Raw genomic sequence first — 101,101 nt, 5'->3', positions numbered from 1 at the left:
CAAGGTATTGGATCAAGGTTGCTTAAGAGGACTCAAACTTCTCTGAAGATGAAAATCATTGTTCAGATACTGTTGACAAAATTGTAGTTCTCTGTTGCAAGGGCAGAGAAATGCACACTGCATTTACATTTTTACCAGATTTCAAGTTGTTCTTGAAGTATATAGCCTTCCTTGGAAGAAAAGAGATCTCAAACTGCTTTCTCCAGGATCAGCTTCCAGTCTTGCTGTTCATAAGTAGCCCCTTCACTGTTCACTACAATCTTATTTGATTAACATCTTCCATCTGGTTTTAGAGATATTGCATTTTTGAGCACTTGAACAACTTATTGCAGTAAGACAATACAGTTCTTCTACCAGATAACATTCATTCCTATTGGAATTGTGCAAATGTCACTATTAGTATCTACCGCACAATTTACAGTTTAGTTAGTGATGAGCAGGAGTCCAAATTGTTTTGAATATTTAAAAATTGAAAGCTGTACATTTCTTCTTCACTGGCACATAAACCTAGCAACCCATTCTCTCTTAAAGAAGCATCTGTTTCTCTTGCCTCAAGGCTATCCCATCTGTGCTTTTTACAAGGTATTGCACAACAGAGTCACAATAGGGATACCCTCAGCATTCATCTTGAACAAAGCTGTGGAAGAAGCCCACAGGTCCTGTCACTTTAGATAGACCAATAGCCAAAATGCAAAACCAATTTCATCTCAACTGCATATTTAAGTATGCCTAAAGCAAGGCTATCTGGGTAACGTATGAAACATTCTTCCTTAGAAATACAACATCTGAGGCAGGTTTGTGTTTATGTGCCAAACCACATACTTCTTAATCAGTTACTTCAATCAAGTTCACATGCATGTGCCTGCATGCCATCAGAACTGATGTTTACAAAGCTTGTTTGCCACAAAAGTCATTGTAGCATCACAACAATTTGAATATACAAAGCATTCACCTACCTGCATAAATTCTAAAAGCATATCCAAAAGCAGATCAAGCTGTTCCAAGTCCCTTACATTTTGCTCAATATGTCTAACAGTAAGCATCCAACAATGCCACTTTCAATTTCTATGCTTTCTGCACCACTTCCATCTAGAGCACAGTTTAAAGTATGTCTATTCTTAAAGACTTATTGAGAAGTCAAGTTTGTACACACTATTTGTGGTGTACACACAATTTCATATTAAGGAAACAATTTATCAACATGCAAAAGAAACTTGTGATACATATCATCAGCCCTATCTCTGACCACAAGGTCTCCAATACAATTTAACCTGCCTTGTTTCACATACAGGTACACAGGATTACGTGCCCCTACGTAAACTGATGTCAGTGAAGCTACAAACACTATGAAGGACTAGAGCACAAGTAGTCACTACAGTACTTTTGTCTGAGCTAATTTTAATACTGAAATATCAACAAAAAACATTTAGAGCCTTGGTCTTAGAATAGTAATCTTACACAGGTCATGCTTTCAACAACTGAAGACCTAACTGAAAGATCATTTAACATATAGAGACAAAGAAAAAACCCTTTAGCTGCAAGTCTTTTCCAGAAACAGAAAGCAGGACAAAATGTAACTTGCGACTGTACCCTGTTTAGATGATAATTTTATTTTCAAAATGGAACTGCACCATTCACTGGTTGTTCTAACTGAGGTATACTGCCCAAAATCCAGGATATTTGCTAAACAAACTAAAATGTAAAGCTTTTGGTACAAAACTGTCAAATACATACATAACAGCTTTGATGAAGAAAAAGTGGTTTGGCTATCCTGTTACATGTTGCCATTAAAACAGTCTTGGCGTTTCACATATGTTTCAGGGCCAATATTGTTTACATTAAAACAGACTTCAAATAGAAGTCTTAATTACAGGTCAAATACAAAATGTAAAAACTCAGAAGTGCCAACAAACAAGTTCATTCAAGTACAATAAATGTTAAAAAATATATATTTATTTCAAACTCCAGGTGCTTCAACTGGTACAGGCCATCATGATTTAAATAAGACAGAACAACCAATTGAGAAGAGAGACAGGAAATGTTTTGATCAGAGAATAGAAACTGTTAGATCACTTTTTTTAGTAACAGAAAATTCACAACAACTTATAAAAATTTTTTAGCGTTGCTTAATTCTGTTTTGAATGCGGCCTGGAAGAATCACAGCTGACATTCCAATTACTGGGAGATGAAGACTGGTCCATATCCATGTTCTGGCTGTAAGCAGTCAAGAAGTAATTTCCACTTTCTTGGTTTCGACTTGTTGATATTGGATACGTTGCTCCTAGAAATGTCTGGTGAGTAAGAACATTAAAGTGACTGAACTGATGGGACACACTTAATTGTCTATTGTAAATCTGAAAGTTACTGAAAGGAACTTGTTCAGCTGCATTGTTTTTTTCTCCTTCTGTAGAGCATGTTGTAGACACTGGAGTAACTGGTTGTATGTCTTGCACATCCATTTTAGAAGTCTTTTCTGTCACAAGGATGTGTCCTTCAGCAGACAGCTGTGTATCAAGCTGAGAGTTCTGCTGGCAGTCTGCTCCATGTGATCCTTTGGTCTCTGTCCGCAAAGCTTCCAAATGGGAATCATGCTTTGAGACATCATTGCAAACTTCTATTTGGGACGCTTCATCCCCTGAATCCAAAGACATGTCTTCCTCATCCTTCTCATCGTTTTCTACAAGAACTACATTAAGAAGAGAGAAATCCTACTCTATTGAAATAAAAAACTTGTTTAAAAATACTACGCACTACTCACACAGTGTTAGGCTTCAGGTTTGAAAGTCGCATATCACTTAACGGCTCGTCTTCTGTCATTTTTGTTCACTTACTCAACACACACTTAACCCTCTGTGTGAACGTCCGGATATTCCGATGCTAAAAGCTTCTGCGAAATGGGTTCATGCTTACTGTTGGGAAACCCCAACTTCCAGCTCCAAAGGAGTTAATGTCAAAACAGCATCTAAAGTTATACAGGAGGTCAGTATTTGATATGAAAATTACTGAATACAATTACTGACACCCTCACTCGCTGCTAAACACTTCCAAATCTTATCTCCAGTATATTTATAATTAACCTCCTACAACTTACGGAAACTTCTTGGATACCTCTATTAGACCATTTCTAAATTCTAAGATATTACATAGCACCCTTTCCTCTTTATAGTATTTAAATTATAGTCTGTCTCATCTTTTTATTTATAGTTGACACACTACATTTTCCCTACTTCTAGCTATCTGTATGTGAGCAAATTAAATAAAACATGTAGTACCTGATTGTCTGTCATGATCAACAGGTGGAGGAAGGCTGTTTTCTTCAGTAATTGAGTTATGGTAGCCAACAAGGCTTTTAAAGTTATGCATGAAGTTAGCAATTGTAGTGACCACTATTCCATTCTCAGTGTAACTTCCAAATGCTTGAACAGTCTTTTCTAAGTAAAGAAAACAAAAAGATTATTTGGTATATACCAACCCCAAACAATTTTTTAAAAGAAGGGCAATCCCAATAATGATTTCTACCTGTAAGGAAGACAATGTGCCTTTGTTGCAAATTCTGAGCCTGAAGATTGATTAGACAGTCCAATTCTGGAGCATTTCTAGTCTGAGAATCACAGTTATGATATGACAGGATCTCAACCATGTGCTTCTTTTGATAAGCATTCAGAAGTGTCAGCAAGGCATTTGCATTTGCATTTGCACTTATTCTGGAAAAAAAAAGCAAGGAATCTTACTCTTTAAAAATAGGAGGCAATTTCTGTAATGAGGCCAAAGAACACCTTAATACAAACATCTTATATAACATTAATAGGCTTTTACTACGTACAGAGAAAGCAAGGCCACAAATAACACCCTAGGTCTCATTTTTAAATGAATACTTACTTGTATGGTACAGCTTTGCACAGTACAACCAGAGATTCACAATACAGCCTTGGAGAGAATTAACGGGCAGAAAAAGACAGTAAATCTCTATGGATGCGTAAAACTTTATAGAAAATCCTGTACTCTTAGGAGGGTTCTTTTTTAATGCAAGGGAGGTATGAGATGGGCCAAGACAAAGGAGGTTTTTAAGCATGAAACAAATCAAAACTAGAGACTGAAGCCCCCCAGGAGGGCAAAGGACCTATTTCCCCCCCTACCCAGGAACCATGTTTCAATTTTTTTAAACTGGAAAGACTGAAATACTTTCTCTTTGGAAAGGAGTACAATGCTTTTTAAAAGACACAAGACCCCACTTACTCAAAATGCTTTCGAGTATTTGTATGAAATTTGACCAATAAACAATCTACAGCATTATTATTCAAATGACTGCCAACCTGTTTCCACCAAAGGCACCTGGAGGTGCTCAAAGACAGCATAAACTATCACATATTAAAATCAAATTTCTTTTAGAAATGAACATGATACCACTTAAAAAATAATTCATGTTTACATTTTCCAAGATGTGAAGTTTAATTAAGTTTCCAAATCTAACAATAGTATTTCAATACTATGAGTGTATGAAGACTGGTTGAGAGGGAGTTTGGTGTAGTGGTTAAGTGCATGGACTCTTATCTGGGAGAACCAGGTTTGATTCCCCACTCCTCCACTTGCAGCTGCTGGAATGGCCTTGGGCCAGCCATAGTTCCCCGTAGGGGTTGTCCTTGAAAGGGCAGCTGCTGTAAGAGGTCTCAGTCCCGCCTACCTCACAGGGTGTCTGTTGTGGGGGGGGGGGGTGGAGGTAAAGGAGATTGTGACTGCTTTGAGACTCTGAGATTCAGAATATAGAGCGGGATATAAATCCAATATCTTCTAAGTCTGAATAATATTTCTCATTTTATTTACTAAAAGATTTATGGTTTCTATTTTCAACTTATTTTTCCTTTTTCTAAAGTGGCAAAAACAATATCTGCTTAAGTAGAATAAGGTAAAACAAGCTGCAGTTCTTCACTATCAAATTTTTTTCCATTTCTGGAAAATTTATGTCCGTATTTAAAACTAGTAACAAATACAAATAGATGCGGCTGCGAAAAAAGGCACAATATATATCAACAGACCCTTTCCTAAATTCACAGATATCCATTTTGTGCAATTTTAATACTTAATTGTGCACAATACCACATACCTTCCAAGTTCTTTCAATTTTTTTTGTATTTTACAATGAACTTTCCATTGCCACTTTCCATCTGGAGTACTCATCTCTTCAAGGAATTTTAGAAAATTGTCAAGCTTATCTGGTTGTCAAGACAGAAAGTACATTGAAGTGCATCTTTTAGACTTCTTAAACCTAAGCTTATTTCTCTAAGTGTCAAGTTAAAGCAGTACATTTTATTCAGAGAAACTGAATTTTCTGCAGAATACATTTGCAGTCCCAGCACCTATTGGAGGGATAATTCAGCAAAGGCAAAGGGCCCCTTCACAACCACCCACAATAACACAATTACACACATTTTTTCAGAATACATGTGAACTAAAATAGCCATAACTTTTATTTGTTACAGCAGTAAGAAGCCTTGGCACAAAATGGGTCCAATGGATGCCTCCTATCTGGCAGTCGATGCAGCCCATTCCACCCCAGCAGGGGTGGGAGAACCATAGAATGAAGTTTCTGAATTCCACAAGGACAACTGCTACTAAGTGGTCTCTCTGCCACATAAGCATGAGGGTAACCCATTGGCACTGAGCTGGGCATGCCCCTTGAAGTCTCACCCCAATATCCCTTAATGGGATTCCCATAACCTAAGAAAACAGCATGCAGGAAGATTTTCCAAAATGGATCTGACCCCATGTCTTAATGTTGTGAAAAAATGAAGCAGATAAACAAAGAAAAAACATCACCCGATGCTTCCCTATAATGTATCCCTACCCCTAGCAGGATTACACTACCAATTCTACAAACCTGTTCCCATCTAGCACTAATACAAAGGGAGCGATGGGTGGACAACACAGCCAGATGAGAAGGGATGGGTGGCATGGAGCACTTTAAACTCCCCAATGGCCACTCCCTTACCACTCCCCCAAGCTCAATTCAGATCTGGCCACAGGTCCACTTGGGAAGGTTTTCCTACTGCTTCCGCTGCCAGGCCCGCCAACTGCCCTTTCACCCCATCCCACTTTTCCGGATGTGGCCATAATAACTGCCTGTTGCTCTGCTGGCTTTCCCTCCACATGGGACTACAAAAGGGGCTCATAGTGATTCATAGGTCCACCTATCATAAGCAATTTTTAAAATGTATTGATCTAGAATTTTTGACTTTATTAATAGGCCATACCCACATCTCTATATTGCTGCTGGTTTATTAAGAGGAATCTTTGTATTTGTGCATAATTACTAATACTTCTAAAGAAAACAAGGTTTTCAGAAAAGTAGTTATTTAGAACTAGACAATCCTTAGAAATGGTAATACCACAGATTCCTATTTTATGAATTCAAAATCTGATGCTAAGACACCACATTTCATCACATATATAAAAATCTATAGCTTTCCACTGAAATCTGCACAAACTCTTGAGATGTTCAATGGTGATGTAATATTCCCGATTTCTGGGAGTATGCTACAGTATCACTATTATTTTCTCCTTCCCCTGATGTGGAATGCCCTCCTCCCACAATGATCTGCTTTAAAAAATGGCACAGTGCAATGATGCTGACCAATGTTAAACATTAATCAGAAGATGAAGTAGGCTCATAAATTCCAGGCTATGAGAAAACTTTGTTACTGCTAGCTCTGGATAGCACTAAGTCAGATCTTATACTCTGGCTGGGTCAAGCAAACAATATAAGCAGAAGAAATCCAGCTCAGTGACTTTAGTCCAGTCTACTCATCATAAAGACCAATAAACTGTGTGATAAAGATGGTATGCCTGTGGAAATTATTTTTTACTTCTGTACAGAATTTGGATTTCAGGTGCTTTGTACTCCAGACAAAAACAATCCTGATACTATACTCTAGTAACAAAGCATCCTGTCTTGCACAGCAGAATTCCAGTGATAAACCAAAAATATACCCATTAACTTTTTAAAGCAAACAAACATATGGTACTCAGCTACCTAAGGATCCTGAAGTTATGCTTGAACATAAGAAATCAAATCTTTTCCCAGCACTGAACTTGCCTATGTTAAAAAAAAGTCTTACCAACTGTAATGAATTCTGGATTAAGAACAGATTCATCAGAGACAATGAAGCCACCAGAAACAAATAATTCATTATAAGTATGATTTTTCACATCATCCAGACTATCAACACCAGCAAAACTGACACAGGATAGCCTCTTCAGAGTTACTAAACAGGGTATCTATTTGAAGAGAATATATAATTATAATCAGACAGTACAATAAGAATTAATTAGGGCAGACTGTTTGTTAGTGCTAGCTCTGTATATCAGTTACTGAATTAAGTCATACCATTAACACTGTAAAGTACTTTTACGACTTTCCTCTTTGACAAGATTGCTCTCTGAAAAAGTAGATATGTCTGTAACTTATGTCCATACTCCTGAGCTATTGTCCTGGTTACTAAGGAAACAATAGTTTTGATACCAGTCATCAATCTATCAGATACATCCAGAAAGTGCCCCATCAGGGTACCACCACACCTTTTGTTTAAGGTCTGGGAAACCTCACACACCCCTCCCTTGAAAGGGTATAAGACATGCTGCCCAACTCTGTGTGACTCTAAATGTGCCCACTACAGAGTTTCATCTGCCCCCTCTCCATAGTATGGTGGCCATTCCTGATCTCCTTCATGGACTCCTGCACATCTGATAACATTACCTCAAAAATCTCTTACATGTCTCTGAACTCACCCCTTTCTCTGTAAGCCTTGACAGAGTATGATATTTTATTGCGCTCTGTGTATATGTTTAATCAATACCTCAAATAAAGCAACTATTTCTTTTTAAATTGGTCCCAGCTGGAACTCATTTGCATATTAGGCCACACACCCCCAGGCACCAAGCCAGCTGAAACTGTTCCTGTGCATTCCTGCTAACCCCCACCCCCATCTCAGTTATTTGAGAGTTTTCCTTTTGAAATGGACCCTCATAGACACCAGTAGAAAGATCCCTGTTTACCTCTTTCTGCTAGCTCTCTCTCTTGAGCTAAATTCCCCAACCGAATTGAGCGAGGCAGTTTGGGTAACACCACTGACAATCTTTACTGGTAACAAAACTGCACATGAATGAAAGTTATGAATTTCACATACCTTATGAATCTGACCGGCAATATCTTCATTTTGGATAATTATAAGTAGTTTATCCAAGTCAGCCCTTCTTCTTAAAAACTGTTCAGGATGGCATTCTGTATTGCCTAGTTTAATAAGATATTCCTAAACAGAGTACCAAAAAGTTTAAGCCAACAAAACAATTAATAAATCATATTATTTCATTTACATATAAAGAAATTTGAAAACACATAACAATGCAGGAACAAGAGCTGATTAAATATCACACAGCAACATACTTAATACACAAGGATCAATATACTTATGCAACAGTGTGTCTTAATTATTGCACTTATTACCATCATATCATATTGTGGTTTAGCTTACTTCTCTTATATTTATGCTCAACCAAAAAATCTCTAGAAATATCTTAGTAAACAAGGTTATCAATAACACAATATCATGCTAACATCTCAAAGAAATCATACCTTTATTTCTTTACAGAGTGTACTCTCTTGTTCTTCATGAATGTAGAATTTCACAGTGTTTTTTCGTACATCTTTGATTATTTTGACAATGCTATCAAACACTTCCGGCTTTATGTTGATTATTAAGTCAGCCAGGGCTGGCTGAGTTGTAACGTTTACATTATCTGCAGGCTTTTGTGGCTTATCCGGCTGTTGCAAAGGATCAACACTAGATAGATTTCCATCAGCTGTCAGTTTTGCCTCTACAGTAGTTCTCACTGGACTCTGTTCTTTTTCAGTGTCCACAGTCACCAATGGCTTCTGTTCATTAATGCTGGAATCTTCCACTGCATTGTTATCGAGTGGTTCCGGCAACAGGTCCGTATCAAAATCATTGGCAGCAGGTGCTGGTGCCACAGGTTCTTCTGAAGACAGATTCGATGCGGTGTTCATAACAAAATCATTTGCTGTTCTAGAAATGCACGTATATGGTGCACGAGGGATGCCATATGAAGATAAAGCAACATTGTTGAGCTTTTCGCTCAGTCTTTCTATGTATTCTTGGACAGCAATGTCTGATGCCTGAAAACATATGTATTGTGAAAGTCTCATTATCCTTTCCTTGGCTGAAAAGACAGGTTTGGATATGCCACTTACATACATAATATTCTTCTGTTGCAAAGTCTCCTGAATCCTGTTGGTGAAGTGTTTGTATTCATCTAATATTGCTTTTTCTATTATTCCACTTATACAGTGCTTATCTGCCAAACAGTGGTCTGTTGCAAACTCATGTTGATCTTCAAGTTTCTCCTCTTGACCTGTATACATTCCATCTTCTATTCCCTGTTGTATGTTATATGAGCTTTCAGTAAATTGATAATCAGACATTTTTTGCCTGTTTATTACTCGGGGATCATCTTGAAAAGCATCCTTTGGCGGTGAATAAGCCAGCAGCTCTTCAGGAGACTTTAAACCTATACAGGAAGAATCAATATTGAATGACCTTCAAAAACTTTCAAAAGCACACAAAACATATTGAATGTTAAGGTTTTCTGCAGTCAAATGAATGACATTGCCAGAGTAGCAGTTCACTGTTCTGATTTAAGGGTACAGCTGGTGTCCTTAGATAACTTCTTGGACCCAGCTCCTAAGGCTATTACAACACTCCTAAAACTTCTCCATTTTTTTGTAATTAACATTTTATTGGAGTTTTCCAATACAAAAAACAAACAAGAGTGCAAAGGAACAAAGATGTAAATAACATTGCAGTGCAGTAAATACTGACTATAGCTAAGTAAGAAGTATGTGTAAACAAGATGTAAACCTTGTTGGATAAGAATACAACAGCTAAAACTTCTCCATTTTTAAGATCTGACAATGATGTTGGAGGAAGGAATACATCCTCATATAAAACATTGTAGTGTCTATTTGAACTGCCTTGGAATCAAGGAGAGAGCTTGCTCTATAGTAGCAAGGTATTTATTATGGTAAAGAGGGCTGCATAGCTTTGCCCCACCTGCCAAACTGTGACAGTTGCCATGGTTGCTGTGGCACAAAACACTGGAGGGGGGAGTTATTGGTGATGGTTATGCAAGGTTCATCTTATCATTTCCTTTTTTATGTGGATTACAATGCTACTGTCATGTTTTTAGATTTAACGGAAAAACTTCAGGAAAAACTTCATTAAATGAAAAACCCAACATCCTTGAAACACTGCCCACAAAAATGTTTTTGTTGCCATAGTTTGTGTAATATTGATGATTTAACATGAAACTATACTTCTAACACTATTGTTACTATAACCAGGAACTCATTTGCATATTAAGCCAGACCCCCTGATACCAAGCCAGCCAGAACTGCATTCTTGTGTGTTCCTGCTCAAAAAAAGCCCTGACTATAACACAGAACTTCAAACTATGCAGAACTTTCTAGTTACTGTATTACTATAAGAAAAGTAAACTGATTCTAACTACAAATTACTCATACTTGTTAACAATTGTTAAGATTTAAGAAAATCGTGATCAAGAGGCTTCTCCTTTACATGTTTTAACATTAGGTATTTATTTAGTTCCATTTATATCCCGCCCTTCCTGCCGAACCAAGTTCAGGGCAGCTTACACGCTCATGCATATGCATGGGTATAAACATATAATAGGGCATAAAAACTATAAAACAATTTAAAAACATGAAGATTAACATTTAGATGCTATGCTCTTACATTCAGATTTATGCTCTCTATTCGTGAGTCTTAGATGGTCCTTTCCGCTGCTGCTATAGAACGGCTTGCAAGAGGTGGCCCAGATGTTTCCTGAGAACTGTAGTGGCCAGCAGTCTAGTTTGCAAATGCCTGGTGGAAGAGTGCCATTTTACAGGTCCTGCGGAACTGTATGAGCTCTCGCAGGGCCCTAACTTCTTCTGGCAACTCATTCCACCAGTGTGGGGCCACTATAGAGAAGGCCCTGGCTCTAGTTGTCATGAGCCTGGCCTCTTTAGGGCCGGGGATTGAGAGGAGATTTTGCGACCCAGAATGAAGTGCTCTCTGGGGAACATGTGGGGAAAGGCAGTCCCTAAGGTATGCAGGTTCCTGGCCATATAGGGCCTTAAAGATAAGGACCAAAACCTTGAAACGAACCCAGTATGCAACGCTTTCAGCCCAGGTTGAATATGCTCCCATAAGGAAGGCCTAATAGCAACCTGGCTGCCGCATTCTGCACTAGTTAAAGCTTCTGGGTTTGGGACAAGGGCAGCCCCATGTAGAGGGCATTGCAGTAATCCAACCTTGAGGTGACCGTAGTGTGGATCACTGCTGCTAAGTCGTTGCGTTCGAGGCAGGGGACCAACTGCCTTATCAGCTGAAGGTGATAAAAGGCTGATTTGGCGGTGGCTGCCACCTGGGCCTCCATATTTATAGAGGGATCCAGGAGCACCCCTAGGCTTTTAACCTTGGGCGCTGGTGTAAGTCGCGCCCCATCAAAGATGGGTAATAAGACCTCAGTTCCTAGACCGCCATGACTTAGGTACAGGACCTCTGTCTTCATCGGATTCAATTTCAAGCTGACTCAGCCTGAGCCACCCTGCCACAGCTTGAAGTGCCATGGTCAGGTCTTCTGGGGAGGAGTCGGACTGGCCACCCATCAACAGATAGATATGCAGTGCCTACACAACATGCTCAGCTGACAACAGTGATTAATACTGGAGTGCAAAGAAAACATACAAATCATACATTTTTATAAAACCAAAGGCTTATTCCATGTGAACACACTTTTGGTTTTATATTAAATTGCTGAAAAGAGCAGTGGCAAAATTTCAGTCTGAATACCTGTATCTGAAATGAAAGACTTGAGTGGTACTTGAGTATTAAGAAGAAATCAAAACAGGAGAAGATAACTTTTCAAGTGTATTTTAACTCTGTCAATTTGTATCCCCTGACTATTATTACTCATGTAATTCAACATAAAACCAGCTTTTAAGCACCTTAAGCCATTTGCACATCCACCGAAAACTGAGATGCATCATAGACAAAAAAAGATGGTTACTTTTGTCCACATTGCTCAAGTACCACAGTTCACATACAGACAACAGTGACGTGATTACCAAGCTGGTTCATTCATTTCATCACATTATAATCAATAACGAATCAGAAAATAAATTAAACATTTTGAGATTGAACAATATAGTATTAAGTCTAATACTCTTATGGCACAAGACTGTCATACCTCTCTGGATGGTTACAATAATACCATATCAAATGGAGGGGTAAGGGCTGAGAAAACGAGAGGCCTAATTTAGATGGAATTTTCCATAGCCCTCAGATGTAAGCTTGGTGGAACAATTCATTTTGCAGTCCTTGTGGAACTGTTTTAGTGTATTTTACCCAGAGCGCCCAGGATCTCAGCTGGGAAGGCATTCCATGAAGCTGGGGCAGTGCCTGAGGAGACTTTAGATTTAGATGAAGCCAGTTTTATATTCTGTGGGTCCAGGATCACAGTGTATGATCACAGTTGGTGTATGATGAGTGCAGTAATCCTTGGGGGGGGGGGGGAGAGTGTATGCCAAAATCTTGGGTTGAAGGGACTAGCTCAAACTTCCACAGGAACCTCTTCTGCTGTCTTGTCAAAATCTAGGGAGCGTATGCTGGGAATGAAAGGAAGAATTCCCAAAGCACCTCTTATAATTTCGTAGAGTTTTGTGGAAAGCCTTCTTGTCCCTAGTCTCAACAAGGATTTTGTCTAAGGACTTGCTGAAGAGTCTGTCTTCTTGAAAGGGGTATGCAGTGACTATAGCTTTCAACTGGTAGTCTGCTTGTCATGCTTTAAGCCACAAGGTCCTCCTTGATGCTACAGCAGAGGACATAGCTCTAGATGGAAAGATCATGTGATCAAGGGCTACATCATTTAAGAAAGAGACTGCTTTTAAGAACCTGTTGGCTCCTTCCATCAAATAGTAAATTATCTGGAATAAGCTGAATGATTTGTCATGCGCAGACTATAGAGGCTTTAGAAACTAGTGAAATGGCTATTGATGGTCTAATAGTCATAGCTATGGCCTCATGGGCTTTCCTCAAAGCAAAATTCGCTTTCTTATCTAAATTGTCTCTAATATTGCCTTGTCCGTACTCTGACAACAATCCAAAGGATAGTAGTGCTGTAACAAAGACATTCACAAGGGGAACATGTAACAAGTCATTTGTGAATGATGGTAACACATACAGATTTTTGATGAACCCTGGGTACTGTTTGTTCATCACACGTATTTGCTCACTCAACCTTGAAAGTGGAGGAAGACTGAGGCTGGTCATCCCCTGAAGGAACCTCCTGAAGCTCCAATGCTGTTATGGTTTTAGACAAAAGGTATTGAAAATCCTTGTTCCTAAAGAACCTAATGGACTGCAATGGAATTTCAATTTCTACTTCCTCCTCATCTAACAAAATTTTACCTCCTCCTTCTCATTTAATTTGCTATCAGAGACCAAGTACTCTCACCTGAAGGTGTGCTCTCTTTGCCTTTTTCTGATCACCCCTTTTTGTGCTGCCTTGGTAGGCCATGGGGCTCTACCTGTAGTCTGCAATTTTAACTACTTCTCCCTCAGGAGAAGGGGAAGAAGGCCCTGTAACACTCATCTGTCTAAACCAGGGATAGTCAAACTTGCTTAAAATAAGAGCCAAATAGAATAAATATCAGATGTGATATGAATGTCAGAGGTAGGTAGGTAGGAAAATAGATGGGGAAGGGAAAGGTGAAAAGAAAGCAACTTTAAATGCATTCTCCAAGCCACTGACTGGCTTGGCTTAGAGAAGTGATTTAAAGAGAGAAATGCCTTCTTCAAGCTAGCTGACAGGGTGGTGGGTGCTTTGAGAGCCAAACAATATGTGTGAAACAGCCACATGTGGCTCCTGAGCTGTAGTTTGGCCACCCCTCCACAGCCTCTGCAGGGCTCATGGAGCAGGGATGCATTGTGGAAGATTTGCCACTAGGGCATACCAAGGAAGCTATATCAGCTGCCAGCGTTGTGTGAGATCACAGCCTTCCGCAGTGTACTACAAAAACTGTTTTTTAATAAGCTTTTTTGCCTTACATAGGAGTAGGCTCCTTGGGGACACCTGATCAAGCTTTCCAAGGTCTTTTTGGCTCCTCTGCAGTCAGTGGCAGCAAGGAGGGCATTGTGCTCCTTGTCCGATAAAAAGTCATCAGAATCTGACCCAAAGGTCTCCATGACAGCAATGGGTCAAGGTACTGTCACTGGAGAGTCAATAAAATGGCTGCCACAAAGGGAATAGCTCTCGAGAATCTGCTTTGGGTTATTTTTATAGATCTCCGGAAGACTGCAGAGTTAGGAGAAATGAAGAAACATAACAGAAAACAAGAAGATCTCATAACAGAGTCTAGAAAGAAATTATAGAATTAAGGAATAGATGCTGCAAAGCCTAATTTACATTGCTTTCTCTGTGTGGAAGGAAAAAACTGAGAGGAATGGTGACTCCCATGCACAAGACAGGAAGTAGGAAGAAACTACAAGTTCTTACAAAAATCTTCCAACATTACAGAGAGGAAAAGTCTACTAAGATGGTTCCTACTGTGACATGTGCAGCATAAAGAAAATATGACCTTTCATAATTGGTTCATTTATATGAAAATTCATGCAGATTTAAGATTTGTACAAACAAATCAGTAGAAATGTCTTCATGAAAATGAAGGCCATATTTATTTGCTTGGGCCTAGTCTTCTACTCTGTATCACTTTTGTAATTGTAAGATTAGCCTTAAAAATAATCAAGGGAAGACTGGTTACTCATCCCACCACACTCTTCTGAAACTTTTTCTCACCCCTTCTAGACACAAATAGAGGACAGATCCCTTTTCTTCTCTCCAACTCATAGAAGATTAGGAAGCTGAGGCAGCTGCCCTGTTTGTATGGGGCAGGGCAAGTAGTGATTGCTCCTCATCTCCCTTCCATACATTAAAGAAACTGGACCTACAGACAGCATCCATAACTCGACTACAGATAGAGAATGGGCAATTCCATCTAAGAAAAAGTGAATAGCTAGGCATGGTCACATCTTCCCGTCCTTTATATTAGGAGGAGGGTAAGAAAGAGAAGCAGGCAAGTTTGCTGCACTTGCTCAGGGCTCATGCACTCTTGCAGGGCCAGAAAACAAAAGCAAATTCAGCCAACAGGCATATCGTGTTTAGAATGGAATCCTTTCAAAGGCAGGGATCAATCTCCATCCCATTCTCAGACGCACACACACACACACACTCCTGGAATAAGGAAGGCAAGCTTCCTTCTGTAGTAAATACTGTGAAGCTGTTCTGGATGGGGTGTGCTTAGCTTCTCTCACTCACACTTGTGGTGTGCAGTTCTTCTCATTTCCATGTTATGTTCAGTACTTTGTTAATCTGTCAGCTGGCAGGAACAGACCAAACCTCCCTGTTTCCCTCACCCCATCCACTGAAGACACTTTGGATTTTATCTCAACACTCAAGCAGTAAGTGGTCTCCAAAAACACATATTGGTGTTTGCCACATTAGAAACCATGGGTTTAATGAGTAATATACAATGTGTTAACAGCAAAATTTGAACACAAAGAACTGTCCTATACTGGATCAGATTGTTAGCCAAATGGGCTTGTTACCTTGCATGCCAACACCCAATATCGGACACAATCAGTGAAATTCTATTAGTAGACAGAACTTTTATTGCAATAAAAGGAGACTCCAGGTAGCCAAGACCCCAGAAATCTGAAGCTGGTTTCTCTACACTCAGTTTTTATACACTGCTGTGAGCAATCCTCAGACATGCACAGATGTCTGGTATGACATAGGTTCCATTTTCCTGGCATATCACTGCCCAGCAGACACACATTAAAACATACGGCTTCTCATAAACTTTTTCTATTTTCTTGTTCCTGTGGTCTGGGGCTGTCTAGTTCCAGTTCCTTAAAACAGTCCGCCAGACATTCAGTTTGCCTGTGATCCATTCGCTCAGCCTTCACCCAGTTCAGTCCCACATTCTCTTTTCCCTTGCCAGATGCTGGCATTCCTTAGTGATGTCACTTAGCTCAAGCTGATATATTTTTAGCTTCCTAGCAAAGACCTGCTTTCTGTTTTTTAATAAAAGTTGTGTTAGATGGTTAGCCATGTTACCTTAAGATTTTACCTGAAATATAAGCATTGCTACCTTGTGTATCAAGATCATTGATACATGACACTGTTGTCTACTCTGACAGGCTGTGGCTCTCTAGGGTCTCAGACAGAGGTCTTTCACATCACCTACTGATACTTTTAAATGGTGATTATGGGGATTGAACCTGGGGTTTTGTGCATGCAAAGCAAATACTCTACCACTAACCCATGCCCCCACCCCAGTTTATAGCGGAGGAATATAACATTCTACACTGTCTATTTGAGAGGGCATAAAGCTTACATGTTACACATGAGATATACAAAATAAGTGCATGTGCCAAATAAATGCACACTTTTTTACTTCTGTTGCAGAGTCCTAAAAGACATGCATGGAGATGTACAGATCACAGACTACATACTGTTTATTCATCTGGATACACAAATTCCTTGTTGCAATTAACATACCTGGGAAAAAAGTAAGTTTAAATTATTGGCACTTCTAGGAACCATTATCCTGATATCAACTAAACACATATTCTAACTTAAAGATGCAGAGTTGACCTGTGTCTACTTTCTTTCTTCCTGAACAAGAATCTTTCTGCTGGCAATAGAAACTTTGTTATTTGAAGAGATAGGAAGGGCACTTTGACTGCTTCTTCCTCACTATACCACCTACTTTGCAAGGCTTCTAGTCCACAAACTCCCCCCCCCCCCCAGTCCCCAAAGGTAAAGCACCAGTTGTTTCCGACTCTGGGGTGATGCTGCTTTCACAATGTTTTCATGGCAGACTTTTTGCAGGGTAGTTTGCCATTGCCTTCCCCAGTCATCTACACTTTCCTCCCAGCAAGCTGGGAACTCATTTTACTGACCACGGAAGGATGGAAGGCTGAGTCAACCTGAGCTGGATACCTGAACCCAGCTTCTGCCGGGATCGAACTCAGGTCATGAGCAGAGTTTAGGACTGCAGTACTACAGCTTTAACACTCTGCGCCACCCAACCCCTAGCATCACCTTTTCAATGCCCAAAAATATAGCTACTAAATGAAGGTGGAAAATAAGGTGGAATTCACTGCCACAGGGGGTGGCAGCAGCTGCAAAGCATAGATAGCTTCAAGAGGGGATTGGATAAACATATGGAGCAGAGGTCCATCCAGGCCTGTAGCTACAGGGGGGGGGGGCGGCCGCTCTATTAAACCGCCCCTTCGCTATGTAGTGCCTCCAGGACCAGTGAGGGGGAAAGTGGCAGAGAGAGAGAGAACGGCAGCTCAAAAGACAGGAGGACAGCGGCAGAGAGAGACAGGGGGACAGCGGCGGGGAGAGAGAGAAATTGGCAGTACGAAAGATGGAGGACAGAGTAAGAGATTGGTGGAGCAAGAGAGAAAGAACGGCACTGCAAGAGAAAGGGGGACAGTGGACAGCGGCAGAGACACAGAAAGCAGGAGAGTGAGAAAGCAACAGCCAGAGAGAGAGTGCAAGAATGAGCTGGGGCCAGGCGGGCTGGCTGCTGGAGGGAAGAAGCAGCCAAGCCCCACAGGTCCCCCACCAAATTTTTCAGTTCCTGGGCCCCTCCACCCAAAATTTTCTGGCTACGGGCAAGGGTCCATCAGTGGCTAGGCTATTAGTCACAGTATTGTTGGAACTCTCTGTCTGGAGCAGTGATGCTCTGTATTCTTGGTGCTGGGGGGGCAAAGTGGGAGGGCTTCTAGTGCTTGGGCCCTGATTGTGTCTGGGGTTTTTGGCCACTGTGTGACACACAGTGTTGTTCTGGATGGGCCATTGGCCTGATCCAACATGGCTTCTCTTATGTTCTTATGTTTAAGACCAGCATCCGCCTTCTACTCCTAATGTCTGCATTGGAAGACAACCCTCAGCATAACTGTCAAAAAAAGATAGGTAGGGAAAATATTGGCTAATAAGGCTGTTTTGCTATGCATCTTATACCAAAAAACCCAATCTAGAAAAATACCAGATAAATAAGCATAACTTAAGACAAATTTCTAAGCACAATGGCACGTGAAAAAATTTCTCCATGAGTTGATATTTCATTACAATTACAGACTAACAGAATACCTAAGACCAGTGTTCCCTCTAAGTTGAGTTAGTGAGAACTAGCTCACAAATTTTTGTCTCAGCTCAGGAAAAATGTCCCTAGAGCAAACAAATTTATGCAGTAGCTCACAACTTTATTGCCAGTAACTCACAAAGTAGAATTTTTGCTCACAAAACTCCACAGCTTAGAGGGAACATTGCCTAAGATCTGAACTAATGCTGAAGTCAGATCTGGATTCTGGCTTTACTAGTCAGCCTTGAACAAGCTGCTGTATTTCAGCTCAGCTACCTGTTTGTAAAATGGAAATAACCCTATTGAGGATGTAACAGGTAAGGTGTATAAAGCTCTTTGCGCACGCTGGTTACTGTTCATATGGTTTTGAAACCTACTACAGTGATAAAGTACCCTTGAACAGTTTGCAATTGAAAAATTGTCATTTCTGCAATTATAAATACAAATTATATTACAGACCTTCAGCTCTTACCCCATCCTAGATTAAATAAAGGATGATAATCATAATGTTGCCATTTGTGAGGAGTCACAGAAATTTGTCTTATGATAGCCATTATTTATAGTTATTAATATGCTAGTAATTAATCTCCTAACAATACTGGGCTCTCGGTACTATTGCACCCCTTTCATGTCTTCTTGTCTGTCACATCCCTTTGACAAATTAAGATAGGGCATTCCCCTGGGAGGTTCGGTGGCTCAGTGGTAGAGCATCTGCTTGGTAATCAGAAGGTCCCAGGTTCAATCCCTGGCATCTCCAACTAAAAAGGGTCCAGGCAAATAGGCATTAAAACTTCAGCTTGAGACTATGGAGAGCCGCTGCCAGTCTGAGTAGACAATACTGACTTTGATGGACTGAGGGTATGATTCAGTATAAGGCAGCTTCATATGTTCATATGCTTAGATAACCCCTTTTGTGGGCAGTGAGGTAGTCTACCACTTCAAACTGCTGAAGTGCCCGTTCAAACCAGAACTGCTCCCAAACTTGTAGATGTACTACAGCAGCTGATCTACTTGCAAGTAAGTGCTCCAGTCTACTTTATCAAATAAAAAAGGGACAAGACTATACTGCAATGATATCACTATTAGGACTTGCAGGTAAAACCATAACCTGGAACAACAGATATGAACTGCATCAACTGCTTCCAAGTTGTCCTTGGCCACAGAATTTGGGGGGGGGGGGGGGGAATAAGTTTGTATTTACATGCCACTATGAAGGTTTCAGTCATTTTCTTGTAAAGTTTCAAGAGATGCTATGACTTAAAGAGAACCAGTTTGGTCTAGTGGTTAAGTGCGTGGACTCTTATCTGGGAGAACCAGGTTTGACTCCCCACTCTTCCACTTGCAGCTGCTGGAATGGCCTTGGGTTAGCCATAGCTCTCGTAGGAATTGTCCTTGAAAGCTCTCACAGCCCCACCCACCTCACAGGGTGTCTGTTGTGGAGGAAGAAGATAAAGGAGATTGTAAGCTGCTCTGAGTCTCTGATTCAGAGAGAAGGGTGGGGTATAAATCATCAATTCTTCTTAAAGACTCTAGAATCACAAAATTACACATGTGCATATGAAATGTGCGTTCATACTTTAATATTAATATGTGTATACACAAATACACTTCAAAAACGGCCTTGGGTATTCAACAGCAGCTTTTTCATTTACAGTGAATGCCCACAAAGGTACAGTAGTCTTTTATTAGACTAATGCAATGAGATTTTTATGCATTTGGAAAAGCCAGCTTTCCCTTGTCTTCAGATGCTTTTCCAAATTTGGCCTATGAACATGGAATTCTATGATATTATTGAACATATATATAATTTACTTGTAAGACTGACACACAACTACATAGGCTGTCATAACTGGGCCTTTATATCTCAGGTCTTAGTATTTCTTGCTTCAGTGGATTAATTTTCACAACTATATGGAAAACTACGGTCTCTTGCCAGAAGAATATTTCTTCTCAGCTATCTGGACAGCAATGGCATAGGCAATAAAGGCCATCCTTCTCACCTGTTTGGTTATCTCCATGTTCTCTCAGTTGCTCCTCAGGAACTCTTCCTGCCCCTCCTGAGGGAGAGCAGCAGTTAGCAAGTTTAGATTCTCTTAGTATGTATAATGTAAAATCCTCTCACACTTTTGTGTTACAACACCAATTTAAAAATTGATAGCCCTCTATAAAGTGTATTAAAAACTGCTATTATTTTCAAGTAGATCTGGATATTACAGAATCTCCTTTTGATTCAAGAGACTAATTCCAGGTTCACTAAGAATATTAAAACTGCAAAAGAGAGCAGATTGGGAAATCCCACATTAAACATTGTTGGTGTTCTAAGATTTGAGCTACCTAACCCTGCCACTGCTGCTTCCACACACATGTTATTTCAAAGACTCCATATTCCCCAAAGGGGGGAAACATGCACACACACACAGCATAAACCAAGTATGATATAGATAGAACCACCTTCCTCAGAGTCCATACTGATGAATATGAAAAACCACCAAAATCAAGTAGGTCAAGAAATGGCTAGATGCTGTTTAATAAAACAAATATGTCTCTATACATTAGCAGAACATTTTGTAGGCCAGAAGATATCAAAAGAGTTAATAAGAAGGATCAATAAGAGACATTCCACTGGACAAGCCACAGTAAAATGAATTCTATAAGACTAGCCTCATGAGCATTCACCCCTACCCCCTGCCAAACATCCTTCTAAAAATGCTCCCACACAGGTCTGCAGCTTTTTAAAAAAAAATCCAAAACAAACTACTGAAGAACTCAAGAAGACCACTGACAAAAGGATGAAGTACTTTTTTCTTAGCTTTTTAGTAAAACAGTTAAGATGTTCCTAGTAAGATGCAGTAATACTATTTGCTCAACAAGGCTCATTTCATTCTTCAAATTACTGAGCTGTTTAATCATAGAGATAGCCCAGAAAAGTTGCATTATATCTTACTTTGATTAAGAATGGCCAACTGGCAAGCCTTTGATGAAATACAGCCTCAGAAGCAGTTTCACCTAGCCCTTGATGGCCTCTATCAAGTTTTGATCAAGGTGCAGTAAAAGCTTTGCCCAACTTCAATCATAAAGAAAATGTCTTTCCATGTTGAGAGACTACTTACACATTTTATAAATCTCTAGATTTCTTATGCAATGTCCCAGCTTTTCCTCAGTACATGTGTTCCTCAGGACTGCAATGCCTTTCTGCTAGATGGCATCAACTTTATTAAGAATTCAATGCATCTACTTCCAGTCAGATGCAATGAATATGAAAACTCTAGCAATTTAGCAGATGTAAACTGAATAGATAATGTACAACTGCTTAAGTAAAACCCAACATGGGTGCATTTGCAGAACATAAAGTTCAAAACGTTCCATTAAAAAATTGGTATCTTCAGGATAAGATTAATTAAACATTCTCATCCCTCAATCTTCATCAAAATAGGGTCTCTGGAAGATTTAGATATGAGATCTATTTATAAAGTTATGTTACTTACCTGTTATAGGAATTAATTTCCAGTTCATTGCTGTCTCCCCAGTGTTATTTGAGTTGGAATGTTGCCTGTGATACTTCTGTTCAATGGGGGTGCTGGGACATGGGCTGCTGCAGCCATCAAAACTACTTACACTTCCAGTGCTTGTTTCCTAAATAAACACATCGTAATCAGTTTATAATTATTCTTCAGTCACAATTCAAAGCTATTATTCTTTTGCCGTTGTGATGTAAAATAGTTAAGAATCTCTAAAAATGTTTTCAACTTTGTATCAAACCACAACATAAGCAAAGGGTTTGACATTTAAGCCTTATATGGCTTTATGTATGTATGTATAAAATGTATACCTAAGCTTTGCTGTTATGAACCTCTGAAAATAGCTTTAGGGGTAGGCAGAAAGTCACTTTCCAAGCAATTAAAAGCAGTTCTCCTCCCTACCTCCCATACTGCTTTAATCATTTGCTTAACTTAACTCTACTGCAGCAGCTTCCCTCTTGTGTTTTGTGAAAGTAAAGAGGCAGCATATCCAGGCTACACCTTTGGTCTGGATGGGAGAACAACAAAATTGGTTCCCTTTCCCATTCTTCTCTCATCTTCCTCCTACATGTGTGCACACATGTACCCTGACTCTGGAGCATGTCAGAGTCGCTTTGCCTGATCAAAGTTGCTATTTGCCTCTTGCAGAGAAAAACTGATGTAACTACATTTTCTCCCCTGTAGGGCAAATTACAATTTGAGGCCGTGGTAATAGACTGCATCAGAAAAACAGTTAAAAAAGCACTTCAGACTTGCTCCACAATGCTGTAGCTTTTGTTCAAGATGCTATTCTGCATGTGGCCCTGAGCTGCTATTTTGTGACTAATAACTTCAAAGACTCTTAACAAAAGTTTCAAACAGCTCCCAGAAACATGAAGTCCACCCTTCTCTAGTTTAAAAAAACCATTCAAATAGTCAATTTAAATAGAATAAAACTGATCAACAAAAATCCAACATTTCAAGAATCACACATCCATGTTACTTCATGTTAAACATTTATATAAGGAAAAATATAACAATGACAGCATCAGTTAGGGCTGCCAAGCTTCCACTGGGAGCCACTGGTATGGAGCAGGCGACCAGGGGATGCCCATCCCCAAAGAGCCCCATCATTGCATGGTGTGCCCTGCATAATGACATCACCCAGAAGTGATGTCATTGCACTGTGGACACTCTAGTATTCACAGTAAAACTCTATGGTACCACAGACTTTTTACCATGAATCCTAGAGCATCCCTGGTGTGATGACGTCACTTCTGGGTGACATCATTGCACCCCACAGACTTTGCACAAACGAGAAGAGTTCCTGCCACTGCAGCAGGAGGACTTGGCAACCCTAGTGTCAGATAAACCAGTCTAGGGATTGAGTTCCAAAATCAGAGCTACTCCAGAGTGTTACCCTTGCTCCACTAATTACCAGCTGAATCCCTAAAAATTGTGTATCCAGAGGACAAACAGATCTGCATGAAGTAATGCAAAACAAACCCCACTGTCACTGAAATCTTTAGAAAGTGTGCTTACAATTAAGACATCTGTGGGGTTTACTTTCAAGTATGTATGTTAATGCTTGCACTGAAAATCACTTATAAAATATTGTATTTTACCCACACAAATTTAGGTTTATGATGACTAATAACAATCCACAAGCAGCCAGACATGGAAGGACAGGTTTCTTACCTGTAACTGATGATCTTCGAGTGGTCATCTGTGCAGTCACACATATGGGGTTTATCCGCCAGGATCGAGCCCATCTCGGAGAATTCAAAGCAATCCTAAAGCGTTATTTTTGGCGCGCCTTTCCCCTCATCCTGGGGAGGGGGCAGCGTCTGCGCATGCCCAGACGAGGGGGAGGCGCCCAACCCACTCAGTTTCTTCCCGCCGCCGGGGAAGTGTATTAAATGCGTTGATATGATAGTCCAGCAGCGGGGAAGGCTGGGTGGGTATGTGTGACTGCACAGATGACCACTCGAAGATCATCAGTTACAGGTAAGAAACCTGTCCATCTTCTTCGTGGTCTCTGTGCAGTTCCACATATGGGTGACTGGCAAGCTATTTGTCAGGAGGCGGGTGCTGGATCTGTAAAGAAGCGTTGCGAGTTAAAAAGGAGAATAAACTTGTACTCACAAATAGGTAGCGGAAGACATCAGTCGAAGATTGATCTCAGCACAGCCTGCCCAAAGGAGGTGTCACGCCGGGCACAAACGTCTAAAGCGTAGTGCGAGGCGAAGGTAGATGGGGACAACCAAACCGCAGCAACGCAAATGTCCTCCATCGGAACGCCCTTGCAGAAGGCTGTTGAAGTTGAGACGGCTCTAGTGGAATGAGCTCGCAAATGCTCAGGTATGGGCTGCTTAGCCAGTTCATAGCATAATGATATAGTGGAGGTAATCCACTTTGAGAATCTTTGAGTAGAGATTCTTGCACCCTGATTATGGGTAGTATAAGACACAAAAAGTCTATTGTCCTTTCGGAACTGTTTAGTTCTCTCGATGTAGAAGGCCAGAGCTCTTCGTACATCTAAATGATGTAGAGTGCGTTGACCGATATCTGTAGGGTTTTGAAAAAACGCAGGCAAGATGGAAGGCTTTCCTAGATGGAAAGGTGACACCACCTTAGGCAAGAAAGCGGGGTCAGGGCGTAGCACCACCTTGTTGTGGTGGAAAATAGTGTACGGGGGGTCAGCCCTGAAGGCACAGATGTCGCTGGCCCGTCTGCCAGTAGTAATAGCAACTAGAAGGGCTGTCTTCCACGTCAGAAGATATAAAGAGATAGAAGCCATGGGTTCAAAGGGTGGCTTCATTAACTGACTGAGGACCAAGGATAGGCTCCAAGCGGGTTGTATTTTGCGGATTGGAGGGTGGAGGTGAAGGATTCCCTTCAGGAAGGCCTTGGTAGCAGAGTGTGAGAATACAGTGGAGCCATCGATGTATGGATGGAATGCAGAAATAGAAGAAGAAGAAGAAGAAGATATTGGATTTATATCCTGCCCTCCACTCCAAAGAGTCTCAGAGCGGCTCACAATCTCCTTTACCTTCCTCCCCCACAACAGACACCCTGTGAGGTGGGTGGGGCTGGAGAGGGCTCTCACAGCAGCTGCCCTTTCAAGGACAACCTCTGCCAGAGCTATGGCGGACCCAAGGCCATGCTAGCAGGTGCAAGTGGAGGAGGGGGGAATCAAACCCGGTTCTCCCAGATAAGAGTCCGCACACTTAACCACTATACCAAACTGGCTCTCTCTGCTAGATGCACCTTCAGAGAAGAGTGGGACAGTCCAGTATTGGAGAGAGTCAGAGTGTAAGTCAAAATTTGATTGATATTGGCTGATTCAGGTCAAAAGCAATGCAAATAAGCGTATTTGGAAAAACGTTTCCATTTGAGAGCATAGGATTTTCTAGTGGCAGGTTTCCTAGCATTGAGTAAGATGTGTTGAACCTCTGGAGTGAAGGTCAAGAATTGATCCTCCATGCTGTAAGGTGGAGGAGAGCGGGGTTGTGATGGAGAACCTTGCCTTTCTGCTGAGATAGTAGGTCATGGGCTTGAGGGAAGCTGTGAAATAGACCATGTGACAGTAGAAGGAGAGTGGTGAACCACGGTTGACGTGGCCACCATGGGGTCACAAGGATGCAGTTGGTATTGTCCGACATGATTTTCTGCAGAACTCTCTTAATGAGTGGTATTGGAGGGAACATGTAAAGCATTGGACCGCTCCAAGATTGTAGGAAGCCGTCCCCTGCAGATAGTGGGGACGACTGGCCGCGCGTGAAAAAGCGTGGGCATTGTGCGTTGTCCGGTGTTGCGAATGCATCTATCTCCAGTGTACCGAACCTCTGAAACAGAGGGAGGAGATAACGACTGTTGATGGACCACTCGTGGTCGTTGATGGATTGTCGACTTAGAGCATCCGCTCGAATGTTTTGGACTCCGGGTAGATGCACTGAAGATAGGAAAATGCCGTGAGCAATGCTCCAGTGTCATAGGGTCAAGGCTCTCTTGCACAATCTGATGGACCGCCCTGTCCATTTATGTAGAAGACAGTGGCTATGCTGTCCGATGTAACTTGGACATGTTTGTTGTGAAGCGACGGAAGGAAGGATCGCAGTGCCCTGTGGGTTGCCATTAACTCCAGACAATTTATGTGGAGAGACCTTTCGTATTCTGTCCACTGGCCTTGTACGGTGAGCTGTTCTAAGTGGGCTCCCCATCCCCACTTGGAAGCATCTGTAGTGACAATCACCGAGGGAGGAGTCTGAGTAAAAGACATTCCCTTGAGGAGGTGATGATCTAAAGTCCACCATTTCAGAGAGGGAATGATGTGAGCTGGAATAGTGAGTACAGCGAGTTGATGTTGACGTTGAGGGTGGAACGTCCTCACGAACCACAACTGAAGAGGGCGCATGTGGAGTTTGGCAAATAGAAGGACGGAAGTGGTGGCATCTGAAAGGTGAAAGCTGTCTGAGAGCGATGTAGAATGATATCTCTGGCCAGAGATATGATGTGCTGTACCCTGTCTGCCGGCAGGTAGGCTTTGCATGTCAGAGTTGAAAGATGTGCCCCTATAAACTCTATGGATTGGGTAGGGGTCAGATTTGATTTTGCAGCGTTGACCTGGAGGCCCAGGGTGGCCAAGAGGGAGAGGGTCGCGGAGACATCGGACTGGAGCTGCTCCTTGGATTGGGAGACGACTAGCCAGTCGTCTATGTACAGGTAAATGGAGATGCGTTGTTGTCTCAGGAGCGCTACTACCACCGCCATGCACTTCGTAAATACTCTCGGGGCTGTTGAGAGGCCGAAAGGAAGAGCACGGAATTGATAGTGTTGATCCCCTATGGCGAATCTGAGGAATCTCCTGTGATGTTGACTGATGGTGAGGTGAAAGTAGGCATCTTGGAGATCTACTGATGCCATCCAAGCTTGTTTTGGGATCAGTGGAAGGATGGATTGAAGTGTAACCATCCGAAATTTCTTGTGATGGATGTGGAGGTTGAGTTTCCTGAGGTCTAATATGGGGCGTAGACCTCCGTCTCTCTTCGGGACCAGGAAGTAGCGGGAGTAGAAGCCGGTGTGGTGATATTGAGGAGGGACTGGTTCTATAGCTCCCTTGTCCAGCAAGGTTGCTACTTCTAGGAGCAGATGAGGTGACGGAGGAGTAGAGATGAACCTGTGGTGTTTTGGGGTCGAATTGAACTCTATTGAGTACCCGTTTTGGATGATAGACAGTACCCAAGAGTCCGATGTTATGGCTTCCCAGTTGTGGTAGAACGGCTGCAGTCTGATGTCTGGGCGATGAAGTAGTAGGAGCGGAGCAGGGGAGTCAAAGAGACTGTTTGTTGGTCGGCGTTGTCTTCTTTGTGGTCTGAGGGCGTGCCCTCTGTTGGAATGGTTGTTTAGATTGAGGAGGCTTGCGTCTCCAAGGAGATCTGGAATGCTTGAAATAATTGGGCTTCCATGGTCTTTGTTTTAAGGTAGACTGAAGCTGGGTGACTCCTAGTCTTTTAGCTCTTTTCCTGCTGTCGTCAACATTGGTGAGTATATCATCTGTTGTGGCGTTAAATAGTCCTTGGCCATCAAACGGTAAATCTTCAATTTTAAATTTGATGTCTGGCTGCAGGGAAGAAGACCTGAGCCAGGCGTGTCTGCGTAGGGCGATAGCTGAAGCTAGGGTCCTGGAGGAGCATTGGGCTGCATGGCGGGCAGTGTTTATCTGCTGTTTGCTGACTCTAGAGAGTTCCTGCAGCGCGTGGGTGGCTTGGTTTTTGAGTGGCCTCCGGGAGGGCTGTGACCAAAGAGCTCAGTTGGGTCATAAGATTGTAGGCATAGGCAGAGAAGTATGCCATATAGTTATGTATCTTGGTAGTGGCAGTGGTGAGGGAGTAAATTTTTCTCCCAATGGTGTCCAGTTTCTTACCCTCTCTTTCGGGAGGAACAGGGTGCCTGGTCTGTTTGGATTTCGATGAAGAGTGGACTATCATCGAATTGGGAGCCGGGTGGTTGAAGAGGAACTTCGACTCTGGCGCGTGTACCTTGTAAAGTGCCTCCACCCTCTTAGACGTTGGTGGTACAGAGGCTGGTTTGTCCCAGGCTTCCTTCAAAGTCTCCAGATGCACTGGGAGCATAGGAAATGAGGAGCCCGCAGGGAGGTCTGCGTGTACTAGGTCATAGACCACGTCAGAGACTCTTGGGACATCTGTTGTCAGCTTTACATTGAGAGAGTTAGCCATGTTGGATAGTAGGTCTAAATATGACTTAGGTCCTTCAGATGGAGAGAGGTCGGCCGGTTTGGCTATGTCGGAATCCGGGGAATGGATGTCGGAAGCTGAAGAATTAGAGGACACGGATTGCTCAGCCTCTGAGTCCTCGAGGGTCTCCACTTCTGGAGTCTTCCTGACCTGTTCCGATGCAGAGAGCTGTATACGTTTGGAAGGCTCTAAAGCCGTAGAGGCAATAGGAGAAGGTAGTTTAGGCAGTGAGATGTGGTCACGGTACCGTTGGTGATCGTCATGGGACCGTTGGTATGTGTGTTCTCGGTGTGGAGACACGTCTCGGTACCGAGGGCGGATATCTTTGCGAGAATGATCCCTGTAGTAGACCATTTCTCGGTGTCTAGGAGTCTTCACGGGACCGAGAATGCTCACGGGTGTGGTGTTTATAGAAGCCGGGAGAGGGTGACCTTCGGTGTCTGTAGTATCTGCGAGGAGATGGTGATCTGGACCTCGAAGGAGTGTAATAGTAGTAGCGATCTCTGTGGCCACTTCAAGATCTCTTTTCATGGAGACGCAAAGGTTCTCTCGTCGGAGTCAAGGGATCTCTGGTTAGTGACGGAGCCATGATAGGTTGTCGGAGAATGGGGAGTTCACGAAATGAGCGATCATCTAAGATGTTGAGATGTTGGCTCTTTGTCAAAGTCGGAGACTCGGTACCGAGGATTTGGTCTGGGAGCGACTCGTGCACTGATGGTGATCTGGAGCTGATGCGAACGATTCCCAGTGGCGTGATCGTCGGAGTCGAGGTGGATTTCGATGCCGGTGTGGTCCGTATGGACGCAGTAACGGTCGTGGTTGGACGAGGCGTAGGAGGTCGAGTCACGGCGACAGGTTCGAGGACCTTGTGGCTAGGTTTCTGCCTTTTGGGAGATTTCGACTTGGTACGGTGCCGTTTCTTGGATTCGTCAGACTTTTTCTGGTGTTTGCCGGATTTATGCTTGCTGGGAGCCTGCGCCACGGAAGCAACCGGCTGGGTCGTTCCCTTTTGAAGTAGGGAAGACGGGGAGGTCTGCGAACCCGATGCATGCGACATTACTGGGCGTAACGATGACTCTAGCAAATGGCTTTTGAGTCTTGCCGCGCGGTTTTTCCTCGCTTGTTTGCCGAACTGGCTGCAGTGCACACAGGAGTCTGTTCGGTGTGCCTCGCCGAGGCAAAAAAGGCAAAGAGAATGTCCGTCGGTAGACGGTATTTTCGCAGCACAGCGAACGCACCTTTTAAAAGTTATTTTTTCCTTCCCTTCCATCTGCCCGGAAAGAGAGGGGAGGAGAGGAGGACGAAAACGAAGTAAAGAGAAAGATTTTTTTTTAATACGATACCAGAATGAAGAGTGAAGGGGAACGAAGAACGACGAAGTAGATCGGAAAGATAAAGATTTCAAGGGACTGCAATGAAAGCGGGAGATCAGCGAGATAGGTGTTTCCGGACGGCGGTAAAGAAGAAACTGAGTGGGTTGGGCGCCTCCCCCTCGTCTGGGCATGCGCAGACGCTGCCCCCTCCCCAGGACGAGGGGAAAGGCGCGCCAAAAATAACGCTTTAGGATTGCTTTGAATTCTCCGAGATGGGCTCGATCCTGGCGGATAAACCCCATATGTGGGACTGAACAGAGACCACGAAGAAGATGCAGTTCTTAAATCAGTGTATTACTAACTTTTTTGTACATTTAGTAGGATGCAGAATGTAGAACATTGGTCTTAACATAAGCATTCCTTCTTTTTAGCTGGAAGGATGGCCTCTTTTGTAGATTCTGGAGAAAAGAGCAATCCGGTTTTTTTTGTTTCTTCTGGTAATGGAATCTACCCCTTTAAAAACTTGTGTGGCTTAGCCTTATGATACCACCTAAGGAAGAAAACTTTCAACTAACCACTCAAAAAAAGTACAATGCAAACAGACTTTCAGAGAGAGACTAAGCCACCTGAATGACACACAGATCCTTCCCAAACAAGCATCATATCCAGCAGACAAACCAAAGACAGGTGTAGGAACATTCTCTTTACTTGAAAGGACAGTAAGAACACTCACAGCTATCCTGTGCTCTCCTTCACTAAATCAGGATGCTGGATAGCAGTTCTGCTGATACTGGTTGGGAAAAAGGCTAGTACAAAATCCACCAGAGGAATTTAGCCTGAATATGGCTTATATGGAAACAAAAACGTCCACCACGCAATGTCCAATGAAACTGGAGACTGAATCCCAGGTGGCTACAAGTTACCTAATCTAAAAAAAAAAAAACTGATGCTGAGGACTGCAGAGAAACCCGGAGTGTTGACAACTTCTGAAGCTACCTTAAAAACTCAGTGAGACCTCTGTAACAGTACTGGAAGCCAAGATAGTTATCTGGTTTTGGAAAAAGGATCTTTCCTCTGTGTGGTTTAGCCAAGGGAAAATTGTATGTTTAGTACCCTGCATATATTCAGTGTTGAAAGATTAGAGAAGACACACTTGCTTGATCAAGAGTTGCTGGAGAAAGACTAAAAACCATTTTCCTTCATTTGTGAGCAAGCTGGCTGCAATGTTGTCCACTATCCATGTACGTCTAAGCCTGGATCAGATAGCCAATCTGGCTGCCCCAAGTTTGAAAATTATGCTTTGGTAAATACACACACATGCACTCTGACAGGAAAGAATGTAATTGTTAACTTAAGTAAACCTTCTTTATGTCAAGATTTCTAAGTTCTTATATCATTCTTACATCTTTGCCCTATGCTACAAACCAGAAACGCATACATGAAATAATTAACCACTGAATGTTAACAATGCATTCGGAATGTATATAATGAGTTTTAAAATTATTTTTGAAAGATCTTACTTTTAAGTGTAGCATATGGTCCATGTCTGCTTCATTAGTAGACGCATCAAAGGAATAAGGTAAACATGCTGCAGTAGTTTCAAGCATGACGGAGCTCTGAGAATCCTTATACTGTACATTCTCAACATGTGCAGCATCAGGGAATTTGGGTTCTTCTTTGACCTGTGCTGGAATGGATTCATACTCTGGAAGTTGCCTTGTATTGTTTTCTGCTAAAGCATGAGTTAAAAATCTTGTCACTGAAGGATCATTCAAAACATCTAAAATTTTTTTGTAGTTGACATTTTCAGTAACAGGAAGATCAGAAACATTTTGCTGTCTCAGATCAGTATCACGTCCACCAAGATCAGCTATAATTGAAGACAGTGATTCAGATGTTCTCTCACCTAAAAAAAAGAAAGTGAAGGAAGGAAGTTAAAGTAGAAGTTCTCCGCAACCTGCATGTATGCTCTGGAGAAAATGCATCAAGAATCACAAAATACTTTCCAGTTTAAACTGAGTCCAAGGGAAAAACTGTACTGCCACAAAGGGCTAGAGAAGTTAAGGCCCGGGGTGTGTGTGTGTGTGGAATCATTTTACTTCTGCTTTTTTAAACCAAGGCCTTCCCCCCCACCCGTTTTCTGACAGACTATTGGGGGGGGGGGACTCCTATGAAATGTTTTATCTTTTAGAATGAAAAGTTTTTAAAGACAAGGTGGGCATGCTGTAGACCAGTGTTTCCTCACTACCGAGTCACAAGAAAAACCAAAGCTAGCCTCGCCCCCAGCAAAGCATGACCTCTGCTCCGCTTCCTTCCCCCATCTCTCTGTCGTGAAGCTAGCCTTGAAGACTGACACAGGCTGCAAAGCCTGATCTCCATTTGGCTTCCTTCCCCTGTCTCTGTGTTGTGCAGAGAGGAGCTGGGCTGGCTCTCCTTCCTTCTCTCTCCCTACCAGTGTTTGAGAGAAAACAGCGTCCACTGGCACTTTAAATCCATAAAGTGTTCTTCAAAGTATGAGCTTTCATGTGCCTGGGCAGCAAAGGGGGGGTGTATTTTCAGCCAGGAGAGGTGGGGAGTGGGCATTCTAGTAGCTATTTTTTTTTTCCAAACGACCCCTGGGCAGAATTGTTGCTGGCTAGGATGGCGAGTAAGGCTTTTTTCTTCTTTGCCCCCCCCCCTTTCTTTCTTTCCCTGCAAGTGATGCTCTGTCTGTATTCTTGGTGCTGGGGGGGGGGGCGGCAGGGGGAAGCAACAGTGTGAGAGCTTCTGGTGCCCTGGCCCTACTGGTGGACATTCTGGTGCTTTTGGGGCATTGTATGAGAGGAGTTTGGGCTGGATGGTCCACTGGCCTGATCCAACACGGCTTCTCTTATGTCCTTTCTTCCCATGTCTCTCTTTTCCTTTCCTTCCATTTCCTTCTTTCCTTCCTTCCATTTTTACTGGATGAAACTTTTCTGTTCATCATACTGTTGTTGCAGACATAGGAGCTCTGCCAATGAAAAGTTGGCATCCCCAGTTGTAGCCAGCTGGCCTTTCTTTGAGATTTCTGTGTGAGTGAGTGAGTGAGAGAGGTGTGAGGCAGAAAGAGATTATTGGAGATTACTGGAAGTGATGGTACTATGAACCTGGCACCATTTTACTGGTCCTGCTTTTAGCAGCTGTCTGACATATTACAGCTTTTTAAAAAAGGTAAATGTAGTCCCCTGTGCAAGCACCAGTTGTTTCCGACTCTGGGGTGACGCTGCTTTCACAATGTTTTCACAGCAGACTTTTTACGGGATGGTTTGCCATTGCCTTCCCCAGTCATCTACACTTTCTCCCACAGCAAGCTGGGTACTCATTTTACCGACCTTGGAAGGATGGGAGGCTGAGTCAACCTGGAGCTGGCTACCTGAACCAGCTTTTCGCTGGGATCAAACTCAGGTCATGAGCAGAGGGCTCCGACTGCAATACTGCAGCTTTACCACTCTGTGCCACGGGGCTCTATTACAGCTTTAAGATGTAATTAATTGAATATTTAGTTTTGAAGGCAAAAAGTTTAGGTTGAAGATATAGGTGGCCATGCCCAGCTGAAAAATATTCCCAGCAAATGTAGAAAAAAAAATATTTGAAAAGATCATTCCAAAAAAACCCGAACACTATGTTCAAAAAGGACTAATGAAATAACATCAGACAAAGTTAAAGAAATTATAGACTCCTATCCAACATGCAAGGCAAATTTCCTTAGTTCCAGACTAATATATAAATCAGATGATTCAATGGTGAGAAGACGACACATAGCACAGGCTCAGAAGTAGTCTTTCGGACACAAACATGTGAACTTGAAGTAAATCTTACTCTGAATTGCACTGCCACAGATATTGACTATGCCGTGACAAGGACAACAAGTTTCTGACACAGCCAACTAAAAGAAAATTAATATGTTTCAAAAAATCAAGAATAGTAGTAATGTACTTACCATCATGACAATCCTTTTCTGAAGAAGTGCTATTTTTAAAGCGTTTTTGTGGGCTTTCCATACTGTTTTCCAGCTTTCGTTTTGATCTACTCTTGCTTCTGTTGTCTTCTGTGTCAGATTCTCTATCTATTTTTTTCGTACATTGAATTAAGTTAATTAATGCTTTGAAACGGTCTGCATCATCATCTCCATGTTGACAATGCTTTTTTGGGGCAGTTATCATCTCACCTTTAGAACCATTTCTTTTTCCAGCTGTTCTCTTTGAACAGTCCGATTCGTCTTCTGGGGCCTCATAATCTGAAATGGAGCTGAACTGCTGAGGCTTTCGATTCTTATCCATCATTTTTATGGCTTTGGAAACAGGAATCTGGTAGGCTTCAGAACCAAAAATGTAGGTACGTAAGGCGCTATCAAGATTGGATTTGTTTTTTGGACCAGCATGCAAGAATCTTTTCTCATCTAAGGTTGGTTTATACTCATACAAAATGAACTGTTTAATCTTACTATACCGTTTCAGATAGTCATGTAAGTATTTTTCCACCACAATATTTAAATCAGATTTAGGGTCTTTACGAGAATGCAGAAGAGCATAGTGCAGTGACTGTACAAATCTTGTAAGGTCTGGCATAACCATATGCATATCCTGCTGTACTGAAGTATTTGCATTTTTCTGGTCTTGTTTTTGTGCTGTGTTCAAAATAAAGACAACAAAGGGAAAAGATCAATTGTTTAAATAAGTAACACAATTATTAATACATGTGGAAAGATATAACAACTCACCCATTACCTACTGTATGGGCTTAAAATGTAATTCCATAGAAACACAGAAGAAGTAAATCCATAGAAAAGGTTAAAACCACAGAAATATATCTCTATAAGCAGGAAATGAAGAGTTTTTCAGCAAAAACTATTCTGAGAAAAAAATCCCTTGCTGCCCTACTAAGCATTTAAAACATGAAATCCAAAATATGCTCCAAGTACAAGTTGATGGTTTGTGAACTGGCAGAGACTGACCAAGAGAGAGATTTTGGGGTCGAGGTAGATAACTCACTGAAAATGTCAAGACAGTGTGCGATTGCAATAAAAAAGGCCAACGCCATACTGGGAATTATTAGGAAGGGAATTGAAAACAAATCAGCCAGTATCATAATGCCGCTGTATAAATCGATGGTGCGGTCTCATTTGGAATACTGTGTGCAATTCTGGTCACTGCACCTCAAAAAGGATATTATAGCATTGGAGAAAGTTCAGAAAAGGGCAACTAGAATGATTAAAGGTTTGGAACACTTTCCATATGAAGAAAGGTTAAAACACTTGGGGCTCTTTAGCTTGGAGAAACGTCGACTGCGGGGTGACATGATAGAGTTTTACAAGATTATGCATCGGATGGAGAAAGTAGAGAAAGAAGTCCTTTTCTCCCTTTCTCACAATACAAGAACTCGTGGGCATTCAATGAAATTGCTGACCAGTCAGGTTAAAACGGATAAAAGGAAGTAGTTCTTCACCCTAAGGATGATTAACATGTGGAATTCACTGCCACAGGAGGTGGTGGTGGCTACAAGCATAGCCAGCTTCAAGAGGGGATTGGATATATATATATATATATATATATATATATATATATATATATATATATATATATATATATATATATATTGGCCACTGTGTAATACAGAGTGTTGGACTGGATGGTATATATATATATATATATATATATATATATATATATATATATATATATATATATATATATATATATATATATATATTGGCCACTGTGTAATACAGAGTGTTGGACTGGATGGGCCATTGGCCTGATCCAATATGGTTTCTCTTATGTTCTAAATCTTCACCATTAGTAACCAAACCCACTCTTCTGAATGTAGCTTAGCATATTATTCAAACTACAAAAAACTAGTATTCAGAACTCCAGAAGCACCTTCCTTTTTTCTCATGCCCAGCTTGCCTCAGTAAAGAATCCCAGTTCTTGTTCAAGAAACAAAACCCATATGTTACAGTGCCCAGACAGATATTACAACATATTGAAGACCTCCTAAACCAGGAAGTCTTTAATTTCAACTCTATGTGCTTATAAATTCTGAGGATTCCAAAGTGGCTCATGCTTAACAAGTTGTATTTTGCTACTGCAGTGTGAATGCAGTCTTAGCCACTACCCTTTTCATACTTCCCAGTAGACAATCATCTTCTCACTACATAAACACACAAGAAACAGTGCCTCTTTCCTCTGTTTACCAACACTAATAGATAACTTGTTCCAGGTAGGCTTCTCCGCATCAGTATAGCTACTCTTCCAATTGTAGCTACTAAGCCTACTCTATGGACACCACATCAGAACTCTGATTAGGCATACCCTGAAAATCAAGCCTACAGTCCTAATCATACCAATAACTTTGTTCGTAAACAAAGATATTTTGTATTGGACCATGTGACAAACCTGATAAAGAACCGCAAAATTTAACAGACCATTATGCATTTTAAAAGGTAAATTTCATTTAGACTTAAAGGGTTTGGTCTGTTGCTTATTATTGCATCACTAACCACAACTGAAGCACCAGGGAGAATTCACAGTATTAAGTACAATAGACAGCTAAGGAAAAAAAGCCCTTACTTGATGTCCTTACACCTCTATGATTCTGGAACAGAAACAGTGCTTGGAGAGTGCGAGGTCTTCCTGCTTGATTATCTGAGGGGAGGAAAGGGGGAAAAAAACACATGAAAAATGAAGTTGCTGATTAAGCAATCCAAGCAGCCAATGTAAAAATAAAAAACTGCATACCATATGGTGAAGCCATTTGACAAGGAGAAAGCAGCAACAGATACCCTCCATCAACAAGTGGTTTAACGATAACCTGCAAAAGGAAGATGTGACTATTAAAAATGTGCTTCTAGCTCTGAACAGCAAGTTATAAACTGGAGTTAGATAGATGGGGGTTTAAAATAGAAGACCTACCAAACCTGGAAGTCTTTAATTTGAGATCCATAAGCATGCAAGCCTGAGGATTTCAAATTGGATCATCTCAGACTACAATTTGCACAGTCATCCAAATAAGATCTGACCAAGTTATTTGGAATTTTTAGTTAGAGTTCTGCTGTGTGTCTATATATCTATACTGTTCTTTTCAACTGAAGTACATTTTCACAATCATTTTAAAAACAAATGGAAAATGTTAACAGTGTAGTCATAGATTCAGAGTTGGAAGGGTGCTCCAGGGTTATCTATTCCAACCCCCTTGCACAATACAGGAAATTCACAAGCATCTCCTCCCCACGCACAACCCAAGTGACCTTTGCTCCCGAGGAGATGGAGAACCTCTCCCCTCCACAATCCCTGGCCAAACTGGCCAGGAAAAAATTGCTGCCTGATCCCAAAGTGGCAAGCAGCATTTCCCTGGGTTTGTAAAGGACCACGAGAACTAAGCACTGATGCAACCTTTCCTGCCCTCCTTCTCATGATCTGCTTAAGTTCACAGAATCAGCATTGCTGTCAGATGGCCATCTAGCCTGTATTTAAAAACCTCCAAAAGGAGGAGAGCCCACCACCTCCTGAAGAAGCTTGTTCCACTGAGGAACCACTCTATAAGGAAGTTCTTCCTAATATTTAGATAAAAACTCTGATTTAATTTCAACTCATTGGTCCTGGTCTGACCTTCTGGGGCAACAGCAAACAACTCAGTGCCATCCTCTATAAGACAGCCTTTCAAGCACTTGAAGATGGTGGTCATATCACCTCTCAGTCGTCTCCTCTCCAGGCTAAGCAGTTATACCTTTCTAAACTGACTGACTCCGCTTAGGAATGCACATAAGAATCTTAATGCCAAATCTAATGTGCAAATAATTTAGACTAAAAGACATATTTAATCTCTTTCTGTTAATATAAACATAGGGGATGGTAACAACTCAATGATAGAGACGCTGCTGTGCACACAGAAGGTCCCAGGTTCAATCCTCAGCTTCCCCAATTAAAACAATCAGGTAGTAAGTAGGTGATGTCAAAGACCTCTACTTGAAACTCGAGCCACTGCCAGTATGAGTAGACTGCAACTACCTTGACAGATTCAATATAAGGCAACTTAATGTATTCAAGTATTTTAAATGGTTTTATATCGTTAAAAATCAAACTCCTCATTTACTAAGCAAGACCTATCCAAACAACAATGGAATGGGTTGAAAATGTTCTTGCATAAAAGTTATTGGTGATAAGTGAACTAAGATCTGAAAAACTCAGGCTTAAACTCCCAGTGTGCCATGAAGCTTGCAGGACAACTTGGGGCCAGTCACCTACTTTCAGCCAATCCTACTATGAACAATTTCTGTGAGGATTAAAATGGGAGGCGAGAGGACTGGCATGTTCTGATGTGTTTTGAACTGTTTGGAAGAAGAGTAGAATGAAAATTAAGAAAATAAAATTTGATGGAATCACACAGTGACAAAACAACAGGAGTGATCACTTTGAGAAATAATTCTTATTAGTGGCTCCTCTGAAGTTATTTCCAAGTTACATTTGGAGTAATTTAATTTTTAAACAATTAAAGGGAAAAACTACAAAGTGATTCAAACGTTTTGAATATTGTGCATGCTGTTCAGTTACTTAGAAAAAAAGATCCAACCGAAATTTATAACAACTGCCAAAATCCTGAGACACCAAAAAGGTAACAATTGATTAGACCAGAGGAGTCAAACTCACTGGTTACAAGGGATTAGACATAAATGTCATTTTGTTGGGCTGGACCATGTGTGCTATAAAAACATGAGGTACTGGAGACATAACCTTTAAAAAGATTATTTCAGATGCCAAATGGCAATAGTCTTGATTGTATTAGGCATGGTATACAGAGAGGTAGTAGGGCATAGAGATATTAACATTGGTAATGAGACAGGAAACCTAGGTCCCAGTTTGGTCCAGGAGGATGCAAAGAATAAATAGACACAAGTCTGAAGAAGTGAAAGCTCATGAAAGCTCATATCCTGCCACAAATTTTGTTAGTCTTCAAGGTGCTACTGGATTCTAACTCTCTACAGCTATAAGAAACCACAATATTCAAAAACCAGGGAGATTAGAGAGACTGCTGAATTGCAACTAACAATGAAGCTCGATGCATTGTTCTGGGTTGAACTGAAACCTAGGTTTCTTCTCTCCTTACCAATGGCTACCATTGTTATTTTGGCATCTGAAATCACTTCACTCTCCAAGATATAAAAGACAGATGGGCACACATTTTACCCGTATCTGACTCATGAAAGCTCAAGCCCTGCCACAAATTTTGTTAGTCATTAAGGTGCTACTGGACTCTTGCTCCCTTCCACTAACAAAGATCGCAAGCTAGTGCTGTTATTTTTAATTATTATTTTTGTGTTGGAACTGGAAAGGGGGATCCCTCCAAGTGAAATAATGGGTCGCTTTCAGACTGGACAAAATCCACTCACTGCTAGTGATGATAATAAAAAGGATAAAGGGGGGAGGTGTTAATGTGAAGAAAGGCAGCCAGTGAGATGGGAGGGGAGAGAGGGAGACCATGTGTTGGACTGGAACATATGGAACCATAAACATATTTTTAAAATATTATTCCATTGACTTCCAGTCATTAAATCATGGAATCCAACCCAAGTGTTGTAATTCCTAAACAGGATCTTTTTTAAAGAAAATAAAATCCCAGAAACACACACAAAAATTTAATTTTTTAAAAAGAATCCTTTTCAGAATAAGCCAAAATTATTTCCCTTTAATTGTCCTTATCCCAGATGCATCTCTTTTCTGCCCCCTTTTTTTAATGTGCATGTGAGTAACCAGGACTCAAAGAAAAGAGGACAGTGCTTGTCAGAATAATCTCTTCCTCTCTCCTGCCCACCCCCATCAGAAGTGTGCATGCACAGGAATAAAACAGGTGGTCTTGAAAGTTCCATGGGACTCCCTTTTCTTGTAGGCACACTTCCTTCTCTTTCCCTCTCCAAATAAGGGAAAACAGGCTTGGCAATGCAGGAAGAGTCCCAGTGGAGGAAGCAAGAAAGAGCAAAGGGGACTTTTCACTTGGTGATACAGTAGCAGCTGGGAAAAGGAAGCAGACGACAGGTAACTGCTCAAGGGTCAGATACGAGTCCTGTAGGGAATGAATCAGGCCTGAGGGCTGAGCATTTGACATGACAGCAGCATTGATAAAACGTCTGTGTTTTTAAAAACTTATTTGGTTTATCAGTTTTCAATATAATACTGATATTACTTCATTCAATTTTTTCCCATGATGCAAGAATTTTTTTTTGTTACTTGTTTAACATATTTACTATGTCTTGGCTTGTGATATATTTTGCATATAACTTTTAAAACTTAATAAAAATATTCCAGAAGAAAAGCTACTTACTAGTTTCTCTTTCTCTAACTTTTGAAGCAAACCTTCCAAATTGCTTCCTGATCTAGTCTTCTCCACAATTTCATAAAGACTACAGTATAGTCCACTCCTGAATTCTGAGGAGAAAAGCAACCCAATCATTAAACTGTTTACCATGATGTGACATCAAATGAGTGGACATATACGCATGCTAAAAAAGACTTACCTTCCTTTTCGCCTGAATACGTTTCTTTATAGAACACTTTTGGTGAGATCTTCTTTGTCAAATGTTCAATACTCATAACCATATCAACATCAAGATTTTCAGGACTAGAGTTCAAACAATAAAGACATTTAAGATGTTTCTTGTTCAAGATATTAAGATCTGTAAACTGAAAAATAGTTTCTCTAGTGTATACAACAGGAATGTTCTGGACCTTCTGGAATATGCATAATCTGGACTAACATTCAGATTTCTTCTTTTAAAATTATGGTACTTACAGTTTGCAGGGAAGCAGAGGACGTGTTTCTGATTTCAAAGCAACATGGCATACAAGTGTCCCTTTGTTTAAAAGTTGCCCCTTCCACAAGGTGTAACTTTCCTTATCTGTGTCAAGAACAAAAATGATCCCCCTGAAATACAATTTGACTAACAAAAGTGCTTTCAGAATTCTTTTTACTTTCAAATAGACAGGGGGATACAAAGAGAAAGAACTGATAGGATGAATGTAGGCCCCCAAGTCCTGGTTTATTAGAACATCATACTGACACGCTACTATTCAGAGGTGGCCAACGGTAGTTTTTTTGCCTACAACTCCCATAAGCCCCAGTCATTGGCCATGCTGGCTGGGGCTGATGGAAGTTGTAGGCAAAAAACATCTAGAGAGCTACTGTTGGTCACCCCTGCTATAGGTAAATCATGTTCTTGAAAAGAAATTTTCAAAAGTAATTTTCAAAAGTTAAAATGCAATTTTATTCTAAATGAATTGATGGGACAGAACCTGAGGGGCTTTGGATATTCACTGCCCCAGCAGCACACAACTTTTCCCAATCTAAAATGGCATTTTGCTGCTTCTTTCTACAACACTGCAACAGATTCCAAGAAGTTATAACTGGCATATCAGACTTCTTGAATTGTTGTGGTACACACGCACACAAAGACTATATTCAGACGTCACAATAAGTCAACACTTTCATAACCCCAGTTTATCTTGCTCACAAGCTCCCTCTTAGCTCCTCCCTTCTTATCCAGAACATGATGAAAGAATGCTGGATTATACCAACTCCAGTTCCAACTATGTAAAAATGCACATGTCCAGGTTAACTAGAATTAGTTTTTCTTCCCACCCCCTAAACTCTCTAGAATTCTAAGAATAGATTTACTTTTCTTTACATAAACTAGAATTCTAATTTGAATTGAAGTTGCATTTGTATGCAGCAGGTAACTGGACTTTGTAAGTATTACTGCAGGATTCATTCACCACAATAAGATGGCAATGGTGTCCACAAGGACAGGAAGAAGCTACATGTTAATTGTCATGTCCATTTAATGTAACATTTGAATGCCATCTTAGTGAGTGGAAGACAAGAATGGGTATATCAGAAAACAAACTTTCTAATATATTCTATAGGAGATTTAATCTCTCCTATTAGCTTGACTCTACTGCCAGAAAGATGCATCAAACTAAAGCAAAACACGAGTTCTGGAAGTAGCAGCCTGCAGCAACGAATGTGAAGACATATGGCAAAATATAAAGAGACACACAGCCTCAGACGCACACTTTAACATGGTGAGGGTATTTGTATGTGTCAGTGAAACTGAGAGCAATACTGTAAGGAGTTTAGCAAAGCCACTCAAGGCAGAATGGTCACAGCTGAGACATCAGACTAAGATGCATCCACCCCCTTCAGAAATCGTCACGTCAGCAGAAGAGAAAGGACAATTTCAGTGGTGATTTGGGGGTGCGGGAATCCTTAAAGGGTAGCTACTGGGCGACAGTAGTGGAAGGTGACACCAGCAAATGATATCATAAAGACAACAACAGTGACACTTTGACTAAACCTTTCTAGTGCTGTGCAGAAGGCAATGGTAAACCACTTCTAATCATCTCATGTTAAAACCATCTAGCACTTTAAGAACTGCAGCATACCAGCACTTCCAGCCTTCCAGCAAACAAATTACCCGCTGCAATTAGTGACCCCACCCACTTACTACTTATGGTTATTTTTAGGTCTTAAATTGATTTAAAATTTGATTGAAATGACTTTATTTAGACCTAAGGGATTATTTATCCACTAAATTGAGATAACATAGTTGACCTCTCTCTCTCTCGGCTTGACTTCGCGAACGAAGATTTAAGAAGGGTGCAGTAGTCCACGTCTGCTGCAGGCTCGCTGGTGGCTGACAAGACCAATTAATTAGAATTGAGGATGGGGGGAGGGGGTGAACTAAAATAAATTTATAAAAAAAATAATTATAATTATTATTGTTGATTTTTTTTTCTCTTCTTTCTTTGATTGGCTGAGACGACTAGTAGTGGTTAGAAATTTTTAGGTAGAGTGGGCAAAAGGACAGAATACGTTTGTGTAGTTGCTGATTCAAGACAGAGACCCAGATTTCGGAAGATCTTGGTAAATGATGTCAGGCCAGGGGATTCCAGTGCTCCTGGGGAGGGGAAAGTACAGCGGTGGGAGCAGGCAGAGTGTGAATGGAAGGAGTTCGAGACACAAGAGGGCTCACTCCCCTTCCAGCCTGTGTCCCATCCCAAGGATGACAGGTGGGAGGGCCAAGTGGAGACACTCGCCTACGTCCCTGGTGATGTGCAACGCCAGGTCCATAAATAATAAAACCTCAGTTCTGCAAGAATTTTTCATCGGACAGGACATGGACCTGGCTTGCGTGATGGAAACCTGGGTGCAGGAGGGGGAGACAGTTGCTCTCTCCCAAGTGGCCCCGCATGGGTTCTCCGTCCTTCACCAGGCCCGGACTAGCGGGCGGGGGGGAGGGGTGGCCTTTTTCATACGGGAGGATTGCTCCTTCAGGATACTTCCGCCGCCAGAGATCAAGGGCGTGGAGTGTGTGGGCCTGGTGTGGGACGTTGGGGAGAGTTTGGCAATCTGGCTGGTGTACCGTCCGCCTAACGCACCGGCCAGTGCCCTACCGTCCCTGATGGAAGCTGTAGTAGGCTGGGCATTGGAGCACCCTCGACTTATAGTCCTGGGTGACTTCAATGTCCATGCTGAGGATGCAGCTTCCACTCGTGCGACGGACCTAGTGCTTTCCATGGCAGCACTGGGACTTTCCCAATATGTAACAACGCCCACGCACCAGGCTGGGCACACACTAGACCTGATCTTTGCGGCGGGAGTAGTAGTGGGTCAGATATCTGCCAAGGCAGTGCCATGGTCTGACCACCAGGCCCTGAAGGCCCGTGTGGACATGCCACCCCTGTCCCGTTTAGGCGGTGAGCAGATTTTGGCTCGCCCGCATAGTCAGATGGACCCGCTGCGGCTTCAAATGGCTATACGGGATCCCTGGCCCTCCGGCGACTCGTTGGATGAGCTAGTGGAGACCTGGAATAACCGGCTCTCCAAGGCCATCGACGAAATAGCTCCCCGACGTCCTCTTCATCCTCGATCACGATCCGCTCCGTGGTATACCCCGGAGCTGCGATCAATGAAGCGACGATTAAGACGACTAGAGAGACAATGGCGCTACGCTCGTGACGAAGCTACGAGAACATCATATAGGTCATTTATGCGGACCTATGAGATGGCTATTCGGATTGCAAAGAACGATCACTTTGCATCCAGAATCGCATCTGCGACCTTGCACCCAGCACAATTGTTTAGTATAATTCGGTCATTAACAGAATTGCTGCAGGGCAAACAAAATATTAGAGAATTGGAAATTGGCTGTGAGGCTTTTGCGAGCTTTTTCGCAGATAAGGTCTCGTCGCTCCGACACGACTTACCCGCCATAATTAATACAGTAGAGGAACTTGGGGCACCAAGCACGTCTTCTGGTCCAATTCTGGATTCCTTCGGTCCACTCAGTCTGGAGGAAGTCGAAAGGATCCTTGCAGCTGTGCGCCCTACGACCTGTAGGTTAGATCCGTGCCCGTCTTGCCTTATAAAGGCTAGCCAAACGTGGCTGCGTGAGCCACTACAGGGCATTATCAACAGGTCCCTGACTGAAGGGATCTTTCCCACACCTCTTAAAGAGGTAGTGGTCTGCCCCCTCTTAAAAAAAACTATCAGCAGACCCAGCCATATTGGCGAACTATCGGCCGGTGTCAAACCTTCCCTTTTTGGGTAACGTCATAGAGCGGGAGGTGGCAATTCAGCTGCAAGGATTCCTGGAGGACACTTCCGCACTAGATCCATTTCAGTCCGGCTTTCGGCCAGGTCACGGGACGGAGACAGTTCTGTTCGCTCTCATAGATGACCTCATGCGACAGCTGGATCAGGGCAGCTCTGCGGTGCTGTTGTTAGATCTGTCAGCCGCTTTTGACACAGTTGACCATCAGCTACTGACTAGCCGGCCTTGCCGATGTGGGGATTCAGGGATCTGCCTTACAGTGGCTGACCTCCTTTCTCCAAGATCGGGGACAAAGGGTGGTGATAGGGGAGGAAGCATCCCAGAGGCACTCTCTTAGTTGTGGGGTGCCGCAGGGAGCGGTCCTATCCCCGATGCTATTTAATATCTATATGCGCCCCCTTGCCCAGATTGTCAGGAGGTATGGACTGGGTTGCCATCAATATGCGGATGACACCCAGCTCTATCTATTGATGGGTGGCCAGTCTGATTGTACCCTGGAAAATCTAGACCTGGCGCTACAAGCCGTGGCTTCTTGGCTCAGACTGAGTTGGCTGAAGTTGAATCCGATGAAGACAGAGGTTCTCTACCTGGGTCGAGGCAGTCCAGGGGGAGGGATCCAGCTGCCAGCCCTTGACGGGGTACCACTGATACCGGTCCCTAAGGCCAAGAGCTTAGGCGTGCTTCTTGAGTCCTCCCTTACAACGGAGGCCCAGGTAGCAGCCACTGTTAGATCTGCCTTTTTTCATCTTCAGCAGGCGCGGCAGCTGGCCCCTTACCTGGAGCGCAACGACTTAGCGACGGTAATCCATGCCACGGTCACCTCAAGAATAGATCACTGTAATGCTCTCTACATGGGGCTACGCTTGGTGCTAACCCGGAGACTACAACTAGTGCAGAATGCTGCGGCACGGCTGTTAATGGGGCTGCCGCGATGGGAGCACATTCAGCCAGTGCTGAGGGAGCTGCACTGGTTGCCTGTTGTGTTCCGAGTTCGCTTCAAGGTGTTGGTATTAACCTTCAAAGCCCTTTATGGTCAGGGACCTGCCTATCTATGGGACCGCCTTTCCCCATATATCCCCCAGAGAGCACTGCGATCAGGGACAAAAAATCTGCTGTCTGCCCCTGGCCCAAAAGAAGCCAGGCTGTGTGTGACGAGATCCAGGGCTTTTTCGGTGGCAGCACCAGAACTTTGGAACACCCTTCCAGAAGCCATAAGGGCCCTGCGGGGTTTGTCTGCATACCGCAGGGCCTGTAAGACCGAATTGTTTAAACAGGCTTTTGCGGTTTGAAAAAGGGCTGCCACCGGACATCTTACAGAATGCTGGCGATCACAGTCGAGAATTTAATACCGCCTATATAGTACTGAAATAGCGCCATAGAATGGTTTTAAAGCTGATATACATAAATTATGGTTTTATATGTTTTATTGGATTGATTGTATTTTATGATGTTGTAAGCCGCCCTGAGTCCGCTTGCGGAGAGGGCGGGATATAAATTGAAAGTAATAAATAAATAAATAAATAAATATCTTGAAAAGCATATGAGACAATCCAAAAAGAAAAAATATATATACTGCTGGAAGACAGGACCCGCAGACTGGATAGCACTCAAATCAGTTACTGGGGAAGAGCAGAGGATGAGTGCAAGTAGCACTATTCTTAATGACACAACTGAATTAAAGTCAAAAAGACATCCAGTTGTTCATGTGCATGGATGCAAAATAAAAGTCCAAATCTGTTTAATACATATAACAAGTACATGGAACATGAGAAATATAAATCAAAGTAAATGCAAAATCATAAAACAAGAAATAGAACCTTCAAATATTACACTCCTGTGAGTGAGTACACTAAAGTGAATTCGACTAGGACATTTTCAGTCAGAAAATTACAAAAAGTGTTTTACTAAGGAAACATGTTTGACACCCCTGAATTAGAGGGTTCTAGATCAACTAGAGCCTGAACTCTCTCTAGAAGCTAAAATGACTAAGCTGAGGAAAAGATAATAATGTCTTTTCACTGGGAAGGCTTAACTGATTTTCCAAGACTTGATCTTCTTGAAGTAGTCTGCCTTTTCTCCCTTTAGCATATATATCCATTTTATTGAAAGCGATGGGATCTCCACGCCATCACTTCCTCCTGCACGAACTTTAATCAAGCTTGATTTCTGCCTCTTTTTTGTAACTGTGCACAATGTCTCCATTTTGATTTCTTGGTTTAAAACAATTTATTAATAGCATATGGTAACAATGTCAAATTATATTGTCACAATCCCTAACCCTTATATTTTTCTAATCCCCCCTCCCTCCTTTACTAGTCTTCCGCCGATGTTATATACTTAAGTTCATTATAAAGGTACCCTTAACCCATCAAAGTTCAATTTTCCCCTTTTCTTAAATTCATTGTTAAAAAATTGCCCAATGTCCTTTCAAATTCCACTATTTTTCTATATATCCTCTAAATTTCTTCCATTCCCTCTTAAACACTTCCAAATCATAGTCTCTTAAAATTCTTGTTAGTTTATCCATCTCACTTGCACAATCCAGTCCCATTTCTCTGGTATTTTTTCTTGTTTCCATAACTGCGCATATAATGTCCTAGCAGCTGAGAGCAAGTACCAAATTAAAGTTCTATCTTCTTTTGGAAATTTTTCCATTTGTAGTCCCAATGAAAAAGTCTCTGCTACTTTCTTAAAATCATATCCCAAAATTTACGATATTTCTTGTATCATCTGCCAAAACTTTTTCGCTTTTCCACAAGTCCACCACATATGGTAAAAAGAACCTTCATGTTTCTTACATTTCCAACATCTATCCGACATCTTTTTACTCATCTTTGCCAGTTTTTTCGGAGTCATATACCACCTATACATCATCTTGAAACAGTTCTCTTTAATACTCTGACATGTTGATATTTTCATCGAGCTCTTCCAAAGATATTCCCATGTATCCATTTGTATTTCCTTGTTTACATTAATTGCCCATTTAATCATTTGAGATTTTACTACTTCTTCTTCTGTAGACCATTTCAACAATAATTTATATATTTTCGATATTAATTTTTCATTATCTCCAAGCAGAACCCTTTCCAATTCCGTTTGCTCACGTCTAATTCCAACAGATTTAATATCATTTTCCATCAAGCTTTTTATTTGTTGCATTTGAAACCAGTCATACTTGTTGTTTAACTCTTCTGCAGATTTTAATTCAACTTCATCACCTTGAATCTTCAGCAGTTGGTTATATGACATCCCTCTCTCTTTATCAGATTCAGCTGTTATTTTTATTACTTCTGCTGGCACTATCCAAAGCGGCTTTCTTTCATCACCATATTTCTTATATTTTATCCATGTATTTAGTAAATTATTTCTAATATAATGGTGAGAAAAAAGACCGTCCATCTTATTTTTCCCATAGCACATATTAGCATGCCAGCCGAATTTGTTCCCATGAGCTTCTAACAATAAAAGTTTTTTATTTAACAGCATTATCCAATCCTTTATCCATGTCAAACAAACTGCATTATGGTACAGTCTTAAATCTGGAAGTTGAAAACCTCCCCTCTCCTTAGCATCTGTTAAAATTTTCATCTTAATCCTTGGTTTCTTCCCAGCCCATACAAATTCAGAAATATTCTTTTGCCATTTGTTAAATTGTTTGCTATCTTTCACCATCGGAATAGTTCGGAACAAATACATTATTCTTGGCAAAATATTCATCTTAATTGCAGCAATCCTACCCAACAAAGACAAATTAAGTCTATTCCATTTCATCATATTTTTGTCCATCTTGCACCATAACTTTTCATAATTGTTTTTATACAAATCGATATTCTTCATAGTTATTTCTAGACCTAAATATTTAACTTTAGGAGTAACTTCACATCCCGTCAAAATCTGCAATTTTTTCTGTCTATTTGGTTGCATATTTTTGCATAAAAATTTTGACTTCTCTTTATTTATATATAGTCCTGCCATTTCTCCGTATTCTTTTATCTTAGCTATCAACAAAGGTATCACTTGAATCGGATTCTCAGTTATGAACACAATGTCATCTGCAAATGCTTTATATTTATAAGAAAATCCTCTTAATTTTCAATCCTTCTATCTCTTTGTCATCTTGTATTTGCCTTAACAAAATTTCAAGAGTCATTATAAACAATGGTGAAAGCGGATATCCTTGTCTTGTACCTTTGCTCACCTTCATTTCTTTTGTAAGTTCTGCATTTATACACAATTTGCATATTGATCCGTGTATATTGCTTTCGTCATTTTTATAAAATATTCTCCCAGATTTATTTTTTCCATTACGGCAAACATAAAGTCCCAGTTCAAATTATCAAAGGCTTTTTCTGCATCCACAAATAATGCCACCTCTTTTTCTGGGTGTTTCTCATAATATTCTACAATATTTACAACAATTCTTACATTGTCTCTTATTTGCCTTTTAGGGAGAAATCCCGCTTGATCTTCCTTTATAAAGTTAATCAAATATTGCTTAAGTCGTTCTGCCAAGATTCTTGTGTAAATCTTATAATCATTATTTAGTATAGTTCATTACATTTGTGACATCGGTATCTTCCTTGGGGATCAACAAAATTACAGCTTCTTTCCAAGTATTTGGAATTTCCCCTTTTATTCTCATCGTATTCAACAATTTTTGCAATTTTGGTACTATCTCATCTAAAGAGTTTTATAAAATTTAGTTGTATATCCATCCGACTCAGGAACCTTGCCTATTTTCATTACATTTATTGCTGCTTCAATTTCAATTTTTTCTATTAGGTCATTCAAAATCTTTTTCATATACTCAGGGGTGCTATCTTAATATTTCGTAGATACTCTGCCATTTTTTCTTTTTTGATTTTCACACCTTTAAATAAATTAGCATAATATTTAAAAAATTCTCTTAATTCCTTCTTGATCCACTATCTCTTTTCCATTTGCCACAATTTTGTTCATGATTTTCTTTACTTTTTCTTCAATTGCCAGGCTAAATACTTCCCAGGTTTGTTCGCACCTTCAAACGATTTCTGTTGCAAACTTTTTAAGTTCCATTCTAGTTCTTTATTCAACAAATGTCTTACTTGGGATTGTAGTATTGTAATTTCCCTTATTAATTTCTTTTTCCCTGGTCTTTTTCTTAGTTCCCCTTCTTTTTTCTTTATTTCATTTTGTATCTCTAACATCGGCTTTTCTTTGGCCCTCTTATCTTTATTATTCAATATGATTAATAGTCCTCTCATTACTGCTTTATAAGTATCCCAAACCGTCTGGAATTCTATATCATCGGTGTCATTTATTTGAAAGAACGCTGTAGTTTCCTTTTCTAGAAAAGTCACAATATCTTTATCTTGTAGCAAGTCCTCATTTATTCTCCATCTTCTTGTTTTCTTTTGCAATTTTGTAATCCAACATATTGGGTTATGATCTGCACAAACCTTTGGTAGAATATCCACTTTTCTCGTTATGAGGCCCAAGCTTTGAGAGCCCCATAACATATCTATCCTGGAAAAAGAATTATGTCTTGCTGAAAAGAAAGTATAGTCTCTTATGTCTCGCTGAAAAGAAAGTATAGTCTTCAGGATTAAATTTTCTCCAAATATCTTCCAAGCTTTCTTGTTTAACCAACTCAAAAAAATGATTTTGGCAGTCTTCCTTCTTTATCATTCCTCTTTTGGCCCGATCTATCTATATTATTTTGTATTGTTCCATTAAAATCACCCATCATCAGGATCTGGTCATATGACATTTCATCCAACTGTTGATTACTGTCTTTTTAAAAAGTATCTTTCGCTCCATTGGGCGCATATAATCCTAATAACATTTTCTTTGCATCCATCATCACTTCCACTGCTATATATCTTCCATCTTTATCTTTAAATATCAATTTTGGTTCTAATTGTTCTTTAATATAAAAGACCACACCCCTTTTTTTGATCCGCCAATGAGAAAAATGCCAATCCCAATTGTTTATTCCACAAAAATTTATAATCCTTTTGTTGTATATGAACTTCCTGTAAACAAATTATATTACATTTTTGCTTTTTAATCCAATGAAATGTTGCTTTTTGTTTTTGTGGTGAATTTAGTCCATTTATATTCCAGGATAATAACTTGTATTCCATTATGATGCAGAGTCTTTATTCTCTTCAAAAAAACTGTACATCTCTTGCTCATTCCTTATTGTAACCATTCTTCCACGTTGTTCAAAGCCCAGACCCTTGGGTAGTATCCATCTGTATCTTGTGCCCTCTGCACGCAGCTTCTCTGTTAATTTCTTGTCGTTTATCACTTGTCTTGGCAGCTCTTTCATTATTTTGACTCTACTCCCTTCTACTGTCAGGGCTTTTTGAAAACTTTTATTTAGAATTTTCTCTGCCATATCCTTGGACCTTAGTCTTATAACTATATCTCTTGGTAGGCCTTTGTCTTTTGCATATGATGAATTAACTCTATAGACACTGTCCAGCATGTTTCTAAATTTTTCAGGATCTTCCTCTAAATAGTCAGCAATTATTTTCACCATATAATCCATTAAATCAATTCCCTCCGCTTCAGGTATTCCTCTCAGACGCACTTGAGTTTCCATTAATCTGCAGTCATGAATTGTTACCTTCTCTTGAAGTTTTAATAAGGTGGAAGCATGTATATCAACTTTCTCTTCAACCTCCTTGACCCTGTTTTTAACCATACCCAGTTCATCTTTAAAATCTTCAACTTCTTTTTTAAGATCTCCAATATCCTTCTTAAGCTCTTTTTTGCTAGCTGTTATCATCTTCTCCACGCCCTTCATAATCCTGGCTTCCATGGTATCAAACTGGCTTTGTATTTTGTCCAAAGAATGAGATCTTGCACGAGTTAATCTTCCTTCTGACATTAAAAAAAACCCCAAAAACTCAGAAGGCTCCAATTCTAAATTCAGCACCAAGTCCAGTAGCTTAGAACTTGCTGTTTAAAATAAAACTATCTTCGTCTTTCTCCTACCTTCATGGGCTGAGATATTGATTTTTAACAGTTTTTGGCAATTTTCCCTCTTTCAAAATGGCGATCACACTTTCTCTATGGTTAAAAATCCCTAGCAAAGACCTTCTTCTTGCTCTTCTCTCCTTCAACTTTTACTTCCTGGTTCACGTTCTCCAACTATCGCGGACTTTGGAATCCTTGTTACGTTGACTGCCAGTACACCTTCAGCTTTTACTTCCTGGATCACTGAGCTCAGCTCTCGTTCTCCAAATATCGCAGTCTTTGAATACTTGTTATGTTGATTGCAAGTACAGAGCCATAACACAGACGCCTATGTCACTGACCACAGGTATTCAAAACAATGTCCTTCTTTCCCAAATTCTATCAATGCCTTTAATTTAACAAAGTCCAAATTTCAAAGTTTCTCCTCCTCCCCTCACTTTCATTCTTGTTCAAGTTTTCCCACCTTCTACTGTTATTTAGATTAGCTTAGAAATGTCCTGGAGTGAGAGATAATGATCAAAGTACCTTAGCGGCTATGTTTTTTAAACTTCGGTCTTCCTGGTCTTTCAGATGCTTATCAGTCCCGAAAGAGAGTGAGATCCAAACATGCTTAAGCCAACTGAATGGCTCTTAATCCTTTGTAGATGCTGGACGACGCTCCTTTTCCTTGCCGGATCTTCAAAGCCTCAGAAAAATCCCCTCCGGAATCAATCATTAGCTGAGATCAACGGCTCAAAGTATTTCTGACGTCATTCTGGGCAAATCTATAACTGAGAAATGCAGGCAGAGAACCCGATAAGGCTCTTTACTACCCTGAACAAAGGATTAAGTTTTCCCCTTATTCAGGAGACAACAGCTCTGTTGGAAACTCACTCCGGAAGCCTCCATTTTGATTTCTTTTGACTCCTTTCCCACCAGATTTTTCTCTGCCTTTCTCATCTCCGTAGATATCACTGGGATCCCTTCATCACTCTGCTCACGTAGATTTTCAGTTTCGCTGTGTTTTAAAAATAAAAATTTCCATCTTGTCTTGTATCAACTCTGTCAGCATACCGATTTCCTGCTTTAAGGAGGATGTGGCAATCATATCTTTTTTATCAAGCGCTTCAGGTTGAATCGCCATCTTCTCCGCAATATAACTCAGTCTGATAATCAAAGTTAAAAACCAACTCAAAGTCCCAGATAATCTATCTTTCCCAATCTCCTCCAGTCATGAGCTTTCCTTTTATAGTCCGGTTGTAATCATTTCAATCCCAATCAGGTATCAAAAGCATTTCTCTTAAAAAATATATCAGACTTTTGTTCAGACTGTATTAAAATAAGATAATGCTCTCATTATAGCTTGTTTAATTATAAGTCAAATCCATTCGAATGTCCATGTTCAGTCCAATTTAAATTATAAAGAGTTCTTAAGTTTGTTCTTTGTCTTTTTGAAGCCTCCCTTGAGGGAAAAAAGAGGGGGGGATATCCTCCTCCTCCCCTTTTTCTTTGAACAGTCCAAATTGGCATTATAACAGAAGATCAATTCATTGGTAGTAGTAAAAAGAAAAACTTACTTGCACGATAGCATTTCGGTGATTAAGGTAGAAATATGATATAGTAAAACTTATTAAAGAAAGCAGTCGGGCATTTATCTCTTACTACCATCATGGTGACTGCGATGGTGGAGCATCAGGGCAGACAGGAGGAACAGGGAGCAGCCGCTGCCGTTTCCCTGGCTCCTGTGGAGCCCCTTGCTGTCGGAAGACCCTTCCAGGATCTTCCTCGAGATGCCACAGCTGTGGCACCCCTCCTACCGCCCGGTCCAGGGGGCCGCCAAAAACGAGTTCCGCACACCCCACCAAGCTTGAGATGCCAAAACCAAGAACCTCTTCCTCCCCCTCCAAGTTTCAAAAAGATTGGACTAGGGGGTACAATTCTATAGCCCCCAAAAGAAGGTGCCCCCATCCTCCATTGTTTCCAATAGTGGGAAAACACAGCAAAAAAGGACTGATGTCAAACCAGAGAGTCTGCAGCAGAAACTGAAGGGAGGGGTTTTTTCCCAAGCTGAACAGAACCATTGCATTTTCAGAATGCCCTGCAGAACCAGTGCTAGTGTGACAATGCCAGTGCAACAGATCCAAGCAAGGAGGGGACCAGCACAACACAGACAGTTCTTCCATCTGCCATTGAGGATGAAAGAAAGCATTTAAAGAAAGGCACTGGGTTTTGCTGGGCACTATCACAATGCACCAGTACTGTTCAGTACTCTGTACATCCCCAACCCCAGCGTGGATTTGTTGAAGCCAGCAATGCCACAGTAGCACTTGTTCTCCTGGGTACTCTGTACATGTGCTGGTTCTGCTGGGCACTCTATACATGAACTGACTGTGTTAGGCTTCCAAACCCCCTTTGCTTGAATGTGTTGTGCTGGCATTGCCACAGTGGCACTAGTTCTGAAAAAATGCTCCCCTCCCCCTTCTTTGGGGGATCAGCTATGCTTGATAGCTGAAAACGCACCTTCCTTCACATCCTGCTAAAAGAACAGCTATTTTTTTCAGCTTGCACAGAGCCAAATACACACCCCTAATGAAGAGGACAAAATTACTATCAGGAAATTACACAACTTTAAGACTGACAATAGGAAACCGAAATTGTTAACATTTTCTACTCCTCTGCTCAACAATCAACCAAAATGGATGCTGCAATCAAGAAATCAGAATGAGACTGATACTGGAAAGAGCAGCCCTGAAAGAGCTTAAAAGTTCCTCAAGTGTAAGGATGTGCCTCTGGCAACCAAGATCAAGACAATTCCTACTACAATATTCTCCATTACTATGTATAGGTGTGAACGTTGAACAATGAAGAAATCAGACAGGAAGAAAGTTGATTTATTTGAAAGTGGTGCTGGAGGAGAGTTTTATGGATATGGCGGACCACCAAAAAGACAAATAAGTGGATTCCAGATCAAATCAGGCTTGAACTCTCCCTAGAAGCTAAAATGACCAAGTTGAGGCTATCATACTTTGTCACATTATGAGAGGACAAGAGTCACCGGATAAGACAATATTTGGAAAAGCTGAAGGCAGCAGGAAAGTAAAGAAAGGTAAAGGTAGTCCTCTGTGCAAGCACTGGGTCATTATCAACCCATGGGGGTAATGTCACATCAGCACATGGGGTAATGTCACATCAGGACACCCTTTTATGGGGTGGTTTGCCATTGCTTTCCCCAGTCATCTACACTTTACTCCCACAGCAAGCTGGGTACTCATTTTACCAACCTCAGAAGGATGGAAGGCTGAGTCAACCTTGAGCTGGCTTCTGCCAGGATCGAACTCAGGTCGTGAACATAGCTTGGATTGCAGTACTGCAGTCCCCATGGGTCGATAATGACTGTAGACTTTGTAAGGCTTTAGAGCAGGGCCTCAAATTTTGAATGTTGGAATTCTGATAAAGATAGTTTGCCCTGCTAGCAACCAGTGGGGGATTTAATGGCAGGGGTCCTTGTCAGCAACATAAAGATGTTGCCAGTGAAGCACTGATATAACTTCCCTTGCGCCCAGAAGTAATGCCAGCACATCACCCAGGATACACTGGCATTTGGACAAAACTCTTCAATTTAATCACAGAATAAAACTATGTTGGTTCCTTGAAATGATTAAAATATACTGTTTTACTTGAAAGAGTCTACTGCATGAGATAATGCTAGTTCCTACATATAATGTAGAAATGTACATATTGAAGGTTTTGTTTAAATATAAATAATTTTGGATACAACTAATATGCTATGCATTTAATGATATATGCAGTATTTTCAATATTATGACGTTGGTAGCACAAATGGAAGTACATTCCATTCACACACAGTCTTTTGGACCTTAGCCTTTACCTGGTCAAACAAGAACAGATTTGGAACTTAAGATCCTACTATGCTATCTTTTAAATGAGATCCACTATGCATTTTACAATGGTATGCTTCTACGATGAGATAATACCCATGTAATGAAACATTCCTTGACACTACAACATTTGAAAGCCAAGGAAACCAAGCCTGCACCAAAAACTAAGCATATACAGAAGGGTCTCAGTTCAACAGTCCTGAAAGCCTAAGTGCATGTACATAGAGCTGAAATATGTTAAATTTGGTAGCTAAACAGTCTCATCTCAAGTATTCTTTTCAAACCATCCCCTACCCTCAAGTAGCTCAATTACATGCTCTCTGTCCTAGTACACTACGGACATACCGTTTCGTTGTGTTCTTACCTGCTGTATCCATACTAGAAATCTTTGATCTATAAGGAAAATAGATACAGTTAAAATCAAAAGTCAGAAGTAGTTCTCTTATGCAGGTTACTGTTTTATAGTCCTTGTTAAAACTGATTAAAATATTTATATCTCATCAATCACCAAAGCTGCAAGGTGGCTCAGATTTACAGATTTACAAAACAGCGAACACCATTAAACTCATAACTAATAAAATGACATATAAGAAAAATTAGGATCAAAAGAAAGTACAGAACAGAACCTGGAAATACAAAAAGTCTAATAAAAATCAGGAGCAAAAAACAAAAGCAAGCCAAATACTCCTCATAACAGTAATTTTTACTTGCCATTTGAAGGGAATAAGGGCCCAACTAGACAAGACAGGTATTCCCAAATTTGCCCTGAGGGCATGTCACCAATTTAAAGACCAAGTTCCCACTTGAGAATTTCTTTAAACAGTGCCATGGGATTCCAGTTCTGACCAGGAATGCCATGGCATAGTTGGGGAGATCCTACTTTCCCTTCAGCTGGTTTTTCAACCGAAAACAGCACCAGGGAACTTTTCTTGCCCATATCTCTACCCCTGCACCCTTTCAAGTCAGAAAACTGGCACTGAGAAAGCAGATTCCACCCCCTCCCCCTTGCAGTCAACCAAAATCAGGCCCCACAGTTCTAGAAAGGAACTCCTTCCTTAAAGTGGAGCCACTTTTCCTGGGACACCTATCATCTCGTCTAGCTTGGCCCTGAGTGAACTTTCTCTTGGCAAGGAATTCTACTATTTCAGTGCTACTGCTGAAAGGGTTCTGTCATATTTAAGACAGTGAAGATATATGTAAAAAAAGTTTCTGCTGAAGATGCTAAAATCTGTTATATTTGTAGAACAGAAGGCAGCCCAAGTACATGGACTATTTAGAGTTTTAAAGCAGTTCAAAGTACTGGTTCTTACCTTCACGATCCTGAACAACTTGAGGACAGGGTACAAGAAGAACTATCTCCTCCCATAAAATCCAGACTACCAGTTAAGACCGGCCTCTCATGCACTGATCTCTATGTCCCCATCTTCAGAGGTTAGGCACGGGTTGACAAGAAATAGGGCACCTTGCCTTTGGAATACTTTCCCCCAGACACCTACTTTACTTTCTTTTAGGCACCAAGCTAAAACACATCTTTTTTTATCCAGCCTTCTAATTAGAAAAGTTATCAGCTTTTTAGTGGCTTTTTAATATTGTTTTTAATATTGTTTCAGAGCAGGATTCTGAAGAGGTAAGTATAGAATTATTCTAAATAAATAATAAGAGTTCAGCCAAAGAACAACCCTAGATACCTTAACTGCGGCATTATACAGTCCATGAAACCTAATACAGTCAAGGAGACTGCCGGCCACATTTTAGACCATTTTCAGTGTCCAAACACTTTCCAAGCAACTGAATTTACAGCAATCTAACATGGCTTCTAACATGGCTTACAATAATCTAACATGGCTTCTCTTATGTTCTTAATCTAATCCAGACCTTACTAAAGCATCCCTTTCCACCAACGAACAATCCAGTTTTAACTGGTAACAAGCATTCTTTACCACAGTTGTCACAACACGCAGGAGCTATAATCCCAAAGAGAAAAGACTGATATTTGGGGGGTTAGACTAATACAAATTCTCTAAACTAATCTGGCTACCGATATAGCTTCGAGAAGGTATTTAAATACACTGTGATCTCTTTAAATGCCTTCTGAGTTCACTCACAGAGTTGCACTGTAGTGGGTGCACAGGCCGGCTTGGAGAAGACATTTAAAGAACCCTTCTCCAAGCCACCCCTGCGGCGCAACCCAGTGAGTGAACTCAGACATCTGAACTCAGTGAGTGAACTCAGACATCTCTTTAAATGCCTGAGTTCACTCAATGAAGAAGAAGATATTGGATTTATATCCCACCCTCTACTCCGAAGAGTCTCAGAGCAGCTCACAATCTCCTTTACCTTTCTCCCCCACAACAGACACCCTGTGAGGTGGGTGGGGTTGGAGAGAGCTCTCACAGCAGCTGCCCTTTCAAGGACAACCTCTGCCAGAGCTATGGCTGACCCAAGGCCATGCCAGCAGGTGCAAGTCGAGGAGTGGGGAATCAAACCTGGTTCTCCCAGATAAGAGTCCGCACACTTAACCACTACACCAAACTGGCTCTCCATAGCAGCGCACCTCACCATGAAGAAGGTATTTTAAAAGGCCTCTTAAAATGCCTTCCCCAAGTTGGCCCAATGTCACAGTGGCAGAACGACTCAGTAAGTGAACTCAGAAGGCATTTAAAGAGACTGCGGTCTCTTTAAATGGCTTTTTTTTCCTCCATTGAAAGAGGTGAAGGATGGGGGCACCTACTTTGGGGGGGGGGGAGATACAATTGGATCCCTGGTCCAACCTTTTTAAAATGGGGGGGGGGGGGGTTGAGGAGAGGCAACAGCAGCTATGCTGCAAATTTGATGCCACCATCTCAGAAAACAGCCACCCCAGAACCCCAAATACCCCCAGATCAATTTTCCATTATACCCTAGAATATAACAGAACCAAATAAATGTGGGTTTCCTGAATATTAACCTAAATCCCAACACCATACTGATTCCTGGGATTCAGGAATATCAGGAAATACTGATTTTTTGAGGTTCCAATAGATGCAAATTCCCCCCTCCCCCAAAAAAACCAAGCTGGAATTTCTGCTTTGTATTCAAGGTCAGCCCAACATCACAGTAATAAAATTATGAAGTTACAAAAGTGTGAATTAGCATAGCTAGGCAGGCTGACTACAAAGAAAATGACAAACCAAATGCTGCCTTGGTGGCCCTCACTGGTTATAAAGGTGGGATATAAATATTGTAAATAAATATATAGATAACACTGCATTCTTGCCAACAACACCAACTTGCTTTTCAAACAGCAAGGCTGGATCCATTAATGTCATATCCCCCCCACCCAAAAAATCTGACAAACTCTTAAAACAAAGCATGCTGACAGTATTACATATGTAATACAATGTAGCAATGCTTATATTATTTTATGCTTATATTATATGCTTATATTACGCTTATATATTATTTTATGCTTATATTAGGGTAGCCAAGGTGATCATTTTGAGAGTCTTCATTTTATGATTTGCGGTCTTTGTGCAGCTTGAGCAAACAGATATCAATAAAGCACGTTATTTCTAGCACTTGTGTCTAGTGAACATGAGAGACAACCAGATGTGGTAACAGTAGGCCAAAAAGTCCCATACCAAACCAAAGTCTGGCAGCCAGGATAAGGTTATCTATGCAGTTCTATTTGGAGGCTGGATACTGCGCTAAAAGGCAAAATGTGTTTATAAGGAGAAACTATATGTCTGCTTATATGTATGTTTGGCAAAGATAATTCTAAATAGTCAGAAAGGAAACCAAGAACTTATGCCATAACAGGCATCTGCACATGTCTGAAAGTTGTTTACTGAAACGTCTAAAAATTGGATATTGAAACGAGGGCTTCTGGATTTCTTAGGACTTAGTTGCCTGATGTCTCCTTTATTGCAATAAAGTTGTGTCTGCTACTGGACACCCTGTTATGTCCTTCATTGGTCACTGGCACACCAGACAACAGGCACATTTGGGTAACATATATAAGCCAAAAGTATCCTGCAGCCATTTACTGTCCTATCTGATTTATGATTCACAGTCCAATTTTTAAGTTGCTTTCTACTTGTAACCTGACCAACAATGCTAAATTCTCAGTTAACACAAGCTTGTAAATATTCACTATACAGTATCAGGAAAATAGCCAAGAATAATTTTCAGTTAGCCGATGTTTACAGTGTTCCAGACCAACGCATACCATAATTCGCTACCAAAGTATCTGCCAACATCTACTTTTCTTTCCAAGAAGGAAGGGCTTCTGTGATTCTTAATGAAAAAAAGGTAACAGACTGTGATAGGTGCTGACAAAGTGTGCTCCCCAAGCAATGAGGTCACCTGGGCAAAGATCTCTCCCAGGCACAGCCTAACTCTGACACACAAATTCAGCAACTTTTCTGAGAAGATAAGATGACTGAGGATTTTGAATGCTGAGCACTTGTATTCAGTCATCTGTCAGTTTGAAGAATCTTGAAGTGGGCCACCTCTGTCACTTATCTTTCTAGCGTATCATAAATCTTGCACCCAGCCATCCTGACCAGTGCAAAAGTTCTTGTAATACTTTGACTTCAGAAGCAAAGCAAGACCCACAAACTACCTGAGCAACTAGTTACATTCTTCTCCTAAAATAACCAGTGGAAGTCACACTTTACAAGACTTTACGAAATCTTTCTTCCCAGTAAGACTGATTAATTACTATTGCTAGGGTAGACAGGAAATGAAAATGACTCCAAAGCCAATGAACTATCATCTCCTTGTAAAGTTATTTCAAAGGTGTTAGAAGCATCTAATTGTTTTCACTGGATCCAAACATGCCATGAGAAGGATGCAAAATACTACAACTGAAACAGGGATCTGTGTGCAATTTATATATTGCTGTAAATGATTTGCTTATATTCCATCAACGTCTGCGTCTACAGGGTGTGCATTTTCCAAAGCTTATCTTACCCCTAATTGTCTGATCACAAGACACCAGAATATAACATTAATTTCTCTTAATGATCAGTAGCAGAGCAAATAATAATAATATATGTGGGCAAGGTCATAAGCCTGATAACATTTAAATGGTTGCTTTATTAAACAAAATTTACATCCCTATTTATGAGATCCAGTTGTAGGTACCAAATTTGCATAATTTCCTTAATGTTTCTAAGTCTCCTATACACACAATTCAAGGTCCCCAAAACAGCAAACATGAAAACACTTCAAACAATAACATTAAAACAATTCAGTAAAACACATACACACAAACAAGAAAGGTTGCTAATAAAAGTTAGTGAGAAAAATGCCAAAAAAAGCAAAAAAGGTAACGAATTGTGATACTCTTAGGTGCTAGGCTCATATTCCATATTCAGGCCTATTTTAGGGACTTTAGGGTACTTTCAGGTCAAAAAAAGGGACCAAAATAGGGACCTAATAAAAACTATGGGGACAACAAAAACATCACTCAAAAGAATGTTTTTTTAAAACAACACCCTACTAGTAAACCGGTTGCAGTCAAACCAAAAAACCTCTTTTCAATTCATACTCTTTTAAGTTCATAGAATCCTAGAGTTAGAAAGGACTCCATGGTCAACTAGTCCAACCCCCTGCACAATGCAGGAAAATTCACAAATCCCTCCCATGCCCACAGTGACTCCTGTTCCATGCCCAGAAGGTGGCAAAAAAAACCCAGGATCCCTTGCCAAACTAGCTTGGGGAAAAACTGCTGCCAGACCCCAAAGTGGCGATCAGTATTTCCATGAGCATGTAAGAAAGGGTCACAAGAACTAAGCACTGATGCTACCCTTCCTGCTCTCCTTCCCATGATCTGCCTAAGTTCACAGAATAGCATTGTTATCTGATGGCCACCTAACTTCTGTTTAAAAACCTCCAAAGAAGGAGAGTCCACTACCTCCCAAGGATGCCTGTTCTACTGAGGAACTACTCTGTCAGGAAGTTTTTCCTAATGTTGAGCCAAAAACTCTTTTGATTTCATTCCAACCCATTGGTTCTGGTCTGACCTTCTGGGGAAACAGAAAACAACTCCACACCATCCTCTATATGACAGCCCTTCAAATACTTGAAGATGATCATTTCACATCACTGTCATTTCCTCTCCAGGCTAAACATACCCAGCTCCTTCAGCCTTTCCTTGTAGAACCTGGTCTCCAGACCCCTCACCATTTCCGTTGCCCTCCTCTGGACACATTCCAGCCCAAAATTGCATTGGTCTTTTTTAGCTACTGTATCACATGTTCAGCGTATAGTCCACTAAGACCCCTAGATTTTTTCCACACATACTACTGCTAAGACAAGTCTCCCTCATCCTATAACTATGCATTGGATTTTTTCTACCTAAATGCATTCTTTTAGCCAGTTTTCTAGCCTGTCAAGACCATCCTGTATCTTGACTCTGTCTTCTACTGTATTTGCTAACCCTCCCATTTAGTATCATCTGCAAATTTAATAAGCATTCCCTCTATTCCTTCATGCAAATCATTTATAAAGATGTTGAATAAAACAGGCCCCAGGACAGATCCTTGAGACCCTCCACTTGTCACTCCTCTCCAAGAGGATGATGAACCATTCACAAGCACTCTTTGCGTGCGATCTGACAACCAGATACAGACCCACCTAACAGTAATAGGATCCAAGCCACATTTTACCAATTTGTCAACAAGAATATTATGTGGAACCTTATCAAAAGCAACTGAAATCAAGATAAACTATGTCTACAGCATTCTCCTGATCCAGCAAGGTAATAACTTTTTCAAAAAAGAAGATAAGATTAGTCTGACACAACTTGTTCTTTGAGAAACATATGCTGGCTCTTAGAATTCACAGCCATCTTTTCTAAATGCTCAAGGTACAGACATGAAGCTGATCCTCCTTTTCCCCCTTCCTCAAAATGGGGACAACATTTGCCCACCTCTTCCAGCACCTCCCCTGTTTTCCAAGAATTCTCAAAAATAATGGCCAGAGGCTCAGCAATTATATCTTCAAGTTCTTTTAGTACCCTTGGATGCAGTTCATCTGACCCCACGGACTTTGTTCCATTTAAACTAGGTGTTTATGTACTACCCCTATGCTGATCCCAGGCTGCAACTTCCTTCCCTCATCATGTGTTCTGATTTTGCCACGCTGAGCACCTTTTCTCTCAGAAGACTGAGGAAAAGTAGGAATTGAGCAGTTCTGCTCTCTTCATTGGCTGGTGCAATGTCACTTTCCTGTCCCTGCAAGTTGCCTACCATGTCCTTTCTCTTTTTCCTACTTTGACCTCTTTTTTGTTGTTTTTAGCATCTCTCATTCACCTGAGGTCATACTGAGCTTTAGCTTTCCTAACTTTCTCTCTATGAGCATTGTTTATATTCATCCTTGGTTATAAGGCCAGTTCCTAAACAATTTTTTTTTTATTTCTCAAGTATTTAGAAAGTTTTTTATGGCACTACTTTGGCTTCTTTAGACTCTCCCCATTTTTCCTTCTCATAAGAATCATTTGTAATTGTGCCGTCAGGATTTTGCTTTTTTAAGAAATTCTCACCCCTCTTGAATTCCCTTTTCCTTAAGTATTTCTGGCCATGAGATTCTACCCAGCATAACTTAAGTCTGTCAAAATTTGCTTTCTGGAAGTCCAACCTATATGTCTACGAACAGCTTTTACATTCCCCAAGGCTATAAATTCCAAAATTACATGGTCACTACTACCCACTATTTTCATCTTGTCAACCAGTTCATCCCTGTTGGTGAGAATCAAGTCCAAGATAGCAGAGCCTCTTTTTTCCCCTCTCTACTTTCTGGAAAGTTCCAATTTTTAGCTTGTCTTTTAACTTTAACTCAACTTTTACTGATTATTTTAGCCATATTAAAATGACAAAAATTAAGGGTTTTTTATTTGACCCTGGATGGGGCATGGCTAATTTTTATTTATTTATTTTATAGAAATGGAAGAAATTACAACCAAAAAAGAAAGATTCCAGGGCACAAAAATGGAAACCTAATGGAAAAGGGCCCTGAAGAGAAGAAGAAGATATTGGATTTATATCCCGCCCTCCACTCTGAATCTCAGAGTCTCAGAGCAGCTCACAATCTCCTTTACCTTCCTCCCCCACAACAGACACCCTGTGAGGTGGGTAGGGCTGAGAGGACTCCCAAAGCAGCTGCCCTTTCAAGGACAACCTCTGCCAGAGCTATGACTAACCCAAGGCCATTCCAGCAAGTGCAAGTGGAGGAATGAGGAATCAAACCTTGTTCTCCCAGATAAGAGTCCGCATACTTAATCACTGCACCAAACTGGCTCTCCGAGGCAGTTTAACATTGTACCTGGGACAAAATGCTGAAACTTAAAAAGTTTTAAAGACATTGGACTTGAATTGATGCAACTTACCTAAAAAATTATACTGAAAATCATAAAAATGTACATAATTTTTTTTTAAATGCCACATACCCATTTCAGGGACTTTAGGGATCTAGCATTTTTTTAAAAGGGACTTTTAGGGACTTTACAGACCGAATAGGAGCCCTGCCCAGCGATAGAAGACAACAACAGTGGGAGACAGATAGAATCTCCCTAGGGAAGGCATGCCAAAGTTTTGGCACCATGACCAGAAAGCCCATTCTGGGACTGCTTACACTAAGCAGGGCCTTTGAAGATGACCATATTAGTGGGATGTTGGTTCATATTGCCCTTCAGTATGCTGCCCCCAAGCTACATAGGGCTAAAGGTCAATAAAAGCACTCTGAATTAGGCCAAATGTAGACAGAACAAGACTGGAGCAATGTGGTTTCTATAACCCACTCCAGTCAACATTATGACCAGAGCATTCTGTACCAAATGTAGTTTCCAGGCAGACTTCATGTAGAGTGCAGTGCAGTAATCTAATCTAGACGGTAACAGATTTTAGAGCGTTCAGCCCTTACTGAACCAATTTCCTCACAGCATGAAGATCTTTGTTCACTACCTGTTTAATACTGAATAGCCAGGTAATGTTCCATCTGATGGATTTCTAGTTCACAGTACGGCTCAAGGTCTGATCCCAACAACTACAAGGAGAACTGACCATTTGTAACAGTTACAAAAATTCTATTAAATAGGCCTGTGATCTTTCACTTTTCTTGACCTGGAACCACCTTTAACCCCTAAGAGGCACTATGGGCCCCAATAAGCTGCAAGTATGTGAGAGTCACATGACGGGAAGAGCCAGAATTAAGACCTCATCTGTGTTAAGGACAAGATTATGGGCATCAGACAAGTAGAATGAACTCTTGAGTCCAGCAGCACCTTAAAGACCAATAAAATTTTCTAGGATATAAACTTTTGTGAGTCAACACTCATTTTGTTAAGTTTATCCAGACAGAATGATAATACGTCAAGTCAGAGCTAATGAATCTTCATTCCTATTTGCATCTGGTGACGTGAACTCATGGAAGCTTAAACAACTGAAGAATTCAACCTATTCTCTGAAGACTACTCAAAAAGGCAGCTAATATTCTTACACTGCAGAATGGAAGCCAAGGCTAAATAACTTTTCTAATGGAAACCAAAGCTACAATAATATCTTTCCTAAGGCTATTTAGGAAACCAGTGGCACAGATATCCCAAATATAAATGCAATAATAACCACAGCAAAAAAAAAAAGTGACATACAAGCAACAAAACTCTCCATATGGTGTGGAGCCTGAGACATTTTAATGTACCTTTCAGTAACACTATTCTATAACCACTATGTAATTGATTGATGTCAAATAATTTGTAAAGTGCACCTTAATTCAGTTTATCCAGGTTATAAAATTAGTCCATGGGGCAGTATGTGAATAAAATAGTATATAAGAATATAGGCTTAAACTATTTGCACTGAGCACAGCATGAGAAGAGACTTCTAATTCTTTATTACTACACACATAGGAACATGACTAATAACAGTAAACTGACAATTTTAGAACTGATGTCTTTCACACTAAATACTACTCTTAGCTTACCTTGACGAAGGCAAATACTTTGGAACCTTCTCATCCTTGTAAGAAAATGAAACGACAGCATATGGACATACATGCCTTGGCCTTTGCCGGATCTCATCGAAGCCATATTCATAGAAATAATACTAGAAACAAATTCAAAACAAATGTTCAATAAAAGTTCAATTTCTTCTATTACAAATATTCAAAAATTCTTCATTTGAAATTGATATAAACATACTACAGCTTGCCAAACAGTATTAGAATCTTACACATGATTAAAAAAAAGTTATGCTCAAAAAAGCAACTTTCAAAACAAATCTCTACCAAAAAATTAGGAACTTACTCTTTTTTTATTGCGTCACTTATGTTGAAACTGAGTGTAGTTTTTATAAGATTGCTGTATGTTTTTAATGTTTTAACTATGTAAACTGTGTCAAATGTTTAGTTTTAACTGTAAACTGTGTGAAATGTTTAAATTTTTATATTCTTATGTTAGATTTTATATGCTGTAAGCCGCCCTGAGCCACCTGGTGGGAAGGGCGGGATACAAATTACAAATAAACTAAACTAAACTAAAGGAACATAAATGATTCAAACTTAAAGGCTATATTAGAGCTTTCTCACTTATACTACATAAAAACTAAAAAAGCTGACTTGAATTGCTTGTCAAGTTCATCTGTATTCAAGTAACAATCTTACCTGTGAACGCTCATATGCTCTATAAGATAGTACAGACATAATTTTGTTTGAATTCTTTAAGACATGGCATTCATGCTTTGGTGTTGGATCTAATGCACTTTTAGAAGCTGAGTCCATCGGTTTTACCCCGAGGGTATCACATATGCTTTTCATTCTTCCCTAAATTGCAGAGAAGGACTATTAGAAAAGAAACAGGTACAATACACAGGGAAAAAAAGTCTCATGCCATCTCTCCCCTCCCAACAAACTCCAGTGTTCATAAACTTGACTAACTCTAGATACTAAAAAATGTTCCTTATCTTGTGGGTCAGGACCCAAAAGTAGGTTACAAAACCTCTGAAAGTGGGTTGCAGACCAGCCCTCCATAAAGGTTACTCCTGCCCTTCATAACATTTCTCCTCATCCTCCTTGTCAATTTTTCACATTCTCCCCTTCCACCTATCTTTGCAACAATAACGAGTGAGAGAAATCTGTCTGGCAACTAGTAATTTTACAGTGGTAGCTGGAAGGAAGGGAGAAAAGTCTGATGAACTGGCAGGAGCTGTTCAATTCATGAAAAATGAGGAGAAAGAGAGGCATGTGCACACACAGGCTTCATCTTTGTGCTGTTCCTTCAGCAACCTAACCTCTTGCTCAGCCTTGCAGGTATTTCACCTCAGGGGAAGCCTTCTAGACTCTTCTAGAACACTGTTCACACCTTCTCTCCCATGAGTGACATGTTTATGGATGGACATGGTTGCTGTAATGGAGACCTCTTCATTTCCCTACTCAAACAATCAGTAATGACCAAGTTAAATCTTTTCTCTACTCACTATAGAGGCACTGATGAAAGTCTACACTTCCACTACTATGAAGGTCATTAAGGTAATACAAAGTTCACTTTCACATAGTTTTGAGCAAACAGTTGAGTAGGCTCTCATGCATGGAGGTTCTTTCCCAATGGTAAAGAGAACCATGCCCATTTTCTAAGCATAGCCGGAAACCAAGGGTGCATTCATACCCTTGTATCACATTAAGCCCCCTGAACTGTACTGAGGTCAAATACTAGGCCATTTTAATATGCTTTATCTGCAGTGATATTTCAGCTTTGTAGATAAAAGAACATTTGTTGTGATATGTGATGAATGTAGCCAATTGTACTATTTCAGCAAGCAACATATGATAATTGACTACAAATGAGAGGCAGACACATTTTCCTAAACAGAATATCTCTGAACGAAAATCATAATGTGTGAAGTGACTCCTAGAAGAACCAACTTCAGTGCTTGATCTGAGGCAAGGCTTAGACCTATACTTTGAAAACTAAGACCAGGTCGAGTAAACAGTATTTTCCATGTCATACAGTATATGACATGTTTGTCTTCAATGCATATGCATATTGACTGATAAAGAATTAAGTAAAATATGTCCTGATGTTCCAAGAACATGTTTCTTAGAATCTTAAAGGGGATTATAGGGAATAATGAAGAAGATGATGACCAAAGACTAGAATGCAACCTCCATATGGAAAGGCTGGTTACTTTGGAATGACACTATGGTTGGGGGGGCAGCAGTGCCCTTTGCGTAATGCATATTGGTTTCTCAAAAACATCTGGTTAACCACTGTAAAAAATGGAACAAAGATTGCCTATGCAACTAATTGCTGTCATATGCTATGTCTAGATAGATCTCAATAACATATATAGGTTTTAATTCATGGCACTTTCAATTTTTATACAGAAATAAATCTCTAAGAAGTACCATACGTCATTAATTGATGAATTGTCATAAATGAATTGTCATTAATTTCTTCAACAAGAAAAAGGAACAAAACATTAAAAGTGAGAACTAAAATACAAGCTTACCTTTATGACTTTAAAAATAATTACATCACCAGTTGCTCTAGGATCTAGAGTATTGGTTTGCAACAAGTCAGAATACCTAGAAAGATATACACCTGAAGTATATGAAGAGAAAAATGTTAGCATTTAACAGAAGTATTCAGACATCAGAAGTATGTGAAAATAAAAAAAATACCACCATAACATATGCAATGCCATAGAAAGTATTTTCAAAATTTTGTACATTTCCATTAAAACTACTAACCCTCTCTCCCCAACATAAAAGGCATTACAAATACAAAAACTGAAGTCAAAGATCAATCTTTAGTTTTAAAAAAGCACTCAAAAGTTAAAAAAAAATCCCCTATTTTTGGAACAGACACCATCAAAGCAACACCAACACAAGAAATTCAATCTTTACATTTCAGAAAGTCAAATCATATTACACAAAAATATGAAATTGTTGCTGCAGACATATGTGTCAGGGCAACTGCAATAAGAGCATCAGAAGATCAGCTATACTACAGGAAAAATGTAACTGCATATTAGGAGTAAAAAGGCTACAGTGAGCATTTTTGATGACAGCTGACTCGTTTTAGTCAGTATGACATTATTGACAAAAAACCAAGTCAGCTCTCTATTATATAAACCATAAACTCAAATGACAGCAAAAAGAGATAATTACCCATAGAATGACTGCCAAGAACTGTCATTTTGGAGTGGCCCACCTGCAAGCCATTTTCACATATGTTTTGCACCTGAAATTAAAAGTTATGTCAATATTTTACATTATGAAGTTAAAAGTTATGAAATTAAAAGCTATGTCAATATTTTGTCCAAGCCTTGAAAACCAGCTTTCAGCTGCATTTAAATTTATTTATTCCAACCTCTCGGGGAAATTTGCCCAAGGAGCTTACAAAATAAAAAACAAAAAAACAGGTTACTCACCTGTAATTGATGATCTTCGAGTGGTCATCTGTGCAGTCACACACATGGGGGTTTTCCCGTCAGGACGAACCCTACCTCGGAGATTTTAAAAGCTAGCCTAGGCGTTATTTTTGGCGCGCACTCCCTTTTGCTCTGGGGAGCAGGCATCCACTGCGCATGCCTGGAGCGAGAGGGAGGCGCCCCACCCACTCAGTTTCTTTCCCCGCCGCTGACACCGTAGGTGAGCGGTTGTATAGGACCAGTAGCCAGCAGCGGGGATGGCTGGGCGGGCGTGTGTGACTGCACAGATGACCACTCGAAGATCATCAATTACAGGTGAGTAACCTGTTTATCTTCTTCATGGTCTCTGTGCAGTCCCACACATGGGTGACTGATAAGCTGACCTGCAAGGTGGTGGGTGCTGGCACTAGAGTTAAAGAAAAGAATAATGCAAAGGTTAGTGCAACACAGTCAGCACATAGCAGAGTACAAGGTAAGCAAGTGCTCACCAAAACGAAACCGCATCGTCAGTCAAAGATAGAGCAGAGTACTGCCTGTCCGAAGGATGCATCTCGCCTAGCACGAACGTCCAAAGCGTAGTGCATGGCGAAGGTCGAAGGGGAAGACCAGGCGGCAGCAGCGCAAATGTCTTCCATGGACACACCCCTGGCAAGGGCAGATGACGTTGACAAGGCTCTTGTGGAATGAGCTCGTACAGCAGACGGGACTGGTTGCTTTGCGAGTTTGTAGCAGAGCTCTATAGCAGCAACCAACCATTTTGACAGTCTCTGTGTAGATATCTTTTTTCCCTTATTATGGCGGCCGTAGGCCACAAAAAGTCTGGAGTCCGTACGGAACGATGCGGTTCTATCTATATAGTAAGCGAGTGCTCTTCTAACATCTAGGCAGTGTAGAGCTTCTTGACCTTTGTCCGTAGGACGTTGGAAAAAGGCAGGTAAGGTTGTGACTCTGTGCAAATGAAATGCGGAAACCACCTTGGGTAAGAAGGCAGGATCTGGTCGTAACACCACCCTATCGTGGTGAAAGATGGTGTAAGGTGTGTCTGCTCTGAACGCACAAATATCACTTGCTCTCTTAGCAGAGGTGAGTGCGACTAATAGTGCCGTTTTCCATGAGAGAAGGTGAAGCGGTATCGTAGCCATAGGTTCAAAGGGCGGTTTTACTAGCTGGCTTAGCACTAGTGATAAACTCCAGCTAGGGTACATTTGCCGCAATGGTGGGTGCAAATGTAAGATTCCTTTTAAAAAGGATTTCGCAGCAGGGTGTGAAAAAACAGTTCGACCCTGTACATGCGGGTGAAAAGCTGAGATTGCTGCAAGGTGCACCTTCAAAGATGAGTAAGTGAGGCCCTTTTCCGACAAAGACAGTGTATATGCCAAGATTTGAGGTATGGAAGCAGATAGGGGTCTGAAGTTATGCTTGGTAGCGTAGATGGAAAATCTTTTCCACTTCATGGAGTATGACTTTCTCGTGGATGGTTTCCGCGCATTTAAGAGAACATGTCTTACTCCTTCAGGAAAGTCTGAGAACATATCCTCCAAGCTGTTAAGCGAAGCCTGTTCGGGTCGTGATGGAGAACCCTGCCGTTCTGCTGAGACAGGAGGTTCTGTGCCAGAGGGAAGTGATGGTAAGTATTTTTCGACAGAAAAAGGAGGGTTGTGAACCATGGCTGGCGTGGCCACCATGGTGTCACTAGAATGCAATCTGTATTGTCCAGTTGAATTTTCTGTATACATCGTGTTATCAGTGGGAAGGGTGGGAAGAGGAAGTGTAGTGGACCGGTCCATGTCTGTATGAAGGCATCCCCTGCAGACTGTTGTGAGGGCGGACCTCTCATAAAAAAGAGAGCACACTGTGCATTGTCTGGTGCAGCAAACGCATCTATTAAGGGGGTTCCGAATTTCCGGAATACTGGCAGAAGATATGACCTGTGGAGTGACCACTCGTGGTCGTTGATGAGATATCTGCTCAGCCTGTCCGCTTGAGCATTCTGGACGCCAGGAAGATGTACCGCAGTGAGATGGATCCGGTGAGCAATACTCCAGTGCCAAAGGTGCATTGCTCTTTTGCAAAGACGGGTGGATGCAGTCCCTCCTTGCCTGTTTATATAAAACACCGTCGCCACATTGTCTGAAGCGATCTGTACATGTCGGCCTTGAAGAGATGGGAGGAACGATTTTAAAGCTCTGTGAACAGCTAGAAGCTCTAAGCAATTGATGTGGAGCGACTGTTCGTACGGCGTCCATTGCCCTTGGACAGTGAGTGTGTCGAGATGGGCTCCCCAACCCCACCTCGAGGCGTCTGTTGTAACCACTGCTGATGGGCTTGGCCTTAAAAATGGCATTCCTGCAAGCAGGTGAGCTCGTACTGTCCACCATTCGAGCGAGGGGAGGATGTGGTTTGGAACAGTGAGGACGGTTCGTTGAGACTGGCGTTGGGGACGAAATGCACGGACGAACCAGATTTGCAGGGTTCGCATGCGTAGTCTTGCGTGTGTTAAAACTGCAGTCGTGGCTGCCATAAGTCCTAACATGCGCTGAATGTTGAAGGCCGTTTGCTTGGGTTGTTGAATTATATGTGTGGCCAGCGTCTGAATGGAGGATATCCTGTCCACAGGAAGGTATGCCTTGTGGTCCGTGGTGCATAAGCGAGCCCCTATAAAATGGATGTCCTGAGTTGGGGTCAGGTTTGACTTTTGTTGATTGACCTGGAGGCCCAGTTCTGCTAAGAGCGCAAGTGTTATTGAAATGTCCTTCATCAACTGTGCCCTCGAAGCTCCCACGAGGAGCCAATCGTCTATGTATGGGTAAGTTGCAATTCCGCGTTGCCTGAGGTATGCCGCAATTACCGCCATACATTTCGTGAATGTCCGTGGTGCTGTGGAGAGTCCGAAGGGTAGGGCTCGAAACTGGTAGTGGTTGTTGCCCACGGCGAAGCGCAGGAACTTTCTGTGGCATTGGTGTATTGTCAGGTGGAAGTATGCGTCCTGTAAATCTACCAGTGCCATCCAAGAGTTCCGAGGGATTAAGGGCAGAATTGATTGTAAGGTGATCATTCTGAATTTTCTGTGACGGATGAATTTGTTTAGGGCTCTTAGATCCAAAATCGGGCGCTGTCCCCCATCCCTTTTGGGAACTAGAAAGTACCGGGAATAAAATCCCGTCCGATGGTACTGGTCTGGGACAGGCTCTATAGCCGCCTTGGCTGTTAAGGTGTCGATTTCTTCCTGAAGGGAAGGGGATGGGGGGGTTGAAACAAAGTGATGTTTCGTTGGTGGTGTTTGGAACTCTATGGAGTAGCCTCTCAAAATGATGTTTAAAACCCATTTGTCCGTGGTTATTCGTTGCCAGTTGTCGTGAAATGGGAGAAGTCTGGAAATGTGTTGGATTGGTAGAAAGTCAAAGAGACTGCTTTGATGAAGACGCAGCCTTTTTAGGTGGTTGTGGTCTCTGCTGTCTCTGGTTAAAGGATTGCTTCGGAGGAGGAGCCTTACGTTTCCAGTATTCAGATTGTCGAGGAGATCTGGAACGTTTGAACGACGTTGGTTTCCATGATCTGGGCTTATAGCTCTGCTGTTGTTGTTGCGCTACCCTGAGCCTTTTTGCTCGTTTGCGGCTGTCGTCAACGGTGGTAAGTATATCGTCTGTTGTGGCATTAAAGAGACCTTGGCCGTCGAAGGGGAGGTCCTCGATTTTGAACTTAATATCAGGTTGCAGCGAAGAGGACCGAAGCCAAGCATGTCTTCTTAGGGCAATTGAGGCAGCCATCGCCTTTGAAGTGCACCCCACGGAGTGACGAATAGTATTTATCTGTTGCTTTGAAACCCTGTTGAGCTCCTGTAGCAATTTGTAGGCTTGTTTTTGGGAAGGTTCAGGCAGGGCAGAGACTAGCGTATTTAGTTGGGAGGAAATATTGTGGGAATACGCGGCAAAGTATGCTAAATAATTGTTGATTTTGGCATTTGCCGTAGAAATTGAATACATTTTCCTTCCTAGGGTGTCTAATTTCCTGCCTTCCTTCTCAGGAGGTACAGGGTGGCGGGTTTGCTTAGATTTAGAGGAAGAATGAACTATCAGAGAGTTCGGGGCCGGATGGCTGAATAAAAATTTCGACTCCGTTGCTTGGATCCTGTAAAGGGATTCAATTCGTTTTGAAGTTGGGGGAATAGATGCTGGGTTGTCCCAAGCTTCTTTGATGGCTTCTAGGTGTACCGGTAACATCGGCAGAAAGGAACCAGCAGGTAAATCTGAGTGCACCAAGTCGTGTACCACGTCTGTTACCTTGGGTGCATCTGAGGTAAGGGTAACGTTAAGCGCAGAGGCCATGTTGGCAATCAAGTCCAGGTATGTCTTGGCCCCTTCGGAAGGTGACAAATCCGCGGGTTTGGCAATATCTGAGGCAGGGGATCCAGGAGGAGACATCGAGTGTATCGACTCCGAGGATTCTGCTTCGGTTTCAGCGTCTGAGTTGTCCGGTGCGGGTAGCTCCGGGTCAGGTCTGATTGGGCTTTGTTGCTTCGGACCCGGCTTCGGCCCCGGCTTGGAAGTCGAAGCGGAGGGAGTCGGAGACGTTGGATCCGATGAGTGTTTAACCCGTTGAACAGGGGTTGTCTCCTTCGATCGGTCGCTATGGTGTTCTGAGCGGTACCGAGAGTGATGGTATCCGCAACATTGGTGGTAGTCCATAGATGGAGATCTCGAACGATAGTAACGTCGTCTGGGGGACATAGATGGAGACCGAGATCTCGGGTCGTAACGGTAGCGATCCCTCCCCCTGCTTGGAGATCTCTCTGGAACTCTGGTACGATGGTATCGGCTGCTGATACTAGGAGACCTGTGTTGAAACCGACGAGGTTCGGAGTAACGGCGGTGCTGTAGATACTGCTGAGTAGGATTCGACATATCAGAAAAGAATCTGGGGTCGAGATGTTTTGGATTCGACATATCAGAGAAGAATCTGGGGTCGAGATGTTTTTGGGTCCACTGCATCGGGTCCCTGACTTCTTCAGTCAGTGGCTCTTGGTTGGATTCGTGGAGAGAAGGAGATCTGGAAGGGATCGGTATAACTTCTTCCTGCTGCCGAGGTGGTGTCGGATTCAGAGGCACCAGAACGGATTCATGGGCAATGGATCCATGCGCTATGGGATCACATTGCTTGCCGTCGGGCTGATGGACCTTCGCGTGTTGATCCGTAGGGTTGGTCGAGTCGGAAGTCTTCTTCGACTCCTTCGGATTCTTCGGATCGGGGTGCTTTGTCGAGTCGGTAGTTTTCCTCGAGTCCCTCGGATCCTTCGAATCGGAATGCTTATGCTTAGGGTCATGGGACTTCTTAGTATGCTTCCCGCTCTTCATTTTAGTAGGCGCGGCTGTTGATTCTGACGATTTCATGCCGTCGCCTGTTTTAGCGGCGTCGCCGGACTTATGCTTGCTAGGGACAACGGCCATTGAAGCTGCCGACGTTGCGCCGTCCCCTTGAGGAGACAGAAGGGGAGGCGACTTACTTGTAGAAGATGATTGCGACATCTCAGGGCGAAGCGCAGACGCAATGAGGTGGCTTTGTAGTCTAGCGGCCCTATTTTTCCGCGCCTGTTTGCCGAATTGAAGGCAATGCGCACAAGTGTCCACTTTGTGAGTATCTCCCAGGCAAAACAAACAAAGCGAGTGCCCGTCTGAAGTAGGAAATTTCGCTCTGCAGCGCGAACACCTTTTAAAGGTTATTTTACTGTTCCTTCCTTCCATACGCCCGGGGGAGGGGGGGGGAAGGAGAAAGGAGGTCTGAGGTAAAAAGAAGGGTAGAACTATTTTTTTTTTCAAGGAAAAATATAGTAAGAAGAAGAATTTGAGACGGAATAGCGATATGAAAAGAGAAAAAAACGAAGGCTAGATGTCTGAGGTAAACGAGGAGCGCAGCGAGGTAAGACTATCCCGGGCGGCGGTTGGAAAGAAACTGAGTGGGTGGGGCGCCTCCCTCTCGCTCCAGGCATGCGCAGTGGATGCCTGCTCCCCAGAGCAAAAGGGAGTGCGCGCCAAAAATAACGCCTAGGCTAGCTTTTAAAATCTCCGAGGTAGGGTTCGTCCTGACGGGAAAACCCCCATGTGTGGGACTGCACAGAGACCACGAAGAAGATCAATTCTTAATTGAACATAAAACTAGAACATAAATATTTAAACAGCTTAAAATGACTGTTTCCAGAAATGTTAGGCCTGGCCTCTAAAAGAGAGTTACCCAGGTAGAGGCCATTCCATGGACAACATGCCTCTGCTGAAAAAGCCCAATCTCTGGTTATTACCCACTTTACCTGTCAGGGTGGGGCACCGACATGGCTTGTGAAGCAGATGTTAATTAGTGGGCTGAATAATATGAGAGAAAGCGGTTCTTTAAATGTATTGGACTTGTGAGGATTAATTTGATTTCTGTAGCATGGAACATTCTGACTACTTGGAAGACACAGGTGTCATATTGATCATAGCCCAGTTTCTCTGAAAGTGGGGAATGTTAAAGCTCAGCCGGGATTAAAACTTCAGACAAACCCCAAGGGCAGAATGGGTACATTTCCCTTCTTACGAAACTGCCAGCAATGGGGCATGTTTACTTTGTTAATTTTTTATGAAAACAATAAAAATCTTATTAAAAACAATAAAAAACAATAACATTCAGTCACTTTCAAGGAAATCCAAATGCTAAGCAACAGATTCTATAGATAATTATCAGAAGCCTATTTAGTCCAATAATAGCAAAATATTAATGAAATATTAAAGATCCATGTGGGTAGTCATGTTGGTCTAAAGCAGAACAAAATCTGAGTCCAGTGGCATCTTTAAGACCAATGCTTTCGTGTGCATGCACACTTCATTAGAAGTAATAGTCTGCCTATTAATATCACAATTTCCAAATCAAAATTTGTCCTAATTAAACTCTTAATCTTGTGCTGCCTCATGCAATATTCATAATATTTTGCACAGTCTAGTAGTCAATCAGTACTAGGAATGAAGAATAGCATCATGTACAGAGAATCCAAGACTGATGGGTCCTCCATCACATACACTTCTAAGTCTCTTAGCTCCATCAAGCAGATTTGTGTCAGCAGAAATTGTGTGTAATGTTAATGCCACCACTCTAGAATTCTTCCATGCATCAAAATTACATTCTTACCAGAGCACGATCAACCTTCAGAAATGCGTAACTTTCAGCAAGCTCTTTTTCTAATCGGCCATCTAGTTTTAATTCCCTCCGTTTCTCTATGAACTTTGAAATAACAAGGTATTAATATAAACAGCAAACCCAAACACATTTTATAATCATGAGATTTATACATTCTATGCCTTGGATCCCAAGGTGCCATTCCACTGATGCAGAGTAACCCAACACTATTTTCCGCCTACAGAGAAGGGGAAGGAGAGTTTTGCCAATTTCCCCTTCCTGCTGCAGACTCCCAATTTGCTCCCCCATGCTTTTCTTCATATTCACTGACCTGCCAGAAAATTAGTTCTAAGGGGCACACAGAAGGTTACAGTGAGGGAGGGGAAGTGGGGAAATTGCCTTCCTCTAGCATGGCTGTGCTGCCTAAGATCAAAACCACTGCTTTCTAAAGATGATATCTAAACTCTGTAACAAGGAACTCAAGCCCCAAGAAAACTGTAATTTTGTGACCAAATTTATTAAAGACTTCCTCACTACAGTGTATCCCACTACCTGCAAACTGGGATTTTCTGAATTCTTTCTTCCCATTATAATCAACGTGGCACCCTGAGATTTTATTCTTGTGAATCAGTAAACACTGAGGAACAGCATTAAGCAAAGTTAGTGTCTGCAGTCAAAGGGAAGAATTCAGAAGAAATCACTACCTCCTCTTTGGAAAGATTAAGTGCCATTAAGCCTTTCATAACACATTGCTGACTACGTACAAATTTATTCATAATTGCTTATTTTAAACTATATTATCAGTTTATTAAGATGACTGGGTACCTACAACTTGAGTAAATAGTTTGCCCAAATTATCTTACAAATTTCTTTTAAAATAAGGGCACAGGCATAAACATATTTCTGGATATAATCATAAATCAAAGCAAACCTAATACTACAGGTTCTGAATATATACATTTTAGACTATTTCGTGACAAAGAAATCATGGTTACTCACCTCTTTTTCCAACAGTTCACTATGAACTAAACTGGCTTTTTTGTATTTAAAATTGCCTTTTGAATTACAGTCCAAGTAAGCTGACTGCAAAATGTTCACAACATCATCAAATTCACGAGTTCCCGCATTTAATGGCTGAAAAAGAGCTGCAGAGAAAGAAAAATACTACCATCTGGATATTCAGGCTTGCATTCATTTATATGTTAAAAAGAATATACTGAAGAAAATCCATTAGCTATAACTCTACACAGGATATACAATATCAGTAACTCTCAATGTTCTTAAGACTTTCTGTTGACCAGACAAAGTTTAGAAAATTATTCAAAATGAATACAAATAATTGACACTTGGGAAATACTGAGTGCCTACAGTTTCTACTATGTTTATCCAAAAGTAAAGCAACCCTGTATCTAAAATGACTTCTCTGTTATGCATACTACACATATTACACTCATAACTTGTATGTGAATGGAAGATAGCCCTCTATTTTTCTTGATTGCACAACTGGAAAAAATATAGTTTCCTTTTGGGGTACATGCAGTACTTGAACATATCAGATTTTTAAGGGTATATTTTCAATTATTTTTGTTTGTAGCTCTTCCAGATCCTGACACTTTCAGGTACTCCTTATTTAAATTATATATTAAGAAGAAAAATATTTCCCAAGCTCAACCATACTAGCCAAGATCCTAAATCTAACTTTTGCTACTTTTTATCTGTTGGGGAGTTGGATCACAGCTGCCAGGTGCATTTCTCTGGCACTAGGTGCTCTCTGCTCATCAAAAGATATTGGCCTTATACAAATGGAAGCATCTAGCATCAGAAGCATGCATTCTGCAATGAGCGACAATGCTATGCAAGCAGAAACAAGGTAAAAGATTCAAGGTAAAACTGAAGGAAGGATTCAAACTTGAGCCAAAATGAAAGGTAGGACATAAGTACAGGAATTACAAAGCAGCTTTGCAATGACTCAGAACACTGGTGCATCAAGGTCTGTATTGCTTTGTAAAATTAGCAGCAGCTCTCCAGTGTTTCAGGTGGAGGTCCTTCCATATCACCCTATCCTTTTAGCAGAACATGGGACCTTCTGTATGCCAAGCAGATGCTCTAGCAGAGCCACAGAGCCCCCCCCCCCCCCCCAAAAAATAAATTTTGTCCACTGCGCTTGTAAAACAGGAACAGGTTTGTTTAATGCAATGCACTTAATTTTGCTTTGCTTAAGGCTGTATTGACTCACACTGTGTAAATCTTTTTGAGTCTCAGTGAGAAAGGTGGATTGAAAGTAAAATTTAAAAATAAACAATTTTTGTCAGCATTATATACAACTTTCCTGGAAAGTACAATACTGCTATCTATATGGTTTTGTAACCTACTTTAATAAATGTTATTGACACCAATGCAATGTGTATTGATCACAGCTATCAAAAGGAAACACTTCTGACATCAATATAAACCACAAAAGATGATGCCACTATCTAAGCTGAGTTAGTGTGAGCCAGCTCATAGCTTTTTAGCCTCCAGCTCACATTATTTTGTCTTAGGGAAAATGGCCCCAGAGCAAACTAATTTATGCAGTAACTTCAAGTCGAATACCACTAGCTCACAAAGTAGAATTTTTGCTCACAATATTCCACAGCTTTGAGGGAACATCGGCCACTATATAACCTAATTTTATTGAGGCTTAATCTAAGTCATATTTCAAGTGTACATAATAAACTCAGTATATGCAAGTCTTCCTCCTCTCTCTAAAAAAAACAGGTCTGAAAGTATACCAATAGCTCTCTCTCACATTAGTTAAGAGTACTTTGTCCCCTGGTTTAAATTTTGCTTGGCATTTTATTTACTTGTCACCTTCTATACAATGTTACAGATGACTAGGATATATTGTAAATAACTGTAAGGCAGTTCATACTGTCCCTTTAACAAGAAAGAAATATAAAGTTGCACAACACACTGGCAAATACAAGCTATTTCAAAGCCAACTGCTTGCTGTAGCTTATCTGTTTCTCCTCTGTATTAAAGTTCTCATCAGGGCATGTTAACTAGAAGAGTAAGCATCATCTTGGGAACACTTGATTTGTTACAATCTGTTTTTTGGGTTTTCAATGTTACCTGTCATGTGCCTACAACTGACCTACATCCATCCATACAACAAAAAGAGAAAACCAAGTGAAGTGCATCATTACAAAATGAAGGTGAAGGATCACATTTAAAGTGCTCATCTCTGTAAAACAGCAGCAAAAAAGGAAGAGTACAGGGTAAAAACTTTTTTGATTATGCCAGCTTTCTTTTGCAGCAAGCTTGTTTTATGTGAAGGGGCACTCAGAAGTACAGCCCTTCCTCTGCAGTCTGAAGTGGTATGCCTATTCTTACCATCTCACTCTGCTGCATGCACAGATACAGTCTCTACATCATTCTTTAAGCACTGCTTTTTTCTTCTTTGGTACAAAGGGTCAAAAAAGTTTGGTTTGGCATGCTACCTAGCCACATGGTCTTGAGTGGCCTTCTTTCAAGTTGTGTGCATATGCTAGTAGACTAATTGGGTAGGTCTGGTTTCATATCAGACAGCATTTTTACACAATACCAAAGCACCATTACATTTTTTTCTATGGAAACCCTATCTTAAATGAAACAGGACCCATCCCCACCCCTAGGACCTGAAAGGCGGAGGAATGGTCTAGTTCCATCTTTTGCACTACTACAAAGGCGGCAAGAAATGGCTTCTCTTTCCAAATGCAAAGAATCTGGAATCCAAATGCAAAGAATCCGCTTTTTCCCAAACCAAACAGGAGCTGAAGTACACTCCTGAGCCTCAACCAAGCCTTCTACATTTACCAGGACCCTGGGTGGGGGAGTGCATCTTACTTTATTTCAGCAGGATTTCTGCAGAAGAAATGCCACTCTCACAAAGCTTCAGCCTTCTGCAAACCCAGTGCAAAGGAAAAACCTAACTTCCATATTCTTTTCAATTCACAATTCAACTTGGAGGAGAGCCATTTCCCAGGGCAGACAGGATATGGAAAACTATGTTTTCTAGGGGGTGTAGCTCAGTGGTACAGCATCTGCTTAGTATGCAGAAGGTAGCAGGTACATTTCCCCAGCATCTCCAGTTAAAATGACCAAGCTAAAAGTGGAATAAAATAAACAAATAAGTTAGTAGATGATGTGAAAGGCTTCTGCCTGAGACCCTGGAGAGCTGCTGCCAGTTTGAGTAGACAATAGTGACCTTGATGGACAAAGGGTTTGATTCAGTATAAGGCAGATTCATGTATATTTTGAAGGAAGCACAGAAATAAACAAAGGAGAGTACCAGGTACCTGAAAAGGAAAACGTGCAACTCATACTACCTACACAACCATATCAAAGTTTGCATTTCAACACCAATTTAAGTCTTTCATGCAACTGTCATGTTATCATTTTTGCACAACACAAACCAGGATTGTTATGTATGTGTTCAAGTAGAAATACCTTCCATGCTTCTGAGTTTGATAATGTGATAACACTCTATGGCAACCATGTTTTGTTTCCTTTAATCCAGGTGATATATACGGGGTAAACTATGTTAAATGCTGCAGGTTCTTCGTCTTTGCCAAAAGAATATACAAAGTACTAAAAATGTTAAGCTAACTGCTTCACAATATAGCAATCATACACTTCAACAATGCACTTTTTGTGTACACTGTATTTTGCTTCATTACAGAAAATGTAGCTCAAGCACAAAAAATAAGATACAGCCATTAGAAGTACATAATGCCCCTTGCTGAAGTACATAATGAAGATATAATTTACATGTTTCAATGGCTTGACAAAAGCCAGCATTAACTGTGGAACTTTAATTTTAAGCATGGTAAATGAACATGCTAAAAACCTGGCAGAGCAAAAACACGGCTTTGCAACAAAATTTGGTCAATTTTCCAGTCTTCAGTTAAACTGACTTGTATTCTGTTCCAATAGAAAAGTAATAATGTTTAACTGCAAAGTCTATAGATAGTTAAAAACTAAATTTATAGGTGTTTGCTCACTAAATGCAGGGCAAGTGCAGATCATGTACAAAATATGAATCAGAAACTAGATACTAGATAGAAAGGAAGAGGGACAGTGGCTCAGTGGTAGAGCATCTGCTTGGGAAGCAGAAGGGCCCAGGTTCAATCCCTGGCATCTCCAAAAAAGGGTCCAGGCAAATAGGTGTGAAAAACCTCAGCTTGAGACCCTGGAGAGCTGCTGCCAGTCTGAGTAGACCATACTGACTTTGATGAACCAAGGGTCTGGTTCAGTATAAGGCAGCTTCATATATTGATCAGGAAAATGTACACATGCCAGAGAACACTAGAGTATTCCCAAAACACAGAATGGCAAGTGAATATGACACAGACCAATCATTATGGGTTCCTGACTTGAATAGCCCAAGCTAGCTCAATCTCGTCAGCTCTAAGCAGGGATGGCCACTGTCTGTATTCAGATGGGAGACCACTAAGGAATACCAGAGTCACGACAGAGCGCCAGGCAATGGCAAACTACTTCTGAACATCTCTTGCCTTGAAAACCCTATGGGGTTGCCAAAAGTCTAGTGCAACAATGGCAAAAAAATAAAAAATCATTATGGATTTCATAATAGTATTCAGCTGTCTATCTGAAACATCTAATTTACAATTCCAGTTTTATTCACATCACAAAATTGTTCAAGCTTACTGTTTTCCATAGAAAACAATGGTATTCACAAAAAAGATCAAACAAGTTGTGACAGAATATCCTTCATATATATTATTAATTCTGGCAGTTAAAAGTATGCTTCGTTAAAGTAAACAACACTGACATCACAAGATTTTTTTTTTAATGGAGAGGGGGAATAAATTGGATAGTGAGTTTCAAAAGATCTCCCCCAAGGTTTGACCAAAAAACTTGAAAACTTGAGATAGAATTTCGGGGGGGGGGGGGGAATGCCATGTAGTACTACCCCTCTTGATAGTTTTATTGACTTGTTAACTAGCTCAATGTATCTGAACAAACTTTTTAAAAAAATCCTTACATTCAATACAAAGTCTGTTCTCTTGTTCCCTATCACTTACTAGAATTTCAAAAGAAATGTCTCCAAGGAGTAGCAACTCACCACATATAATCTCTGGGGTGAAAGCAATTATTGCGCCTTCATTGCGCTTTTAAAGTCAAAGATTTTCTAAAATTCTCTGGACAGTGTAGCTGTCACAATACTGTGTTTCATTTCCTGTTGACTAGAATGTATCACTGTATAGATGAAACCAAAATCTAAAAGAGACATAATTTGCCTATAACATCAGTCCTATCTTCCAAATTATATTAGCATGTTAAAAATCTTCTCTTAAATAAGGATGCCTGCAGATAATTGCAAGTTTTATAGCATTCCTACTTACAGAAATGAGAGGGAACAACTGGAATAAACTGAACAATCTTAGGACAGACTAAGCCAACTGTGATACTCCTGAAAATTAGCAGATGGATAGAATTCCATTCATCAGATTACCTAGAAGCCCTGATTTGTTTGATAAAAGGGGCAGATATAAATGTAACAAGAACTCAAAACAAGGATATTTAAAGTATTTATGAACTGATTAGCTTTCCTTAACATAGATACAGCTATGGAAGCAGGATTTTCATCTGAAGCATTCTGCAAGGGAGGGCACTGTTATTTTTCAAGAAGTTTAAGTTTCCACAAGAAGTGCCTTTTACCATGTTCATACAGGAATCTTCTTCTGAATCACTTCAAAAAGCTAAAGTAGTTGGACCACATAACTCCTTCTGCCATCTTATAGAGTTACGTAATCAGAAGTACCTCTTGAAGTATTCTGGAGGTATTCAGCAGCTATACCAAGAAAGATGAAACTTACTATAAATTGAAAGACACCAACACCTTTATTATAAGTCCTGCTGTCAGGAAGATGAGAATGAACTATATCAAGGTTTCAATAATATAACAGTGATCTGTACAAAAATTCTTGAGTAGCTTAAGAACTGTAACTGGACTTGTATGTTTATAAAACAGGCAAGTTCTGATGTAACTTAAAGAATGAGTTACTTTGTTTTGTCAAGCAACAACTAATGTTATATTGCTAGTTATCTTCTACTGTGGTCCAAGTATTACTGTACATCCTGTGGGGAACACCCATCCAAACAAGTTATTGGACCAGTTTGAGTTAGGTTTTAAGATTATAAAGGTTTTAAGATTATCAAGGAAGCAAGTTCTGAGCACACATGTAAGAGTATCAGATGGGCTGGTCTAAATCTACATAATATTCCTTAAACCAAGTGATTTTGGGATGAAGCCAAGAGATCCTACTATGACTTTTTTTGCCCTCACCAACTGATAATCTTAAGACTTCATCTACTGAAGACTTGGTTCATCTATCATAATACATGAAATGTAAATTACTGGCAACTTCACAAAGTGCCAAGATGACTTTTAAAAGCAACATCTTACTTTCTCCCTTACTGAACAAAATGATTTTAATACAGTAGAAATTTTAAGTCTTCTTGAAAGATGAAAACCATGAAAGTATAGCGGGACCAGTCACCTGAGCGTAGGTGACCCTTGTCTTTTTTCTGATGTTCAGAGTTAGGTCAATTTGGGAAAGAAAGAAAAAACCTCACAGAACATTTACTTAAGGCAAACAAAAAGGGAGTGAATTATTGAAAAATTCAAAAGCTACTAGAAAGGGAACTAAAATCAGCTAGGGAAACCAGAACTTCCAATGAAGACACATGGTGCTGGGATCCATTTCCCTCCTAAATCGTGAAGGCGATTCAAATGATTTTCAACAGTAACGAAGAAGCCATCCTTCAGAAGCATTACAGATATGAACTAGCCTACCCTGCGGCAGGATACTCTTTATTGCTTAAAGGGAGGGAAGCGAACTATGTTCTCCACCCCGCTCCACAGACAACCATTTTCTGTGCGAGCGAGCTCGAACGCCTGACGGGAGAGAGGGGCGTTAAACCAACTCTCGCTCCCCCCAGATCGCATCCAATCCCACTTCTAACGCAGCCGTGTCAGCCAAGTCGGTCTTGATTTCCACTAGCCTTACGCCGTATGAATCATCTGGCCAAAACAGCGCCGCCGTTTCCTCTGCACCCGACACGGTTTTGCATGCAGTTGTGTGAGGCGGTACTTTGTGGAGTCCGAAAAGGAAGGGGGGGGAAGAGAGGGAAGGCGGAAGAGAAATAATACGAGCGAACAACCTTTCTTTTCTTTGCTTTTCCTGGGGATCTGAAAGTTCCTCTTAGGCGGCAGGTCTTCAGAGGCTTTCTGGAGCGAGACTCCTAGCCCATCGTTCAGCTGCTGCTGTTGTAGCTGCTCGTGGACCGCAGAGACGACAATCTTGTGGAGGCCGCGACCAGGGGAGCTCCGGTCCTCTACAGCAGCCCCTAGTAGCGGCTCCTCATCGCTTCGGATTTTCTCATAGCGGCCGCCATTTTGTGTAGAGTCCTCCGCTTCGGAGGCTGCAGCTCTGCTTTCCTCACCCGAGAGGCCGCTGCCGCTAAGACTGCTGCTGCTATGTTCCGCCCGATGAGGCGGCTCTTGCACTCTCTCATCCCCGCTCACAGCCACCGCGTCCGCCATTAAACCGAATAACAAAGGAAGCACCTACACCGCGCCTCTAGCCTTTGGCCCCCCCAACAAACCACCCTTTCCTCAAAGCCATGCACAGCGTCACGGAAGCGACTCCAGCCACCCACAACATAACATGCAACCACTCCTCTCCCCTTCTCTCGCCGCCCCCGCTTTCACTGAGACATGGCGGCGGGGCGTCAAGAAAAAGGAGGGGCTTGTGTCCCTCTACCATTAGCCAATCAGTATACAGCGCTACTTATAAATAGGAGAAGGCAAGGCGACCGCGTGTTGCCAGAACGGTCGAAGACTGCCGGTGTTGGTCTTGAGGATGCCTACTCCATGTTCGTCTTATTCGAGGAGTGCGTGTTAGAGAGAGAAGGTTTTGTTCGTCTCTTTTATTTTAGCAAATAGAAAGTCTGTAGACTTCTGTTTTAAGTGCGGCGTAGAAAGATATGCGTTTTGTGGGTTAAATACGAAGCTGTTAAAAAAAGAACCCGTCGTTTTCAGTGCCCTTCAAAGGAACCACCGAGGCTGAGGTATACCTGTCTTGATGATCTTATTACATCGGTTCTTGGAAGTCTGGTATAAAGCTCTGCTTTTCTTGTAGTTCATAAATCACGATCTGTAGCTGAAAAAAAAATCCCTGTGTTAATTCTCCTTGTAACCACTCTTTTCTTCATGAATGCTAATCACCAATAGAAGTAAGGCAGCTATGTTTCCCGCCAGCGGCCATCCTTGCCTACGGAGCAGCGGGGGGTTTTATTTTTTTTTTTTCGAAGTCAGTACTCTTTACAATGCTGTGTCATTCCCAGGAAAACAACGCAAAATGACATAGAATACTTCTAGGTTTTATCATAGAGCTAAATATTCCTAGCGCTACTTTTTCTCCAGGTTTTGTCAAGGAACACATGGTGGACACCACTTTTGGAGAAGGCACCTGGAACTGATGTCATGCTGTTGCATAACAGTTTTTTAAAATGTTTACATTATTTCTCTCCTGCAAGCCGCATGAGTGGTGGCAGGGAAAAGAAGCCAAGCAGAAAAAAGGCAAGCCTGTTCCTGCTAGGTGGCACCTTCTGAAAGTAGGATTTCCAAAGCTGTAAATCATCATTAATTAGTTTAATTTATGTCACAGTTTCCACAATATAACTATAAAATAGTTCATTATGTCTTAAGTGTACAAAGTGTACATTGCCATAAATGCTGCAATAGGTTGTTGTTTTAATCAAAATACTCTCGGCTTGGCTTCGCGAACGAACGAAGATTTAAGAAGGGTGCAATAGTCCACGTCTGCTGCAGGCTCGCTGGTGGCTGACAAGACCAATGCGGGACAGGCAGGTCCGGCCACAGTGGCTGCAGGGAAAAGTCTGATTTAGGGTTGGTGCTGTAGAGCCGCCTTTCTGGCGTTGGCTTCATGGTCAGGAACTCCATTGCCTCCAAACTCGAAAACCTGCCAACAGGTCACTCAGATCGCATCATGTCCATGCGCCTCCCACTTCAAAACAAGCAGCATGCAACACTCTTCAGTGTGTATGCCCCAACCCTTCAAGCAGATCCTGCAGAAAAGAACAAGTTCTATGCTGATCTACACAACCTCGTACGGAAGACCCCTACAGAGCTCAGCCCTCCTGTCCTAGGAAAAAAGCAACCTTTCGCGCTGTATGTAGCAACCTCCAGTGCAAGCTTCGAGACATTCAGAACGAGTGGTGGACCAAGCTTGCTGAGAGAATCAAAATACACTTCTCATTAAAAACAGCTTCTATTAGAATATTTAAAAGAAGGCAATGTAATGTTGTTAGTCATTAAAAAGAGATCCAATAAGAGTTTGGAAATTAGATTCATTAGCCTACCTTTAAGTTGAGTGAAAAGTATAATTAAAACTAGAATTATTAGAAGAACAAACCTTGCAGAGAAGAATTTATATGGTCTTTACAAAGAAATTTTTCTTCACCAGTCTTCTATGTTTATTCTAGAGTGTTAACCTGCAAAGAAATTGTGTAGATGCAAGTGGGAACCTGTAAGGATTTGCTGGAGAGGACAATTTAATTTCCCCCTCCCTCACTAGTTCTTCTTTCCCTTCCAATAAAGCCCCCCCACCCCCGCTGCAGCCACCTCTCTCATTATCCTGTCCCTTCTCTTCTTCCCATCCAAAGCCAAACTCCCTTTATCTGCTCCTGTCTTCAGCTTCTCCTTACCAGTAGTGTCTGCCTGGAAAACTGGTCCATTTGTAGTTTGCTGGCTGCTGGGCCCAGCTTGTTTACATGGTAGGGAACACTGAAGGATTTGTTGTTGGGCACATCAATTTCTCCTGTATCCCCCTCCTTTACATTATTTCCCTTTTCTCTCCTCCTGGCAATTCCTATATGCTTTGCCTTTTCTTTCTCTCCTGAGCCATTCACCAACCTACCTTTTATCATCTTCTCATCTTCAACTATATTGTTTATTTACTTCATTTATACCAGGGGTGGCCAACAGTAGCTCTCCAGATGTTTTTATGCCTACAACTCCCATCAGCCCCAGCCATCATGGCCAGTGCCTGGGGCTGATGGGAGTTGTAGGTAAAAACCATCTAGAGAGCTACCGTTGACCACCCTTGATTTATACCACAGCAGGGACCAAAGCAACTTACATCATTCTCCTCTCCTGTTTTCTGTCCTCACAATAACTCTGTGAAGTAGGATAGGCTGAAACTGTGACTTGCACGATATTACCTAGTGAGCTTCCATGGCAGATGGTGGTTTAAACCTGGATCTCCCAGACCCTACTTTGAAACTCTAGCTACTACTCTCCAAAGCAGCCATTTTTTCCTGGGGAACCGATCTCTGGCATCTGGAGATCAGTTATAATTTCCAGTGATCTCCAGTCCTCTCCTGGAGGCTCCTGGATTGCTGCTTTGAAGGGTGGCGTCTATAGCATTATTCCCTTCTGGGATCCCTCCCCTCCTCAGTCCCACCCTCTCCAGGCTCTAACCCCCCCCCCCAAATTTATTGGAATTTCCTAACCTGGAATTAGCAACCCTCTCTCCGTCCCACCTAACAGTCAATATACTTTTATACTGTCTTAACCTTGCCCTTCCCCATCTCCTGCAGCCTCTACTTAGGAAAATTGTGGGCCAGGCCTTTTCATGGTAGAGAACCCTCAAGGTCTTGTAGGGTTCCATCTGTGTTTCCCCTTATCCTCCTCCTCACACTATTTTTTTCTTTCCATCCTCCTGGCAACCTCCATACTCTCTCCCCTTTCCCTGCCTCATAAGTGGGGACGCACAAAAAACTTGCAGAAGCATCTATCCCAATCACCCTACTTTTGCTTCTTCCCCTTCTCACACTTTCTCCCCCCTGCCACCCTTTCCTTAGTCTTTCTCTTCTCCATCACTGTCACTTCCTCTCTCTCCCTGCTTCGCTGCTCCATCACACTTTTTTTCTTCCTCCCCACCAATCACACTTGCTCTTTCTGTCCACCCTCTCCAGCACTCTTCCAGCTTCCCATCTGCTCCCCCACACACAGCAGCAGTGGTGACAGAGCTCTAGGAATCACAGTGAAACTCTCAACTATACAGATCAGTTCCCCTTAAGGTTGCCAAGTCCAGGCTGAGAAATTCCTGGAGATTCTGATATGGAGCTTTGGGAGGGTGAGGTTTGGGGAGGGAAGCAGCCTCAACAGGGTATAATGCCATAGAATCCAAAGCACCATTTTTTCCAGGGGAACTGATCTCTGTCATTGGGAGATCAGTTGTAATTGTAGGTAATCACCAGCTCTCACCTGGGGGTTGGCAACACCATTATTGTTGGAATGCCAAGTAGTGATGGTACAAATGGATTTTGTGATTAAATCCCAGTCAGACAGCAATAGCTGAAGAATAAGTTTGTGCTATTAGCACAGTAAAAACACTAGCGAAATTATTAATATAAACAGAGTCACAAAATAGAGTAATGTATTGAAAATGTGTTTTAAGATACTCAGTGTTGTTACATAAACTTCAGTCTTGTAATTTCTTCCCACTAAACTGCTTGTGCTCTTGTTTTTCATTTTCCATATGGACTAGAGAAATCTGATTTCAGAAGATCCTTTGGGGCTTTCTGAGAGCAAAAAAATAATTATTATTAGTTAACTATTTAGAAGTCTGCAGGGACCCAGTCATGTTTAAATAGGATAATTAGACTCTGTAGCACTAATCTACTAAATAATAAAATTGTAATTCTAGACATTTTTACTTAATTATAAACAATTTTCTGGGGGAGTGCCAATTTCCATTCATTAGTTAACTGGGTTTTCTCCAAGAGAATTTGACCCTAACTTTCCTTGAAGAGCTTGTCTGAGGGACAAACTAGATGCAACAATGATGAAACTATGTGCTGTTTAGCATGGATCTGCCCCCTAGCATGGTCATAGATGAGGAGGGCAGAACCCTTCCCACATGCAGTCCCTATCCCAGTCATTTTGTCATTTCTAAGCTCAGTTCTGATATTGAATCTTGGCTAGCCAGAAAAATTGGAGGAATAAGTGGAATTTATGAGCGAGATCAATACTCCTCAGTTCTCCAGATACACTTTCCCCCTTTTCTAAGAAATAGCTCTGCAACAGAGTAAAAACTTTTAAATTTAATTTTATTAATAATACGTATCTATTAGTATTCTGCAATGCCTGCCTAAAACTGTGGGTATTAATTGTGCAGTTTTGACTAGAAATCGATACCTTAATAAACAATACATTTTTTAGACGTAGAAGGGGGCTGAGTCTGCTTTTATTTTAAAAAGGTAAAGGTGGTCCCCTGTGCAAGCACCAGTCGTTTCCAACTCTGGGGTGACGTTGCATCACGACGTTTTCACGGCAGACTTTATGGGGTGGTTTGCCATTGCCTTCCCCAGACTTTCCCCCCAGCAAGCTGGATACTCATTTTACTGACCTTGGAAGGATGGAAGGCTAAGTGAGCCAGCTACCTGAACCCAGCTTCCACCAGGATCGAACTCAGGTAATGAGCAGAGAGTTTGGACTGCAGTGCTGCAGCTTTACCACTCTGCGCCACGGGGCTCTTACTTTTATTGCTTGTATTAATGATACTCATATCCCAATTCTGCAATTTATCCCTGGATACAAAGTCTTCACCTGTAGAAATGTATGAGATCTTGCTATTAAGCTGGTGAGCACAGTTGGCACCTAGATAAGTAGTAATGCTTTGTTTAGTACATCAGGAATTGTTGGAGTGTGAAAACCAGAATTATTCAGGAGGGCATGCTTATAAATGGAATATTTTATTATTAATTTCAATATTTATATTTGGCTTGTTCTCAGTGGCAATCCAAAACAGTTTACAACATCGTTCTTCCCTTCTCCATTTTATCTTCATAACAACCCTAAGAGGGTGGGGGAGGTTGAGAGAGTGACTGTCCCGAGGTCATCCTGTGAACTTCCATTACAAAGTGGTAGCTTGAACCCAGGTGTGAATTTTTTCTTGCATTGTTTATTATATTGTATTTATTGCACTGTTATGTATTAGACTCAGTGATGAGAATAACACTGTTTGCAGAGCAAGGTGGAGACCCAACCTCCTTATTAAGGGAACTCATGGAGGACGATGGATTTTCTGGAAACATACTGACAGAACTCTATAACTGGTTAAACAGTGGAAAGTATTTTTGAACAGCTACAACTGGTGCTCTCAGAGCTTGGGTTCCTAACCCATCTAATTTCAACAACAGCAGCCTTCCAAAATCCAAGTATACTGAGCATGGATAGACATTTGAGGCAGAAGCATCAAAAGAACATTAGAGCCAGTTAGGGTTTAGCAGCAGAGGAGGTTCCCAGCATTTAATCCTGTAGCCTCACAAATTCTTTCTGGACATTTGCCAACTCAGTGGCCACATCCCATTTTGGAATGCAAAATGCCAACTTCAGCAGCACTTGAGAGTTTTGTTTGATATTAGAATAAGATCTTTAGACATGAAATCAGATGAGCTCCTCAACAAGTATACCAGGCATGCAAAAAGTACTAGTAACACTTGACTGCCCAGCCGATTACTAATTTGACAGAAAGCTTTTCTAAAAGGGAATTTTTCCAATACAGCTTCTCATCAACACAACACAATCTCCCCTTTTCAGTCTGATGCTTCACATCACAACCTAATTAGCAGGGTCAGTCAACTTTCAATCTTTTTATTAAAAATGGTCCTTGACCAGTGAAGGAAAAGTCAACGGTCTGGCACACCAACCTTGATCCGACTTCATCTATAGACTTAGAAGGCAGCCTTAAGCCTTTATGTACTTTGCCCTATACAAGAATGCTGAGGGCCTCGAAATGTTCTGCCCTTTCACCTCATTCCTGGAATACACATTTGGGGTAAAAGCTAAGGTAAACATCTGTCTCCTTCCTCTGCGTGCTCCTAGTAAATGATTGTGTATAGAAGAATGTATAAAATAAAACGACCACTGTAAAATAAAGAAACCACTGTCAGACAAGAGAGAGACAGACTGGTGCGAGATCCTCAACCCTGAGTTGTGTGACATTCCTACAGACCAGGACAGAATAAAACAGGTTCATATGCTCCAATTTTTTTAAAAAAACCCTATTAATAATTTTAGTATTTAAAACAATAAAATTTTAAATATTTAAAATTATATTTTTAATATTTCTTAAACCTTGTTTATCTGCTGAATTCTTTAAGCAGCCACAAGAAACTTCACACTACTCACTAAAACCAGTGGATTTTCATCAGTTAGCAGCATTCTGGTATACACTGATTCTGGGTGGCCAGGGTACCTACTAATTATAGGAGAGACAAACTTAATATGTGCTTCTTGATTGTAAGGGCAGAGAAATAAAACATATTCTGTATTTTTCAATCTCGCATGTACTACAAGGACATAATCTATTTTCCATCAAGACTTTTATATTGCTATTCTAGAATTGCTGAAGGGAGAGCTTGATTTCTAGATAGTGTAAATGCTCTCCTGTGACTTAGTATCTCCAGAGGAGAGAAATAAGTGGCTGGTGAAACACCACATCTGGAACTGTCAGTGGACAAAAAAGCTGATGATCCCTCTAGATTGTCTACCACTTGATATCTAGAAAAACCCAAACTCCTCAGCTTATTTTTAACTGCCTTAGCCAAGTTGATTGATAGCTATCATTAAGAGTAAGGGGAGTTAAATCACAGGGATTTAGATTTAACTTTAACAAAATATTTAATTAGGTAAGATACACCCTGGCCTCCACTTTGACCATGCCTGTTTCCAGACATATATTAGCATTCAAAACAAAATGGGGTAGCTGAAGGATATCTTTCAAACATTTGATTGCATTCATTCCATAGGTAGGAAGCCTGGAGATGTCCCTAACACAGTCCCATATAAAATCTGTGCCAGTGTTTTGGCCTGAAATAATTTAAGAGTTGCTGGAAAAAAATGACCATCCTTAGTATGTAGAAATTTGATTATCCTATGGGCAGGTTTTTGTCCAACATCTGCTACATAATCGTGATGTGCCTTCCTTGAACCAAAGGCTTGTAGTACCACCCCCCAAATACTTAAAACTGGCCATCTGTTCTATTATGTGTCCATTTATTTTTCATACCAGAGTCTTTGGTCTCCTGTCATGATTTTAGGGGGTTGGTAATTTATTGTTAGGTGATTGTCAGATATTATTATTTCCTTGTTTCTATTTGTGTACTTAAATTATTAGCTGCCTTTCTATAGGAGCTCAAGACAGCTTAAACACAGCTGTCTTGAGCTCCTATAGAAAGATAGCTGATACACAACATGCACAGTTAAAAACAATTTTAAAGCTGCCACTAGGTAAAAGAACTACTCAAATACCATCATGAATAAAGACCAAGAGTGAGAGAGCCAGCCACACTTTCCTGGAGAGACTGTTCTATAACCATGGGGCTGGCACAGAAAAGGCTTTCTCATTTACCTCTTTCTTTGGTCAGCAAGACAATCAAGAGAGCCTCTAACTGTGATCTTAATTCCCAGGCAGGAACATATGGAAGAACAGGCCTTTAGATACACCAGTCCCAAGCTACTTAGGATTTTTAATGGTAAAAAACGAAACATTGAATAAACGTGAATTGGAAGCCAATGTAATTGCTGCAATATTGGGATCCTGGTAACTGGCTTCAACCTGCAGTCTAGTCACAGCATTCTGTACTAGCTGCAGCCTCTGAATACTCTTTAAGGATAGCCCCAAATACAGTGCATTGCAGTAGTTCAGACGAAATGTACCTAGGGCTTGGATCACTGTGGCTAGGTCAGACTGAGCCAGGAATGGGCACAGCTGGTGGACCCGCCAAGACTGCACAAAGGCACTTGGAACTGCAGCAGCTGTTATGTGAACTGCCTTGTCTCAGATTTGGATGGGGAATTACCTTGAGACCATAAGATAGCAGACAGGAATAACAGGCAGGATTTTCCACCAATATAGACCAGGGTAAATTTCAATAGGATGAAACTCCTCAGAGAAACCAGGTGACAGTATTTAGGGCGAGGTATTGTGAATTTAGGGGGAGGTATTTGTGGGTTTCCTGCATTGTGCAGGGGATTGGACTAGATGACCCTGGATTGGACTAGATGATCCAACTCTATGATTTTAGTAAAATATAATGAATTGATTAAAATATGGAAATATCAAATGGACACAGAAAGCAAATAAACACCACGTATACAAGCAAATTAGAGGGAAAAACAGGTTTGGAGACAAAAACCAGGGAATTTCTTTTGGGAATAATTACTTATCCAGATGTGGAAAAGTCTGTGAAGAAGTATCATTAACAACCAGCAGACACAACCTGAGGGACCCAAGTAATACATACTTGGGGTTGTGACTCTATGTGGTGCGCCCTTAGAGTGAACACACACAGCTGGGTTCACACAATTATTTTTATACCTTTGGTTGGAGAAATGGAGGGGCCAGAGGGTATTTTGTGACCCAAAGGTGTGAGAGGTCTCCCAGTCTTACACAAAAGGTGTGATGGCTCTTGATGGGCACATCCTGGAAGCTGATGGCCACATTGATGGCTTATAACATTGGTATTGTCTTAGTCACAGGGAATAACAGTTGGAAAAGAGGGCTACAGGTGACAGACATAGCCATAGTTTAGATAGAGAGATTTCTGTAACACTTAAGAAGATTATGGTAGGGTGGAAGCCCTTGAGCGATAGCAAGACACACACCCTCAAGAGACACAGGCAGAACCTTCAGAGGTAAACCTTCTGAATAAGCCATATTTACATACTAGGTGTGTTTGGAATGTCCAGGAGTACAATACTTAACTGGAAGGGGGGGAGAAGGCAATGATATGGAATTGCCCCTGGGCGTACGCCAATGCAGGAGTTGCCTTTCCATTGCAATGCCCAGGACCCATGTATTAGGCTGCCTCATGTCTGCATTCCTTTTTAGGATTTCTGTTCACAGACAGAGGTGCCCTTGGAGGGTGCCCCGTGTGGCACTACAGATGAGAATGCCATTAGACACTGCTGTGCCATCCCCATTCATGCTGGTGGCCTGTCGGGGTGATACACAGCCACCAGATTTTCGAATGTGACTGCTGTGTCAAGCAGCACACTGACCCAAGCTGTGAACCTGGCTTCTCAAGGAGAGTGTAACCTAATTTAAAACGGGAGATCTCAAGTCCTTGGTCTGCCTTGGGATAAGAGGGCAGGTTCCCTTATAGATTAAACATTGGTTAAATGACTGGAAGCAAAGTGTAGGAATCAATGGACAGTTCTCATAATGGAGGGAAGTAAGCTGTTGGGGCCCACAAGGATCAGTATTGGGGCTGGTACTATTTAATTTATTCATGAATGTTCTGGAACTAGTGCCGAATAGTATAGCGGCCAAGTTTGCAGATGACACAAAATTATTCAGGATAGTGAAAACAAAGGCTGACTGTGAAGAGCTCCAAGAGGATCTTCACAAACTGGGTGAGTGGACGACAATGTAGCAAAGGAAGTTCATTGTTAGTAAAGTGTAAGATGATGCACACATTAGGACAAGAAAATCCCAATTTAAAGTATAAACTAATGGGGTCTGAACTTGTTGGGATTGAGAGGGGAAAAAGATCTTGGGTTTGTAGTAGATAGCTCAATGAAAGTTTCAATCCAGTGTGCTGCAGCAGTAAAAAAGACAAGCTCTATGTTACGGATTTTTAGGGAAGGGATTGAACATAAAACAGCCAATATTATAATTCCTCTGTATAGATCTATGATGCAGCCTCATTTTGAATTCTGTGTACTGTTTTGGTCACTGTATCTCAAGACATTGCAGAAATGAAAAGTACAGAGAAGGGTGATCGAGATGATTAGGGGGTTGGAGCACCTTCGCTATGATAAAAGGCTGAAGAGTCTGGGACTTTTCAGTCTAGAAAAGAGATGGCTAAGGGGAACATGATAGAGGTTTATACTAAAAATTAGGCATCAGGGGAGAAAGCGGACCAAAAGAAATTTTTGTGTCTTTCACCAAATATTAGAACTCAATGGTATTCAATGAAGCTTTTGGACAGTAGACTCAGGACAGACAAAAGGAAATACTTCTTTATACAAAGAGTTATTAAAATGTAGACATCGCTGCCAGAGGATATAGTGATGGCCACAGGAATAAACAGCTTTAAATTGATGGAAGATAGGTGTCAGACAATGGAACTTCAAATTAAGCAGACTCCATAGGATACAATGTTAAGGCTTTATTTGATAGTTCTTAGTTTCTGAGCGCAGCAAGATTGGAACTGATACTTTTTCTTGGGTGCATAGATATTTTAAAGAATTGTACATCAAAGGTTTCTAAACAAATCTACATTCCCACTATGAAGTGATACATTTCACACGGTTGCTTTCTCTTATCTCTTTGTGGTTCCCATTCTCACAGGGATGGCTAAACCGCCATTCCCGGAGGCATTTTATCTTCAAAGGGATGTTGCCTTTGTTAGTATCAGGGACAGGAATTCACACCAGTGTTAGTAGCAACTATACTTCTACTTTGATATGCAAGGTTTCTCCTTGAGGTTAATAACATGTGTTAAGAAAATGGAGTCAGTTAAGCTAAGCAATTCATTACTGTTTAAACCAAGCATCATATTATATCATGGTAACTTTCCAGTGGCTGACAATAGATCTATCAATGGCTACTAACCATGGTGACTGAGGGGAACCTCCACATTCAGAGGCACTAAACCACTGGATCCCAGAGCCACAAGGCAACATCAGGTGAAAGCTTCAGCATCTATGACCTTTGGTTGGCCCTCCAGAGGAACTGACTAGCCACTGTGTAAGGCAGGATGCTGTACTAGATGGACCACTGGTTGATCCATCAGGGCACTTCTTATGTTCAGACAGCATGCCCGGTCAGCAGGCTAAGACATCAGATCACTAAGTCACACAGAATAGGATAGTGTTTCTCCTCCAAATGGAATCACCTGATTGGCTTAGCAGCAGTTAGAGTAGGGAAGGATCACCTATCCATGCAAGTGGGTGTGAGTATAGCAAAAGAGGAGAGTTGCTATTGCCTTTTCTTTGAGCAAATAAGGAAGGAGTCCCTTGTGGAAGTGGCTCATGTCAAGCCAACATGGCTCAGGATCTCTCTGAAGGATTGTAAGCCAGGAAGCTAGGGAATCAGACTGTGTAATTTCACTTTGTCTTGTAGTGTGTCCCATTGGTCTGAAATTCTTCCCTACTTCCATTTTCCCATGCAAGTAGTTATATGCCAATTTTCTCCTTCCTCTGTTTTCCAAATAGTTAACATTTTTTTAAATTTAAGACAGCCTGTCATCTGCATATTTGGGTACAAAAGAACTGGTTCCATATATGCTGAGCTGGGCAGAAATGGGTCTGTCAGAGTCTTTGAGTAACAGTCATGGTGGTAGCTACCTATTGAGTGTGTCAGAACAAACAATAGCCATATGGCTTCAGGCAGGCTGGGAAAGTTCCTCTCCAGTGAACCATTGTGACACAGCCTAAGAAGCCTTCCAAAATGCAATGGTATCAGACAATCTTCTCTCTGCAGTTCCATAAGCTGACTTTTATAGACCATTTTTTGTCATTAAATGGGGGGGGGGATCTGTCAAGTTCCCACTTTTCCTTCAATAAAGATGACTCTCCATGTGTTTCAATAAGTTTTTATTGTAAGGCAGGATACATTGACACTGACTTGCAGTCAGTGTCGAAAGTGACACACAACAGCACAGGTTCAGATTATATACCCTTGCAATGGCCGTTAGAAGCGCGCCTGAATTTAGGGCGTGAAGACAGTTCAAATTTAGTGGCTATAGGTCACACACACACACTCACTACTAAGTTTTCTACCAAACATCCCAGAGAGGCAGTAAGGACCTTGGTATCAAGTAGTTTCCTAGCTCATAGGAGGCAAGCATGTTAAGTTTCATTTCTGCAGCAGATTAAGCATTCTACCCATACATTCCACAGCCTACATCAAAGGAACACAGATAAGGGAAAGGAATTTGACATACTGCCCCCCTTAAGTGACCCCCCTCTGGCCTTAGAGGGAAATTTCTTATAGAACTTTCAAATCAAATGGGAAGCTTTGACCTAGGAAGACAGCACCCATTCGTTATGTGAGGGGAGGGATGTAACCATTTAATTAAGAAGTACAATGTCCCTTTTTTCAGTTTAGCATCAAGTATCTCTTGTACTTCATGGTAGTTCTGGTCACCAACAGGAATGGGTTCAGGAACTGCGGGGCATGGGTGCCACTGCGATCCACCAGGGTCCTTTTTCAATAGGCTGGAATGAAAGACAGGATGGATTCTACTGAAAGTTTTAGGCAAGTCCAATTCAACAGTCACTTTGTTTATAATCCTTTTTATTTTGAAAGGTCCCAAGTATTTATAAGCCAGTTTTTTAAAAGGCTGATTCAGCAGGAGATTCTTTATAGACAGGAATACAGAGTCCCTAACTTTGAAGTCCCAGGAAGGGGGGTGATGCGTATAGTGAGTTTTGTGCATTACTTTGGCTGCCTCTACGTTTTGTTGTATTATCTTCCATGACTCACTCAACTTAGTCCACCACCTGCTCTCCCCCTGGCAACAGTGGGAATGGTTTCCCCTTGTAGCTATTTACAATAAATATTGGGGTTGCTTTGGTGGAACTATGCACACTGTTATTATATCCATATTCTGCAAATGGGAGCAATTCAACCCAATTAGATTGTTGGTGGCAAATGAAACATCTCAAGTATTGCTTGACAACGGCATTAACCCCTTCCATCTCACCATCAGTTTGAAGGTGGTAGCTTGAACTTAGACCCCTCTCGATTTGGGTCAGGTCTCAGAAAGCTTTCCAAAACTCAGCAACGAACTGGGGCCCCCTGTCACTTATGACCTTATTTGGGAACAAATGTAGTTTCACCGCATGCTGGAAAAACAGTATGCTAGTTTCTTGGCTGTGGGGAGTTTGGAACAGGGTATGAAGTGGGTTTGTTTAGAGCAGGTGTTCGCCACCACTAGGATGACTGTTTTCCCTTGTGAGGGGGGAATGTTGGTTATAAAATCCATGGAGACCATGACCAGGGTCTTTGGGCCCTCTCTAGTGGCTGCAGGAGTCTGGGGGGTTCCCCCTGCACCTTTTGGCCATTAAGCAGATAGGGCAGGAGACCACATAATTCGATATATTCCTTTTCATGTGGGGCCACCAAAATTGTCTCTGTACCAGATACAATGTTTTAACATAGCCAAAGAGCCCAGCTATTTTACTATTGTGACAATGTTGGAGCACTTCTTTGTGGATAACTTCTGGTATGTATAGCTGATTGTCTTTGTACCAAAACCCGTCAGCTCCTTGCATTAACACGGGTGGCTTTTTCTCCCCCCTTCCTCCACTTCCCACTTAAGTTTCTCCCCCCCACACACACACTGTTCGTTGTTGACCAGGCGGGCCTTTTGTGAGCGTATCAATCTCTCTCCGCCCAGTTGGGAGGGGGTGAACATTGAGTCAATTATCTTTTCCTTCTGACTTTCCTGTTGTGGGAGGAAGGACAATGTGTCTGCAGGAAGTGAAGTGCTTCGGGGATATGTTTTAGGATAAAGTCAAATTTGGAGAAGAATCCCGCCCATCAGATTTGGTTGTTGACCGTTAGCTTTTTCCAGGTGTGGAATGCCTCTAGGTTTTTATGGTCGGTCCACACTTCAAACAGCACCTGCATCCCCTTGAGTCACAGCCTCCAACTTTCTAATGCAAATTTAATAGAACAGGCTTCGTTATCCCAAACCGGACAAGGAAGCCTGTCTCTCAGCAGCAGTGAACTTTTTTGAGATATACACGCAAGGGCGGAGCTGCCCCTCCTTATCATGCTGGAGGAGGATTTCCCCCATGGCCGTGTTACTGGTGTCACAATGCACAGTGAAAGCTTTTAATTCATTGGGGTGGAGCAACAGCGGTTCACTTGCGAAGTGTCTCTTTGGTTGCTCAAATGCTTGTTGACATTGGGCTGACCAGTTCAATTTGGCTTCGGGTTTTTTTAGCCGCAGGGCCCTTCCTCTTTGTTTTTATCAGGTCAGTTAGGGGAAGGACTATTTGGGAGAAACCTTGAATGAAATTTCTGTAAAAATTTGCGAAACCAAGGAAGCTTTGGAGTTGCTTCTGGGTTTTGGGGGCTTCCTGCTCCAGCACCACTTGTACTTTTGCCAGGTCCATTGCTATACCTTTCCCAGATACATGGTGGCCAAGGTAGTCTAACTCTGACTTGTGAAATTCACATTTTGATAGTTTAACAAACAGTTTGTTTTCATATAAGGTTTGTAGAACTTCTCGGACTAGTTTCACATGGGTCGTCTTCTCTCAATGGGTCGTCTTCTCTCGTCCCCTTCCTCACCGGCTTGGCCTCTCCCTCTGGGGTTCTCTGATCCCTCTTCGCCTTGTTCCTCTTCTTCTCCCTCTCCACTGCCTCCTGCCCCCATTTCGTCCCAACCACCCAGGATGGCGTCTCTGCGGACTTCACTGGCATCCATGATATCAGTGGACTTGCGGGGGTTCCACGCAGAGGGAGTGATGAACAGGCGCTCTGTGTAGATTGGGGAGCCTCTTCCTTGGGGCCAACACTTGTCTAGAACGTGCCAAGGGACTCCCTTTGGAATGGCTCCCATCTCCTGGCCATTTGCTTGGGCATTTCTTGCTTGTTGAGAACATCTCCATTATCCGGGACCTTCTCTGCCATAACAGCAAGCCTCTCAGGATATGGTTACATGTAAAGGAGGTCTTTTGACACTATGTCAAGTTCCCACTTTTTCTTCAATAAAGATGATTCTCCATGTGTTTCAGTAAGTGTTTATTATAAGAGAGGATACATTGACACAGAACAGCACAGGTTCAGATTATATACCCTTGCAATGGTCATTAGAAGCGCGCCTGAACTTAGGGTGCAAAGACAGTTCAAATTTAGTGGCTATAGGTCACACACACACACTCACTACTAAGCTTTCTACCAAACATCCCAAGAAGGGAGTAACAATCTTGCTATCAAGTAGTTTCCCAGCTCCTAGGCGGCAAGCAGGTTAAGTTTCATTTCTGCAGCAGACTAAGCATTCTACTCATACATTCCACAGCCTACATCAAAGGAACACAGATAAGAGAAAGGAACTTGACAGGAATTACCTCACTCCTTTACCTCACTACACTACAGGTAGTTCTCATATTGATATTAATGCACAGTTATAAAATCCAGTGAAATGTAGGGTTGATTACAGGTGCTCTACTTTGTTAAAGGGGCTGAGTGGCAGTCCCCCAGCACCACCATCTGAAACTTACCTCCAGATAGGACCAGAAGTGCAGCAAAATGGTGTCTCCCAGTTCAAACCTGGAAAGGTGTTCCATAAGGATACATGATTCTGAGGGTACTGAGGGCCACTGAGAAGTACAGGAACTGCTCTCCCTCTGTCCATTTGCCAGTGCAGGTCATTTGGGAACCAAAGCTTTTTTTCCCACTTCCATAAACAGGCTTAAAAAAAGATTAGAAAGGATTTAAACAGCTGCATCCAAATACAATATTTGCCCATCCTTCCATCTTCCAGACAGCTGTATTAAGCTGTATGCTAATTTGCTGCTCACCCTCTGCCTGTGGGTATGGACTGGTAACTTCCATTTCAGTGTATCTGAAGAAGTATATGTGCACATGAAAGATTATACCTTGAATAAAGTTTTGTTGGTCTTAAAGATGCCACTGGACTTGACCTTTTTTCTGTCCATCTACAGTATTTAAGGCCAGACTATTTTGCTGCTAATGTTATAATTTTTATGTAGATCTGTAGTGGTAGTGTGGCAGTCATCCTCAAGAGTCCCACCTCTCCTCCAGGACTCTGAATCAATCCTTGTGATTTTGGCTTCATGCAAATTTAAATGGTTGTCAGCCTATCAGAGCCTGTGGGACTCCACTGGATGGGAGGAGGTGAGCCAGCCTCAGCTTTAAAAGGATGAAAACATTTTCTCCTCTCTGGACAGGGATTTAATTATTTATTTACATTATTTATAGTCAGCCTTTCTCATGAACTCAAGGCAGATTGCACATAGTAAATCAGTACAATCAACAAAACAGGGAATTGAGTATCCAATGCATTAGGATTTTACAAGTCTGGAATCACCAGAAAGAAATGAAGCATATGTATTAACATGATATATTACAGGGAACGAAAATTATAGGAACTACATACAATAAGCTATACATAACAGTATAGACCATAATCTCTAATCATTTAAGTAAGTTTGTGAATTGTTTTGTACAGTGCAATCCTATTACCTGTACAGAACAGTTCCCTTGAATAATTCAGTCTCACATAGTTCGTAGAAAGCCAGGAGAGTGGGAGCTCTCTTGACCTCAGGCAGGCCATTCCAAAATGCGGCAGCTACAATAGAGGAAGTATCTGTGCTAGTTGTTGCCTTTGCCTGTTTGCAGGTTGTCACCTGCAGAAGTTCCTGCTGACATGAGCAAAGTTGTCATGGTAGAGCATAAAGGAAGTGACAGTCCTGTAAATAAGAGGGGCCAAGGCTATGAAGGGTTTTGTATGTGTTAGCCAGTAACTTAAACTGAAAACAGTAACAAATGAGCAGCCAATGAAACTCTGGGAGTGATACGCATGTTCCATCTAACTCCTGATAATAGCTGAGCTGCAGCACTCTGGACCAGTTCTGTGAGAACCAGGTTTGATTCCCCACTCCTCC

The 101,101-nt window shown here is 41.4% G+C and overlaps 1 protein-coding gene across 4 annotated transcripts; it reads right to left on the bottom strand.

The window, feature by feature from the left end:
- Window positions 1–1,931: 1,931 nt before the first annotated feature.
- TASOR (transcription activation suppressor) lies at window positions 1,932–84,149 on the bottom strand. Of its 4 annotated transcripts, none has more exons than XM_060239742.1 (24): window positions 83,578–84,149; window positions 76,369–76,514; window positions 75,382–75,474; window positions 67,967–68,039; window positions 67,306–67,397; window positions 65,462–65,620; window positions 64,784–64,905; window positions 55,185–55,213; window positions 40,157–40,262; window positions 39,882–39,985; window positions 39,689–39,792; window positions 36,112–36,184; window positions 35,944–36,018; window positions 33,315–34,001; window positions 30,877–31,262; window positions 21,775–21,922; window positions 20,290–20,346; window positions 8,627–9,579; window positions 8,181–8,303; window positions 7,113–7,272; window positions 5,102–5,210; window positions 3,520–3,704; window positions 3,273–3,431; window positions 1,932–2,686 (listed from the first exon to the last, which is right to left on the bottom strand). In XM_060239742.1, the coding sequence occupies exons 1-24, from the start codon at window positions 83,957–83,959 to the stop codon at window positions 2,127–2,129; spliced, it is 5,085 nt and encodes a 1,694-aa protein (XP_060095725.1). In that variant the 5' UTR covers window positions 83,960–84,149; the 3' UTR covers window positions 1,932–2,126. The 4 variants fall into 4 exon arrangements, with proteins under 4 accessions (XP_060095725.1, XP_060095727.1, XP_060095728.1 ...); XM_060239744.1 differs by having other exon boundaries at window positions 1,932–2,962; window positions 83,578–84,143; XM_060239745.1 differs by lacking the exon at window positions 20,290–20,346 and having other exon boundaries at window positions 1,932–2,962; window positions 83,578–84,143.
- Between the last annotated feature and the right edge of the window lie 16,952 nt (window positions 84,150–101,101).

This window comes from Heteronotia binoei, chromosome 5 (genome assembly GCF_032191835.1).
Source record: "Heteronotia binoei isolate CCM8104 ecotype False Entrance Well chromosome 5, APGP_CSIRO_Hbin_v1, whole genome shotgun sequence".
Lineage (NCBI taxonomy): Eukaryota > Metazoa > Chordata > Lepidosauria > Squamata > Gekkonidae > Heteronotia > Heteronotia binoei.
Note: the sequence above shows the minus strand (reverse complement) of the source record. Positions and strands in the feature narration are given on the sequence as shown.

Bases quoted from the DNA above. Each gene is read 5' to 3' on its own strand.
- TASOR (XM_060239742.1), bottom strand. From the start codon at position 83,959: ATGGCGGACGCGGTGGCTGTGAGCGGGGATGAGAGAGTGCAAGAGCCG. The intron at 40,263-55,184 runs GTAAGAACACAA...TTCTTGACACAG, and splicing joins TTCTAGTATGGATACAGCAG to ATAAGGAAAGTTACACCTTG. The intron at 36,019-36,111 runs GTATGCAGTTTT...TCCTCCCCTCAG, and splicing joins TCAAATGGCTTCACCATATG to ATAATCAAGCAGGAAGACCT.